The following is a 144,179-nucleotide window of genomic DNA, read 5'->3' as shown; positions in this document are numbered from 1 at the left end:
GTGTGTCTTAATTTTTCAGACATGTGTCTTCTTTGAAATAAGACTTATACGACATCAATTGTAAACATGATTGTTACCGAAAAAGTAAGCTGTTAAGGAGATTTGTTCATTTGGGTGAAATATGATTTAACATTTGCCTAGCTTGCTCATAAACTGCTAAAAGTGTCGGAGTATGGGTAGCCGTGTAATCACTCACAGACTTGTTCAGTGTGTCATATAGGGGGTCATTCCGAGTTGTTCGCTCGCAAGCGGATTTTAGCAGATTTGCTCATGCTAAGCCGCCGCCTACTGGGAGTGAATCTTAGCATCTTAAAATTGCGAACGATGTATTCGCAATATTGCAATTACACACCTCGTAGCAGTTTCTGAGTAGCTCCTGACTTACTCGGCATCTGCGATCATTTCAGTGCTTGTCGTTCCTGGTTTGACGTCACAAACACACCCAGCATTCGCCCAGACACTCCCCCGTTTCTCCGGCCACTCCTGCGTTTTTTCCGGAAACGGTAGCGTTTTTTCCCACACGCCCATAAAACGGCCTGTTTCTGCCCAGTAACACCCATTTCCTGTCAATCACATTACGATCGCCAGAACGATGAAAAAGCCGTGAGTAAAATTCCTAACTGCATAGCAAATTTACTTGGCGCAGTCGCAGTGCGGACATTGCGCATGCGCATTAAGCGGAAAATCGCTGCGATGCGAAGATTTTTACCGAGCGAACAACTCGGAATGACCCCCCTAGTGAGGTGTATTGCACAGTAATCATTTTCTTACATTTTGAAATGTAATCAATGGTGAGCCTTTGATGTTCCCCAGAATACTGTACAATAATCCCAATGATCAAGAAAATTTATCAAACCATTGCTGAGATATTTTTTTTTTAAATCTTCTGAATTATATAAATATTCAGGGAAATGCCAAAGCACTGTCCATCTGAAGAAATATTCTACTCTAAGCTCTATGCTTTGACACACTTTTCACATTATTTTAGTATCACATGAATATATTAAAGGGCTTTTGGAGCAGTTTTCATGAAAAACTGCTCCAAACCCTTTTAATTCCATTTTTTTTTTTAGTAACCAAAATCGCATTTCCCATACTTATAATGGGTAATGCGAACTGACCAAATGTACTAAAAAAAATTGTGAAAAAATACCGCCGTGAGCCCTGTGATAATTGCGGAAGCTTCAGCAGGCATAATCACAGGGCTTACTGCGTATTCTGTACTTCTGCACAGCTTTCTTAGCCCATAGGCAGAGAATGCTGTGCAGGGAGCCGCAGTGTGATCAGCTATGTTTGTCTGATGGACACACAGGCTGATCATTTGAGTAAAAAAGAAAAAAAACATACTTCCCCAGGGACCATTGATTGGTGCTCCCTGTTGCTCTTGTGATCTCTGGTGCAGTAAAGTGAATTTACAACACCGGAGGTCATAGCAGAGGGAGCCCTGATAACCGATAGCCCTCCAGGAGCTCTGAGCATCAATCCCTGAGTGTTGGCGAGCATGATCAGGGTTAGGGGAGGAGGTTGTGGCACGCAGGAGAATGTGGCGTTGTGACGGGGAGGAGGGTGGATATATGGACCGCAGAATTGCCACTCTATTATTTTTTTATTGATTATATTTATCGCCTATTTTAAATTGTGATACCCCTCTTATATTGTGACACCCATTATTTATAAACTGTTTATATTTTACTTATGTTTATTCAAATGTTATACTACACAATTATATAGTGTTAAAATGGGCTATCTCTATGCCATACTTGTACTGTTATCTGCATATTACAAATAGATACTACCTTTAAATAATAAACACATTTATAAATATCTTTTTGTGCTCTAGGTTACTCTTTTACATTTCACGTATAATAAATTATCCCTCCTAAATGGAGTGGGATAACAAAATTTATTTAACCAATAATTAAAATTTATAACATTCGACCACATGGGTATTGATTGGATACACATATACATAAAAGATCTGCAAGCTGGATAAAGAATCAAATAATAAAACATGCATAAACATAAAATTAAAACAGAATCTAGCATTTAGGAGGGCAGAGTTATTATATAGTGGTAAATGTATTTACCGTGACCAAAGAGTAGGAGCTGTGATGAAAATAATCGGGAGGTAGATTAACTCACTCACAATGGGACCACGTTCACATGAATCCCTTCAAAGCGAATGCGTATAGCTGTGAAAAACAGATTCTTTAAAATCCTCCCTGGCAATATACTGCTACAATATGACCTTTTTACTTGGAAATAGGTATCTATTACTGATCTAGGATTACAATACCATAGTTTAGCAAGGCTATATGTGGATGTATGCAGTAAACCCTGCAGCTAATTGAATGCCACCCATAGTTGGACGGGGGGGAGCTCTCTAAAACTTCTTGGACAGGGTGCAAGTAGACCTGGGGCTAGACCTGTTTGCAAGAATCACAGCTATGCTATTTAGGCAATTATTAAAGTACAGTACTGTAGACATTCTAGTGAATGAACTTTAAATCATGCACACAATGATGCCTGTATAGACTTGGCTGCATGTACCTGTACTGTATGTCAAAAGCACAACAGCTTAATTTATGTCCTTTGGGATAAAAATGTACACTTATTTATTTAAAGTTACAAATCTTACGATAACTGCTATCCTATTTAATAAAAGGCTAACACTGATCCTCACCTCTAAAGGGGGAATTCAAATGTTTTGCGCACTGGCGGCCACTACATAGCTCCGTCCAGGCATGCACAGCCGCTGGCACTGACACTGCTGTTATGTTGATCCATCGTGTTGGCAGGCTGGTAACTATCTTCTTCTCCTATATAATAGCCCAGATCTGTGACTTTGTGCTTCATTTGCTTACGCTGGGCGGAGTCACATAACTGGGCGGAGTCACATAGTGGAGCGGACTGGCCTAATCTGGATCTGGGCTAATATATAGGAGATTAGGAGATAGCCATAGGAGATCCCTAATCTATATGTGAACAACACCTCACACTGTATTCTGGCCGCGATTGTGCAGACACAACTGCACCACATTAAGCCACCGTCGCGTGTCCGCCCCCCCTCGCCAGCCATTGGTGCCCACTCCTATGCAGGCCGCCCCCCCTCGCCAGCCATTGGTAACTACAAACTCCACTCCACACCCATGCAGCCCGCCCCCCCTCCCCAGCCATTGGTGCCCACTCCTATGCAGCCCGCACCCCCTCGCCAGCCATTGGTGCCCACTGCTATGCAACCCGCCCCCCCCTCGACAGCCATTGGTGCACGCTCCGATGCGACCCCCCCCTCGCCAGCCAATGGTGCACACTCCGCACCGCCCTCCGCAAATAACTAAGACTGTCACAGTGGCCGCGATTGTGCACAGACAACTGCACCAGCTTCAGCCGCCGTCGCGGCTCCGCACCCCCTCACCAGCCATTGGTCCCCACTCCTATGCAGCCCGCACCCCCACCCCCCTCGCCAGCCATTGGAACAATCTCCGCACCGGCCCCCCTCCTTTGCTAATGCTGGGCGGAGTCACAGGCACAGATCTGGGTGGCTTGATGCAGGCCAGGAACAATCCCCTCCCTCGGTCCACCCATCCCCGCCCAGTCCCCTCCCCATCTCCGCCCACTCCCCTCTCTCCCCCCTCCCTGCACACTAGTGACACTGCAGCCGATGTCTGCTCACCTGCCGCACAGTCCGGAGGTGAATGCCGTGGACGACCACTGACTGCTGCCCCCGCCCACCCGCGGTACCCACAGCCTTCACAACATCCGCCACCCACCCGCAGCACACACCCCACACCCTTCCACCCGCGGCACCCACACCTGCGGCCCCCCTCACCCGTGGCACTCCCGCCCCTCCCCCACCCGCGGCACTCCCGCCCCTCCCCCACCCATGGCAGCCACATCTGCAGCACCCCCCACCCCTCCCCCACCCGCGGCACTCTTGCCCCTCCCCCACCCGCGGCCCTCCAGCCCCCTCCCCCACCCATAGCCCCATCATCTGCAGCACCCCCCGCCCCTCCCCCACCCGCGGCAATCCCGCCCCTCCCCCACCCGCGGCACTCCCACCAGCAGCAGATGCCCCTCCCCCACCCGCTACACTCCCACCCTCTCCCCCACCCATAGCACCCACATCTGCAGCACCCCCCACCCCTCCTTCACCCGCGGCACTCCCGCCCCTCCCCCACCAGCAGCAGATGCATCTCCCCCACCCACGGCATTACCGCCCCTCCCCCACCCGCAGCACACGCCCCTCCACCCACGGCACTCCCGCCCCCTCCCCCACCCGTAGCACCCACACCTGCAGCACCACCTACCGCACTCCAGCACCCTCCCCCATCCGCAGCACCCCCCGCTCCTCCCCCACCCGCAGAACACACAGCACCCACCACATCTGTCCCGCACCCACGGTACACGCCCCTCCCTCACCCACACCATCCCCGCCTCCCCCCCCACCCGTAGCACCCACAAACCGCGCCGCCCTCCACCTCTCCCACCCGTGGCACCCCCGCCCCTCCCCCACCCCCGTACCCACCTCCCCCCCCCCTACACCCCCACACCCCTGCACCTCCCCCACCCCATACCCACCTCCCCCCCACCCGCACCTTCCCCACCCGCGGCACCCGCAGCATCCACCACATCTGCCCCCCACTTGCGGCACACGCCCCTTCCCCGCCCGCTGCACTCCCTCCCCCACCCATAGCACCCCCTCCCCCACCCGCAGCACCCCCGCACCTCCCCCATCCCACCCCCATACCCGCCTCTCCCCCCCCCGCTACACCCCCGCACCCTCCACCCCACCTGCCCCTCCCCCACCTGCTGCACCCACAGCATCCACCACATCCCCCCCACCTGTAGCTAACACCACCCCTCCCCCACTCGCGGCACCCCCATACCCACCTCTCCCCCCATACATCACCACTCCCTCCACCCTTCCTGCACCTCCACTCCCCCACCCGCGGCACCCACAGCATCCACCACATTCGCCCCCCACCCGCGGTACTCCCGCCCCCTCCCCCACCCATAGCATCCACACCTGCAGCACCCCCTCCCCTTCCCGCAGTGCATCCAGACCCCACCACACCCCCGCAGCTGCATCTCCTCCACCCCCATACCCACCTCTCCCCCGCACCCTCCACCCCACCCGCACCTCCCCCAATCGCGGCACCCACAGCATCCACCACTTCCGCCCCACACCCGCAGCACATGCCCCTCCCCCGCGCGCTGCACTCCTGCCCTCTCCCCCACCCGCAGCACCTTCGCACCTCCCACACCCAACCCCATGCCCACCTCTCCCCCCCGCTACACCCTCGCACCCTCCACCCCACCTACCACACCCATCCTCCACCCACAGCACACGCCCCTCCCCCACCCGTAGCACCCACAACCCGCGGCACCCCCTGCCCCTCCCCCACCCGCGGCACTCCCCCCGCTACACCCCGGACCATAAAACCCGCCCACCCCTCCCCCACCCGCGGCACCCACAGTATCCACCACATCCGCCCCCCACCCGCGACATCCGCATCGCACCCCCTACCCCACCCATAGCACCCGCAGCACTCCCACCCCTCCCACACCCACGGCACTCCCACCCCCACCCGCAGCACCCCCGCCCCTCCTCCACCCACGATACCCACCACATCCGTCCCCCGCACATACCCCTCCCCCACCCGCGGCACTCCCGCCCCCAGCCGTATCACCCACAACCCGCAAACCCTCCCGCCCCTCCCCCACCCGCAGTACCCCTGCACCTCCCCCACCTCTCCCATCGCTACACCCCCGCACCCACCCCCAACCAACCCCCATACCCACCTCTCCCCTCCGCACCTTCCCCCCGCGGCACACACAGCATCCACCACATCCGCCCCCACCCACGACACATGTCCCTCCCCCACCCGTAGCACCCACACCCGCAGCACCCACCACCCCTCCCCCACCCGCGGCACCCCCGCATCCCCATACCCACCTCTCCCCCCCGCTACACGCCCGTATCCTCCACTCCACCCGCTGCACCAATAGCATCCACCACATCTGCCCCCCAACCGCTGCACATGCCCCCCCTCCCACCCACAGCATCCACCACATCCCCCTCCCACCCGCAGCACTCCCACTTCCTCCCCCACCCTTAGCACCCACACCCGCAGCACCCCCACCCCCTACCCACAGCGCATCCGGACCCCCACCACACCCCCGCAGCCGCCACTCCCCCAACCACAGCACCTCCGGCCCCCTCCCCCACCCAAATCATCTATAGACACCTACCCCCATTCGTGGACCTACCACACCTCCCCCACCCGCAGCACCTCCGGACCCCATCCACGGCTCGCCTGCAGCCACCCCTCCACCCGCAGCACTTCTAGAACCTATCACCCAACCTCACCCCCCCTGCAACCCCACCTCCCCAAACACCCCCCCCCCCCACTACATCGCCCCTCCCCCATGCACACCACCTCCAGACCCCCTCCATCCACAGCCCCCCACACCCACCCCTCCCCCACCAACAGCATCTACACTTCCCTTCCACACCCGCACCTCCCCCACCCGCAGAACCTCTAGACCCCCTCCCCATATGCGCCCCCTCCACACCTACACCTCCCCCACCCACAGCACCTCTGCACCCTTTCCGCCATCTGTGCCACTGCACCCACCCCTCCACCACCCGCAACACCTCTGAACCCCCTCCCGCACCCACCCCTCCACCACACGTAGCACCTCGGACACCATCCGCCGCTGCTACAAGTGATTCCCTGAATCGGGGTGATCAGCGGCATGGATAGGCACCTCCACCTCACTGAACCCACCCCCTTTCCAAACCCCCCCCACACACACTGAACTTCTGTGAGTATAGTTGCTACCAATGGACATTGGATTGATAAAAAAAAAGTAATACTGTGGCCATTATGTGTCTAAGCCACACTGCTACCTGTGGCCATTGTGTATAAGTGGCACAGCTCCCTGTGACCACTGTGTGTATACGCGGCTCTGGTACCAGTGGCCATTGTGTGTATAAGTGACACTGCTACCTGTGGCCATTGTGTGTATAAGCGCCTATGCTACCTGTGGCCATTGTGTGTATAAGTGGTGCTGCTACCTGTGGCCATTGTGTGTATAAGTGACACTGCTACCTGTGGCCATTGTGTGTATAAGTGACACTGCTACCAGTGGCCATTGTGTGTATAAGCGGTGCTGCTAAAAGTGCCCATTGTGTGTATAAGTGGTGCTGCTACCTGTGGCCATTGTGTGTATAAGCGGCTCATCTACCTGTGGCCACTGTGTGTATAAGTGCCTCTGTTACCTATGGGAATTGTGTGTAGAAGTGGCACTGCTACCGGTGTCCATTGTGTGTATAAGCAACACTGCTACCTGTGGTCATTGTGTGTATAAACTGCTTTGCTACCTGTGGGCACGTTGTGTATCAACGTCTCTGCTACCTGTGGGCACTGTGTGTATCAACATCTCTGCTACCTGTGGCCACTGTGTGTATCAGCGGCTCTGCTACCTGTGGGCACTGTGTGTATAAGAGGCTCTGATACCTGTGGTCACTGTGTGTATAAGCGGCTCTGCTATCTGTGGGTATTGTGTGTATAAGCTGCCCTGATACCTGTGTCCACTGTGTATATAAGCTGCGCTGCTACCTGTGGGCACTGTGTGTATAAGCGGCTCTGCTACCTGTGGGTATTGTGTGTGTGTATAAGCGGCTCTGCTTCCTGTGGGTATTGTGTGTATAAGTTGCCCTGCTACCTCTGGCCACTGTGTGGATACGTGGCTCCGTTACCTGTGGCCATTGTGTGTATAAGCAGCTCAGCTACCTGTGTCCATTGTGTGTATACGTGGCTCTGATACCTGTGGCCACTGTGGGTATAAGCTGCGCTGCATACACTAGCAGTATATACTACACTATGTTATTCATTGTGCCCTGCGGCCACTCTTTACGCCCTCACAAAGGGCTACGCCCCCTTGACAATCGCACGCCCTTCCCCCTTGCAATATTTACCCAATAGCATAAACTTTTTTGCAGGTAAAACTCCATATAATAACAATTATAGCACAGCTGAGGCCCGTGCAGGGGTTAACGGGTCGTAGCCTCTTGCAACGGTATTTTCTGTCTAACACCTTCCCTCTCTTTATCCTCTCCGTACCACCCTGCCTCTCCCTATCCTTTACCGATTGCACAGCGTTTCTGTACTTTCCCTTTCTCCCCCCCCCACGCCTCTCTATCTTTTCTCAACCGGACACCATTTCTGTATGCCCTCTATACTACCCTGTGTTTCTGATTCTGTTATCTACCGCCCTGCGTATGTCCAAAGGTGTGCAGGGGTTAACGGGGCGTAGCCCCAAACAACGGTGTGAAGAGCGCCCGTAGGGCGCGATGAATCACCTAGTATAAAATAAATGTGTAAAGACATGGGATCCGTTCTGAAGATTGACACTGTCTAGGTCGACAATGTTTAGGTTGACAGTCACTAGGTCGACAGGGTTGGAATGTCGACAGGGTTTCTAGGTCGACATGTGCTAGGTTGACAGGTCAAAAGGTCGCCATTAGTTTTTCACATTTTTTCTTTTTTTGAACTTTTTAATACTTAACGATCCACGTGGACTACAATTGAAACAGTAATCTGTGGCGAGCGAGGCGAGGCACCTTGCCTGAAGCATGGTGAGTGAAGCGAGCCATTCGAGGGACACGGTTCACTAATTGGGGCTTCCGGTCACTCTACGAAGAAAACAACACAAAAACACACACAAAAAACCCTCATGTCGACCTTGTGACCTGTCGACCTAGCACATGTTGACCTAGAAACCCTGTCGACCTTCCAACCCTGTCGAACTAGTGACTGTCGACCTATAGTGGTCGACCTAAACACTGTCGAGCTAATGATCCACATCCAAAGACATATGCGGCGTCCTTCGGCATGGGTATATTGACCGCCGGGATCCCGTCGGGAATCTAACTGCTTCCCATATATATTTAAGAGATGTGCACCGGATAATTTTTGTGTTTTGTGTTTTGGTTTTGGATCTGGATCCCCGCTCGTGTTTTGGATCTGGATTGGTTTTGCCAAAACCACCCTTTCGGGTTTTGGTTTTTGATCTGGATTTAAAAAAACAAACAAACAAACAAACAAACAAACAAACATAAAAACAGCTAAAATCACAGAATTTGTTTTGTTTTGATCTTACAGTATTATTAACCTCAATAACATTCATTTCCACTCATTATCAGTCTATTCTGAACACTGAACACCTCACAATATTGTTTTTAGGCCAAAAGGTTGCACTGAGGTCGCTGGATGACTAAGCTAAGCGACACAAGTGGTCAACCCAAACTCCTGGCCCATCTAGGAGTGGCACTGCAGTGGTAGACATGATGGCAGTTTTAAAAACTAGGTCCCAAAGAGAAAAAAGAGGCGCAAGATTGAATCGTCCTTGGGCCCTCCCAATCCACCCTTATGTTGTTTAAACAGGACATGCACAGTTTAATAGACCCATCATTTTAACAACAGGTGGTCCCCCTGGAAAAAGCTCGCCAAGTTCTCTGAATCATAGCTAGGTACAAACATATCACCTCCATATTTGATGACTTTTCACATTATGAGAAGAGGCAAGAGGAAGAAAGTGTCAGGAAGGTGATTAAAAATTAGAGAGGCACACGCAATCAGGAACAACACACAGGCTTTCACCTCTATCTTTGTGTGGAACAGAAAGGACTTTAACCAACCAAATATATAATTACCACATTACCGGACAAACTGAAAAACTAGTGGCCAAATCCTCCAAATTTGTACCCCCTTCTCCATTTCCAGGGATTATGATAATCTTGTATTTAATGCTGGGATGCAAATAAACTGGTTTATACCACAGGATCAAGATTGGATATTTTCCCTTCCACGGAGTCTGGAGACATATTTTGTGAAAATCTCATGGATTTCTTTTTTTCCATTTTTTAACTGCATTTTTAATTACATATTTTGTGGCAGATGCCTTGTTTTTGTTTTTCACAGCTCCCAGTTACATGCATGTGAGCATACCTGTGCGTCCCAGTTACACGCATGTGAGCATACCTGTGTGTCTTGTTTATTTTATTAATATTTTATTTTTAAATAAAGCAGCCCCTTAGATGTTTTAGCAGCCCCTCATGAGCCACCACAGCCTCCTTGGATGGGGCAAGTTGAGTTCGGGTTGGTTTGGTACAGTACTAAACAGGACTGTGCAATGAATTTTTTGCTATGCACAGAGCTGTAACTAGACTTTTTGGCGCCCTGTGCCATAGAGAGAATTGCCCTCCCCCTGTCTCATTTTTTTTCAATAGGGACATAAGGCGCATGACTCGTGGGGAAGGGGCATGACAAGATTGATCCCAGTAAAAGCCCATGTTCTGATGCCCCTTTCCACATTATATATGTATATATTCATCACCTTGACAAAGAGACGGCTGTGCACCGAAACTTTGGCTTTTTGCGATGCAATGAATTTGCCTATTTACACTTGTTTTGGATAAAGACGTCACCCGAGTCCCGCTGCTTGTTAGACCAGTTTTGTTATTTATACTCAGTATATATATATATATATATATATATATATATATATATATTTAATCTATGTTAAACACACATTTATAGACCACTGCAAGAAAAGGGATTTGGACACTAATCCTCTTTATACCATGTTCATGCACTTAGCTTGAGAGCTTGCTGTTATTCAGTTACAATAGCTTTTTTTAAATAACACATTTCAATATACTGCCATACCCAGGATTCAAACCTATAACCTGTTGAATTCTAAACAAAAACCCTACTCATTGACCTATTTGATCCTGCATAAAAACTATGAACACTTTATGAGGCTAATGGTACTCTGTAAAAAAAAAACCCAGCATTGCAATTCAGCAGATCTATGTAATGTGCAGCCACACATCCAAACACTTGCAGCCACACACTACATAGATCTGCTCAGCCGCAATGCTGATCATTTTTTCACAAAGTACAAGGTAAGCTTCAAATAGTTAGAAATCTGTAGCTTAGAATTATCTACATTTCTATGCAATGGCAGATAACTCAGTGAATAGATTGTCTGCAATGCCACAGGCAATGGGGTTTGAATCCCAGGTATGTCAGCATCTTGAAATATAATAAAGGACAGTGTGACTGAATAACAAAGACATTTCAGGTTGAGTTCATGAATGTTGTATAGATATTAGAAACAGAAGGGTTCAGGATAGGAGATAGTGGCAGTCAGGAGATACTGGGCTTCAAAAATGGGGGAAGCTGCAAGCGAAAGTAATTAAAAGATAATTGACAAGTGCCGCCAACTGCGCCCCTTACCTTGTAGTGCTATGTGCGGTGCCCCCTCCGCACACACCTAGTTACAGCCCTGGTTATTCAGCCCCTGCCCTATTGGAGCTTACCACTCTATTCAAAACTCATTTCATATTACAAGTAGGAGTGTGGGAGGAAGCAATGCTAACCTCTGTGCCACCAGCATGCATCAGCATGGCAAGCCAGATAGCTTCCTGGATGTAAGCCATCATGAGACTCCATACTGGGCACTAGGGCCTAATTCAGACTTGATTACTAGGCTGCGTTTTCGTACAGCCTGCGATCAGGTTTGAACTGCGCATGCATATGCACCGCAATGCGTAGGCACGTCGGTGCGCAGCGCCAGGGAGCGCCAGGCTGCGACGGGATGGTGCAAAAAAAACGATTGCACGGGCGATCGCAAGGTGACTGACAGGAAAAGGCCATTTATAGGTGGCAAATGACCATTTTTTAAGGAGTGTCCTGAGAAACGCGGGAGGGACCATGCGTTTGAAGGGAGGGTTTCTGACGTCAGCTCCGGCCCGATCATCGCACTGAAAGAGTAAGTCCTGGGCTGTGCAGAGACTGCACAAACTTCTGTTTGTGCAGTTCTCCTGCACATCCGATTGCACCCATTAACAGCGATTTCCCCCTCGCCCTGTAGGCGGCGTCTACCTGATTGGAGGGATACAAAATATGCACCCTAGCAATCAGGTCTGAATTAGAACCCTTATTCAGTAAATGTTTGTGCCTCACAGGCAGGGCCGGCAACAGAATTTTTGGGGCCCGGTACACTAATATCTCTGCGGGCCCCCCCCCTCTCCCCCCCCCCTCTTTCCTCCCCCCCTCCTTCCCCCCGGCCCAAACACCCTCTTGCCCCCTGACTCACACACATCCCTCCCTGCATGTGCCAATAAATGTATTGACAAATATTTGATACTATAATACCATAATTGTGCAGAGACAGGAGCCATACAATTTGGGGGTCAATGGCATGATAGAAGTAAAATTAGAGTTGCCTCCGAACATTTTATGTGACCGTTTGATATGACCCTTACATGCCATCAAATTTTAACACATGATTTTGACAAATCCCTTCTTAGTGGGTGCCTACGTCACATTACAAAGCTACTGCTCAAATTTCAAGTTCCTAGTCCCCAAGGTTCAGGAGATTTTGTGATGAGTCAGTGAGTCATGGGCCCTACACACTCAGCGATCCGCTGCCAAGCTGCCTGACGGCCAAAACGGCAAACATGTGACCCGGCAGTGGGAGGGGGGGTGAGGTGTCGGGGGGAGTGAAGTTTCTTCACTCCCCCTGTCAACCGGCTCCATAGCAGTGCATGCTAATATGGACGAGATTGTCCATATTGGCCTGCATGCATAAGCGACCCGGCACCAACGATGAACGAGCGCAGGGCCGCGCATTGTTAATCATTGGTGCCTACACACTGAATGATATGAACGAGTTCTCGTTCATTAATGAACGAGAACGTTCATATCGGTCAGTGATATCAATATTGATTCACATGTAAAGGTACACAGTACATGAAATGTCATGAATAATACAATGAAATAAAGTATAAGACAAACAACTTATTGACACTCTAATTTTTGTACAGACCATGTTTTAAGGCTTTCCTTGCTTGCACACAGGTGACTTAATTAGTACCTCAGTCAATTTGATCTAACCATGTGGACTCAAACATGGATAACCTTAAAACCTGGACTGTAAAGGCAGAGTTTGGGGAAATCTGCCATACACAAAACTGGGTATCATAGCATAAAAACCTAACACCAAACTGGGTATAGGAGCATAGAAAGTGTACAGCACCACCCCTGGCATCGGGGCTTTGCATAGCATACACAATGGTAGACCAAAGCAAAAGTACAGTACATACAGTAGTCTAAGTACCAAACATTAATATGAAACCACAAACCGGGTAGGAAAATGACTCATAACAGGTGCAAAGGTAGGGCATTGCAGATTGCAGAATCACTAGCCATCAGACATTCACTTACACCTTGGAGAAGATTCAGTTAGACCCAGGACTTGCTACTGCACATCTTCAACTCCCGAGTTTAATGCCTTGAAATATTCCATTACTTGCCAATTTCCATGCATGGTAAATCCGTGGTTAACCAATAGCTCCTGGGTTAAGTGCGTGGAGCTAGGCTACAAGTCTTCAAATAGGTAATGATTGCTTGCAATTCTATATCTGTGGTTTTGGAATGATATATTCAAAAAGTACATATGGCTGTATTGTTCAGCTGTACACAAAGAAACCTAGAATTTGACAGAGAAGAACCACTTTGTGCATTTAATCTGCCCTAAACACATTTACACGTAGGGTGTCATTCCGAGTTGATCGCTCGCTAGCCAGAATGCAGACAGGGGGCCCAGGCATATTCCCATTCGAGGGGATCCCGGTGGTAAGCATACCGACACTGGGATCCCCACGAGTGGGAATATGCCTGGGCCCCCTGCCGGCATTCTGTCAGCCAGGATCCTGGCGTCGGTATGCTGACCACCAGGATCCCGATGGCCGGGATCATAACTATGTCCTGATCCCAATCCCGCCTGCCCAATACAATAACAATATAATGGGATCATCACTTTCCAAAATTAAGATTCACAGACCCACAATGGTCAGGAATTTTGTACTATCTGTGCCGAGCAGCAACTGAGCCTGACTGACCAGTCACCACCACAGCACGGACATTCTGCTCTGATGAGTCTGATCTCATCTGACACGCACATGCATGCATGCAGATGCATCTATGTGCAGAATGCAGATGCATGCATAATGTGCCTGCCTGCATCCCACCCCAAACTAATCCTAAAGCCCTAAACCAAACCCAAATCCCATTCCCTATACATAAACATGTATTATTATGATTCATGACCTGAGAAAAGCCTTACCCTGCTGGCTGCTGCAGCAACACACTGACACAGCCGCGGCGCTAATTCACCAGGCTCGCCTCCCCAATTCCCGCAGGCCGCTGTACTCTGTCCTGTCCGTGCCTCCGTCCGGCTCCTCACTCACTCACACACAGCAGAGACAGGGAGGCCGCGTGCGGTGAGGATGCTGGAGGGGCGGTCCCGTCCGGACGAGCTTCCTTGCTGGGGACTGGCTGGCAGGTGACCTGGGGGCTGGGAGCACTGAGGGGTGAACAGCACACAGGACACAGGACTCGGGAGAGAAGAGGGGGGGGGGCGCGCAAACACACACACTGAAACACACAGCGCAGCTGGCGGCCCGCGGCCAGCGATGCCGGGAACACAATATAGTATTTTTTAAAGTTGTGATGAAATGCAGGCGCCGCAGCCCACTGCCTGGACGTTGGGGCCCCTAACAACGACGGGGCCCGGGACTGGTGTCCCCTTTGACCCCCCCTGTCGCCGGGCCTGCTCACAGGGGCTCCTGGCCCTTCTAGTGCTGCAGTGCAATGGAAATCTGATGCAATGCAAGATCACTGAAACTCTGTTCTTATAACACCCGGAGGTCTTGCAAAAACCCTACGCAGCCCTTACATTGTACAAAATTAAGAGAAAACATTTACTAAATAAATGAAAAGAACCCTGTACAACAAATGCGCATCTTGTAAATAATCCCAAAATATGGAACATTAATAAATCAAAATTAAGGTTGACTAATCGGAGCCATTCATTTGAGACTCTAACATGAAATAATTGAGAAGAACCTCTCTCTAATGCTGGGTACAAAGTGCACACTAGAAGATATATCTGCTAGAGATGAGCGGGTTCAAACAGGGCACCCCTGGAATTATATGGCAGACATGCTGTATAGACATAGATGTGTTTGGAAAATCTAGTTTTCTTTCAGTTGCCAGAGAAAATGAATTTGGAGATGTTGCCATGTCACGTTCTGCTGGATTATGATTCTGTCTCTTCTGAGTCTGACTGACTTTGTCCACAAATGTGGTCTCTCCCCACTCTAGTGGAATACTCTTTGTCAAACTTGGAATTTCCATTTCCACCTTTGTGGCTATATGTTTTCATAAATCTGGTTGTGATGTTAAAGCTTGTTTCATATTCTGCTCTAGGCTTTAGTTTAAACCTAGGATCAAGTACAGTAGCACCCCTGGAATTATACGGCAGCGCCTCAGGACTTATACATCAGATAGGCAGCACCCCTGGACTTATACAGCAGATATGCAACACCCCTGGACTTATACAGCATAGGCAGCACCCCTGGAGAAGTACACAGCACAGCAGACAGGCAACTGCACACCTGGACTTAAACAGCAGTGGGGCAGCACCCATGGATTTACAGGGCAGAGGGGCAGCTATCCATATAGGGCAGCACCCCTGGAATGATGTGGCAGACAAAGAAAAGAAGTGCAAAATGGAATTGTCCTTGGGCCCTTCCACCCACCCTTATGTTGTATAAACAGGACATGCACACTTTAACAAACCAATAATCACAGCATCAGGGTCTGCCACATAACTGTGGCTGAAATGATTGGTTTGTTTGGGCCCCCACCAAAAAAGAATCAATTAATCTCTCCTTGCACAAACTGGCTCTACAGAGGCAAGATGTCAGCCTCATCCTCATCCTCCGATTCCTCACCCCCTTCAGTGTTTACATACTCATCATCACAGAGAAATAATTTCACACCAAAGAGGTGGATTGTTTGGAATTTTGCCCAGGCATGACAATGGGCTTTTTCATCCCATGACCAACAGCTGTCTCCACTGGTGCCTTATTCAAACAAACCACATCACCATCAGAATCCTCATCATCAACTTCCTTCTCAGGGTCAGCTACACCAATATCCTCCTCATCCTGGTTTACTTCTACATTGACTTCTCAATCTCAATATCAGCAACTGGACTGGCGGTGCTTCACCCAGCACTTGCAGAGGGCATGCAAATGGTGGTAGGAGCCACCTCTTTCCATACAGTTTTGTGAAGGTCAGGCCTATACATCACAACCACAGACACACTTTAATTTTTCGAGGGGGAGGAGGGCTTCCATCTTCATGAGAAGCTGAACCACCAGTCACAAATATAGGGCAAGGCCTTAGCCTTTCCTTGCCACTTCATGTCGTGAATGGCATATTGCCAATTTTACTTTTCTCATCAGATCATTTTTTGTTGTTGTTCATTTTTGCTTCTTGGACGTAGTGCATCAGCCTTAGCAGACGACATTGATGAAATTGCATTGTCAATGTCATGACTGGGGGTAGCAGCTTCAGCACTAGTACTAGGAAGTGGTTCCTGATTTTTCACTATTTTTTCCTACAAATTTTTGTTCTCCATTTCACAGGACAGCGCTCCTTTATTATTACAGCCCACAGAACAGTGCCCCTTTATTTTTACAGCAACAGAACAGTGCCCACTTATTTTTACAGCACCCCTGTATATTTACAGCATACCTGACAGGGCCACAGCATTCCTTTATTTTTAAAGCACATGACAGGGCCACAGCACCCCATTTGTTTTTACAGCACCCCTGTATTTTTACAGCATATAGGACAGGGCCACAGTGTTCCTTTATTTTTAAGCACCCCTGTATTTTTACAGCATACAGGACAGGGCCACAGCATTCCTTTATTTTTACAGCACTCAACAGGGCCACAGCATTCCTTTATTTTTACAGCTCCCCTGTATTTTTACAACATACAGAACAGGACCACAGTGTTCCTTTATTTTTACAGCACCATGACAGGGCCACAGCGTTCCTTTATTTTTATAGCACCTCTGTATTTTTACAGCATACAGGACAGGGCCACAGCATTCTTTTATTTTTACAGCACCACGACAGGGCCACAGCGTTCCTACATTTTTAAATCACTCCTGTATTTTTTTAAAGCATACAGGACACGGCCACAGTGTTCCTTTATGTTTGCTGCACCCTGGCAGGGCCACAGAGTTATTATATTTTTTCATCACCCCTGTATTTTTACATCATACTGGATAGGCGCCACAGCATTCCTTTTTTTTTTTTCAGCACCCTGACAGGGCCACAGCATTCCTTTTTTTTAACAGCATACAGGACAGGGCTACTGTGTTCCTTTATTTTTACAGCATTACTGTATTTTTAAAGCATACAGGACAGGGCCACAGCATTCATTTATTTTTACAGCACCCCTGTATTTTTACAGCATACTGTACAGGTTCACAGCGTTCCTTCATTTTTACAGCACCTGACAGGGCCACAGTGTTCCTTTATTTTTACAGCACCCCTGTATTTTTACAGCATAAAGGACAGGGCCACAGCATTCCTTTATTTTTACAGCATACATGACAGGGACATAGCATTCCTTTATTTTTACAGCACCCATCAGGGCCACAGTGTTCCTTTATTTTTACAGCACCCAACAGGGCCACAGCATTCCTTTACTTTTACAGCACCCCTCAGGGCCACAACGTTCCTTTATTTTTACAGCACCCAGCAGGACCACTGTGTTTTTTTAATTTTACAGCATCCAACAGGGCCACAGTGTTCTTTTATTTTTACAGCAACCCTGTATTTTTGCAGCATACAGGACAGGGCCACAGCGTCCTATATTTTTATAGCACCCTACAGGGCCATTGCGTTCCTTTATTTTTACAGCGTTCCTATATTTTTAGAGCACACAGGACAGTGCCCCATTATTTTTACAGCACACAGGACAGTGCCCCTTTATTTTTACAGCACACAGGACAGTGCCCCTTTATTTTTACAGCACACAGGACAGTGCCCCTTTATTTTTAGAGCACACAGGACAGTGCCCCTTTATTTTTACAGCTCACAGTACAGCGCCCCTTTATTTTTAAAGCACACAGGACAGCACCCCTTTATTTTTACAGAATACAGGACAGTGCCCCTTTATTTTTACAGCACACAGGACAGCACCCCTTTATTTTTACAGAATACAGGACAGTGCCCCTTTATTTTTGCAGCACACAAGACAGCACCCCTAACCGCACGGGACAGCACCGCTGTACAGCAAAGGACAGCAACACCCCTGTACAGCACCCTAAACAGCACAGGACACCCAAGGACATCAGCCCTAACAGCACAGGACACCACAGGTCAGCACCCCTGTACAGCACCCCCAACAGCACACAGGACAGCACCCCTATAGAGCACACACTGACACCACCTACCCACAGAGAGACAGAGGTCTGTCTCCCTCTCTCTCCAAGTCCGGAGTGAAAATGGCGGCGACACGCGGCTCCTTATATGGAATCCAAAACCCGCGATATCCGACAGCAGGATGATGACATTTTGCTTCGTTCTGGGATTCGAGTCTGGCGGGAAGTCCTCAGCCGGACTCGGTTCCTGGCCCGTATCGTGAAGTTCAGGGGGGTTTGGATCTAGGAGATCCGAACCCGCTCATCCCGTATATATATATATATAGTAAACAAGGAATAATATTGCGCCACGAGTAAAGGGAACACCGTATCAGATGTGCTGTATAGGTTACAATATAAAACATATAACACAACACTCCCCCAAGATAAGGGGCTGACTCCCTCAAATAATAACAGGGATGGTATTTTCCCTGAAAAGAGTAACTGGTAAAATCGGAATGAAGGCTATAGCGACCAATGGTGTATAACAATAAGGTAATATGCCCAATTGATAAAACAAATGTAACATTTATTATACAATTACACACAGTTAAAAAATGGATCAATAAATACAAACACAAATGGACTATAGTACTTAAACTCGAAATTAAAAGACTATGATGAAGTCTGAGTAACGAAACGCGTTGGGAGATCTGTACTGAACACATATCCAGATAAGGAATTATCTTTTAATAGTCTTTTAATTTCGATTTTAAGTACTATAGTCCATTTGTGTTTGTATTTATTGTCCAATTTTTTAACTGTGTGCAATTGTATAATAAATTTTACATTTATTTTATCAATTGGGCATATTACCTTATTGTTATACACTATTGGTCACTATATCCTTCATTCCGATTTTACTATATATATATATATATATATATATATATATAATCAAATAAAAAAGAAGGAGCGCACTACAGTGTGTATCGGTTTTAAAATTGTAATTTATTACACCAATCCGACACACATGAGGTAAGAACATGTACCGCAAGCGGCGGTATAAACCACCGTAAGTATAACACGTGCAAAATCAATAAACCGGACTTCACCGCTTATAGAAGGTGCTTCTCGGCTGCACAATGATCCTCCCGCTAGGCCACACCCCTACCGGTTTTGTTACTCAGAACTTTGTCAGAAGGCTGACCTGGCGTTGCTCAGACTCTCTTTTTCAACTCCACCGGACCTCCATGTTTCTCTGACATTTATTACTCTTTGCTAATCTAACAGCACACCACTAATCCTTTTCCTTTTATTTCTCTCATGTTACTCATAGTACCCGCTCACTGGTCATTCGATGTTTTGATTATTCAAGACATGATGGTGAGAAGCAACAATACAGAGTAACAAGTGGGGGAACTTTACACCTTCTAGAAAAATGTTTTTCTATAACTGGTGATTAGTGAAATACTACAGCCTCTGTCTTTTTGTTCTTATAGTGCACTCTCATCGGTTGCATAAATTGCATGCAGACGGTTACCACTAGCAACCGACAGTAGATGCACTTTACTTCCTTCCTTCCAAATATCAATTACACTCGCTCACTGACCACCCGATGTTCCAATGATTTATTAAATGATGGTGAGAAGCAGCAGTGCATAACAACTTGTGGAAGGATATCAATTATATTGCACTCGCTCACTGGTCATTCGATGTTGCAATTGTTGGTAATCGGATGGTGAGAAGCAGCAGTGTATAATATTTCTTTATGAGGCTTGATCACTTACCTATTCCTACTGGCTTTCAGTGTCATTCCCTATTCTATATACATTTTTCATATAGAATAAACATGAGACAATTTGATGTCAACACACAGCATGAAAAAATGTTGTACAAAAATGTTTTTTACCAAGGGTAACAGGTTGTAATGCGACCATGATTATTGATTTGGACACAAATATGGGAAAGTATCGGTATAGTGGTAACATTTGATGGAGACTTGAATTGGATTATTTTGTTGCCATTTTTTCATGTATGTGGATAACAATTCTACATTGTTGCACTGTATAGCAGACACATTTTCAGTGACAGTACTGTTTTAATGCACTATGCTTAGATGATTGAGTGCACAAAAAAGTCTTCTGTATAGAATCTGTACCATTTTGATGTCGCAGGAATAATGTTTGAATTGTAATATGTGGTGCTACAGCGGAGTTTGACCCTACATATGGCTATTTAATTCAACTCATGGGCAACACAAAAATTAGACTTTGCCAATACAGATAACACCTAGTAGAACAAGTGTCCCTCGCACATTATATAACTACCCGCATTGCTAAAATTATATGATAAGATCATTTTTGGGTTCTATGGATGTTAATACCCAATTTGTCCACAAATTTTGACCTAACCAGTCATAGTTTATATGTTAAATGTGTGTTTGTCTGCAAGTGAGTCCAAAAGTTAAGTTTTAGCAATATTATTGAAGAGTGCCCCATAAAAGAGAATTTTCTTTTGTTCTTATTTTTTGTACATACTGTTTTAACTCTTAGGGAGCACCACCGGCATCTATATAAGGGCTCTTTTCCTATTTTGAGACTTTCATGATATTTACATCTGGATATGATTTAAAAATAATAGACTTATTCTGTTGTATTCCAGTTTTCTACTAACCTCTCACCTACTAACTGGGTGACTATACCAGTGCGCCTGCCTACTCCCCGTTTGTCTTCTATAATATTTGGGCCTAAGGGTATGTCCCTGCCGCTAATTAATGGGGCTATATTAATATCCCTGGATGCACTAGGTCGGGAACCAAAATGTATCTCAAATGGGGAGTAATACTTCTGACCACCATCCATGTATGGGAGAATCACAGAGTTCCGGTCATTAGGTCAACAGCACTTACTGTAGGTCAACAGTCATTAGGTCGACCACTATTGGTCGACATGCATTGGGTCGACATGGACATTAGGTCGACACGTACTAGGTCAATAGGTCGACATATTTTTTTTATACTGTTTTTGGTGTCGTTTTCTTCGTAAAGTGATGGGTAACCCCAATTAGTGCACCGTGTCCCCTCGCATGGCTCGCTTTGCTTGCTATGCTTTGGGCAAGGTACCTCGCTCTGCTACCGCTTCGCTCGGCACAGGTTACCATTCCAATCGTAGTCCACGTGGATCGTTAAGTGTGAAAAAATCCAAAAAATGAAAAAAAATTTGAAAAACTCATGTCGACCTATTGACCTTGTCGCCCTTATGCATGTCAACCTTCAGTGGTTGACCTAATGACTGTCAACCTAAGCTGTGTTGACCTAATGACTGTATCCCGTGTCAGATGGGTTTCCTGTGATATAATCACTAATCATCATAACCTTCAGCTCCAAAATAATTATAGGGGCTTGTTGATGTAATATATACCAACAATTGAGATTAATATCTCTTTATCTGAGAGAACACAGTGTTGATCCAAGCAGTACACAATAGTGACCTACAGGCCCGGATTGACCATTACTTCCACCGGGTAGAGCCCGGTGGGCCGTTTGGTGTGTGTGTGTGTGTGTGTGTGTGTGTGTGTGTGTGTGTGTGTAGGGGGGGTGTCTGTCATATGTGGCTCCGCCCCCACCTGTCACACGCTGGCTGACTCAATTAAATGGTTTTGTGTCCGTCGCATCCACTGGCCCTTATTGGAAGAACAGACCCCGCCCCCACCCGGCTGTCAGGAAGAGGAGGTCCGCGGGAGAAGTGTGTATGAGTCTACTTTAGCTTGACCTCTTCCTGCACGGTGCTATTTATCTGCCGACAGAAGTAGCGCTGTCCCGTGTAGACTTTACTGCAGCGCAGCGGGCAGTGCTGGGTGTCTGCTTCCCGTGCGCTCTGCCACTCCACCTCTTCTTCTGATGCAGTGCGCGCAGACGGTCTTCCTGGTAATGGGAGACGGCTTCTGCTAATCATACTGTAGGTGAGAAGTAATGTAAGCCGTGGTGATATACCAGCATACCCAGACTGATATAACCTGTATCTACTGTACATGATGTTACTGTCACTTGTGAGACCTTAGTCCTGCCTCCTTTTCACCAGGCCACACATAATAATGTTAGTATTTTGTTTCTGTAATCCAAACTTTATTGTATCCTTCTGCTACATATAGGAATATAACAGGAAACATAGACAGCCCATGTAATGCACACGGCACAATTTACTGTAAGAAAAAAGAGGTACAGGACTGAAGTACAATACTTGAAATACTATTACTGTTTCACTTAAGTATAGTAACTCCGGGAAGCATTTAAGATACCGGCGTTCGGCATCCCGGAAGTCGGAATGCTGACACCAGAATCCCGACATGGCTTAGAATGTCGACGTTGGCATCCCAACATAGATCGAAATGCCTGCGCCAGGATCCTGAACGCCATCATCCTGATCGAGCTGCTGCCGGGACTCGTCTGTTGTAAGCAGGGGTGTAGCGAGGGTGGCTCCGGTGGAGCCCGAGCTGCAGGCGCCAAAAAAGTTAGAGGGCGCACTGCCGCCTACCACTCCCTCTGCAGACCACTGTACTGGCAGGTGCAGAGCAGGAGGAGGAGAAGCAGAGGGGCGCACACTGAATTGGACACGGGGACTAGGGGCCCAGATTGATCAAGCCCTGGAGAGTGATAATAAATTGCACAGTGAAAAAAGTACCAATCAGCTCTTAACTGTCATTTTTCAAACACAGCCTGTAACATGGCAGTTAGGAGCTGATTGGTTGGTATTTTATCACCGTGCAATTTATTACTTTCCAAGATAAAATTAAACTGTCGCTATGTGTTTCGCCAATATTAATAGACAACTGCGGATGAAATTAATAAAAACATATAATTTTTTGACTAAACAACACATGAAACAAGTAAAAAGGATTAATCCAATACAGGTTGAGTATCCCTTATCCAAAATGCTTGGGACCAGAGGTATTTTGGATATCGGATTTTTCCGTATTTTGGAATAATTGCATACCATAATGAGATATCACGGTGATGGGAACTAAATCTAAGCACAGAATGCATTTATGTTACAAATACACCTTATGCACACAGCCTGAGGGTAATTTTAGCCATTATTTTTAATAACTTTGTGCATTAAACAAAGTGTGTCTACATTCACACAATTCATTTATGTTTCATATACACCTTATACACACAGCCTAAAGGTCATTTAATACAATATTATTAATAACTTTGTGTATTAAACAAAGTTTGTGTACATTGAGCCATCAAAAAACAAAGGTTTCACTATCTCACTCTCACTCAAAAAAGTCCATATTTCGGAATATTCCGTATTTCGGAATATTTGGATATGGGATACTCAACCTGTAAAAACATGAATTAGGGCATAAATTGATCTGAGAATGGAATTATATTAGCAGCTAGTAAGTGTCCAAAAAAGGATCCCGGACTGATACAATGTTTATAGTTCCCTGGGGAAAATGATGTTTAAATTCAGCTGGTGTTACCCATGGCGATGGAGACTTCCAGAGGCTTGGAAATTGACAGCAGGCAAGCTGTGGCGATTGTGATAAAGCTGGGTCTCTCCAATCGGTGCTGTATGATGTAGTCCCACAGAGAAGATTTTCCAAATGCAAGGATTAGAAGTCCATCGGTTCCCCCGGAAATAGCAATCTAGCCGGTGGGGGAATGAGTTAGATGTTTTTAAACTCAGTCCAAGTAGTAATATTTAACTAGAAAAAAATGTCTAAGAGATAGACCTTTTCTATAAAATCCCCTGCTGTTTTGAAATTAATATCAACCACGGAGTGTATATATTCCACCCCCCTGGTCCAAACCGGAAGTCGGGGTGTGCGTTCCATCTGTGTGGAACGCATTACTACACATAGCCCATTCTCTTGGGTGGATAGCATGCACCACGTCCGGCGGAAGGGAGGACAGTGTGTAACATCGTCACTGCTCCCCAGCCGTGATCTCGGACGACGACGTCATTTCCGGCGGAACCGGAAGTGACGCCGTGCATTCCAAAAGGTTGGAACGCATGGTTAAAACAGCGCTATTTAGCACTTCTGGGACTCTTTTTATATCCTATTATTAATTAATATAGTTGTGCCATACAGATGTACCTAATTAAGTATTTATTTATCACTGTAATCTGTGTGTAATCATTTTAATGGTTTTAAATCTTTGGTCACACCCCCTGTAACAGGAAGTGGGTGTGTTCATTGTCTATCTATAAATATCTGGTCCTCCTAACATCATTTACACCTTGACAAAGACCCTATCGGTTGAAACGCGTTGGTGTTCTTGGCTGCCCAGGACTTGGTGAAGGTACAGCTCAATAGGGGGAGCTTCATAAATACCCCTATATGTTATTTACTGTGCCTTCCTGGAAGGTCATTTTGGGTACGTATTTTAAGTGTAAAAATATTGTTTCTATAATAAACTTGTATAAGTCTGCACCATGATTCCCTATTATTTGTTTTGCATGTACCTCAACTGAGGAGCTTGACAAAGAATCATGGCCCTCATTCCGAGTTGATCGCTCGCAAGGCGATTTTAGCAGAGTTACACACGCTAAGCCGCCGCCTACTGGGAGTGAATCTTAGCTTCTTAAAATTGCGACCGATGTATTCGCAATATTGCGATTACTAACTACTTAGCAGTTTCAGAGTAGCTTCAGACTTACTCTGCCTGTGCGATCAGTTCAGTGCTTGTCGTTCCTGTTTTGACGTCACAAACACACCCAGCGTTCGCCCAGACACTCCCCCGTTTCCCCGGCCACTCCTGCGTTTTTTCCGGAAACGGTAGCGTTTTTTCCCGCACGCCCATAAAACAGCCTGTTTCCGCCCAGTAACACCCATTTCCTGTCAATCACATTACGATCGCCGGAGCGATGAAAAAGCCGTGAGTAAAAATACTATCTCCATTGTAAAATTACTTGGTGCAGTCGCAGTGCGAATATTGCGCATGCGTACTAAGCGGAATTTCACTGCGATGCGATGAAAAATACCGAGCGATCAACTCGGAATGAGGGCCCATACACGGTGGGGACGACTCATTACAAGCATTTAGGAGGAAACCAGATAAGAGACTTATTTCATTTTTATTGGACTGATTAATTTTATTTGGACATTTTAAGCTTTACTACCACGAGACTTTTTGTTTAGTGAAAATTACTTGGAAGAATACATTTCTCATCCTTCTGTGATCAGAAGGATTGGTGTCATAATTCTAAAACCCTGAATAAGGTGTGTTATATATTCTCTCAAATACGTAAGAGAATATTTTTCTTTATTTATATAAATTTGGAGAGAATTGTTTGGAAGAAAGCATCTTTCATATGATTAGAAAAATTGGTTTATGATTTGACAACACTGAATAAGGTGTGCTGTATACCCTTTCTAGTGCGCAGGAACTTTTAACTTTTTTCTTTATTGGCATTGTTTTTTTGTGATTGGTGTAGTCACTTATAGTTCCAGCAGCCAGTTCACTAGCAAGGAGCGCAGGTGGTATTTTTGTTTTTTTCCATTTCCAGAAGTCGGGATTGTCTTTTCGACAAGGCAGGTTTTCCAGATGTCGGGATTGGCTTTCCGACAAGACAGGTTTTCCAGATGTCGGGACTGGCTTTCCGACAAGGTAGGTTTTCCAGATGTCGGGATTGGCTTTCCCACAAGGCAGGAGTTCAGAATGCTGGATGGAACCAACAAGGCAGGAGATCAGAATGTTGGACGGAACCAGCAAGGCAGGTTTGTAGAATGCTGGATGAAGACAGCAATGCAGATTTCTGGAATGCTGGATGAAGACAGCAATGCAGGTTTTCTGAATGTTGGGCGGAACCAACAAGGTAGGTGTTCAGAATCCTGGACAGAACCAGCAAGGCATAGATGCCGCGATGGAATGCAGAACAGTCTGTGGGTGCACTGGGATGGCACACCAGTGCACTTGGACACGCTGTGATGGAAATAGCGGTATGGCCCTTTACTATCAACCAGAGAGTCAGGTGGTGCTGTGATGGTAATAGCACTCTGTCTAATACAGCTGAAGATGCAGGAGCTCACTACAAACTGAGAGACAACAAAGCACTCACCACTTGCCAGTGCTGGGACTTATACCCCTTGCTCACTGCTTACTGGATGATGGATTCACATGACGAGGAAGTGATTCCGGATTGGGCCCAGGAAGGTCAGCTGACCAGGAACGGTGCGTCCATAGCTGGTTTTGGAGGGAACTCCGGCTTGGTGCAGTTTGCAGAGATATAGGCCCTACACATTAGGCGATTGGCCACCGAGGTGCCCGACGGCCGATACGGCCGACGGGCGACCCGGCAGTGGGGGGGCAGTGACGGGGGGAGTGAAGTTTCTTCAATCCCCCAGTCACCCGGCTCCGTAGACGTGCAGGCAAATATGGACGATCTCGTCCATATTGGCCTGCATGCACAGCCGACATGGCACCAGCGATGAACGAGCACGGGGCCGCGCATCGTTCATCGCTGGTGCCTCCACACTGCACGATATGAACGTTATTTCGTTCATTAATGAACAAGATCGTTCATATCGCGCAGTGATGTCGGCTAATGTGTAGGGTCCTATAGACAGTAATGGCCGCAGGCCTGAGAGCACAAGGAGTTGTATATGGTGACCACTGGACTTGTGGATGCTGGCACGGAAGCATAGGACACCATGAAGAGACTTGCTGGATTCAGCATTCACTGACAAGGTTAATCAACACAAGTGCAGCTCGTTATCAAGTCTCACTTTCCAGATAGAGAACTCACCACTCAGGGAACTCATGGTGTTGATGAGCTGTTTATCTCAGCCAGCAGAAAACACACAGGATACAGGACAGATGGCAGAGGTAAGTCACGAAATGATATGATTTTAGTCAGGATTGTGACACAAATATTAGGTGTGGGAGAGGTCAGCTCATGTGCAGGATCTGTACTGAGCATGACGTGGTCCTCTACTGTAAGATCTCTTATAGTTCCCCAAATCCACAGCCTGACTGACAAGATGGGGCCGTTTGGTGGTGGTTAAGGCCAGCGTTCCCGAAAATGGGGGTGTGTTCCTTTATCTTGTGGGATGTATGAGGCCAGGTTCTATTTCTTCCAGTGCAGATTTCCTGGCACAGGCTAAAGAGCTGCAATGGCCAATCTGCGTAGCCTAAGGCTTATAGGCCCTACACACTGGGCGATCTGACTGCAAGATATGAACGATCTCATTCATTAATGAATGAGATACCGTTCATATCGTGCAGTGTGGAGGCAATAGCGATGAACGATGCTCGGCCCCGCGCTCGTTAATCGTTGGTGCCCCGTCGGCTGTGCATGCAGGCCAATATGGACGATCTCGTCCATATTTGCCTGCACTTCTATGGAGCCGGGTGACAGGGGGAGCTCGGCAGCGGATCGCCAAATGTGTAGGGCCCTTAACTCAGATGGCTGATGTTTCCACAGAGTGATCTGATGCAGCTTCGTAGGGTGTGGCAGTGGATCGCAGAAGAAGGCAGGAGGCATCTTATTTATTTACACAGGACTCCTCCTGCAGCATTAGCATGTCCAAGCATGCAGTAGCGATGTGAACAGCATCTATCTCTAAATCAGGCCCAGTGTACACATGACAGTGTGGCCTAATGTACTGCAATTCTGTGTTTGAAGAGTGAGTTGCAGACAGTGGGAAAGGCTGAAGGCAATCATTGTAATTTCCAAACAAAACAAAAATTTAATTCTTATATTGTATCAAGCAGCAAAAGAGCGCCTCAAAGCTCTACAAAATAATAATAATAATAATAATAATAATAATAATAAATAATAATAAAACATTTATTCCTAGGGGCAGATTCAATTAGGTGCAAGATTTTGCCCGCAAAAAAACTTTGTGGACCTATCGCTTTCAATACCCACGGTATCCAATTTGAGAAAAAAATTGTTCATGGGAATTTTTGCGGGTACACTCCCCCGCTTTGTCATCTGAGCTGTTCACACTTTACATCTCGGCACTGCTGCTTCGCCACAGCAAAGTGGTCTATAGTGTTCTGGACGGCATCCGGTCTCTAGGTCGACCACTCTTAGGTCGACAGTGTCTAGATCCACCACTATTGGTCGACATGGTTTCTAGGTCGACATAGACACTAGGTCGATATGTACTAGGTTGACATGACAAAAGGTCAACATGAGTTTTTCACATTTTGTTTTTCATTTTTTTTAACTTTTTCATACTATACGATCCACACGGACTACAATTGGGAACGGTAACCTTACCCGAAGCATGGCGAGCGAAGTGAGCCATGCGAGGGGACATGGTGCACTAATTGGGGTTCCCGGTCACTCTACAAACAAAACAACACCAATTTTTTTTTTAAATGAATGTCGACCTTTTGTCAAGTCGACCTTGTACATGTCGACATAATGCTTGTGTCTACCTATTTCAACTTAGTTACTGTCAACCAATAGTGGTCGACCTAGACACTGTCGACCTAAGTCTGGTCTACTCTATGATCCACACCCGTTCTGGACGTTGCAGTCAGAGCTGGAACAGTCAATATATGGCATTTAAAGAAAACGCTATAATAGGTTTTCTTATTTTTCTTTGTTTTATATGGAGAAATGCTTTGTTATACAAATGAAAAGAAACATCAGAGACACCCAATAAACTATGCAATATATCAGAATTTATTTTTGTACTACATGACATGAGAATGACAGAAATCAGCGCAGGTTACGATTTGCATGCCAGGACACAGAAGTACTTGACGTGGAGTTCCAGGATCTCATCACCAGACAGTTCTCCTATGGCGTCAGCTATCCTGTGGAAGAGAGATAACTGTGTTCTCTTAACAACTCACTTCCAGTTGTCAGATACTGTGGGGTACATTTACTAAAGTGCGGGTTTTTAGAACTGGAAATGTTACTCTAAGCAACCAATCAGATTCTACTTATCATTTATCTAGCACATTCTAAAAGAGAATAGCTAGAATATGATTGGTTGCTATGGGCAACATCTCAAGTTCTAAAAACCCGCACTTTAGTAAATATACCCGTGTGTACAGTATGTTATAGAAATCAGTATCACAGGATATTTATTTTCAACCTGAGGTTTCAAAGTACAGCATTTCCTCTATGTACAGCTCCTCTTTTATACTGGTACCCTCCTTTCTCTTACGTCTTAGAGGATGCTGGGGTTCCATTTAGTACCATGGGGTATAGATGGGTTCACTAAGAGCCATGGGGACTTTAAGAGTTTAATAGTGTGGGCTGGCTCCTCCCTTTATGCCCCTCCTACCAGACTCAGTTTAGAAAATGTTCCCGGAGGAGCCGGTCACAGCTAGGGGAGCTCCTAGGAGTTTTCTTAGTTTTATTTTTTTCTGAGTTAGTTAGGTTATGGGAAGGCTGCTGGCAACAGCCTCCCTGCTTCGTGGGACTTAGGGGGGAGAGTAGGACACAACTTCCTTAAAGTTAATGGTTCTCTACTCCATACCTCCCAACTTTCTCCTGTTGCAAAGAGGGACACACGCGCGGTGAAGGGGGCGTTGCCTATGAAAAGGAGCGTGGCTTTGCGGAGGACCCATTATTGCGAGCCATGTCCCGTTTTTGTCACTGAGGGGGCATGCCCAGCACTCCGTGAGCCGTTGGCATGCCCCCTCTCCTCCTGTCTCTATTCACCGCTGCTCTGCTAAGCAGAGCAGCGTGTGCAGGAACCTCCCAACTGCCCCACCACCACGAGATACTGCGGCCCGCGGGTAGGACAGCGGGACAGTCCCCAAAAACGGGACTGTCCCGCGAAAATCGAGACAGTTGGGAGGTATGCTACTCCGCTGACAGGACACTGAGCTCCTGAGGGTGCTGGTCGCAAGCCCACGAGGTGACCGCTCACTCCCGCAGCATGGCCGCCACCCCCTAACAGAGCCAGAAGATAGAAGAGTGGTGAGTACAGCGCGGGCATCCCGGTTAGCGGGTCGCTGGTGGGTATGGTGGTACAAGGGTTGGAGTGCAGCTCTGACAGGCGGTGCTCCTGGAAGGCTCAGCAACATTACATATGTAGACGCTGGAGGGGCGTTCTGAGCCAGCGCGTTAACCCTACACTGGTCACATCGTTAACGGGGCTAATCCAGCTGGTAACACCAAATTCCTCAGGCCAGTATAAAGAATAAGTGCGGGAAGCCGCGTGCCATTACAGGGGGCGGGGCTTCCTCTCAGAGCGGATCCAGCACTCACCAGCGCCGTTTTCTCCCTGCAGATACATAGGAAGAGATGCTGACGGGGAGCGCTGCCCTCCACATAACTCCAGCATACCTCTGCAGTACCAGGGTGTTATAGACAGGGGGGTAGTGTGATAATACCAACTAGCCTATTAAGGTTAGCTGGTTAGCGCTGGCTTTTATCATAATATCAGCCTACGGAGGCGCAGTGTGGCTGGCTCCTTATACTCTGTGACTCTCTGAAGGCTCGGGGGGAAACTGTGTCTGACAATTTCCTGTGGGTGTGTGTGTAAGTGTGCATATCCCACATTGCCATGTCTAAGGACTCTGTGTCCTCTGCTGCAGAGTGTTTATCTTCTCCTGAGGAGTCTATTCCATGTACTCAGGACTGCAATGTACTTTCCCAGCCTTCTGAATCAGAACCCCCATGGGTGGATTCTTTAAGGGGAACGATATCCCAGATTTCAACAAGGATGTCACATACTGAGAAAGAAACGCAGTTTTGAAAAAATCTGTGGAGGGTTTGACATACTCAGCCCCCACTGCTTCGTCTAAAACCCCACCTACATACCCGCAAAAATGTACACTTGCCCAGATAATGCAAGCTGACACTGATACAGACTCTGATACAGGGAACTGTGATGGGGATATGCAAGGGGGGGGGGGGGATGCATCCCTTGCTAAAGGGGTGCAACTAATGATTGAAGCCATTAGGGACATTTTACATATTACTGAGAAGGTACCGGAGCAGGAGGAGGAATCTTATTTTACAGACAGTAAGAAATCCCCGCTTACCTTCCCTGCTTCTAGGGAGTTAAACTTGGTTATCCCAGGATTGAAAAGTCCTGGGATAACCTAGAGAAAAAATTCCATATCCCAAAAAGGGTTCTCATTGCTTTCCCTTTCCCTGAAGAGGACAGAAAGAAATGGGAAAACCCACCTATAGTAGACGCTTCTGTATCTAGGATGTCTAAAAAGGTGGTTTTACCTGTACCTAGTACAACTGCTTTAAACGAGCCGGCTGACCGCAAGATTGAGACTATGCTTAAATCACTATACACAGCTACAGGCGTGGCTTTAAGGCCCACTATTACTTGTGCGTGGATTTCTAAAGCCATAGTAAAGTGGTCAGGCACATTACTAGATACTAGGGATAGGAGTGACATTGAATTGTTTTTACGTCACATACAGGATTCTGCAGGTTTCATGGTGGAGGCCATGAAGGACCTTGGCCTGCTTAATGCAAGGGCTACTTCCATGGCAGTACGCCAATGGACTACGGATGCAGAATCCAAGAAAAGTGTGGAGAACCTACCTTTCCTAGGTCAGGCTCTGTTTGGGGACGCATTGTATGCGTGGATCTCCACGGCAACTGCGGGTAAGTCAACCTTTCTACCCTCAGCAGCACCACTGGCTAGGAAATCTTATCCTACATCTCTACTGCAGTCCTTTCGGACCGCAAAATTTGAAAAAGCCAAACCCCCTCCCACCTTCTTTAGAGGAGGTCAGGGAAAATCCAGAAAACCTGCACCAACAGGTTTCCAGGAACAGAAACCAGGTTCTGCTTCCTCAAAATCCTCAGCATGAAGGTGGACCTTCCAGCCTGGAGATCGGGCAGGTGGGAGCGAGACTAAAATATTTCAGTCACATTTGGGCGTCATCATGCCTATACCCCTGGGTAAAAGATATTGTTGCCCAGGGGTACAGACTGGAGTTTCAGGAACTCCCACCTCACAGATTCTTCAAATCAGGCTTACCAGATTCGCTGATAGAAAGTGCTATCCTACAGGAAGCCATTCAAAAATTGGTCCAAACAAATGTCATTGTTCCAGTCCCACCTCACCTGAAACACAAGGGTTATTAGTCGAACCTGTTTGTGGTACCAAAACCAGACGGTTTGGTAAGGCCAATATTAAACCTAAAGTCATTGAACCCCTACTTGAGGGTATTCAAATTCAAGATGGAGTCTCTGAGAGCGGTGATCTCAGGTCTGGAGGAAGGGGAATTCCTGGTATCCCTGGATATCAAGGACGCGTACCTTCAGATTCAGATCTGGCCGCCTCACCAGGCATATCTAAGATTTGCACTGCAGGACTGTCACTATCAGTTCCAGACGATGCCATTTGGCCTCTGCACAGCACCGAGGGTGTTCACCAAGGTCATGGCTGACATGGTGCTCCTCCTTCACATGCAGGGAGTGAACATAATTCCATATCTGGATGATCTCCTGATAAAAGCATCTTCCAGGGAGAGGCTGTTGCAGAATATTGCTCTCTCAACTCAACTACTCCAGTATCATGGGTGGATCCTGAACCTTCCAAAGTCACATTTGGAGCCAACAGGGAGACTATCCTTCCTGGGGGTGATACTCGACACGCAGGTGTGGAGGGTATTTCTACCAGTAGAGAAAGCGTTGGTGATCCAATCCATGGTCTGGGATGTCCTGAAACCAGACCGGCTATCGGTTCTTCAGTACAATTACCTTCTGGGAAAGATGGTAGCCTCTTACGAGGCTCTGCAATATGGAAGATTCCATGCAAGGTTCTTCCAGCTGGATCTCCTGGCAAGTGGTCAGGATCGCATCTTCACATGCACCAGCGGATACGCCTGTCGCCGAAGGCCAGGATTTCACTCCTCTGGTGGCTGCAAACTTCTCACCTACTCGAGGGCCGCAGGTTTGGGATCCAAAATTGGATCCTTCTGACCATGGATGCATGCCTCAGAGGTTGGGGAGCAGTCACCCAAGGGGAAAGCTTCAAGGAAAGTGGTCAAGTCTGGAATCCATCCTTCCAATAAACATTCTGGAACTAAAGGACATATACAACGGCCTTCTACAAGTGGCACATCTTCTGCAAGATTAAGCCATTCAGGTTCAGTCGGACAATGTAACGGCGGTGTTCTACATAAACCGACAGGGCGGAACAAAGAGAAGAGCTGCAATGTTAGAGGTAACAAGAATCCTCCCGTGGGCAGAAAGGCATGCGGTGGCGCTGTTGGTGATCTTCATTCCAGGAGTGAACAACAGGGAAGCGGACTTCCTCAGCTGTTACGACCTCCATCCAGGAGAATGGGCCTCCACCCGGAGGTGTTCACAGAGGTAACAAGCCGGTGGGGGTACCTCAGATAGACATGATGGCCTCCCGCCTCAACAAGAAGCTTCAGAGGTACTGTTCCAGGTTGAGAGACCCACAAGCAGTGGCAGTGGACGCCCTAGTAACTCCGTGGGTGTTCCAGTAAGTGTATGTGTTCCCTCCATTTCCACTCATCCAAAGAGTTCTCAAACTAATAAAAAGAACAAGAGTTCAGGTGATCCTCATTGCTCCAGACTGGCCAAGAAGGCTTGGTATGCGGATCTTCTGGAATTTCTGGAATTCTGGAATTGCAAGACCTTGATTTGTCTCTACCTATGGAGGATGATCAGTGGACGCACAGTGGATGGATCTAGGAGCAGAAACGGCTCCTAAAACTTGCCGGAGATTTGGCGGCGGGGAACATCGGGTCCAAACTAGATCCCAGCCCTGGACGGACATTGGGAGGACCATTTGCTGAGGGACAAATGGCGCTGGTTCGAGAGAAGCGACCTGGGAACAAGTTGAGTGAGCGATGGGAGATGCTGCCTTATGTCGTTCAGCGGCGGGTGTCTCCTGACAACCCAGTCTACGAGGTGAAGGCGGAAGATGGAAGCGGTCGCGTACGCACTCTACATCGGAACATGCTGTGGCCTTGCCTCTTCGAGGATCTGCTTCCCCTAGAGCCGATCCCAGAGGCCACTCCGGGAGTGGATGAGGATGATTGGTGGGTCCCTCCACCTGCCATAACACAAGGCCCCTTGCCGTCAGAGGAATTAGTAGTGGCCGCGGACCCAGTGGGATCTGTTTCGCCCCCACCTGCTCTGGCCAGGCGTTCTACACGAACAACGTTGGGAGTACCCGCTCACCACTTTGCAGATTCAAACTTTGAGTGGGCAACTGCCCGCATCTTTGTAGGGACTACAAAGGAAATGGGGGGAATTGTAAGTGGATACCATGCTGGGAGGGAATGGAGGATCCTTACCGGGTGGTCTTCAGTATGCCGAATGTTGGGATCCCGGCGCACAGTATACCGGCGCCGGGATCCCGACACCCGGCATACCGACAGCTATTCTCCCTCGTGGGGGTCCACGACCCCCCTGGAGGGAGAATAAATAGCGTGGCGCGCATAGCGCGCCACCGTGCCCGCATTGCGCGCCACCGTGCCCGCAGTGTGGCGAGCGCAGCGAGCCCTCAAAGGGCTCATTTGCGCTCGCCACACTGTTGGTGTGCCAGCGGTCGGGCTCCCGGCGCCGGTATGCTGGTCGCCGGGAGCCCGGCCACCGGCATACCATACTACACCCATCCTTACCTCCGTTCTTCTCTAGCAGGCATCGGCTCACGCCGGGATTCGGCACAGCATCAGTTTCCCAGTACAGAGAGACTTGCATCCGTTAGGATTCAAGCCCCTCCAATCAGTTTGTGACCGTTTAAATGGCGCGCCAGGCATGAGCCAATCGGGGCTTGAGCCTGGGCAACCAACGGAGATGGGCCGCGACGACAATATCAGGGCTCGCCGCATCATTGCTCCGCCCCCTCCCAGCATCATATAACAGACGCTGCGGAGCGGGAGAGCTCAGTCGGGCGCCGGACGCTGAAGAGAGAAGAGCTTTAGGAGAAGAAGAAAGAAGAGGCGGCGGCCGAGAAGATAGAAGAGGTGGCGCCAGGAGCCCAGCAGCGGAGGACCGGCGGAGAGTGCTGCAGTGTGTGGGAAGCAAAAGAGCTGACGAAGCTCCCCACTGCAGCCTCTCCCACCGAGTCGGGTAGGCAGCCTTGGGCCCTCACCTCCTTCCTTTAATTCCCCCTAGACCACCGGGCTGCCAGGCATTAGTCCTGTGGGCATAGACAGGCAATAGGCCTGAGTGCTAGTTAGGAGTAGTGGGCCACTACATTGTATATAGTAATCTTGGCATTAGGCCAAGATTACTGCTACACGGTTAGGCAGGCATTAAGCCTGTGGGCACATACAGGCATTAGACCTGTGGGTAAGTTAGGAGAAATAAGTTTTCTGGTAGTGATCTTGGCATTAGGCCAAGGTCACTGGGGAATCTGGTAGGCGGGCACTAGGCCCGTGGGTGATTACTGGCATGAGGCCTGAGCCTCCAGTAGAGGGCGCTAGTCCCGTGAGTGTACACAGGTGTTAGGCTTGCGCTCATATAGTCAGGCCTCCCTGGCCTGTGCCACATAATTAGGCCCCTCTGGCCTGTACTCCCACCGAGGTCTCCGGCCTGAGCCACCGTAGCCAAACTCCTGGGCCTGTGTCCATAAGTCTGGGGACTCAACACAGGCGGGGTCAGAACAGCCCTGCTCTAGTTTGCATAGCAGGGCTCCACCCTTACAAGTGGGAACACCCATACAGTACAGACCCCTCTCTGGCTGGGTCCCTGCAGCAAGTGGGCTGTGAGGCAGCTTGCTCGAGGCCTGCTGCTGGTTGGGTGTGAAGGGCTGGCTGGCCCTCACTTTCTGTACTCCGTTTGGGATCGGGGAGGCTGTGGAGAGTCGGTACCACCCCATACACCCTACCATCCCGTGAACCTGACGTGGACGGCTGTCCACGACAGGGAGCTAGTTTGCGTATGCGCCCGGGGGTTTAGTATAGGTGTTTATTAGCCGTCACGAAGCGGCTAGACCATTCACCAAACCAGACTCAAAGGTAACTCATACTTTGTTGTATATCACTACTGTTGTCGCCTTGTTTGTTTATTTTCTATTAGTTGGAGACAGCTGTAGCAGTTTGCCCAAGATTTATTTGTTGTTTAGAGTTTGTAGTAAAATAGGCCAGGTTAGTTGTTAGCCTATTTACTAGTTTGTAGGGAGGCTGCTGTCATTTTCTCTACAGGAGCAGAGACCCGCAACAGGAAAGGTGACAAGAGTGGCTGTGTGAGTATTCCCCTCTGTGGGTGTCTTGGTCCGTGTTGGGCACCGGTTCGCGAGACCTCGCTAGGCCGAGTGAGGCTCTCCTCCACCTGGTGTGCAAGTACCAAATAGATGACGATTGGGTGGCTGAGACCTTAGGGCCAGTGATGATGTTCACCTAGCCGGTGAAAGTCGCTGCCACTCTCGTTGTGTCCTCTTCCTCGCCCCCGAAAGAGTTAATACTCGGTGACTAGTGTTTATTTTCCCCTAGCCGTCTGGACCCCAAGGCCAAATTGCTCCGTTGAGGTTCCAGGAAAGGTTCCCGGTCTAAAGAAGTTCCGTGGCCGGAAGGCGAGAAGGGCATCTTGCGGTAAGAAGCGAGTGACACCTGCACAGCAGCAGGCACTACACCGTACTGTCCCCCTCACATATACATATATGTGTGTGTTTGTTTGTTTATATATATATATATATATATACACAAATATACACTAACCCTCCCCTTCACCACCTCCTCCTGGCACTCCCCAGGTTTACAAAACAGGAAACAGCGTAACCTTGTTTTGGAATGGATGCCTATTGGGAGGAGAGTAGAGGGATATAGGAAGAGACTGACTGCTGAAAGACAGGAGAGGAGTATCCAGCAGCAATAGGGCTCAGCTCAGGGGAGGGGCCAGCCACCCACAATTAAAGCAAAGAATAGGCTAAAAGGGGCTGGCCTCTTTCATCCCGAGCAGCGGCTGTTTAGACCAGTCATCCTGGACTGCTCCGATCATGTAACGCTGTCTGCATCTAAATCCACGCTGACGCAGAGCGAGTGCGGGTCAGGCGATCAGAGAAGGCATCAGAGCGGCTGCGAGTGTACGCAGTCAGCCGCTGCTACCCTGCGGAGCACATGAAGTAGACAGTGTGCTCTGTGCTGCCTACATATGTACAGCGCAGACACATACACCGACGGCCATTCGGTGGGATAGCAAACAGTGCACCCACCCTGCAAATGCGTAGTGGGCAAGGCACCGTTCGCACATACCTACTTACGGCCCTGCTGGGGGGCAAGGGTTAGGTTTAGGCACCTCCGGGGAGTGGTCAAGGTTAGGCTGCGTGTAGGGAGGGTTAGGTTTAGGAGGGTGGGTAGAAGGGAGAACACCCCTTACTCACCCCTGTTAGATTTTCAAACAGTGGGATCCCAGCATCGTTATTTTGAACGCTGGGATCTCCTGCGGTGGGATTACATATTGATTCCTCCTACCCACCCATTCACAGAATTTTTTTTTTTTATATCTTGTCCCTCCTATGGTTTAGTGCCATTTCTCTACATGCTTCCATAGAGTGAATGGCTGTCAGCACTCTGATTGGTGGATAGCTCCAGCCATCCACCAATCAGCATGCTGACAGCCATTCACTGTCTGGCTGCATGCTGGGAGGCAGGTAGAGAATCTTTGTGACCACCACCCGCACCTGCTCCAAGGACCCTAGAATTGTGGGGCCCTGGGCAGCTGCTCAGTGTACCTATATGTTAAGATGGGATGTAGTTATGTCACCGGCGGTCAGGAGGGTGTAGCCACAGGAAGATTAGAGACCGGGGTGGAAGGTTAGGGTTTAGCACATAGAAGGGAAGGTTAGTGTTAGGCACCCAGCAGAGAGGGTTAGGTTTAGGCAGCGGGGAAGGGAGGGTTAGGGTTAGGCATCAAGCGGGGAGGGTTAGGGTTAGACACCCACAAGGGAGGGTCAGGGTAGGGAAAAGGTAAGGGTTAGGGGGCTTAATGGGGGGCTGTCAGGATTCTGATGAACGGGATGCTGCTGTCAGTATACTGACCGCTGCCATTCTGTCCATCGGTAACTGAACCCAGTTGAGAAGGATGTGGGGCACTCTGGATGCATAAATCATGACATTGAAAGGCACAGCAATGATTTAAAACAAAATGGTGGATATGCAAATTAGTCCAGGAATAAAGTTGTTTGTGGGTAATACAGTGCATGTGGCCTATTTTGACCAATAGAAATGCTTTTGTATATTTTTGTCAATATTGGGTTCATTTTTGATGTATAGAATACTTTTAGAATTTCAAAAATCAAACTAACATCATACAGCAATTTTTAAAAAGAACTCACAATCGACTTAGTAAATGAGCTATTTGGAATATAACCAATGTGGTCAATTTTGTGGGGACGTTGGTTCTATTCTGGTCGATTTTAAATAGAACCAAAATCGACTTTTAGTAAATATACCACACGGTCCGTGCACAAACCATAACCGCTGGTCAGTCATATTGCTCACTGCCCAGGATTTTTGGATATACTGTATTAACTATTACTAATTTAAATGATGCATCACTGTCTGTAGTGATGCTGGGTATGGGATTGCGTTCCTTCTGGGGAAATGTATATTTGCTATGTTAATGTATACTTCATTACACATAAAAGAAAAATGGTCCTCAAATTCAGTTTTGTGACATTGCAATGACTGCTGCACAGTGTTTAGTAAATTACTCTACTTTCCTCTCATCCTACTGAGAAGAGGTGATATATTGAGCTGGATTGGTTTTAGTGAATAAACAATGGCCCTCATTCCGAGTTGTTCGCTCGTTAGTTTTCTTCGCATCGGTGCGATAAGTCGCAAACTGCGCATGCACAATGTTCGCAGTGCGCCTGCGCCAAGTAAATTTGCTAAAAAGTTTGGTATTTTACTCACGGCTTAACGAAGATATTTCTTCGTTCTGGTGATCGGAGTGAGATTGACAGGAAGTGGGTGTTTCTGGGCGGAAACTGGTCGTTTTATGGGTGTGTGTGAAAAAACGCTGCCGTTTCTGGGTAAAACGCGGGAGTGGCTGGAGAAACGGGGGAGTGTCTGGGCGAACGCTGGGTGTGTTTGTGACGTCAAACCAGGAACGAAACTGACTGAACTGATCACAGTGGCAGAGTAAGTCTCGAGCTACTCAGAAACTGCAAAGAAATTTCTTTTCGCAATTCTGCGAATCTTTCGTTCGCAAATCTGCAAAGCTAAGATTCACTCCCAGTAGGCGGCGGCTTAGCGTGTGCAATGCTGCTAAAAGAAGCTAGCGAGCGAACAACTCCGAATGAGGGCCAATATATTTTATATACAGTATGCTTTTTATTTCAGTAATCTATATCTTTTGTTTTCTATTGTTTCTTGTTACTGTTTTTCTTACCTTTTCTCTACAGTTTGTAAGAAAGCAGTGGCTGCAGCCCTATCCTTTGTTAGAAATTTTTGGAACATACATGAGGACTCAAAAAAACCCAAGAGTTCTTGTGGGGTTAAATTAATTATTTCTGGTATGTCAGTGATCCTGAAAAATAGAATACAAAATAGATTAATAAGCCAATTTCAGATATAGTATTTCAAAAGATCAAATATATTCATGATTAAGGTAACAACATTGTAGGTATTGTTAGGGGTTGCCACGGTTAATTCAATGACTCATTATTTTAGAAGCATTGCCAGTTCCGTTGTCCAAGTTGCTCTTGTTTCTAAGCAGCTGAGATGATTTTATCTTTAATGGGTCGGTTACATGACTGCAATTCAGAGAAAGCAGCAGAGAGGTCTAGAGCTCAGTGGTAGTTCCAGCATTTCCCATTTCTATGTGAATGTTTGCTGCTAGACTGAACCTTATTTGTTTACTGGACTTCGCTAATGGATTGCCACCTGAACTGACCATTGCATGTTAACTGGATTTTGTAATTGAATTGCTGCCTGAAATAACCCTTGCTGTTCACTGGATTGTGTAACTAAACTGTTGCCTGAACTGACCCTTGCTGTTCACTGGATTTTGTAATTGAATTGCTGCCTGAAATGACCCTTGCTGTTCACTGGGTTTTGTAACTAAATTGCTGCTTGAACTGACCCTTGCTGTTTACTGGATTTTGTAACTGAATTGCTGCCTGAACTGACCCTTGCTGTTCACTAGATTTTGTAACTGGATTGCTGCCTAAACTGACCCTTGCTGTTTACTGGATTTTGTAACTGGATTGCTGCCTGGAATGACTCTTGTGACAAGCAAATTACCTGTTTACTGGACTTTGATTTTCTGCTTGGACTAGACATTTCTCCTGTTGCTTTATTATACAGAAGATAGCCCTATTCTCCATACTGTACATCTGTCATTCTATTTTGTCCCATGATAACTTACTGCCTGCTCAAGTTTAAGTCCTAAAGACAAATGCCTGGGACACATAATTCTCCAGGAAACAGGGGTTGTGAGCGGTAAAGGTCACATTTGTGACCTAATATTTTGGGAAATTCTACTGCCTAGGTGAGAAGTCGGAAGTTTGTCTAGGTGTATATTTAAGTGGTTTTCCTTCTAGATATTTGCCTGTATTTATTTGGGCAATTTGTCATTTAATAACATTACTATTATTGATAGCAATGCTGCTGCTTATCACTTTAATGTTTCATTGGCATGTTCCTTTTTCTACTATATGTGAGTTAGAGGTCTATTCATGATGCAGTGAAAAGTGTGAGAAGTGAGCCAGTAGAGAAGTTGCCCATGGCAACCAATCAGCATTGAAGTAATATTTATAATTTGCATACTATAAAATTATACAGAGCAGCTGATTGGTTGCCATGTACAACCTCTCCACATGCTCACTTCTCCACACTTTTCACTGCTACATGAATAGACCCCTTAGCTGGGAATCTTCTTTCAGGAGGAAATGTATGTTAACATTCTCCTTAGATAACTCTTAGTACAAGTCTTTTGTTCTAGATGGTGAATCCGTCTCATACACATAAGGGGTAAATTCAATTCAAGTTGGATCCTTTCCGATCCGACAATGCACTATTCAATGAGAGCGGCCAAATCCGAGGAGCCTTGCTGGGGGGATGCCCGTTGCTGCCGAGAGAGAGTAGCCTGGCCGGGGGGGGACGCCCATCTATCTATAGAGGTACCTGCCGCCCTGCTGCCCCTATAGCCCGCCACCCCACTCCCCCATCTCACCTCCTCAATCCGACTTTTTTTAAAGTCAGATTGAGATTGTCAGAAACGGGGCCAAAACCTGTCAGATTTGGCTGCATTTCCAACAAAAGCACGTGGATCCGCTGCTATTCCGCCGATACCCATGTTTTCTGACAAGTCAGGAATTCCAGACTTGTCGGGAAGAAACAACTCCTGTTGAATAGGTCAGAACTAGAAATGAGCGGGTTCGGTTCTCAGAGAACCGATCCCTACCGACCATCACGTCCCAAGCCCGACTCAGAGCACGGCTCGGGTTTTCCCACCTCACTCGGAAACCAGAACCAGGGAAAATGTCATTATACCGCTATCAGATTCTCGCAGGTTTTGGATTCCATATAAGGAGCCGCGCGTCAACGCTATTTTCACTCTAGTCCTGGAGAGTGTAGCGAGAGAATGTGTCTCTCTCCTCAGTGTCTGTCTGTGCGGGAAAGTGCTGTGGCGACCTGCTCTGTCTTTTGTGTGTCATTCCAATGCTGTGTTGTGCTGCATCAGTCCAGTGGTGGTGTCTTGTGCTGCATCAGTCCAGTCACAGTGGTGGTGTCCTCTGCTGCCATATGTCCAGTGCTGCTGTATAAGTCCAGTCCATTGCAGTGGTTCTGTGTTGTCCTTCATCAGTCCAGTGGCATCAGTCCAGTGGTGGTGTCCCTGTGCTGCTGTATACGTCCAGTGGTACTACCATATAAGTCCAGTGATACTGCCGTGTATGTCAAGTGATACTGCCGTCTAAGTCTAGTGATAATGCCATATAAATCCAGTCCATTGGTACTGCCGTATAAATCCAGTCCAGTGGTACTGCCGTATATGTCCAGTGGTACTGCCGTATAAGTCCAGTGGTACAGCTGTATAAATCCAGTCCAGTGACACTGCCGTGTAAGTCCAGTTGTACTGCCATATCATTTCAGTGACACTACCGTATATGTCCAGTGGTACTGCTGTAAAAGTCCAGTGATACTGCCGTATATGTCCAGTGGTACTGCCATATAAATCCAGTCCAGTGGTACTGCCGTATAAATCCAGTCCAGTGATACTGCCGTATAAATCCAGTCCAGTGATACTGCCAAACAAGTCCAGAGGTACTGCCGTATAATACCAGTCCAATGGTCCTGCCATATATGTCCAGTTGTACTGCTGTATACAGTATGTCCAGTGGTACTGCCATATAATTACAGTCCAGTGGTACTGTCGTATAATTACAGTCCAGTGGTACTGCCGTATAATTCCAGTGATACTGCAGTATAAATCCAGTGGTACTGCCGTATAAATCCAGTCCATTGGTACTGCCATATAAGTCCAGTGGTGCTGCCATATAATTCTAGTGATACTGCCGTTTATGTCCAGGTGGTACTGCTGTATAAATCCAGTGGTACTGCCATATAAATCCATTCCAGTGGTACTTCTGTATAAATCCAGTGATACTGCCATATAAATCCAGTCCAGTGATACTGCCAAATAAGTCCAGAGGTACTGCTGTATAATACCAGTCCAGTGGAACTGCCATATATGTCCAGTGGTACTGCTGTATATAGTATGTCCAGTGGTACTGCCATATAATTCCAGTCCAGTGGTACTGTCATATAATTCCAGTCCAGTGGTACTGCCGTATAATTCCAGTGATACTGCAGTATAAATCCAGTGGTACTGCAGTATAAATCCAGTGGTACTGCTGTATAAATCCAGTCCAGTGGTACTGCCATATAAGTCCAGTGGTGCTGCCATATAATTCCAGTGATACTGCCATATATGTCCAGGTGGTACTGCTGTATAAATCCAGTGGTACTGCCATATAAATCCATTCCAGTGGTACTTCTGTATAAATCCAGTGGTACTGCTGTATAAATCCAGTCCAGTGGTACTGCAGTAAAAGTCCAGTGGTACTGCCATATAAATCTAGTGGTACTGCTGTATAAATCTAAGTCCGGTTTTACTGCTGTATAAATCCAGTGGTACTGCCATATAAATCCAGTCCAGTGGCACTGCCATATAAATCCAGTGGTACTGCCATATAAATCCAGTGGTACTGCCGTAAAAGTCCAGTGGAACTGCCGTTAAAGTCCAGTGGTACTGCCGTAAAAGTCCAGTCCAGTGATAATGCCGTATAAGTCCAGTTGTAGTTGTACTGCCGTATAATTCCAGTGATACTGCCGTATATGTCCAGTGGTACTGCCGTATACATCCGGTGGTACTACCGTATAAATCTAGTCCTGTGGTACTGCCGTATAAGTCCAGTGGTACTGTCGTATATGTCCAGTGGTACTGCCATATAAATCCAGTCCAGTTGTACTGCCATATAATTCCAGTGATTCTGCCATATAGAGATGTGCGGCAGGCACTTTTCGTGTTTTGGTTTTGGTTCTAATTCCCCGCTCGTGTTTTGGTTTTGGGTTGGTTTTGCCAAAACCACCCTTTTCGTGTTTTGGTTTTGGACCTGGATGATTTTTGAAGAAAAAAAACATAAAAACAGCTAAAATCACAGAATTTGGGGGTAATTTTGATCCTACGGTATTATTAACCTCAATAACATTCATTTTCACTCATTTCCAGTCTATCTGAACACCTCACAATATTGTTTTTAGGCCAAAAGGTTGCACCGAGGTGGCTGTATGACTAAGCTAAGCGGAACAAGTTTTCGGCACAAACACCTGGCCCATCTAGGAGTGGCACTGCAGTGGCAGACAGGATGGCACTTAAAAAAAAACTAGTCCCCAACAAGACATGATGCAAAGAAGAAAAAGAGGTGCAAGATGGAATTGTCCTTGGGCCCTCCCACCCACCTTTATGTTGTATAAACAGGACATGCACACTTTAACAAACCAATCATTTCAGCGACAGGGTCTGCCACACGACTGTGGCTGAAATGACTGGTTTGTTTGGGCACCCACCAAAAAAGAAGCAATCAATTTCTCCTTGCACAAACTGGCTCTACAGAGGCAAGATGTCGACTTCATCCTCCGATTCCTCACCCCTTTCACTGTTTACATCCTCCTCCTCACAGAGTATTAATTTGTCCCCACTGGAATCCACCATCACAGGTCCCTGTGTACTTTCTGGAGGCAATTGCTGGTCAGGGTCTTCCTGGAGGAATTTATAAATCATTTTGATGAACATAATCTTCTCCACATTTTGTGGAAGTAACCTCCTACAACGATCGTTGACAAGGTTACCGGCTGCACTAAACACTCTTTTGGAGTACACACTGGAATCCACCATCACAGGTCCCTGTGTACTTTCTGGAGGCAATTGCTGGTCAGGGTCTTCCCGGAGGAATTTATAAATCATTTTGATGAACATAATCTTCTCCACATTTTGTGGAAGTAACCTCCTACAACGATCGCTGACAAGGTTACCGGCTGCACTAAACACTCTTTTGGAGTACACACTGGAGGGGGGGGGGGCAACTTACGTAAAATAAAGCCAGTTTGTGCAAGGGCATCCAAATTGGCTCTTTTTCCTGCCAGTATACATACGGACTGTCTGACATGCCTACTTGGATGCTATCACTCATATAATCCTCCACCATTCTTTCAATGGTGACAGAATCATATGCAGTGACAGTCGACATGTCAGTAATTATTGGCAGGTCCTTCAGGCCGGACCAGATGTCAGCACTCGCTCCTCGCTCCTGACTGCCCTACATCACCGCCAGCGGGTGGGCTAGGAAATCTTATCCTTTTCTTTGCAGCCCCAGTTGCGGGAGGAAATGAAGAAGGAGCTGTTGATGGGTCACATTCTGCTTGAGTTGACAATTTTCTCACCAGCAGGTCTTTGTACCTCTGCAGACTTGTGTCTGCCAGAAAGAAAGATACAACGAGATACAACGTAGGCTTTAAACCTAGGATCGAGCATGGAGGCCAAAATGTAGTGCTTTGATTTCAACAGATTGACCACCCTTGAATCCTGGCAAAGCGAATGAAGGGCTCCATCCAGAAGTCCCACATACTTTGCTGATTCGCTCTGTCTTAGCTCCTCCATTAATTTCTCCAGCTGCTTCTGCAAAAGCCTGATGAGGGGAAGCTGACAGTGTCTGAACTGACTTCACATGTGGCAAGTTTGGAGGGTTGGAGAACCTTGCACAAGACACTAGCACTGGTCTGATGCAGGACAACAGATAATTATACAGCAGCACTGGGAATATGGCAGCAGATGACACCACCACTGCTGAATGGTCACTGGACTGACTGATACCCACTCGTCTGATGCAGGACAACACAGCAACACTGTGAGGGACTTATTAAACAGCAGCACTGGACATATGGCAGTAGATGACACCACCATTATGAATGGTCACTGGAATGACTGATGGCCAGGACACTACCACTGGTCTGATGCAGGACAACACAGCAACACTGTAAGGTACTTATTATACAGCAGCACTGGATATATGGCAGCAAAGGACACCACCACTGTGACTGATGCAGCACAACACACCACCACTAAACTGATGCAGCATAACACAGAACCACAGGACATATGGCAGCAGAGGACACAAGCACTGTGACTGGACAGATTCAGCACAAGCCACGGACACTGAGGACACTGAGAGAATGGAGACACGCCCTCTCTGTATACTCTCCAATGCCGGAGTGAAAATGACGGGGACGCGCGGCTCCTTATATGGAATCCAAATCCTGTGAGAATCCGACAGCGGGATAATGACGTTTTGCCTCGATCGGGTTTCCGAGACAGGCGGGAAAACCTGAGCCTGACTCGGAACCAGGCTCAGAGCGTGAAGTACAGTAGGGTTTGGTTCTCTGAGAACTGAACCCGCTCATCTCTAATTTTGATCAGAGATGTATGGAAATGATCAGCACGGGGGGCACTACATCACCTGCCATAGACTTTTTTGCTGCAGAGTTTTGACTATAAAAATTATTAGAGTAATACAAAGAAGATATTTCTAACATATTCTTTGTAAACTTCATACATTCAAAACTCTGGTGTAAACATCAGTTGACAGGAAAGACTCTGCCTCACCTGCCTCACCGCACGCCACTGCAACCATCCATGATAAGACAGCAATGGTTAATTACTGTACGATTATAAGGTGCTAGCACCAATGAATAGTATCACTAAGATGAAAACTAATAAAATAGGAAAGAACTCAAAAAATATTGTGTGTGGTGCACACATGTTTTAATACCTTTCCAGAGTCCTGCATTGGGCGCTGCAGCCACAGAAAAAAAATCACAGCCAAAATGGCCACTGCCATGCGCAGTGGTGAAATTAGTCTCTGGGTCATGGTGGGCACCATTTTTGGTTGGAGACCTGCACATGTGTAGTAGACTCCGGCACAGTGCTGGGGCTGACTGCATGATGGGGAGGAGGAGGTTCATCCAGAATCTGCACACGTGCCACCTCCTCTGTTATATCCACCCTGTATACCTTGCTGTATGACTGAATATATAAAAACATAACACGTCATGATGGAAGTCTGATGCTGTCTGGTGGGCGGTGATGGCATCCGTTTGTGAAAATGGAGGTGTGTTGCCGCTGTTTAGGTGGAGGGAAGAGGCCAGGGATTTCCATCTGTGATGGGCAGCTTGTAAGCCATCTGATGGTGTCACAGTGATCCGATGCCTGCATCCTTGGACGCAGATCAGATCACTACTGCACACTGGCATTTCTATAATGGGTGCAGTGTGTGCGGTGCACACAGGCCCCTGAGTCCAAAGGGGGCCCCCACCGCACACACTGCACCCATTTTTAAAATACTCACCCCTCCGAAGTCCAGCGCCGGCATCCGCAGCGCCGTTAGAACACAGTGAAAATGGCCCAACGCCCATTTTCACGGAGTTCTGCGCATGCGCAGTAGAGAAATCTCAGGGAAAATGGCCGCCGCGCCATTTTCCCAAAGATCTGCGCATGAGCAGTAGAGTCTGAGCCCTCTAATGCTCAGACTCTACAGCGCTCCAGGCAGAGAGGAGGGGGCCCGATGGAGGAGGCTGAACACGGGCCTCCTCCTCTCTTAAAACGCCCCTGCTACAGCAGCAGGAGGCATCTGCTTATAATAGATACCTCCTGCTGCACTACCATACAGCACTATCGCTGCTGCTTCCAAGGAAGTGATAGCAACAGGTAACTGATCAAGAGCAAACTGTTTCATGACTGAGGGATAGTCACAATCTTGAGCAAAGCTTAGATATGATGGTGGAGGAGTAGCAGGGGGGGACACCGGTAGATGAGGACAACCAGGTAACCAGCTGGGTCACAGTTAGAAGGAAGAAGAAAAAGAGGTCAGGACATCTCTGTACTGCCAAACCCCAATAAATTCACCCGATTAAATGAAGATTCTGTGGAAGGCAGTGAAGAAATGATGGAGCTGGAGGAGACTGTTTCCTCTAGCAACCGGAGGAATGGTCCCTCTGGCATAAATGGGATAAAAGAAAGCGATGTACCTAGTCAGATTGTGGTGGTAGGGGATTCCATTATCAGGAAGACAGACAGGGCAATCTGCTACCGGGACCGTGATTGCCGTACAGTCTGTTGTCTCCCGGGTGCTCGGGAACAACACCTTGCAGACCGAGTAGAAAGATTGTTGGGAGGGGCTGGGAACAACCCGGCGGTCTTGGTGCATGTTGGCACCAACAACAAAGTTAGTGGTAGGTGGGATGTCCTTAAGAAAGATTATAGGGACTTAGTCCAGAAACTAAAGGCAAGGAAATCTAGGGTTATATTCTCTGAAATATTACCAGTGCCATACGCTAGCCCGGGGAGGCAGAGGGAGATTAGGGAGGTAAATGTGTGTCTTAGAGACTGGTGTAGAAAAGGTGGGTTTGTGTTCCTGGAACACTGGACAGACTTCTCAGTTAGGTGCCATCTTTTTTGACGCGATGGAATGCACCTGAATGAGAAGGGGGCAGCAGTGCTGGGGGGGGAAGGATGGTTAGAAGGTTGGAGATTTTAAATTAGGTGCCAGGGGGGCGGGGGGAGGGTTTAGCTAGAAACTATGGGCCAAGCAGTGAGAATAGTAAGGATGGAGATAGTGAGCTGAATAGGGGTGGAGAAGGGGGGAGGAAAAGAGCAACAGGCACGGGTATTACCAAGGCTATTCCCAAAACACAATTTAATGATGAATATGGAACATCAATAATGCATTTAGAAAATGATGTTCCTAGCATAAGAGTGAATAGTTATCTTAATTGTATGTATGTAAATGCTAGAAACCTTATAGGGAAAAAGGGGGAACTAGAAGTCCTTGCAGCAAAGAAACAGTACTATATTATAGGTATTTCTGAAACTTGGTGGGACGAATCTCATGATTGGACAGCCAATCTGGAGGGCTATACGCTGTTTAGGAGAGACAGAATAAATAAATGGGGTAGAGGGGTATGTCTTTATGTAATGCCTTTTTTAAAACCTGATATAAAGGAAGACATTCATGATGGGACTGTAAATACTGAGGAGACCTTATGGGTAGAAATTGCATGCAGGTGAAAGGAAACTAAAAATCTACTAATAGGGATATGCTACAAGCTGCCTGATATTATTGTGTCTGATGAGGAATTATTACTGAAACAAATTGAAAAAGTGGCAGGATTAGGAGATGTAATAGTGTTGGGAGATTTTAACTATCCAGAAATTAATTGGACAAATGATTCATGTGATACTCCTAGGGGTAATAGGCTTTTCAACACGCTAGTCATGGCTTTGTCTGTGCCTGGGTGAGAGGGTCTCCCTCCGGCCGGGCGCACGCGACCGTGACGAGATGCGCCCCATTCACTAGAATGGGAGAGCGACTCCGTGCACTCTGCCGTGATAGAGATGTGCCCCATTCATAGAATGGGAGCGTCTCTGTCCACTCCCAGCGTGACTAGGCGGACGGATTGCCTAGTCACACCGGGAGTGCACGTACTGTATGTGATGGAGCTGCCTCAGATGAGCGCAGCTCCACCTGTACTTCAACTAATAGAGGAACCAACTAGGTATAATGCAATCTTAGACCTGGTATTAACAAACAATGGGATATTGATATAAAATATTATAGTAGGGAAGCCCATGGGAAACAGCGACCACAATATGGTCACATTCAATATCAGTTTTCACAAGCAGACCTATATACAGATAGAGACACGCTAGTCGTGGCTCCGGTTGTGCCCGGTGCGCACCTAATGCCGAGAGTATCTCCGTGCACTGTGCCATGATGGAGACGCGCCCCATTCGTAGAATTGGATCGTCTCTGTGCACTCCTGGCGTGACTAGGCAGACGGATCGCCTAGTCATGCCGGGAGCGCACGTATGCGATGGAACCGCCTCTGATGAGCGTTGCTCCATCTGTAGGCTCAACTAAGACCCTAAACTTTAGCAAAGCCAATTTAGACATGATGAGGGAAGCTTTAAGGGACATTGGGTCTAATTCAGACTTGATCGTAGCAGTAACTTTGTTAGCAGATGGGCAAAACCATGTGCACTGCAGGGGGGCAGATATAACAGGTGCAGAGAGAGTTAGATTTGGGTGGGGTGTGTTCAAACTGAAATCTAAATTGCAGTGTATAAAATAAAGCAGCCAGTATTTACCCTGCACAGAAACAATATTACTCACCCAAATTTAACTCTCTCTGCACATGTTATATCTGCCCCCCCCCCCCCCCCCCCCTGCAGTGCACATGGGAGGTGATTCAGACCTGATTGCACGCTAGATTTTTTTGCAATGCGCAGGTGTGTTGCATGGGTACAAAGCGGATCTTTGCTGTGCAATGGGATAATGAAGAATCCATTCGCACAGCCGATCACAAGAAGATTGACAGGAAGAAGGCGTTTATGGGTGGCAACTGACCATTTTCTGGGAGTGTTTGGAAAAACGCAGGCGTGTCCCAGTGTTTGCAGGGCGGGTGTCTGACGTCAATTCTGGCCCCGGACAGGCTGAAGTGATTGCAGCGGCTGAGTAACTTCTGAGCAACTCAGAAACTGCACAAACTATTTTTGTACCGCTTGGCTGCACATGCGATCGCACACTTGCAAAGCTAAAATACACTCCTCTGAACTTTCTGTTTGCAGCGCTGCAAAAAATTGTTAGCGAGCGATCAGGTCTGAATTAGGCCCATGGTTTTGCCCATCTGCTAACAAAGTTTCTGCTACGATCAGGTCTGAATTAGGCCCATTGACTGGGACATTTTGTTTCAAAGCAAGGATACTACAGAGAAATGGGATGTATTAAAAACACTGCTCTATAGTTAAACTCGTAAATTCATTCCCATGGGCAGCAAACAAAGGTGCAATAATTCCAAACCAATGTGGTTTAATAAAAAGATTAAGTAACTAATGGCCAAAAGAGACAAGCATTCAAAAACTATAAACTGGACGGGAAGGCAGAGTCATTCCAGTACTATAAGTTTTGCAACAAAATATGCAAAAAAGAAATCGGAGCGTCTAAAATAGAAATAGAAAAACTAATAGCAAAGGAAAGTAAATCAAACCCCAAAAAGTTTTTTAAATATATTAACAGCAACAGATTAAAGAAAGAGAGTATAGGCCCTTTAAAAGGCAAGTTGGGCGTCCTAATCAAAGATGACAATGACATAGCGGAAAAATGAAACAAGTTTTTCTCATCTGTATTCACAAGAGAGGACCAGGTGGTGGGAATAAATGCATAACCTCAGCAATGATAATGTCCCACTGCTAAATGCTTGTTTAAGTGAGGAAGTAGTCTGTGACCGATTAAAAAAAAATAATAACAAGTCACCTGGTCTCAATGGAATTCACCCAAGGGTTCTCATGGAGCTACACTTCGAACTAGCAAAACCCCTATATATGATTTTCAATGACTCACTTACATCAGGCATGGTTCCCAAAGACTGGCGTATAGCGGAAGTAAATCTGAGCCAGGTAATTGTAGACCAGTAAGTCTTACATGTATTGTGGGGAAGGTACTGGAAGGTATTTTAAGGGATGGAATACAGGAGTTCCTTGAAGCCAATAAAGTTGGTAATAGGAATATATATATTAATACTGTAGGAACCAGAATGGATTTGTGAAGGACAGAGCATGTCAAACTGACTTAATAGGCTTTTATGAAACAGTTAGTGTGAACATAGATGAGGGCAAAGAAGTGAATGTAATCTTTTTAGACTTTGCTAAAGCTATTGATACAGTATCTCACATGAGACTTACTGTAGCTACAAATTAAGAAAACTTGTGTTAGGGAGCACAATGTGCAATTGGGTTAGAATTTGGCTGGATAAAAGGGAGCAGCGAGTGGTGGTAAACAGAACTTTTTCAAAATGGACTGAAGTACTAAGTGGTGTGCCACAAGTAAAACAGAAATAACCAACAAGTTGGAGTTCAGGCACTTACACTGGGCTGGTTCACCAATTAAGCAGCTGCCATAAAATAGGGTAGTCACACCTCTAAATAAGCATAAAACATAAAAGAGAAAAGGCAGCGCTACCAAAATATGCAACGGATTGTCTGTAAGGTGTACACAATTTAATAGGTATAAACTACACACATAATAATTTAAAACTTTAAAAAGGACTAAAAATCACCCCAAATTATATCTGTGCAAATTTCTGCCAATGTGGACTGGACCACTTAGATTTATAAAGGACAGTTCTTACTCCTATGGAGCTAGCAGCTCAGTCCCATGTACCATATATCTGACCATAACATCCGCTGGAGGATCCTTCCAAATGAAAAGTTCAACAATCAGAGTCCTCACCAGAGCTGCGGTTGTCTTTCTTGCTTGGGTCTGTAGTGGCACGTATTAGGAGAAGTCCGTAAAGTTAAGTCCAGTCCAAAGGTGTACCTGGCATGCACAGTGGGTAGAAAGTCCTGTAAACTGGGGTATAAGGGGGCCCACCGACGTGTTTCGCTGCCAGGCTGTGCAGCTTTTTCAAGGTCCTTTATAAATCTAAGTGGTCCAGTCCACATTGGCAGAAATTTGCACAGATATAATTTGGGGTGATTTTTAGTCCTTTTTAAAGTTTTAAATTATTATGTGTGTAGTTTATACCTATTAAATTGTGTACACCTTACAGACAATCCGGTGTGCCACAAGTGTCTGTACTTGGACCACTATTGTTCAACATTTTCATAAATGGAAGAAGTAGGTCTAGAAAGCATGGTGTCAATTTTTGCAGATTATACCAAACTATGTAAGATTATAAATTCGGAGGGGGATGCAGAGTCTCTTCAGAACAATTTATTTAAACTGGAAGCATTGGCAGCAAAATTGAGAATGAGGTTCAATGTAGTTAAATGTAAGGTAATGCACTTTGGTAGCAAAAACAAAAATACTATCTACATACTAAGTGGGGAAAAACTAAAGGGGTCTGTACTGGAAAAAGATTTAGGTGTTCACATAGATAACAAACTTAGCAGTAGTACCCAATCTAGGAATGCAGCAAACAAGGTATTAGCATGCATAAAGTGGGGAATTGATGCAACGGATGAGAGTTTTATACTCTCATTATATAAATCACTAGTGAGGCCACATCTACTGTGCACAATTATGGGCGCCATACTATAAAAAGGATAAAAAGGATATCCTGGAACTAGAAAAGGCTCAGAGACGGGCGACCAAATTAATTAAGGTGATGGAGATGCTTGAATACGAGGAAAGGCTTGCTAGGCTTGGCATGTTTAAACTGGAAAAAAGGAGATTAAGAGGGGACATGATTAACATTTACAAATATATAAGGGGACAATACACAGAGCTTGCGGGGGATTTTTATTGGCAAGATCATCACAAAGGACACGTGGACATCAGCTTAGGTTAGAGGAGAGGATACTTCGCACACAGAGATGGAAAGGTTTCTTCACAGTAAGGACAATACGTATTTGGAATTCCCTGCCTGAGAGAGTAGTAATGGTGGACTCAGTCACTACTTTTAAGAATGGGCTAGATAAATTCCTAAAGGATAAGGATATACAGGTTTATGGTGGATTAATCAAGCGCTATAGTAATAATAATAATAATAATAATAAAAAAGGAAGACATAGCAGCTAAACATTCACCACAGTTTAATTTAGTCTTAAAAATGTTATAGCGTAGGAGATCATTAACAGGTTGAACTCGATGGACAAATTGTCTTTTCTCTGACGTCCTAGTGGATGCTGGGGACTCCGTAAGGACCATGGGGAATAGAGGGATCCGCAGGAGACTGGGCACTCTATAAGAAAGATTTAGTACTATCTGGTGTGCACTGGCTCCTCCCTCTATGCCCCTCCTCCAGATCTCAGTTAGATTTCTGTGCCCGGCTGAGCTGGATGCACACTAGGGGCTCTCCTGAGCTCCTAGAAAGAAAGTTTAATTTAGGTTTTTTATTTTACAGTGAGACCTGCTGGCAACAGGCTCACTGCAACGAGGGACTAAGGGGAGAAGAAGCGAACCTACCTGCTTGCAGCTAGCTTGGGCTTCTTAGGCTACTGGACACCATTAGCTCCAGAGGGATCGACCGCAGGACCCGTCCTTGGTGTTCGTTCCCGGAGCCGCGCCGCCATCCCCCTTACAGAGCCAGAAGCATGAAGATGGTCCGGAAAATCGGCGGCATGAAGACTTCAGTCTTCACCAAGGTAGCGCACAGCACTGCAGCTGTGCGCCATTGCTCCTCATTACACACTTCACACTCCGGTCACTGAGGGTGCAGGGCGCTGGGGGGGGCGCCCTGAGCAGCAATAAAAACACCTTGGCTGGCAAAATAACCACAATATATAGCCCCAGAGGCTATATATGTGGTAATTACCCCTGCCAGAATACAGAAAATAGCGGGAGAAAAGTCAGCCAAAAAAGGGGCGGAGCCATCTCCCTCAGCACACTGGCGCCATTTTCTCTTCACAGTGTAGCTGGAAGACAGCTCCCCAGGCTCTCCCCTGTAGTTTTCAGGCTCAAAGGGTTAAAAAGAGAGGGGGGGGCACTAAATTTAGGCGCAATATTGTTTATACAAGCAGCTATTGGGGAAAATTCACTCAGTGATAGTGTTTATCCCTACATTATATAGCGCTCTGGTGTGTGCTGGCATACTCTCTCTCTGTCTCCCCAAAGGGCTGTGTGGGGTCCTGTCCTCAGTCAGAGCATTCCCTGTGTGTGTGCGGTGTGTCGGTACGGCTGTGTCGACATGTTTGATGAGGAGGCTTATGTGGAGGCGGAGCAGATGCCGATAAATGGGATGTCGCCCCCTGTGGGCCGACACCAGAGTGGATGGATAGGTGGAAGGTATTAACCGACAGTTTCAACTCCTTACATAAAAGGCTGGATGACGTAACAGCTATGGGACAGCCGGCTTCTCAGCCCGCGCCTGCCCAGGCGTCTCAAAGGCCATCAGGGGCTCAAGAACGCCCGCTCCCTCAGATGGCAGACACAGATGTCGACGCGGAGTCTGACTCCAGTGTCGACGAGGTTGAGACTTATACACAATCCACTAGGAACATCCGTTACATGATCCCGGCAATAAAAAATGTGTTACACATTCTGACATTAACCCAAGTACCACTAAAAAAGGGTTTTATGTTTGGGGAGAAAAAGCAGGCAGTGTTTTGTTCCCCCATCAAATGAGTGAATGAAGTGTGAAAAAGCGTGGGTTCCCCAGATAAGAAACTGGTAATTTCTAAAAAGTTACTGATGGCGTACCTTTTCCCACCAGAGGATAAGTTACGCTGGGAGATATCCCCTAGGGTGGATAAGGCGCTCACACGTTTGTCAAAAAAGGTGGCACTGCCGTCTTAGGATACGGCCACTTTGAAGGTACCTGCTAATAAAAAGCAGGAGGCTATCCTGAAGTCTGTATTTACACACTCAGGTACTAGACTGAGACCTGCAGATAGTGCGGCTGCAGCGTGGTCTGTAACCCTGTCAAACAGGGATACTATTTTGCGAACATAAGACGTCGTCTTATATATGAGGGATGCACAGAGGGATATTTTGCCGGCTGGCATCCTGAATTAATGCAATGTCCATTCTGTCAGGAGGGTATTAGAGACCCGACACTGGACAGGTGATGCTGACTTTAAAAGGCACATAGAGCCTTATAAGGGTGAGGAATTGTTTGGGGTTGGTCTCTGGGACCTCGTATCCACAGCAACAGCTGGGAAGAAAATTTTTTACCTCAGGTTTCCTCATAGCCTAAGAAAGCACTGTATTATCAGGTACAGTCCTTTTGGCTTCAGAAAAGCAAGCGGGTCAAAGGCGCTTCCTTTCTGCACAGAGACGAGGGAAGAGGGAAAAAGCTGCACCAGTCAGCCAGTTCCCAGAATCAAAATTCTTTCCCCGCTTCCACTGAGTCCACCGCATGACGCGGGGGCTCCACAGGCGTAGCCAGGTACGGTGGGGGGCCGCCTCAAAAATTTCAGCGATCAGTGGGCTCGCTCACAGGTGGATCCCTGGATCCTTCAAGTAGTATCTCAGGGGAATTCGAGGCGTCTCCCCCCCGCCGTTTCCTCAAATCTGCCTTGCCGACAACTCCCTCAGGCAGGGAGGCTGTGCTAGAGGCAATTCACAAGCTGTATTCCCAGCAGGTGATAGTCAAGGTGCCCCTACTTCGACAAGGACGGGGTTACTATTCCACACTGTTTTTAGTACCGAAACCGGACTGTTCGGTGAGACCCATTTTAAATTTGAAGTCCTTGAACACATACATAAAAAAATTCAAGTTCAAGATGGAATCGCTCAGGGCGGTTATTGCAAGCCTGGAGGAGGGGGATTACATGGTATCCCTGGACATCAAGGATGCTTACCTACATGTCCCCATTTACCATCCTCACCAGGAGTACCTCAGATTTGTGGTACAGGATTGCCAGTACCAATTCCAAACACTGCCGTTTGGACTGTCCACGGCACCGAGGGTCTTTACCAAGGTAATGGCAGAAATGATGATACTCCTTCGAATAAAGGGAGTTTTTAATTATCCCGTACTTGGACGATCTCCTTATAAAGGCGAGGTCCATGGAGCAGTTGTTGGTCGGAGTAGCACTATCTCGGGAAGTGCTACAACAGCACGGATGGATTCTATACATTCCAAAGTCACAGCTGGTTCCTACCACACGCCTGCTGTTCCTGGGGATGGTTCTGGACACAGAACAGAAAAAAGTATTTCTCCCGCAGGAGAAAGCCAAGGAGCTGTCATCTCTAGTCAGAGACCTCCTGAAACCAAAACAGGTATCGGTGCATCACTGCACACGAGTCCTGGGAAAAATGGTAGCTTCTTACGAAGCAAAATTCCATTCGGCAGGTTCCATGCAAGAACCTTTCAGTGGGACCTCTTGGACAAGTGGTCGGAATCGCATCTTCAGATGCATCGGCTGATAACCCTGTCTCCAAGGACCAGGGTATCTCTACTGTGGTGGCTGCAGAGTGCTCATCTTCAAGAGGGCCGCAGATTCGGCATACAGGACTGGGTCCTGGTAACCACGGATGCCAGCCTTTGAGGCTGGGGGGCAGTCACACAGGGAAGAAATTTCCAAGGACTTTGGTCAAGTCAGGAGTCATCCCTACACATAAATATTCTGGAACTGAGGGCCATTTACAATGCACTAAGTCTGGCAAGGCCTCTGCTTCAAATCCAGCCGGTACTGATCCAATCAGACAACATTACGGCAGTCACCCATGTAAACCGACAGGGCGGCACAAGAAGCAGGATGGCAATGGCAGAAGCCACAAGGATTCTCCAATGGGCGGAAAATCACGTCTTAGCACTGTCAGCAGTGTTCATTCCGGGAGTGGACAACTGGGAAGCAGAATTCCTCAGCAGACACGACCGACACCCGGGAGAGTGGGGACTTCATCCAGAAGTCTACCAACTGTTGGTAAACTGTTGGGAAAGGCCACAGGTGGACATGATGGCGTCCCGCCTAAACAAAAAAACTAGATATTGCGCCAGGTCAAGGGACCCTCAGGCGATAGCTGTGGACGCTCTAGTGACACCGTGGGTGTACCAGTCGGTTTATGTGTTCCCTCCTCTGCCTCTCATACCAAAGGTACTGAGAATAATAAGAAGGCGAGGAGTAAGAACGATACTCGTGGTTCCGGATTGGCCAAGAAGAGCTTGGTACCCAGAACTTCAAGAAATGTTATCAGAGGACCCATGGCCTCTACCGCTCAGACTGGATCTGCTACAGCAGGGGCCCTGTCTGTTCCAAGACTTGCCGCGGCTGCGTTTGACGGCATGGCGGTTGAATTCCGGATCCTAAAGGAAAAGGGCATTCCGGAGGAAGTCATTCCTACGCTGATAAAAGCCAGGAAAGAAGTAACCACAAACCATTATCACTGCATTTGGCGAAAATATGTTGCGTGGTGTGAGGCCAGGAAGGCCCCTACAGAGGAATTTCAGCTGGGTCATTTTCTGCACTTCCTACAGTCGGGAGTGACTATGGGCCTAAAATTGGGTTCCATTAAGGTCCAGATTTCGGCTCTGTCGATTTTCTTCCAGAAAGAACTGGCTTCACTGCCTGAAGTTCAGACTTTTGTAAAGGGAGTGTTTCATATTCAGCCCCCTTTTGTGCCTCCTGTGGCACCTTGGGATCTCAATGTGGTGTTGAGTTTCCTAAAATCACATTGGTTTGAACCACTTAAAACTGTTGATCTGAAATATCTCACGTGGAAAGTGGTCATGTTATTGGCCTTGGCTTCGGCCAGGCGTGTGTCAGAATTGGCGGCTTTGTCATGTAAAAGCCCTTATCTGATTTTCCATATGGATAGGGCAGAATTGAGGACTCGTCCCCAGTTTCTCCCTAAGGTGGTATCAGCTTTTCACTTGAACCAACCTATTGTGGTGCCTGCGGCTACTAGGGACTTGGAAGATTCCAAGTTACTGGACGTAGTCAGGGCCTTGAAAATTTATGTTTCCAGGACGGCTGGAGTCAGGAAAACTGACTCGCTTTTTATCCTGTATGCACCCAACAAAATAGGTGCTCCTGCTTCTAAGCAGACTATTGCTCGCTGGATTTGTAGCACAATTCAGCTGGCGCATTCTGCGGCTGGATTGCCGCATCCTAAATCAGTGAAAGCCCATTCCACGAGGAAGGTGGGCTCTTCTTGGGCGGCTGCCCGAGGGGTCTCGGCTCTACAACTTTGCTGAGCTGCAACTTGGTCAGGGCAAACACGTTTGCTAAATTCTACAAATTTGATACCCTGGCTGAGGAGGACCTTGAGTTCTCTCATTCGGTGCTGCAGAGTCATCCGCACTCTCCCGCCCGTTTGGGAGCTTTGGTATAATCCCCATGGTCCTTACGGAGTCCTCAGCATCCACTAGGACGTCAGAGAAAATAAGATTTTACTCACCGGTAAATCTATTTCTCGTAGTCCGTAGTGGATGCTGGGCGCCCATCCCAAGTGCGGATTGTCTGCAATACTTGTATATAGTTATTGCCTAACTAAAGGGTTACTGTTGAGCCATCTGTTGAGAGGCTCAGTTATATTTCATACTGTTAACTGGGTATAATATCACGAGTTATACGGTGTGATTGGTGTGGCTGGTATGAGTCTTACCCGGGATTCAAAATCCTTCCTTATTGTGTCAGCTCTTCCGGGCACAGTATCCTAACTGAGGTCTGGAGGAGGGGCATAGAGGGAGGAGCCAGTGCACACCAGATAGTACTAAATCTTTCTTACAGAGTGCCCAGTCTCCTGCGGAGCCCGTCTATTCCCCATGGTCCTTACGGAGTCCCCAGCATCCACTACGGACTACGAGAAATAGATTTACCGGTGAGTAAAATCTTATTTTTTCAACCTCAGAAACTATGTTATTATCAAGGGCGTAGCTACCATAGGCTCAGGGAGTGCAGCTGCTACTGGGCCCAGCAGCATCTGGTCGCGCCCCCGGGACCACCTCCCCTGCACCTAGCTCTCACCTCAGACTCACAGGCTCCAGAGTATAGAAGTGTCTTCCAGCCAGCCAGTGATTCCTGCATGCCGGGAGGGATGATCACACCTCCTCCCAGTAAACCCTGCAGCCTTCTGTCTTCTCCCCTCATATAGCGCCGCCAAGCCCTCCTCCACCAGTTTCTGCCCGCCTACTTGGAGGGATGATGATGTCGTGCCTCCGCCTAGCATCCCTGAGCCAGCAGTCTTTCCCAGTGAAAGTGCAGAATAGCTCTTCTCTGATAGACATGCTGGGAGGGACGATGACATCATAGCTTCTCCCAGCATTCCTGTAGTCACAGTCCAGCCCAGTCAGAATTATCTGCAAGCCTTATGGAAAGCCAGGCATCCCAGTATTCCTAGCAGCACCAGTGTGAGACAGTCAGTGTACTTTGAAAGAAGATCTGAACACTTGTGGACTGAGTAGAAATTCCAAAAAGAATATTCAGGCAGAAAACTGACTGAAGGTGAGCTGTGAGTTCAGTCACTGTCCTAATAATTCTGTGTTGCCTGTGTTTTTACTTGAAAATAATAAAGAAAAAGTTAATAAATGCCCATCCCCCACTTCACCCTGCATTATTCAGAACAACATACAGTATATACGGGTCTGTATCGCTTGACTGGTGAACCATACCAATGTCGGCAATGAAGCCCCTTGCAGGCTGCACTCGCCACAGGTTCTATTTCCACTCTATGGGTGTCGTGGACAGGTGTAGTATGTTATGCCAGCTGTCGGGATCCCGGCACCCAGCATACCAGCGCCAGTATCCCAACCGCCGGCATGCCGGTAGCAGCAGTGGCGGAACTACCACCAGTGCAAGTGGTGCCTTGCACTGGGGCCTGCCGCTGTCAAGGGTCCCAAAGCCAGCGCGGCATGTAATGAGTCAAACTGACTCATTACATGCCACCTGCTGCTGTGTGCTGTGGGCCAGAGGAGAGGAGCAGCAGGGACACGGCCACAGGGAGAAGGAGGGAGGGGGACTCGGGAGCCGCAGCAGCACAGTGTAATTGGTGGTGGCGTTGCTGCAGCTGTCCCTCTCCTTCCACATAGGCTGGCCGCCGCTTCTTTAAATGCTGGGATGCGCTTCATCACAGCAGTGACAGCCAGCCTATGTGGAAGGAGAGGGACAGCTGCAGCGGCACCACCACCACCAATTACACTGCGCTCCTGTGGCTCCAGTCCCCCTCCCTCCTCCTCCTTCGCTGCTTGCCCAGGATCATCATCTGCTTGACTGACTGCACCAATCTGCCTGACTGTCTGAGCCAGCGGAGACAGTAAGTATAATCTATTCTGTCTGTCTGTCTACCGTAATGTGAAAAAAGGGGGACACTGTCTGCCATAATGTGTAAAAAGTGGGACTGGCTGTCGTAATGTGTAAAAAAGGGGATGCTGTCTGCCATAATGTGTAAAAAAGGGCACGCTGTCTGCCGTAATATATATAAAAGGGGACGCTGTCTGCCGTAATGTGTAAAAAGGGGACGCTGTCTGACGTAATGTGTAAAAAAGGGGACACTGTCTGCCGTAATGTGTACAAAGGGGACGCTGTCTGATGTAATGTGTAAAAAAGGGGACCCTGTCTGCTGTAATGTGTAAAAACGGGACGCTGTCTGCCGTAATGTGTAAAAAGGGGACGCTGTCTGCGTAATACATAAAAAGGGGACGCTGTCTGCTGTAATGCGTAAAAAGGGGAATCTGTCCGCTGTAATGTGTAAAAGGTGCTCTACCTGGTGTAGTGGTGCTACTGTGTGGCGTAATTTGAATAATGGAGACTACTGTGCACTGTTATATGAATTGGTATTATTTTGTGGCCACACCACTTCCCCATGAAGCCACGCCCCTTTATTTTTTGCACGCATACGCACACCAGTGCTAACAGGAGTATACCGGTGTATGAACAGAGAGGGAAGCGAAGCAAACGAACTCACAGACAGTATAACATAACATACACAGGAGGTGATGGAATAACTAATAAACACAAAGTGAACGGAGAAGCCCAAAGGCTCAGGAATTGGGTGTCTCCCTAGTGTCAGGAATGCTCAGATGGAATAGAGCGGACAATGAAGCGATGTGTAGTGATTTAACATGTGGAGCACCTGAAATGATGTTGCTAAGAGCAACAGAGTAAACCCCAAAGGGTTACCAACGGGTGTGGGAATAAACTCCTTGGTCAGAGATAGAAATATAGACACAAGGAGAGTATCCACAATCCTAACCCCCACTTGCAGGGCACAGGTTCAGCTTACTGCCACTAAACAGACACCTGGACGCCCTGCACAGTGAGGGAGGATTAAGCAAGCAGGTCTGAGAGTACAGCCGCAAACCTGCTGGGTTCACAGAATAGCAAAAGAACCCCAGCAGGTCAAGCAACTGACTCCAGTCTTACTGCTAGGTCCGGATTGGCAGAATGAAGTACCGAATCCCAAGGCCTATTCGCAGTAAGCAACAAGTAAATACAAAGTCACACAGTACTAGCTAACTCTCTGGAACTGACTAACACACAAAGATTCAGCAGCATTTGCCTAGCCTGAGAGGATGGTTTATATAGCAGGTGCTGTCCACGCCCCACTCAGACCTCACAGACTGTGAGCACAAAAACCAGCACCGGATTCCCTGCCGTGCACAGAGCCTGTAACCACTACACAGTAAAAACCCGGACCGGAGTATCAGCTGCGCTCAGGTTACTTCGCTAACACTTGCCTCCCGGTTGCCATGGCGACGTGGCAGCACAGAGCAGGAGATCCTAACAGTACCCCCCCTCTGACGAGGGGTCAAAGAACCCCTACCACCGGGTTTATCGGGGAACTGCGAGAAGAAAGAGCGTATCAGTCTGGGGGCATGAAGATCACAACTGCGCACCCACGACCGCTCCTCCGGGCCATACCCCTTCCAGTGCATCAAAAATGACAGCCGACCCCGAACCATCTTGGAGTCAAGAACCCTTTCAACCACAAACTCCCTCTGACCCCGTATCAGAAGAGGAGAAGGTCTTCCACTGGAAGAAGGATTATTAACCGCCAGTTTTAAAAGGGAACAATGAAATGTTTTATTGATGCCCAATGAACGGGGCAGATCTAACTGAAATGCCACCGGATTGATAACCCTGGTGATCTTATAAGGGCCGATGAACCGGGGGCCAAACTTATGAGATGGCTGTCTCAACTTCAAATTCTTGGTGGACAACCAGACGAAGTCTCCTAATTTGAAGCTGCAGGGTCTTCTCCGCTTATCAAAAACCCTTTTGGTCACTAATGACACAGACACAAGGGCTTTCTTCACTTTCCTCCAAATACCCCTAAGAACCGAAACAACAGAGGAACCACCAGACGTGGAATCCAGGGGGTCAAAAGAATTGGCCTTAGGATGATGCCCATACACACAAAGGAAGGGAGAGATCCCTGTAGCAGAGTGAGCCGCGTTGTTATAGGCAAACTCCGCCATGGACAGATGAGCAACCCAGTCAGTATGACACTTGGAGACATAACACCTGAGGAACTGCTCCAAGGACTGGTTCACCCTCTCAGTCTGCCCATTAGACTGTGGATGGTAGCCTGACGACAAGCTCACAGAAATCTGGAGATCAGAACAAAATGCCCTCCAGAATTTGGCCACAAACTGGGATCCACGGTCAGAGACCACATCAAGTGGCAACCCGTGGAGGCGCACAACATGCTGCATAAATAACTCAGACAGGCGTCTGGCCGATGGCAACCCAACCAGTGGAACGAAATGCGCCATCTTCGAAAACCTGTCAACGACAACCCAAATGGCTGTCATCCCCGAGGATTTGGGCAAGTCCACCACAAAATCCATGGAAATGTGGGTCCATGGCTTAGACGGAATAGAGAGTGGATGTAATGGGCCGACAGGAACCCCTCTAGGAGTTTTATTTTGGGCACAAACGTCACATGCCCGAACCCACTGATCCACATCCCTAGCCACCGAGGGCCACCACACCGCCCTAGACAGCAACTCCCGAGTTCTGGCAATACCCGGATGCCCTGCCGACTTCTTGGCATGGAATTCCAGGAACACTCGCTGTCTTAACCTAGGAGGCACAAACAAGAGACCTACCGGAAGGTCTGGAGGAGCCTGCTCCTGTGCTCTAAGGACTTATGACAAGAGGTCCTGGGTAATGCCCACTTTAATAAATGATGGGGTCACAATGGGCAATGGCTCCTCGGTGGTCTCTTGAACTGGAGCAAAACTCCGCGAGAGCGCATCAGCCTTGATGTTTTTTGACCCAGGGCGATATGTTATCAAAAAATTAAAGCGAGCGAAAAACAAAGCCCATCGTGCCTGCCTGGCATTGAGACGCTTCGCTGACTCTAAATATGCCAGATTCTTATGGTCGGTGAGAATTGAGACCACAAACTTAGCCCCCTCAAGCCAGTGTCTCCACTCCCCGAGTGCATCCTTTATAGCCAACAATTCCTGGTTACCCACATCATAATTCATCTCGGCAGACGAAAATTTACGGGAAAAGTAAGCACAGGGATGAAGGTGATTATCAGACACCCCCATCTGAGAGAGCACTGCCCCAATACCTATCTCAGAGGCATCCACTTCTACCACAAAAGGACGCTCTGGATCTGGGTGTCGCAGCACCTTGGCCGAGGCAAATGCTATTTTGAGACGGGCAAAGGCCGCTTTGGCCTCACAAGACCAGTGAGCAACATTCGCCCCTTTCTTAGTGAGTGCCACCAAGGGGGCCACTATAGACGAAAATCCAGCGATAAACCGTCTATAAAAATTCGCAAAGCCCAGAAAACGCTGAAGCGCCTTCAAACTAGTGGGCTGCACCCAATCCAGGACTGCCTGTACCTTAGAACCCTCCATTTGGAAACCTTCTGAGGAGATAATATACCCTAGAAATGCGATTTGCTGGACTTCAAACTCACACTTCTCCAGCTTCGCCCCAAGCTGGTGGTCTCTGAGTTTCTGGAGGACTAAGCGTACATGCTTCCGATGTTCCTCCAGGGAATGAGAGAAGATTAGGATGTCATCTAGATAAACAACTAAGAATCTATCCAAATATTCCCTGAGCACATCGTTCATGAATTCCTGGAAGACTGCCGGGGCATTAGAGAGCCCAAAAGGCATCACCAAATATTCATAATGCCCTGAGTGGGTATTAAAGGCAGTCTTCCATTCATCCCCCTCTCTTATTCTGATTAGATTGTAAGCACCGCGTAGGTCAATCTTAGAAAAAATGGTGGCAGTACGAAGCTGGTCAAACAAAACCGAAATGAGAGGCAGTGGGTACGAGTTTTTAATCGTGATACGGTTCAATTCCCTGAAGTCGATGCAGGTTTGCAACGAACCGTCCTTTTTACCCACGAAAAAGAACCCCGACCCAACTGGGGACTGTGAGGGTCTGATAAATCCCTTAGCCAAGTTCTCCTGAATGTACTCTGCCATAGCCTGAGTCTCAGGACGTGACAGGGAGTACAACCTGCTCTTGGGAAGCTTAGCATCCGGCAACAAATCAATGGCACAGTCATAGGGGCGATGGGGAGGTAGTACCTCCGCAACTTTTTTGGAGAACACATCCGCAAAATCTGCATAACATCCTGGCAATCCTGGCAAACTTAGCTGCGAGAGCCTGACTAGAAGGCTCAAGCAACTCCTGAAACAATCACTACCCCAACTAAGAATCTCCCCAGAGACCCAGTCAAATTGAGGGTTATGGGCCCTTAATCAGGGTAACCCCAAAACCAATGGGGCAAAAGAACAGACAGTCACATAAAAAGACAATTTTTCAGAGTGTGTGGCTCCAATAAACAAAGGAATTTGGCTGGTGCAGGAGGTAATTTTACCCTGGGACAATGGTTCCCCGTTTGACCCACAGATCTCAATCTCTGATGCCAAAGGTACTGAGGGAACAGAGTGTTCCAGGGCGAATTGACGGTCCATGAAAACCCCATCGGCCCCACTGTCAACAAAGGCCTCAGTCTTGACAGTTTGACCGAGGATCTCCAAAGTCACCGGAATGAGAAAAGTCTTTTTAGGAAATTCTGACTTCTGGCCTGACAGGATATTTCCCATCACCCTCAGGCCCTGAAGTTTTCCGTTTTTTCTGGGCATGATACTACAACATGACCTTTATTCCCACAGTACAAACACAAACCCTGCTGTTTCCTCCGCATCTTCTCACGCGAGGAGAGGCGGGTAGCCCCAATCTGCATAGGCTCCTCGGAATATTCCTCAGAGTCTGAGGTTCCCTTGGGAATAAAGGAAACTGCGGTCTCCCTTTCAAGCCTACGCTCTCTCAGCCGTCTATCCACCCGGATGAATAACTGCATGAGCTGATCTAAGCTATCAGGCGAGGGATATTGTACCAGTTGGTCCTTTATCTGGTCAGAAAGGCCCCTTCGGTACTGGTTTCTCAGGGCTGGGTCATTCCACTGGGTATCATGAGCCAACCTCCGAAACTCCGTACTATAAACCTCAGCTGGCCGTCGCCCTTGCTTAAGAACCGTAATCTGAGCCTCGGCTGAAGCCATCTTGTCAGGGTCATCATACAAAATTCCCAGTGCCGTAAAAAAAGCATCAACACTTTTAAGCGACGTACAGTCAGGCTGTAACCCATATGCCCAGACCTGTGGGTCTCCTTGTAGCAAGGAAATCACCATGCCCACCCGCTGAATCTCCGACCCAGAAGACTGGGGCCTAAGCCTGAAATATAGCTTACAGCTCTCCTTGAAACAAAAGAACTGCGAGCGGTCTCCAGAAAAACGATCCGGGAGATTTACTTTCGGCTCCTTAACCCCTGAACTTGCTGCTGCTGCTGCGGGAGCTCCGCTAGCGGCCTGCGGGGTGTTCATTTTAATGGACATCTCATTAAATTGTCGAGTCAGGACCTGCACCTGATCGACCACCTGTTGCAAAGTATTTTGAGGGGTATGCTCCATATTCCCACAAAATTTCAACAGGAGTAGGGCTGCTGAATATGTTACGCACACCAGTGCTAACAGGAGTATACCGGTGTATGAACAGAGAGGGAAGCGAAGCAAACGAACTCACAGACAGTATAACATAACATACACAGGAGGTGATGGAATAACTAATAAACACAAAGTGAACGGAGAAGCCCAAAGGCTCAGGAATTGGGTGTCTCCCTAGTGTCAGGAATGCTCAGATGGAATAGAGCGGACAATGAAGCGATGTGTAGTGATTTATAATGTGGAGCACCTGAAATGATGTTGCCAAGAGCAACAGAGTAAGCCCCAAAGGGTTACCAACGGGTGTGGGAATAAACTCCTTGGTCAGAGATAGAAATATAGACACAAGGAGAGTATCCACAATCCTAACCCCCACTTGCAGGGCACAGGTTCAGCTTACTGCCACTAAACTGACACCTGGACGCCCTGCATAGTGAGGGAGGATTAAGCAAGCAGGTCTGAGAGTACAGCCGCAAACCTGCTGGGTTCACAGAATAGCAAAAGAACCCCAGCAGGTCAAACAACTGACTCCAGTCTTACTGCTAGGTCCGGATTGGCAGAATGAAGTACCGAATCCCAAGGCCTATTCGCAGTAAGCAACAAGTAAATACAAAGTCACACAGTACTAGCTAACTCTCTGGAACTGACTAACAAACAAAGATTCAGCAGCATTTGCCTAGCCTGAGAGGATGGTTTATATAGCAGGTGCTGTCCACGCCCCACTCAGACCTCACAGACTGTGAGCACAAAAACCAGCGCCGGATTCCCTGCCGTGCACAGAGCCTGTAACCACTACACAGTAAAAACCTGGACCGGAGTATCAGCTGCGCTCAGGTTACTTCGCTAACACTTGCCTCCCGGTTGCCATGGCGACGTGGCAGCACAGAGCAGGAGATTTTAACACGTCTATGGTGCACACTGCCCCTACGGCATGCACTGACTCTACTTTGCTTGCAGGGTGGTGCATCGATACCATTTCTTGCTCACAGCGCTAAAAATGTCTAGTTACGGCACTGTTGCTAGGTATCCATTTACCTGGCCCTGTGCAGGTCCCCCTCACCAGATCCTCTCCAGGGGTGAGGGGGTGAACTTGGACTGGATGAGGGGGGGGAGCAAAGCATTTTGTTGCACCTGGGCCCAACTGATGGAGATTGATAGTAGGAGGTTTATCTCTGACAGTTACATGGGGGCTCTTGTTTCGGAATCGATGAGCTTATCAATATCAGATGACGACGTGACTTCTGGATGTGTGCAACTACTGACATACCTGGGTAAGTAATCTGAAGACTAATCATTATATATCAACCTGATTACTCTGTCATTACTTGTATAGAGTCATGTGGTCTGTTCATCTGATTAGGTAAGCAATACTCGATCATTTGGACCCGATTGTCTGTTTGATAAACATTTATTATTTTTCTGTGTGCGCTGATAAAGATTATAAGTTTTAGCTTCACTGTTGCAAGGGAAAAATGTGGTTTTATTTTAAAGTTCTAAGTTTCAGTTTCACTTTTGCAAGGAAAAAATGTGGTTTTATTTTTAAATGACGTGTCAGAATTTTTGTGGTATAATCCTGCTATTGAGTCCGAATATTGTGAATTTAAAGGTATATTGCAATATAGTGATTTCAGTTTTGTAGGGAACCTAAGATAGGTTTTGCAACAGTTGTGGGATGGCATGTTGATAAGGTGGTGATAGAAAATGTGTTGGTGATAAATTTCCGTATTGACTTGATAAATTACTTTTTAGTTATATACCCGTTGGTTCCACAGTTATAGTTAGTGAAGGAAATTCTACTGATTGTAAACAACATTTAACCAGTACAGATAAGACACTGAACACTCACATACTCAGCCTTTTAAATCCAGAATATGCAACCGTGATTTAACATACAATGGGGGTCATTCCGAGTTGTTCGCTCGGTAAAAATCTTCGCATCGCAGCGATTTTCCGCTTAATGCGCATGCGCAATGTCCGCACTGCGACTGCGCCAAGTAAATTTGCTATGCAGTTAGGATTTTTACTCACGGCTTTTTCATCGTTCTGGCGATCGTAATGTGATTGACAGGAAATGGGTGTTACTGGGCGGAAACAGGCCATTTTATGGGCGTGTGGGAAAAAACGCTACCGTTTCCGGAAAAAACGCAGGAGTGGCCGAAGAAACGGGGGAGTGTCTGGGCGAACGCTGGGTGTGTTTGTGACGTCAAGCCAGGAACGACAAGCACTGAACTGATCGCAGATGCCGAGTAAGTCTGAAGCTACTCAGAAACTGCTACGAGGTGTGTAATCGCAATATTGCGAATACATCGTTCGCAATTTTAAGATGCTAAGATTCACTCCCAGTAGGCGGCGGCTTAGCGTGAGCAAATCTGCTAAAATCCGCTTGCGAGCGAACAACTCGGAATGACCCCCAATGTTTGGTAATAACAGTATCAGTTTTTTTTTTTTCATAGTAAAGCATACTAAGTCTTTTTGTCACTTAAAATGTATTCCTGGTTTAACATTATTAGAAGTAGACGTTAAAGCCGTTATTGACAAAGGTAATTTATTCATATATAAAAAAAAACCCTATGACTCAGTGATTTAAGAAGTCTTTGTAAACTAGACAAAGTCAAGTCAGTAATGACAGAATTTTGGTTTGTTGTGTCAGAGGATTAAGATCCAAGTGGTTTGCTTCATTTGGTCCCACATTGTTGATAAATACAGAAAACACTTAAATAATATAAGTGTGACATTTAAAAAGATATATCTTTTAAACCAAGGTGCAGATGGGTGCACGTTTATCTTGACCTTTAATAGGATTAACTGAGACTGGCCAGTCAGACTTAATCCCCTGCTGTAATGACTTAATTCCCTGCTGTATTGTTCTCTGTATTGTATTGCAGATGAGAACAATAGATGAATGGTTTATGCTAATAAATCATGTTGTGCCTAGGTGCAGAAAACTAGTCAAGATAACCGCGGACCCATCTGTATTTTCCTAAGAAAACACTTAATACTAGTGTGATGTTTGCAAGACTAAGTCTTTTAAACTGAGAGTTCCCTAGAAAACACGTATTACTATAAGTGTGATGCTTTAAAGAGTAAATCTTTTAAGCTGAGGTATATACTGACTTTTGTTTTGATACTGCACAGTGCAAGTAAAGGTGCAGCCCCAAAGGATTTTGTAAAGTGAATTGATCAATCACGCAAAGGGACATCACTGTGAGCCCCTGTCAGTGCTAGGGAAGGAGAAATAGGCACTTATTGGTGCAATTTGTGTAAGGGGCAAAGCTTCCCAGAGGAAGGGAAGTGTTTACTAATGAGGGAGATTTGAAGCAAACAACAAACACTGGATTGATAAACAAGGTTTTACTGACACTGTTAGGAATTTGACAAACTGTTTCAGGGGCATAAGGTTTAATACATCACCTGTATGAATAAGTAGTTAAAAGCATATACACATGTCAACAGAAGACGTATGTTCAGAATGTTTGTGTGTGGCATTGATAGAAAAGAAAGGGCAGGGCCCTTTTATATTGAGAGCCATTTCATTTTGTGCTGAACCAGGAGTGTGGAGAAACACTACGGACTCAGTAGAAAGTGTTTATACATTATTCCAAAACCAAGTGATATCGGCTTAGAGTGGCTGAGTTTCCTTGCTAGTTCTGGAAATCGAGCACATAGCTTCATATCCTATGATTCTTTGGATCCTGGATATTGATACTTGGAAAAGTACCTAAGTGTTAAATGTTACCTAAGTTTAATATACTTGAGTGTTAAAATACTTAATGGTTTGGTTGTACCCAACCTCCAGAATAGTTTTATTGTGTCATCCACAAGAACAGTGGATCCAATTTGTTCCCTGGTTTATACAAAAGTATCAGGATGGAAATGTACAAATAGAGATTGTCAAAAGTGTAATGTTCCTAGGTCTGAAAATGCAGACCTAATAAGTCTGGGATACTGCCCACAGCACATAGTACTAGAAGTACTAGAAGCAGTAATAAGGGAAAGTTAAAGGTTACTCCCTATAAGCAAGGTTCCTGGAAATGTGAATGTGATAAGCAAAGAGAAAGGAACCGACAGGCAAAGTAATCATGCAGCTAAGCCCATCTATGTTGTAAATCCCTCAGGGAAACTACAGAAGCTGATTCCATATGGCCAAAGTACTAGTGTGTAAATCCAAAATATTACAAAATATGAACAATAGATAATTGATATATCAAGGTTTATCGTAATAGTAACATTATCAAGTATAATCTGCTATTCTATGTACTCTGCAAATATGCAGGTTGGGGATGGGAAATAAGGTAACAATTCACCTGTTAGTTCTACGTGACTAATGACATGCGGGTGTACAAATGTTTATGACTACGGAATATGGATAATATAATATATATAATATAATATAACAGTAAGCAAAATTGCTTTAGAAAAATAATTGGCATTTTATTCCTGAATACCTTAAAATGTTTTAAAGATAATTAGAAAGCAGTAAATTTTATAGAACATGCTACTGCAAAGTATATTAATGGGTGACTACGCATAATTATGCAGATTTATATATTTTTCCATAAAGTCATTTTTTCACATATGCAATGTGTATTTTAGTTTTGGGTTAGATCAGCGGTGGCCAACCTGTGGCTCTTGAGCCTCATGCGGCTCTTTCTTTATTCAAATGTCGCTCCCGACACTCGAAGTCACGTGACCACAACAGATCCAGAAACTGCTGCACTCCAGCCAGACAGGCAGCAGCAGCACTACGGAGACTGAGAACCAAGAGAGCCAGATACTAGAGGTGAGACACCCACTGGCAAACAGAGGACAAATAAGGGGGGGCTGTAGTGACACATGAGGGTCCCGGCAGGAGTGATTCAGGAGAGTGCTGCAGGAGTGACTCATGGGGGAGCTGGCTGCAGTGACATACTGCAGGAGTGTGCTAGCAGGAGTGACGCATGAGGTAGCTGGCTGAAGTGACACAGTAGGGTATGTGGAAGTGGCTTTTTAAATGTATTTTATGTTGGATCTGGCTTTAAAAATGTATTTTATGTGGATCTGGCTTTTTGAATGTATTTTATACCAGAGGTGTGGCCTAGCAGGCACAAGGCCACACCCCATTTTTGCATGTGCGCCTGTGGCTTGATGTCGGCTCTTTGACGTGCCTAACAAGATTTTTTGTCTCTTTATTTCGGACTGGTTGGCCACCCCTGGGTTAGATAATAATTCTCAGCTGTCAGGTTGCTGAAGGATAGTAAGCATAGTGCTCATTATTACAGTGCTTTTTTATTATTATTATTATTATTATTATTATTATTATTTAAAATACTAAAAGTTTTGTGATGCAGTTTTGATGCAGGGGAAAATGAGTTGGACATTGTAGCTCCATACATATTGATTGAGAACATTACATACCATGGTGTCAGTCAAATGTGTTGGGAATTGTAAACAAGTTACCAGGTATGAGGGAACAGAATCCTGCTGCATTCTTTGAGTAAATACGTGTATGATGTTTGATATATAGACCCTGTTAAGTAAATTTAGAACAGGTTTTAAAAGCATGGCAACAGGTTTCTTATCAGCCATATGTTAGGCAGCACACACAAGATGATAGAATATGAGGGTGTGCAACCCCTGTGTCGGCAACAGTGCACTCAATTGCCACTGACATTTTGACAAAAGTGACTTGACCCACAGGAGACACAAGGGTTCAAGAACTGTTTTTATATGCACAACCAGATTCCTCCACATTTACTTACAGTTCAGGCCATCGAAGCAACTGGATTGGGAGGTCAAGCCCTACCCCCTGCAAGAAAGTAAGATGTACCCACAACATTCCAGCAAGGATGTAACCTGAAATAAAAGGTGCTATACAAGTCTACCTCTCACAAGAAAAGTAAGACAAAGAGGAACAACAACTCCCAGCATGGACATCATTATGTTGAACACCAGCATGAGTGGACTTGGACTAAAAAGATGACATGCCAGCAGCAGAAGGAGAATATATACAAGTGAAAAAAGGACAAAATATGAAGAATAATGGATGGATAATAAGAAAAGGTGATTGGAAAAATTAAAAGTTGAGAAGCAATTTGAAGGTTGCATGAAAGTTTAAAGACTACATGAAGTCTGTTTTAAGAAAAACAAAGAAAGACATCTGATAGTGGTCAGTATTATATGGCAAGATTACAGCGGTAATCCATGAGAAGAAGATTTAAAGCACCAGCAGCTCCAGTGTTGAAGCAAATAATAAGGAACAAGACAGAAGAAGTCCCAGAAGGCAAATGAATGATGCTTCCTCTACCAATATGAAGTACAAGCTTTTTCAGGTGCCTCTCAGTGAATATAAGATGCCAACTAGTGTCAAGCAAGTCAGATGATCATTCCTGGGCCAAGTAGGATACTGCAGAAAATGGATACCTCTAGCATCAGTCTACATGCAAGCATTGTATGACGACACTGAAAGGGAGGAGGGTCCGCATCATACACACAGCAACAGATGGATGAAGCAATTGAACAATTGGAATCAGCAGTTGCCTCATGAAAGACTAGTGGCCTACCACTCAAGCAAGCTTGACAGCAGTACTCAAGGAGCACCTACCGGCATCAGAGCAGTGGCAGCAGCAACAGTCCTAGAAGAGGACAAGAGCACAGACATAGTCCTGAATCATAAACTTATCATCCAGGTACCACATGCAGGTACAGAGAAGCTTCAACAAGCAACAACTAAACACTGTCAGCTGCCAGACATACCAAGTATGAAGTAGCACTGCTGAGTGCACCAAATGTAACCATCAGAAGATGTACTACCCTCAACCCAGCATCCCTTGTCCAGCATTAATCAATAAATGTGTTGAATCTCAAGATTCAAAAGGAGGGAAAAACAAATTATCTGGAGGGAAAAACAGATTATCTACTGATGAATCTGAAAGCAAGAAGTTGGTGATAAGAACCAGGAAGGTGGTCCAAAAGAGCAAGATACAGACAGATCATCATGGATGCAGGACCAGAGGGATGGTCCAGAAGAGGAAGAGAATAATTCTAGTAATCAAAAAATTTCCTTCTCCTTGTGTGGCTTTACTGGAACAAGAACGACCTATGCTCAGCATGAGCTATATGTGAATGGATCAAGGTACCATGAGGCTGGAATTCCTCATACAGGATATGTAGTAACCACTGCACATGAAGTTGTGGATTCAGGATCCTTACCATCCCAGTACAAGAGTGTGGGCCAGATATGTTAAAGCAGAGGCTTCAAGAAGGCAAGTGGTGAAGACATACAACATGCTTCACTGATCAGACACCAGTTCAGAGCTCTGCAAGGGCCACAGGTAAGGTTGCAGTAATGAAGATCCAGGCACATGCAAGAAATGACACTCCTGAAACAAGAGGCAACAATCTGGCAAGATGCTGAAGCCAAGAGGGCAGCAAGATGCCCCCAGCAAGCCTGTAACCATTCCAGTGCCAGACCAGATGCCTGATGCAGTCTACACCACACAGACAGAAGAAACAGAAAGAAGCAAAGCCTCAAATGCCTGGTCTACAGGATTTGAAGAAATTTCAGGAACAAGCAGGTCCTGAATAAAAAGCAGCATGACAAAGAAGAAGACCAGAATAAGACACTGGCTTATGAAAATTAGAAGATAAATTATACTTACCCAGAAGCTTATATCCACTTATGTGTTAAGTCAGCCATGGACTCACACACCTGGGAGAGGATCAAATGGAAAATTCAGTTAATTTGGATGGATAGTTCCAGGATGTTATCCTGCCACAACCAAGTTTGTGCAAGCCTACTAGATATGTAGGCCTACTGGAAATGTCCAATCTAGGACAGAAGGTCAAGTCAACCCTTGGAGCGATCCCCCAAAAGTTATTTTCCATTTCAAAGACTGCAAATTGACTATATCTAACTGCCAAAGATGTATTGGTAGCTACAGACATCAGTTATCTGCCAATGGCAAAAGCCACAGCAAAATCAATAGCTAGAAAATTAGTTTCAGAAGTTATTTGCAGATATGAAATACCAGAAGTTATAGTAGCAGATAGCGGTATTTATTTCATTAAAGACATAATGTAGTACATAAGGTATGATTTGGGAATACAACAGGCATTTCATGTATCCCCCACAGGTTAGTGGGTGTGTCACAGAAACCACAAAGGGATGCTAAAGTGTTTATTTTTAGTACTGGTTAATAGTAGAACCATATTCAGTAAAGCCATAGGTTATTCACCTTATGAAATATTGTTTGATAGCATACCTAAGATAGGATGTTATTATCCATAAGAGTTACAGCATAAATATGGTAATTCAACTGCATATGTTAAAAAGTCTTACTGAAGAAACTGACACTTCTGTATTTTCTAGTTTGCCTTTCTCCCAGATTCAGGAGCAAATCTGAATTTCCACAAGCTTTAACCAGGATATCGGGTGTATCTGGAAAGACACGTGAGGGAGTCACTTGATCCCAGATTTGATGGTCCATATCGAGTGTTGCTGACCACGCCCACTTATGTGTCAATTATGGAAAGAGAGACTTGGGTTCCACTGCAAATTTGCTCAAGTTAAGTTTGAACAATGAAATACACAAACATGCAAAGGCTAATTGGGCCTAAACTAGACAGACCACTATGAGTCATTATACTGGGAACTTCGGTACTCATTGTTGTCAAAATATGCTCTATATCTCTCATAGGAGAGGGCAGGGAAACTGGCATGTCCGCCAATCCAAAGTTACGTACTAGTGTTTAGTATATAAGTATGTACTTCTTATATATGTGTTATATATATATATATATATATATATATATATATATATATACACATTATATAAGGAGTGTGGTATCAAAGTCACTAGATCTTGTGTTAATCACATTAAAGTATCATAAAATCTCTAAAAGTTCAAAGATACCAGTTAATTAAGAAATGCTGGGCTCACATGGACCCACATCTGGAAAATGAGGGGAATGGACATCTGTCCCCCCCTACATATAAGCATATAAGGGTTGTAATTTTTTTAAAGCAAATACATACTACTAAATAGAATGTAATATTTTTTAGAATATGTATGAAGAGAACTCCAAGAATGTGTTGTAAATTTATTACTAATGAAACAAATAGTGCACAAGAAGTGGTTTAGAGAAATGTCCTGCTCAAACCCAGCTAATTGGTTTAGCGGGATCAAAGAGTAATAGTGATGTTTTGATTAAAAATTGTTGGCTTAGCAATTTGCATATATCTGTATTTTAAGATGCTATTTTGTTGCCTTTCCTTTCAGGTTGAAAGAAATCTGTAAACTCAAAGATGTGAATCCTCCAAGTTTAAGAAACTACAGAAGAGCTTGACAAGAAGGAGCCATGAACAGTCTACCTTAATGGATATGAAGCAAACAGTTCTTTACCTTCCATGGGATAGAGTGACAAGCACGGTCCTACAGGAACATAGCCTTTAGCACCATTATAGCCAGTAGCAGATCTTGCTACGGGCACATGGGATTTTTGCCTGGGGCGCCGTCTTCCGGAGGGCGCCGCCGCCCTCCAGAGGGTGCCGCCGCCGTGGCAAGATCCGCTATGGGTGGTGCCCCCCGGTGCTGTGCTGTCACTGCTGCGTGGTGCGCAATGATGTAATCGCGCACCGCACGGCATTGTGGGACCGGCACATAGACGCTAGGGGTCATAATTGACCTCTAGTGTCTATGCTGTACTATGGGAGAGAAGTCATGATGTCTGTCCCATAGATCAGAGGAGTGGCGCCGGTGGCCAGAGACAGAGGTCAGCAGCGGTCGGGAATCAGGAAGCAGGGATGGTGAGTATTAATTAATTATTATTATTATTTTTTTTGTAAGCAGCACAAACTAGGGGGCACAAACGGGGGCACTGTATTGGGGGCACAAATGGGGGTACAACTCTACAGGGGGCATACATGACCATGCCCCTTTATGAAGCCACGCCCCTATTTTCGCCCAGGGTGCCACAAGGGTTAGAACTTGCCCTGATTATAGCTAGACTGTTTGCTTAGTCTCTTGTAGGTAGAGTTTGTGTGATGCTTTGTAGCTCAACTGTAATGTCATAGTATTGTAGCTCAACTGTAATGTCATTTTATTATGAAAAGGAGGGACTGAGGAAGATAAATGTATTGAGCTTAAGCAGTGTCAGCCATTTTGTTAAGTAGCAGCCATGATGTAGTTAAGTAGAAGTATTCTTTGCTGGATAAATCATAATAATGCTGACATTTCATAGTTAGTACGTTCTGTGCGAAGCAAGGTCGTAGCTATAAGTCTTGAAAACATATTTTTAGACAGTTTCTGTGTGTTTAGACTTCTTGTGAAGGACACGTAGGAGGGTGTCAGCCTGAGAGGAGTTATGAGAAGAGATGCATTATTGCTTTGAAATGTGACGTGTATCAAGTGTTCATGCAAGTACCTTTTTTCTTGATATAATGTCATGCTAAATAAAGTAGAGCAGTCTCGTTTGGTGGACATACAGTAACTGCATGTGTTGGAGAGAAAGAAGTTTTCATCCGCACCAGAGACTCAAATTAATAATTGAGCAAAGTTTCACGGTCTATTGGTCCTTTGCAGTGTTGGAAACTATATTGTTTACTTAATTCTGACCAATTTCATGGGTGCTACCCTCCAATTAAATAACATGTTTAGAAATTTAACATTAAGAAAAAAGAATCGGATTCAAATGGGTGCACACCAACCCAGTAAGTTATTGTTTAAAATACAATTTATTATGTTTTATTAACATTTTTTGTATATAGACATACCACCCTTATCTCAAACCTGTAGGGCTAGCTATTGTATTTTCCAAATCACCCTTATTTAGGGCTGAATAAAGCGAAGTATAAAAAAATATATAAAAAGAAAAATGTGACAAGAATAAAGTGATGAGAAAAAACTTAAATGTTTGTGATTAAAGTATTAAAATTATTATTGTACCCATTCCTTCGTGTGACTGTATTTCTTTCAGACCTCTCTAGAACTTGCTACTAGTGCTTATAAGCCTGTGACACAGTGTTCACATGCAAAATGTAATTCGATACATTTGTTTCTACAATAATTCTGATACTTTATGTATTGTCTAATGTATCCAAAGTTGTGCCTTGTTGTGGGGAATAATAATCCTGTTGTATGGGCTATCTAATGAGATTGTGATACTACATGTATAGACCACACTATTACTATATTTCAAGGAGCAGATAATAAATCAAACTGTACACATGTAATCTGCCACTTGTAATAGTGGTTAGATGTCTTTTATAGAACAGACCAGGAACTGTATTATACCAATATACTATAATGGAAATTGGCAAATGGGTATTTACTGTATTAATACTGTCCCTCAAGTAGTTGTATCATATAAGAGAGATTCAATTCAATACGTATCATGTGTGGAGTTATCTCTCACAATATTTTGAACACCATTCCTTTATGTATATTTATGATTTCCTACTGTTCATGTGAAAAGTTGAACTGGCACAGCCTTATGCTGCATGTAATTTAAGTGTATGTCTGACTGGCTAAATATACCAGTAACTACACCACCTGATATCCATGCAGTATTACTGCACAAGGTTGTCTTACAGTCTGTGCCTTGAATCTGTGGGATTATTTATACAAAATTCTGCAGCACAAGTCCCCTTCTGCTCGTTGTATTTCCTTAATACCCCTTTTACACTCGCAGGAAAGTTCATTCCCGGGAATGTGTCCCGGTATATTTGCCGGGACACATTCCCGGGAATGACCCTTTCACATTAGCGGGCTGACCCGGCATATTGCCGGGTCAGTGACGTCACCGCTGAGTCTCCCAGAGGCGGTGCTTGGAAATAATCTTCTCCAAGCACCGCCTCCTCCTATGAAGAGAACGGGTGCCGGGTCGCCTTGACACGGTATACCCGTTTACACTGCCAGCTTCCCGGGACGGTCCCGGGTTCAACCCTGGTCGAGGCCTGGGATGAAATCCCGGGATGCTCGTCCCGGGAAATTGTCCCTGTAACCATTCACACTGAGAAAAATCCCGGGATGATGAGCGTTCACGTGCAATATCCCGGGATTTTTCTGTGAGTGTAAAAGGGGTATTACTTATATGTACATTGCGTCACTAAGCGTGATCATACAGTTATTCTGCCCACCACCAAAAGGCACCAACCCCTCTATATGCATTTATCACCATTAAACCAACATTAGTAGTTCACCTGTGGAATCACTGTGTTTGTTAAATCACTGCCAGATCTGATAAATTCATTCTCTCGGCTACCACAGTGCTAAACATGGGTATGGTGTAACATATGATGTTTTATTTTGAATATGAATTTATTCGTTTGCATGCAATTAGAGAGTCACAAAGCTATTGCCTAGATATTTATATTGCATCTAGTGCTAGGTATATTTTTGGAGTGCTCTGTCGCCATTATCCTGGTGTAGATGGGCGTCCCCACTATACCACGAACTAACGGAATTACATGTACTATTACTTATTACATTATCCAGCCATGATGGCCTCTAACAATAGTATCAATCTGATCGTGCACTCCTAAAACCTAAGGCAATAACAGTTTTATAGAGGTCTGGTAACTTATTATCGTCCTAGAACGGGTACATTACTACCATGCGCATTTCGCTTATCTAAAGCATCGTCATGGCTATAGTCTGAAGAACTGCGTGTGTTGTCTGCTTCCTGGGATTCCTAATCGATTGGTAAACAAAGGGCAATGAACAGACAATTGAAGGAGATTAATAGTAGGTTTATCTCCGACAATACCCTCCAACTGTACCTTTTTGGCAGGTACAGTACCTTTTTTAATGGTCTACCGATTTTTGACTCTCCAAACTTCCATTGGAAGTATAGGAAAGGGGGCGTAACTAGCCCCCTTAACCTATGACCATGCCCCCTTTCCTAATTAGTAACATTTTTTATGTGTAAAATGTTGGAGGGTATGGGGATGTGGCTGCTACGGGGTCCGGGCCGTCTCTGGGGCCCACGTCCTACACTTCCCCTCCACCTAATTGCTGAACCCCGGCCATTGCTGCTTGTATCTGCAGACACACCAACTCACACCGCCTCTCCTGAGTACTAACTGATGCTGTGAGGAGGCGTGGCTGAGTCTGCAGTGACATCACGGACCCTCCTCCTCCCAGTGACTGTGAGGAGAGATGATACGGAGACGACTGGGAGAGCAGATGTGGCTGCAGGGCAGCAGCACACTGCTAACATGTATAAAGCTGCAAATGGGGCCCCAGTGGTGCGTGCCCAGCCACTACGGGTAATCCACCAGTGGGGTCTTTAAGTAGTCATGGGGGGTGTAGGGGATCTTTTAGAAGTCCAAGGAAGGGGGACGATGATGTGCCTTTGAGCAGTCAGTCGGGGGGCCAGTGAAAATGATGCTATGGGGCCCCCACTAGCATAGCTACGCCCCTGGTTATTATGTTACTAACTCCAAACACATCTGAATAAGCCCCAGTGTCCTTGTTGACATTGCCATAATTTTCATGTTGACTTTCTAAATGTGTACATGTTGTACCCCACCCTTCAAATCTTACCTTTGCTTGTCCGCAAATGGCAAGGCTTCAAACAGTTCTTGATACAGAGAACTCACGATGTCAATGATATCTTCATGTTTGTAAAGGTTATTCAAAAACTGTAGGTAAAAAAATATAATAAAATCAGTAAGTAGAATGTTTTTAAAAGGCAAGTATAAATCAAATAGCTGCCAGTATACAGTATTAACCGTGCATGCAACACACATATCAAAATGTATTTGCACCCCTTGCATTGCAACACAGTTTGTCCCGCTGCACAGTTACTTGCTCTTTTCTGCTTTACTGCCACCTCAGAATCAGACCCATAGTGTTATAAAGCTGTATTTACTGTATAATGCACATGTCTTGTGACACTGGCACCTTCAAGATGACACTCACTAAAGTATTACTGCTATAACATGTTGGTAATGGAGTGCGTTACTGTCCTATCTCCACATCACCTTTACGGAGGCATTAGACCTCTTTACCAAGATGGCCACAGACAGTACTGCTGTGCATGAAAGGTGCCATATTGTCACAGTATTTGAATATGACAGTACTACACAGTCATGTAGTACTGTGCTTTTGGAGACTCTGGGGGAAATTTACTAAGCTCCCGATTTTGACCGAGATGCCGTTTTTTCATCAAAGTGTCATCTCGGTAATTTACTAAGCAATAATCACGGCAGTGATGAGGGCATTCGTAATTTTTTGCAAGTCCAAGAAAAAAATTACGAATGAATACACCATCGGTCAAAACGCGGCTGTTTAAGTATGAATCTCGGTCATTTACTAAGAAGTGCAAAGCAAAAAAAAAAACAAACACTGCCGTGAAAAATGACAACTCGTAAAAAAGTGCTAAAAAAAAACAGACCTTTTTTTTTTTATTCGTGATTGGATAGGCATGCACGGATCCATGAGATCCGTGCATGTATATCAGTGGGAAGGGGTGGGAAAGTGCTTATTTTAAAAAAAAAATTGCGTGGGGTCCCCCCTCCTAAGCATAACCAGCCTCGGGCTCTTTGAGCCGATCCTGGTTGCAGAAATATGGGGAAAAAATTGACAGGGGTTCCCCCATATTTAAGCAACCAGCATCGGGCTCTGCGCCTGGTCCTGGTTCCAAAAATACGGGGGACAAAAAGAGTACGGGTCCCCCGTATTTTTAAAACCAGCACCGGGCTCCACTAGCTGGACAGATAATGCCACAGCCGGGGGTCACTTTTATATAGTGCCCTGCGGCCGTGGCATCAAAAATCCAACTAGTCACCCCTGGCCGGGGTACCCTGGGGGAGTGGGGACCCCTTCAATCAAGGGGTCCCCCCCCCAGCCACCCAAGGGCCAGGGGTGAAGCCCGAGGCTGTCCCCCCCCATCCAATGGGCTGCGGATGGGGGGGCTGATAGCCTTTGTTGTAAAAGAAAAGATATTGTTTTTAGTAGCAGTACTACAAGTCCCAGCAAGCCTCCCCCGCATGCTGGTACTTGGAGAACCACAAGTACCAGCATGCGGCGGAAAAACGGGCCCGCTGGTACCTGTAGTACTACTACTAAAAAAATACCCAAAAAAACACAAGACACACACACCGTGAAAGTATAATTTTATTACATACATACACACATACATACATACTTACCTTATGTTCCCACGCAGGTCGGTCCTCTTCTCCAGTAGAATCCAAGGGGTACCTGTTGAAGAAATTATACTCACGAGATCCAGGGGTCCAGGGTCCTCGGGGAATCCAGGTGTAATCCACGTACTTGAAAAACAAAACAAAACGCAGAGCCGAGCCACGCACTAAAAGGGGACCCATGTTTGCACATGGATCCCCTTTTCCCGACTGCCAGAAACCCAATCTGACTGATGTCTAAGTGGGTTTCTACAGCCAATCAGGGAGTGCCACGTTGTAGCACTCTCCTGATCAGCTGTGTGCTCCTGTACTGAGTGACAGGCGGCACACGGCAGTGTTACAATGTTGCGCCTATGCGCTCCATTGTAACCAATGCTGGGAACTTTCTGCTCAGCGGTGACGTCACTTTAGGTCAACCGCAGGGCAGAAAGTTCCCAGCATTGGTTACAATGGAGCGCATAGGCGCTACATTGTAACACTGCCGTGTGCTGCCTGTCACTCAGTACAGGAGCACACAGCCGATCAGGAGAGTGCTACAACGTGGCACTCCCTGATTGGCTGTAGAAACCCACTTAGACATCAGTCAGATTGGGTTTCTGGCAGTCGGGAAAAGGGGATCCATGTGCAAACATGGGTCCCCTTTTAGTGCGTGGCTCGGCTCTGCGTTTTTTTTTTTTTTCAAGTACGTGGATTACACCTGGATTCCCCGAGGACCCTGGACCCCTGGATCTCGTGAGTATAATTTCTTCAACAGGTACCCCTTGGATTCTACTGGAGAAGAGGACCGACCTGCGTGGGAACATAAGGTAAGTATGTATGTATGTGTGTATGTATGTAATAAAATTATACTTTCACGGTGTGTGTGTCTTGTGTTTTTTTGGGTATTTTTTTAGTAGTAGTACTACAGGTACCAGCGGGCCCGTTTTTCCGCCGCATGCTGGTACTTGTGGTTCTCCAAGTACCAGCATGCGGGGGAGGCTTACTGGGACTTGTAGTACTGCTACTAAAAACAATATCTTTTCTTTTACAACAAAGGCTATCAGCCCCCCCATCCGCAGCCCATTGGATGGGGGGGGACAGCCTCGGGCTTCACCCCTGGCCCTTGGGTGGCTGGGGGGGGACGACCCCTTGATTGAAGGGGTCCCCACTCCCCCAGGGTACCCCGGCCAGGGGTGACTAGTTGGATTTTTGATGCCACGGCCGCAGGGCACTATATAAAAGTGACCCCCGGCTGTGGCATTATCTGTCCAGCTAGTGGAGCCCGGTGCTGGTTTTAAAAATACGGGGGACCCCTACTCTTTTTGTCCCCCGTATTTTTGGAACCAGGACCAGGCGCAGAGCCCGATGCTGGTTGCTTAAATATGGGGGAACCCCTGTCATTTTTTCCCCCATATTTCTGCAACCAGGATCGGCTCAAAGAGCCCGAGGCTGGTTATGCTTAGGAGGGGGGACCCCACGCAATTTTTTTAAAAAATATTTTACAGTGTTTAATTTAAAAAAAACAAAATAAATGAACCCCAGCACGGATCACACAGATCCGGCCGAGATTCATTGTAAAAAAGTCGGCAGTGTTTTGCTAATCACTGCCGTAAAAATAGAAAAAAAACCACGAATGACATCGACATCGGAACAAAAGAAAAACCTGAATACGACAGCTTAGTAAATTAGTCGTAATCAATTCAAAAAGTTGCAGTTTTACACTTTCGATGTCATTCGTGATTGAACTTTGACCTGAAATGGGAAAATACGAATCTTAGTAAATTTACCCCTCTGTGTGATATCCTGCTTACACATGACCGGATGGTCCTCTGTATGTACGTTTCACTTCACCTGTGCTGTCACTACTATGGCCAGATCAGTGCCATCTTAACAGCAGTGTAGGACCCTGGGAAAAGCAATGGGATAGGGGGTGCTATCAGTAGCAGCTTTGATGTCCCGTGGGTGGTAGGGGGTTCTATCTTCCGCTCAACAAGTAGGACCTGGAGCAGTAATTTCGACTAATTACTCCTTTACTGTGCAGATGGTGGGTGATGGGGTGGGAGGGAGAACACTAAACTGTAGAAGGGGCCATTGCACTGAATGAAGGGGCCCCAGTACATGACTTCCAGGGTTGTAGGGGGTGTTTAAAATGGAGGGAGGGGAGTGGTGGATAGTGGAGTGGTCTTAATATTCATCATTTTCCGGTGGGAGGGCAGCTTGCATGACTGCAGATAGCTCCAATTTTTGGAAATAGATTTCTTAGCTTTCAATAGAATAAACAATTAGAGAGTCCCACCTTTCAGGAGGTGCTTAGGGATCAGAGTTCAGGAGCTGGAGCAATCCTCCAATGAAAATATAAAACTGCATACCAGGCATGTGGAGCTGGAGGAGGGAGCAGCTGCTGGAAGGCTGATATTTCTGGTTTGGGCGCAGTGGAGACAAGCTGCCAGTGTCCATCGAAAGGGAAGATTCTCCTCATAAAAACTCCAAGTCAGACAGAATATTTAAAAAATCTGGTACCCGTAGAAAAAGGGGACTCTCAGCTATCAGCTTAGGGCCCTTATAATCCTGGGACCCTTGGGCTACTGCCCGTTGAGCCCGTGCAAAAAGACAGCCTTGTTGGCATCAGAGGGTGGGTGCGGCCCACACCCAGGTGTCACCCTCAGAGCAGGTGACACCAAAATGCCGGCTACTCCACAGTGACAGGAACCAGGGGCTGCAGTGTAATATTCTCCTGCAGCACCTTACTCCTGTCATAGTAGAGGAGCCAACACTTTATACAGCCCTATCTCCTGGGGCAGCCAGGGCATGCCTCCTGGAGTGATGAAACCGGGGGCTGCCCCAGAAACCACGCCCCTTTCTAACGAGGCCACACCCACTATCCAGGTTCCTCTCTATTCCACACACCTCCATGGTAGGCTATGCCCCTTTTTCACACAAACACGGGGGGGGGGGGTGCCCACAGAGGGTCTCACTGCGTGTCCTAAACGCCATGGGATCACATATGCTGGTGGTTACTATTATTCATCCTACGTGAAGAGCCATCTTAACAGAATTGTAGGTCCTGGGCAAAGCAATGCGTTGGGTCTCCTACACACCCATTCACAGGAACCAATTTTTTTTAAATCGTACCATGAGTCTCCTGTGGTCCTGCGCCATCTCTCCACATGCTTCCATATGGTGAATGGCTGTCAGCTCCAGTCATCCACTAATCAGCATTCTTACAGTCACTCACTGTCTGGCTGCAGGCTGAAAGGCAGGTAGAGAATGCGGCCTCAATCCTCTGATTGTTTGGCCACCCATCTCTGCTCGAAGGGTACTTGAATTGTGAGGCCCTGGGCAGCTGCCCAGTTGGCCTATATGTTAAGATGGCCTGCCTATTTATATCACAAATAGCACACATATATCAACAGGTTATGGGCCCAGGCGCTACAAACACCATAGAATGATGCATGTGAAAACAAACAGTGAGACTTGCAGACTTATTCAGCATTCAGTATGTACACAATAGCAGCATCCACAATGAGGCATAAAACTTAGAGGTTCAGAAAAATATGTCACTTGGAAAATGAGTGACTGGAAAGTTACTATTCATTCAGGTAACAGTCCTATACCGATGTTATAGATAAAGCCATGTGAACCATAGTTTAAAGTGTGGAATAACATTTTATTTCATAATACAGGGCGAAGGTGTCAGCACATGACATGTGGACAGCCCTGCAGACAGCATATGAGGATAACGGTCTCATAAAAATATTTAATCTAAGGTGAATATTATAGATTACCAAGTAAGTGAATGCACAAGTATGACTGATTATATCAACAAGAGGATGTCCATATCTTATCAATTGTCTGTAGGAGTCCAAGTTGAGGAAGAGCAGATCGGTATGGCAATGGTACAGAACTTAACATCGGAATTATATTTTCTAGTAGGACAAAATTGCTGCAGTTCCAAGAATGTGTACCAGTTGAATTAAATGCTGAGAATACTGCATTACACACTAAAGCTGTAAAGCCAAGAAAACTCAAGTATAAGTGCTACTCCACGTATGTCATAAAATAGGACACAAAGTATCTGAATGCATACTAAAAAAAATGTAAATGAAGTGTTACAGCAAAGATGAGTTAGCTTTAACTGTCAGACAGTATTGCTGGTATATTGACTCAGGAGCCACAAGACATTTCCGTTGTAATTAAGAATGTTTCACTACATTATGCATGTGTGATCCTATAATAGTCAAAGAAATGGGAGACAAGGTACTTACAGCAACAAAAGTTGGGACAATCATTGCTCACCTGAGAATAGGGGTTGCAACCAAAGTCACAGAACTCCAAGATGTGTTATATATACACCAGATAAGGGGACAAGCCTCATTACCATAAGTATCCTAGAGCAGAAAGGGGACAGAGTCCAGTTTGCTTAAAGAAAGAGCATTGTGTGGAACAAAAGTGGAACTGTGAGAGAAACAGGAACCCAATGCTGACAATTACATGTCCTAAACACAGAGGAGTGTTATGTGATGAAGACTTGTGATTCGCAATCTATGGACCTCTGGCACAGATGGCTAGGCCATCTTGAGTATAACAGCATCCAGAAACTTCTTGATGGGATGGTGACAGGATTATCCGTGAGTAACACAAAAAGACCAATCTGTGTTGAAAGAAATGTGGACTGGTTTTTGATACAAAGTTGTTTGTTGTATGTTTCATGTAACTTGAGAAAGCTTGTAGTGATGAGTTGTGTTGGGAATGTAGTGTGCACCTGTGCTATCTCCAAATTACCTTTACTGAGGCATTAAGGCCCTTTACCAAGATGGCCACTGACTGCTACTGTGCATGCGTGGTGCCATCTTGTCACTGTGGGGGTTATTCAGAGATTAACGCAGATTGCTGCATATGCAGCCAGATCTGTGTTCATCTCTGCACATGCTGGGGGCTGCCCAGCACAGGGCAAGGCTGCCCACCACCGGCAAACTGCGCTGCTGGCCGCATCAGCGGCAGGTGTTTGAGTGCCAGGGGTGGATTGGCCCAGCGGGGAGCTGGGAAAGTCCCTGCTGGACTGGTCCCATGCTCACCTCTGCTGGGCCAGATGGCGGCTACCACAATCGCAGCTCAGCACAGAGCTAGCCTTCCTTCCTCAATGTGTTTTATGTTTTTTTTCTGTGATTTTTTTGTATACGCATGCACCACCCATGCGTCCTGATTGTGTTTGTCAGAAGCACGCAAGAAGTATATTAGAAATGTTTTGGGCTTTCCTAGGTGGTTACAGGGGGTTGGCTAATCAGACACAGATGTGCTGGAATACTGGTTGCTGAATCACTCACATTGGAGGCCATAAAGTGTCAATGGTAGACATCAACAGGGGCTTTTCAATCCTTACAAATTCGGGTATACAGCTGTACACCACGGAAGGGCTATGTAGCACCTTTAGCATAAAGTCGCAGACACAATTACAGCAAAAGACGCAAGGATGGCTTAAATCTCAGAATTAGGCCCAATGAGTAGGGAGCCTCGCCCCTCAACAGACCCTGCCCCCATCAGGGCTGCTTCCAGAAATTTCCTTGGCTGGTTCTCCATCCAAATCCACCTCTGTTGAGTGGCACAGTACTAAACAGATGTGTAGTACTAACAGTAGCTCTAGAAGACTCTGGCGTCCCATTACTAAGCCTTGGAGAGAGATAAAGTGAATGGAGATAAAGTACCAACCAGTCAGCTCCTAACTGTCATTTTTCAAAGCAGCCTGTAACATGGCAGTTAGGAGCTGATTGGCTGGTACTTTTTATCCAGCGACTTTATCTCTCTTCAAGCCTTAGTACAGAGACCTCTTTGAGGAATATTCTGCATATACATGACTGGATGGACCTATGTATGTTCCACTTCACCTCTGTTACTATGAGATTCACATCCGCTAGTGTTTGCTATACTATGTGTGTACTATTTGTATATCACAAATAGTACACACATACCAACATAACAACCTTCTGTTTTATTGCCAGGATGCCAGTAATGTCTATTACTATAGATCAGCCAGCTTCGATCTCCCCTCACACAGAAAATGCAAGCCATTTACTCCATAAGATGATCCACCATCCCCACAACTCTATCCTGATTGATAGATGTCAATCCTATTTCTTTGTGGTATATTTACTAAAGTGCGGGTTTTTAGAAGTGGAGGTGTTACCAATGGCAATCAATCAGATTCTACTTATCACTTATATTGTACCTTATAAAAGATAATAGCTAGAACTAGAGATGAGCAGGTTCGGTTCTCAGAGAACTGAACCCTACCGGACTTCACGTCACAAGCCTGGATCCGAGTCAGGCTCGGGTTTTCCCGCCTAACTCGGAAACCCGAACGAGGCAAAATGTCATCATCCCGCTGTCGGATTCTCGCAGGGTTTGGATTCCACATAAGGAGCTGCGCATACCCGCCATTTTCACTCCGGCATTGGAGAGTGTAGAGAGAGGACATCTCAGTTCTCTCAGTGTCCGTGTCTTGTGCTGTATTTGTCCAGTCACAGTGGTTGTGTCCTCTTGCTGCCTTATGTCCATTGGTGCTGTGTTGTGCTGCATCAGTTCAATGGTGGTGTATTGTGCTGCATCAGTCCATTGGTAGTGTCTTGTGCATCAGCATTCAGTCATTGCAGTGACCAGGCAGTCACAATGGATGTGTCCTCTGCTGTCATATGTCCATTGGTGCTGTGTTGTGCTGCATCAGTTCAATGGTGGTGTATTGTGCTGCATCAGTCCATTGGTAGTGTCCTATGCATCAGCCATCAGTCATTGCAGTGACCAGGCAGTCACAATGGATGTGTCCTCTGCTGTCATATGTCCATTGGTGCTGTGTTGTGCTGCATCAGTTCAGTGGTGGTGTATTTTGCTGCATCAGTCCAGTGGTAGTGTCCTGTGCATCAGCCATCAGTCATTCCAGTGACCAGGCAGTCACAGTGGTATACTCTGCAGCCATATGTCCACTGCTGCCGTATAATAATAAATTATAATAACAAGTCCCTTACAGTGTTGCTGTGTTGTCCTGCATCAGACCAGTGGTAGTGTCCTGTGCATCAGCCATCAGTCATTCCAGTGACCAGGCAGTCACAGTGGTAAACTCTGCAGTCGTATGTCCACTGCTGCCGTATAATAATAAATTATAAATAACAACAAGTTGCTTAAAGTGTTGCTGTGTTATCCTGCATCAGACCAGTGGTAGTGTCCTGTGCATCAGCCATCAGTCATTCCAGTGACCAGGCAGTCACAGTGGTATCCTCTGCTTCCATATGTCAAGTGCTCCGGTGCAGCATATTGTGTTATATAACTCCAGAAAATAATGGAGAACAAAAATTTGGAGGATAAAATAGAGAAAGATCAAGAACCACTTCCTCCTAATGCTGAAGCTGCTGCAACTAGCCATGACATAGACGATGAAATGCCATCAATGTCGTCTGCCAAGGCCGATGCCCGATGTGATAGTAGAGGGCATGTAAAGTCCAAAAAGCCAAAGTTCAGTAAAAAAGACGCAAAAAAAGAAATTTAAATGGTCTGAGGAGAAACGTAGACTTGCCAATATGCCATTTACGACACATAGTGGCAAGGAACGGCTAAGGCCCTGGCCTATGTTCATGACTTGTGGTTCAGCTTCACGTGACAATGGAAGCCCTCAACCTCCCTTTTGCCATTTAATTCCAGTGATTTGGACGTATAATTCCAGTGATTTTGCCATTTAATTCCAGTGATTTGAACGTATAATTCCAGTGATTTGGACATATAATTCCAGTGATTTTGACGAATAATTCCAGTGATTTTGCCATTTAATTCCAGTGATTTGGACGTATAATTCCAGTGATTTAGATGTATAATTCCAGTGAAATTCCAGGGATTTTGACATATAATTCCAGTGATTTGGATGTATAATTCCAGTGATTTTGACGTATAATTCCAGTAATTTGGACGTATAATTCCAGTGATTTTGCAGTATAATTCCAGTCATTTGGACATATAAATCCATTGATTTTGCCATTTAATTCCAGTGATTTGGATGTATAATTCCAGTGGGAATTGTTTGTGTCGCTTGGCTTAGTCATACAGCTACCTCGTTGCACCTCTTCGACATCTTTGTATGAGGTGTTGTTTGGGGCCTAGTTTTTGAAAAGTACTGCTGTATAAATCCACCAATTGCAGAATTTTTAAAAATTACAGCGGTGTGCAGGAGATGCTGTCAGTGGGCCGAACAATTGCGGCCCACTTTCAACATTCAGCCACTGCGTGACACTACTAGATGGACCAGGTAGTTGTGTCGCCTAGCTTACCTCGGTGCACCTCTTTTCTTCTTTGCATCATGTGCTGTTTGGGGCCTTTTTTTTATATCTGCCCTCCTGTCTGCCACTGCAGTGCCACTCCTAGATGGGCCAATTGTTTGTGTCACTTGGTTTAGTCATACAGCTACCGCATTGCACCTCTTCTACCTCTTTGCATGAGGTGCTGTTTGGGGCCTAGTTTTTTTAAGTGTCATCCTGTCTGACACTGCAGTGCCACTCCTAGATGGGCCAGGTGTTTGTGCCGCACGCTTGTGTCATTTAGCTTACTCATACAGCCACCTCGGTGCAACCTTTTGGCCTAAAAACAATATTTTTAGGTGTGAGGTGTTCAGAATAGACTAGAAATTAGTGGAAATTAATGTTATTGAGGTTAATAATACAGTAGGATCAAAATTACCCCAAAATTCTGTGATTTTAGCCGTTTTTATGATTTTTTTCAAAAATCATCCAGATCCAAAACCAAAACATGAAAGGGTGGTTTTGGCAAAACCAAGCCAAAACCAAAACACGAAAGTGGAATTAGAACCAAAACCAAAACACAAAACACAAAAAGTGCCAGCCGCACATCTCTAGCTAGAACCTGAATGGTTGCTATGAGCAACATCTCCACTTCTAAAAACCCGCACTTTAGTACATATGCCCTTATGTCTCCCCATGCTTCACAACACCTACCTACACTAAACAAAGCTAATTAGGACCATGTTGCAGGTTGGTCTGGTTTGTATGCCCCATCATAGGCATACCCTGGAGCTCGACACATGATATAATGGCTAGGCACTCTTTCAAGCCACATTACATTATTTCTATTGAATATTATAAACAATTAAGACTGCATAAGCACTTAAGGACTCATTTAGAGTTCTACAGATGTGCGCTGGACCATTTTTGCTGGTTTGGTTCTAAGTCATCATTGGTTTTGTTTTTGGATTTCAGCCATGACTGGTTTTGGTTTTTCCAAAATTTGCCCTCCCAAAAAACAACAAAAACAAAAAATCCCATAATTTAGTCTTTTTTTGTTTCTAGAGCATTATTAACCTCAATAATATTAATTTCCACTGATTTCCAGTCAATTTGACTACCACAGTATTGTTTTCATCCAGTTTAGGCCAAAGGCTACAGCAAGCTGGCTAGTTACTAAGCGTCGAGCAGCGGCACAAACATGCGCTAGATTATAGCACATCTAAGAAAAATTGCCACAGAGCAGTGGCAAAAATGAAAGTGGTGCAAGATGGAGTGACCCTTGAAAAAAATGAACAATGTCACACTGGGGTACAACAAACAGCACAGTGCAAACAAATTAGACAATATGTTTTTTATTTTATCACTGGCAGATCAGCTCACACTGGGGGTAAATTTACTAGGATGGGAGTTCTATTTAAGAGGGGATGTTGCCCATAGCAACCTATCAAATTCTACTTCTCATTTATCTAGCAACTTCAAGCAGATAATACCTGGAGTCTGATTGGTTGCTATGGGCAACATCCCATCTCAAATAGAACTCCCATCTTAGTAAATTTACCCCACTGTGTGGAGTGGAGTCAGACCACTTTTCCGCATGCATACTGGGGTACAGTGTGCAGAACAGTACAAACGAATTATACAGTTAACTGCAGTATAAGACACAAGTACCATCCAGAGCAGTATATTAACCAGGTGTACATCTGCTAGCAATAATAAATAATAGATTGTATTCAGATACTTACCATATATTGAAACCAGCAATCCTTCCTTAGCAGCTTGCAAACAGCTTGAACCAGAGACCAGGCAAGACATGGCATCTACGGGAGACTCAGCCAGAACAGAACAAACTACACAGGCCCAAGAGCCATCACCTGTTTAAAACTGCTGGCAAACCAATCACAGTTGATCAGGCAAGCCCCCAGGCTGACATCATCACAACAGGTGAACAATTAAGCAACCATTGCAATGATTCAGTCTAGACTCGACCAGCCGAGTACAGATATCAGTACCGTAACGAGACATTTTAGCGCTGTGTGCAAGAAACAGCATCGGCGCTCCCCCCCCAATATAAAACAGAGCCAATGCGCGCCAAAAATATAGGGGCGTGGAATCAAGGGGAAGGGCATGGCCACATAACTCTTTTTTACACAGTACGGCAGGTAGAGTCCCCTTTCACACATTAGGCAGGTAGAGTCCCCTTTTACACAGTATGGCAGGCAGACTCCCTTTTTACACATTAGGCAGGTAGAGTTCCCCTTTTACACAGCACGGCACGTAGAAACTCCTTTTACACAGTACAGCAGATAGAGTCCCATTTTACACATTATGGCAGGCAGAGTCCCCCTTTAACACATTAGGCAGGTAGAGTCCACCTTTTACACATTACGACAGCAGAGTTCCCCTTTTTACACATAAGGCAGGCAGAGTCCCCCTTTTTTACACATTAGACAGCAGAGTCCCCCTTTTTACAAATTACAGTGACAGAGCCCCCTTTTTTCTAGACATTAGGCAGGAAGAGTGAGTGTATCTCTCAGGCAGGGAGAGTGAGCGTGTGTCTCACCTGTGGGGGCGATCCACAATCCAGCCCGGCCAGGCGCAGACACTCATGACAGTAGTCAGTAGCCCGATCAGGTGCAGACACTCATGACACAGGCTCTCCCAGTCCCTATCCTTTGCTGTGGCGGGTCTCACAGGCAGAGTTAGCACAGGCAGCGGTGGCTCATATACTCCTGCTGACGGCTGCAGTACGGCACACACTTCCTCTCCAGTGCACGGGTGTCGCAGGGCTTTCAGGCAGAATTACCAGAGGCAGTGGCGGCTCATGTACAAGAACTGGCACCTGCAGTAGCGATCCCACTCCCTCTCCATTTTAGAGGCGGCAGCGGGTCTCACACACGGAATAACCCGACGGGGGCTGTGTAACTCCAAACAAATGACGCCTGTGGCACCACTTCCCGTCCCTTACAGAGGCGGCGCCAGCGACCAGCAGAACTTTCTCTACTCCCTCACTGAATACAACGGCCGTACGTGGGGGTGTGCTGCCAGATGGTGCGCCTTCAGTGCAGTTGCACTTTGGGCAAGGCACCATCAGCACACACCTAGTTACAGCCCTGACAGATATAACAAATTATCCACCATTTTTTATTACAGATATAAAGAATACTGTCATGATACCAGGTTTCATTTTGGCCCACTTGCCCCACAACACTGACTGGCCACCCAGTAATACATTATGTGCTACATGATGATACCTAGTACTCTTAAGAATACTTAAGTCTACGTCTGATAAACAGATTCCACACCAGCGTTCTAGTGCCTCCTTTAAGATAGGTAAATCTAAAGCAGGTTCTAGCAAATCTGTGTCCCTCTACCCACCTCAGATGCATACTGAAGCTTTAGCTGCGTCATGTTTACAAACCTCTGTGGTTACGGCCTCAAAGCCCGTAGCGGCAAAGGAAATTTCTGACACCATAATGCCTCTTATTTATAAAAGGTTTGATAACAAGGAGGCACGTCTTGACGCTACCCTTGTGCGCAATGATTCTCATCTGTATTACAGCACTCAAGAGTACAATGAGTGATAATGAGGATAGACTGACTTCATATTTGTCAGAATTCCACATAGTCCCATAGTGATACTATTCAAATGTTAAGGGACAAGGTGGATGACTTGGAAAATAGACATAACACAACCTACACTTGGGCCCTTATTCAACTTCAGTTGCAAAATTAAAGTTCACAAATCGGCCGATTATTGGATGGCTGCGCACGCGCAAAGGCCAAAATGCATTTTCAATGTGATCGCAGGCCCAGAAAAGTGATCGTTTGTGGGTGGTTACATGGCCTTTATGGGGAGTGGTTGGGAAAATGCAGGTGTGTCATGGCCATTTTCGGGGCGGCCATCTGATGTCAGCTGCAATTGCTGGGATTCAAAACATGGCGCCACTGCGACTGCAGCGGCATAGATCCTGCGTATGCATGGGTCAACAGGAATTGTCGATGGTACTCGATTTCTGCGTATGCATCGCCATTATGAGAATGTATATATAAATTTGCAAATACATAAAGTAGGTGGATGTCTTTAACCTTTTTGGGCGGCTCTTCACATGCATTTTGTAGCAGAGGCAGTTCTGAGAAAATCACAATTTCTGTCTCAATAGCAATCCAAGCTGAATAAGGCCCTTTATAAGCTTCCCTGAAAGCATTAAAGGAGCATCCATACTGAAGTTCCTGAGTATGGATATACCTGTGGTCCTGGGCATTCAAGATTACCTTGGAGTAAGTCAGATTGAACAAGCTCGTCGGTTGGGGCCTGAAAGGGAAGGGAATTGGTCTAGACCTCATCCCGTTATTGCTATAATCTTAGACGGGCAAAAAGTGGGCTGTTACAGCTGATTGAAAAAAGTAAAAAAAGCGGCACCTATACAAGTGCCTCGTTGACAGGCATGGGCTTTCAGCCCACATCAAAGCACATCTCTGTCAGCGAGGCACATGTGATTGGACAGCGGATCCAGTGCTGCATCCGCGTCTCCAATCACCAATAAGGGACTCAGAGCTGTCAATGATAATTATCAGCTCCCCTCTCCTCATTCCCCTGACTCCTCACCTGCTGCTAATGGGAGCCGGCAGGAGCCGCCGGTTCCTGGTGATCTCCATTACCCCACGGGCGCAGCTAGCAGCACCGGGGAGTGGGGAGAGCAGCAGGCATGGAGGTGGCAGTGGAAAGCCCAGAGCACCATGCAGCTGCAGCTGGCGCTCTCCTCCTCCTCTCAGGCAGCAGACCCAGCAGCAGCTCTGGGCCTGCTGCACTATACTTCTGGCAGCTCTGCGCAGGGCCCAGGTGAGAGGGTCTGGGGTAGTGGGCTGAAAGTAGTGTGGGCAGGGGGGAAGCTCACCCCCACATCCGAGACAGGAGGCACTATGTGTAACTGGCACTGCAGGATGCATTATGTGTAACTGGCACTACAGAGGGCACAACGTGTAATGCACTACAGGGGGCATTACGTGTAACTGGCACTACAGGATGCATTACATGTAACTGGCACCACAGGACGCATTATGTGTAACTGGCACTACAGGGGGCATTACATGTAACTGGTGCTAGAGGGGGCATAACGTGTAACTGGCACTACAGGGGGCATTACGTGTAATTGGCACTATACTTGGGGCATTATGTTATCTGGCACTATACTGGGGCATTACGTGTAAGGAGCACTGCTTTGGACATTATGTGTAAGGCTGCCAATTATGTTTGTAGGGGGGTGATATGTATATATATTTGTAATTTGATTTCATAATATATAGTTGTGAGGCCATGCCCACTTTCAGAGGAGCGTGTGCTCCTTTGGCGTGCACATTGGGGAGAGGGGGTGCTTTAAATGATCTCGCTCAAAGTTCTAGTGGGCCTGGAGCCGGCTTTGGGTACTTTGGGGTCTGTCCTGTAATCACAGTACAGTATAGACACAATGGCTGCAATACCAGCCCACTACCAGTGTACCCTAATGTTTCTGCTGTTCCTAAAAAGTGAGCTGAGGTTTGTGTTCTTGTGCTGCTGGGGATGTACTGGAGAAGCCAGTGCCTCCCAAGCCATTGACCTCACCGCATATCACTGCTGTGGAGGTCTGTCGCTACTTACACACATAACATAAGATTTGCATTGTTATATCGAGCTAAATGAAGAGTTGTGGAAAATGGCCAAACTTCAGTTTTTACTGGCCTTTGGAGATTATAGCCCTAGTTTTACAAGACCGTTCACCTCATAAATCTTCAAATCACTGAAGCCTTTCTTGATTACACTAGTTTTACCTATTAAATGTTATATTTTCACATAGTTAGGTTTTGGTTATCTTTTGCCTGAGGAGAGTTTAACTCTCTTGTTCCCATATCCCAATGGACTTTTCCGATACTTGATTGTTAATTGGCCTTAAAGGCAGGGCCATAACTAGGTGTGTGCGGAGTGTGCTCCACACATAGCACTGCAAGGTAGGGGGCGCTGTTGGCAGCACTTGTCAGTAATGAATTATCTAATTACTTTCACTTGCAGAGTCCCCCCTTTTTGAAGCCCAGCATCTGCTGACCGCCCCTGTCTCCTACCCCCACCCCTTGTGTCGCTAATACCTATACAGCATTCATGGACTTGATGCGTAGGTTGTGAGTTTGAGTCCAGGGTGTGGTAGTATATTGAAATGTGTTATTTAATGAGGGGTATTGTGGATTGTGGCTGAATGGTGATGAGCTCTCAGGTTGAGTGCATCAATGTGGTATAGAGGATTTGTGTCCAAATCCATTTTTTTTCCAGTTTTCTATGTGTGTCTATTATACGTGTGTGTGTGTGTGTGTGTGTGTGTGTGTGTGTGTGTGTGTGTGTGTGTGTACTATATGTGTATATGTGGGGAAGGGGCATCATGACATGGGATTTCTCCCCACGTAGCATGCGTATTATGTCCCTGCTGGAAAAATGGGGGGGGGGGCAGGGAGTGACCAGGAATATTCCAGATATGGTTTTTTTCCGAATAACAGAATACCTCTTTTCCGGATTGTTGCCAGGGTTCTGCAATGGGTTCTGGAGAGTTGGCGAGTGGGTACCGGGGGTCTGTGGTAGGTCTGGCACATCAGAAGGGGGTACCGGGGGATCCGCGGCGGGTCCCAGTAGCAGTGACGGTGAGGTTATGGCTGCAAAGCCACTCGCCCACCTGTCCGTGATTGGCCGCTGCCTCCAGTTATGTCATGACGTAACTACAGGGCCGAAATATTCCGGTTTTCAGAATATTTTGGTTTTCGTGTATCCGGATAACGGATGGCCGACCTTTGCTTGCATGTTGGTTCGATTGGTTATTGCTAATACATTAATAATTTGTAAAACATTTTTAAACAGAAATAACTGCCGTGTGTTTGTGCTGCTGCTCTGTTGCATAGTTTAGCCAGGTGTGTTGGTGAACAATAATGTGAGCTGTGAGGTGGTCAAAATTGACTGGAAATGACTGTAAATAAATTAGAGATGTGCGGTGGGCACTTTTTGGGTTTTGTGTTTTGGTTTTGGATCTAGATCCCTGCTCATGATTTGGATCTGGATAGGTTTTGCCAAAATCACCCTTTCGGGTTTTGGTTTTAGATTTGGATGATTTTGAAAAAAACACAAAAACAGCTAAAATTACAGAATTTAGGGGTAATTTTGATCCTACGGTATTATTAACCTCAATAACATTCATTTCCACTCATTTCCAGTCTATTCTGAACACTTCACAATATAGTTTTTAGGCCAAAAGGTTGCACCGAGGTCGCTGGATGACTAAGCTAACTGACACAAGTGGGCGGCACAAATACCTGGCCCATCTAGGAGTGGCACTGCAGTGTCAGACAGGATGGCAGATTTAAAAACTAGGCACCAAACAGCACATGATGCAAAGAAAAAAAAGAGGTGCACTGAGGTTGCTGGATAACTAAGCTAAGTGACACAAGTTTGTGACACAAACACCTGGCCCATCTAGGAGTGGCACTGCAGTGTCAGACAGGACGGCACTTTTAAAAACTAGGCCCCAAACAGCACATGATGCAAAGAAAAAAAGAGGTGCACCGAGGTTGCTGGATGACTAAGCTAAGTGACACAAGTGTGTGGCACAAACACCTGGCCCATCTAGGAGTGGCACTGCAGTGTCAGACAGGGGGTTGGCTCACATCTCTAATCCCGTTATCACTTTGGCTCAACTTGTCTTGTACTACAGCTCAGTTTATCTACATCTAAATGCCATTTCTACCATCTAAACAAAATTGTAAGATTGAAAATAAGGAGTTTTTAACTGCTTTCAAAGAGTGATGAAATTTATTATTTGGCTTTTCAATTCCCAACAAATTCTTCGTTGATTATAAAAGCTCTTGATCCTAGGATTTTCTCTGGACTGATTTCTACTCTCCAGTATAAAGAACACCATCAAACCTAAAGGTACTTAGGCCTAGATTTATCAAGCATTGAAGAGTGATTAATTGCCCGGTGATAAAGTTACAGCCAATCTGCTCCTAACTGCCATGTTACAGGCTGTGTTTGAAAAATGACAGTTAGGAGCTGCTTGGTTGGTATTTTATCTTCGTGCAATTTATCACTCTCCAAGGCTTGATAACTCTGTGCCTTTGACTGTTACAGTATATTCTCCAGCAATTGGAATTCCCCAAATGCAATGGTCGGTATCAAATTACACACTGTCGATAACTGTCATTAATTGTATTGTGGGGGCTATCCTATTATTCCTGATGTGGCTAGTTAAACCCTCTTCCCCCAATGCCGGCACTTATCGCGGATTATGGAGATGCAATACAACATGGGATCAGGGAATTATCCCATATCCCATGTGTTTCGTGCGATCACGGGTCCGTTTTCAGCCGATGAAAACAAACCCTAATTGGATACCACAATCATCGGTCTTTAATCGTGATATCCATCCATTTTCACCCGCCTAAAACGGATCGAATTTAATTGGATACCCACCAATATGGCCACAAGGTATTCCAGGACTTGCAACTACTGTTTTTGACCATCTTGAGATGTATTTATTTAATCTAATACAGGTTGAGTATCCCATATCCAAATATTCCGAAAAACGGAATATTCCGAAATACGGACTTTTTTGAGTGAGACTGAGATAGTGAAACTTTTGTTTTTTGATGGCTCAATGTACACAAACTTTGTTTAATACTCAAAGTTATTAAAAATATTGTATTAAATGACCTTCAGGCTGTGTGTATAAGGTGTATATGAAACATAAATGAATTGTGTTAATGTACACCCACTTTGTTTAATGCACAAAGTTATAAAAAATATTGGCTAAAATGACCTTCAGGCTGTGTGTATAAGATGTATATGAAACATAAATGCATTCTGTGCTTAGACTTAGGTCCCATCATCATGATAACTCATTATGGTATGCAATTATTCCAAAATACGGAAAAATCCCATATCCAAAATTCCTTTGGTCCCAAGCGTTTTGGATAAGGGATACTCAACCTGTACACGTACAGTAAGCACTCTCTTTGCTTTGCGTGATTTCTTTCCTACATATCTTCAGTGTGTAAATGAGTTCAACTATAAATTATAAACACCTTAATGTTTTGCACTTTTTATCTACTGTACTCATCTGTTTGTGAGCAGTGCAGTATATGCCCAAATAAGCTGTTCTGTGCAGTAAGTTGGAGCCTGATGTATGAAGTTGTTGTTTCTACATTTTTGTTTGCCATATGTTCTACAAAAACCTGCACACAATTTGTGGCATCACAAATGTTCATGAAACATACAAAGTCTAGTCTCACCTCATCACAAATGTTTGTTAGTTTCTCTGAACAATTTTTATATTGTAAGGCAAACTTTGGATGCAAAGCATGAAATGCCAGACAGCCTCTTTTCTTAAGTACACGATTTACTTCTAAAATGAATTGGTCTGCAAGGAACCAATGAGCAGCAAGATCTACATTAATCAGATCCACAGAGGCATCTTCCAAAGGCATCTTCTCAGCTGGGGAAATCCTGTGAAGAAAAGTCACAAATGGTCAATTTTAGTATAGTCAAATCATAGTCAGATTAAGAGTGGTACGCAGTGAATTCTATACACTGGGCCCACCTTAGTCTGCCCCCCCCCCCCAGCTGGAGCAAACTGACATCACTAGCTCTCCCTTTTATGCAGCAGTAGATCCAGGCAGACAGAATGTGAGTAGGACAGTATGCAGTGCAGGCAGAGACACAGGAGTATCATAAGATAAGATACAGAGGGAGCTTCCAGGCCAGAGGAGAGATTGGAGGAGGGAGAGAGCTATAAGTGATTCAGGAATCCCTTCTTCTCCTCCTCCCAACCTGAGTGTCTAGATCCTGTGTAACATGTTATCTAATGAGAACATTCAGGTCTAGAGAGACACACACACACACACACACACACACACACACACACACACACACACACACACAAACACAAATTCCTCCTGAGTCCTATCCCAGTGTGTAAGTAGTACAGAGGTGGTTGCTATTCTTGCATGTGACAAGATAAATTCTAGAATTTGTTTTTCTATGTGTATTTTAAGGTTGTTTAAGTTTTATTTATGTATCTGAGTGCTACATATATTTTCTGTCTATGGTCTCATTGCACTAAACTGTAACAACCAGCTCTCAGTTTTAGAGAATATCCATGATGGACAGAGAGATGACAATGAATACACAAACTTAAAAGGTTTAGTGAACACAATTGTTGAGAAGAAAATATTTGCATAGCTACAGTACATGCACAAAGGTTTGCTCTGACAATATCACAACTACTGTAGCATTAGATTTTAAATCCAATATCTCTGCCTCATGACATTGTTGTGAATTGTCTCAATTAGGACAAAAACAGTTACAACTTTAACTAATAGACGGCAGTAGAGTTACATCTTAATACTGTGTTTCCCAAACTTTTTTGAATCACGGAGTCCTAGAGTAGCAGACTTTTTTTCACAGAACCCCTAGGCAAAAAGTTTCTTATTGTCAAATTCAGAAAAAAATTATTAAATTAACTACGTTGTGTTTATATGTTATCCTCAGGTTCAGTTATATGGAGAGGAACAGCATTTGCTTCTGTTTGTTCGCATATTTTGTTATTGGAAGCCACAAGCACTAGTTTTGCCTTTCACATTGACCATAAACAATTTGAATTGGCTCTCGACCATCAACCCAGGGCACCCCTGCAAGCACCCCAAGGCACCTCAGGGTGCCACAGCAACCATTTTGGGAACCACCGTCTTAATACATAAGATAATTAGCAAAAAATTACATCTTTAGGAGTTATGGGGTCATATAGATAAGTACTATAGTAACACTTGTGTTCATAGACAGTGCTGTTTCCCGCGGCGGGCAAGCTGTGTGGTTGCACGCGGTGCCGGCAGCAGCACTTTGTGACTCCCATCCTGCTCCCCTCCTCCCTCCCATAGTACTCCTCTCAGGGGGAATTTTGCGAAACTTGCTCCCCCCCTGAGCGGAGTACTATGGGTGGGAGGAGGGGGAGCAGAAAAAACTGGGGTGTAAGGTAGTCTTTTCCTGTGAGGCCACTCCCATTTTAATGAGGTGTCTGGTGTATATACAGGTTGAGTATCCCTTATCCAAAATTCTAAATCACACATTTTTGGTTCCCCCACTGAGATAATGACACATATATATTAGAGATGAGCATGTTCGGTTCTCCGAGAACCGAACCCCCCACACGTGCATTGAGATTGATAGGGAGAGGACGTGGCTGGCGTCCTCTCCGTTTATAATTGTAGAAGAGACAGTTGATTGCTTGTTTTATTACTAATTGTGGGGAGGATTGGGGAGCAGCTGTTAGGACTCGGAGTAGAGAGCAGAGTTTTGCTGATAGTGACCACCAGTTTTTTTTAATCCGTTCTCTGCCTGAAAAAAACGGTCCATACCATATCTGTGCTCAGTGTGCTGCATGATATATCTGTGCTGAGTGCTCACACTGCTTAATTGTGGGGACTGGGGAGCAGCTATAGCAGGAGTACAGTGCACAGTTTTGCTGACAGTGACCACCAGTATACGTTTGTCTGCCTGAAAAACACTCCTGTGGTGGCTTTTTTTTATACTAGTTTAGCAGTCTGCTGACAGTGTCCACCAGGTCCATTATACTGTATATAGCAGTACGGTAGGCCACTGCTGTACCTACCTCTGTGTCGTCACTCGTCGTCCATAAGTATACTATCCATCCATCTACATTGTATACCTGTGGCGCCTTTTAGTTGTGCGCATTAAAATATGGAGAACAAAAATGTGGAGGTTAAAAAAATAGGGAAAGATCAAGATCCACTTTCACCTCGTGCTGAAGCTGCTGCCACTAGTCATGGCCGAGACGATGAAATGCCATCAACGTCGTCTGCCAAGGCCGATGCCCAATGTCATAGTACAGAGCATGTAAAATCCAAAACACAAAAGATCAGTAAAATGACCCAAAAATCAAAATTAAAAGCGTCTGAGGAGAAGCGTAAACTTGCCAATATGCCATTTACGACACGGAGTGGCAAGGAACGGCTGAGGCCCTGGCCTATGTTCATGGCTAGTGGTTCAGCTTCACATGAGGATGGAAGCACTCATCCTCTCACTAGAAAAAAGAAAAGACTTAAGCTGGCAAAAGCACAGCAAAGAACTGTGCGTTCTTCGAAATCACAAATCCCCAAGGAGAGTCCAATTGTGTCGGTTGCGATGCCTGACCTTCCCAACACTGGACGGGAAGAGCTTGCGCCTTCCACCATTTGCACGCCCCCTGCAAGTGCTGGAAGGAGCACCCGCAGTCCAGTTCCTGATAGTCAAATTGAAGATGTCAGTGTTGAAGTACACCAGGATGAGGATATGGGTGTTGCTGGCGCTGGGGAGTAAATTGACAAGGAGGATTCTGATGGTGAGGTGGTTTGTTTAAGTCAGGCACCCGGGGAGACGCTTGTTGTCCGTGGGAGGAATATGGCCATTGACATGCCTAGTCAAAATACAAAAAAATCACCTCTTCGGTGTGGAATTATTTCAACAGAAATGAGGACAACAGGTGTCAAGCCGTGTGTTGCCTTTGTCAAGTTGTAATAAGTAGGGGTAAGGACGTTAACCACCTCGGAACATCCTCCCTTATACGTCACCTGCAGCGCATTCATCATAAGTCAGTGACAAGTTCAAAAACTTTGGGCGACAGCAGAAGCAGTCCACTGACCAGTAAATCCCTTCCTCTTGTAACCAAGCTCCTGCAAACCACACCACCAACTCCCTCAGTGTCAATTTCCTCCTTACCCAGGAAAGCCAATAGTCCTGCAGGCCATGTCACTGGCAAGTCTGACGAGTCCTCTCCTGCCTGGGATTCCTCCGATGCATCCTTGAGTGTAACGCCTACTGCTGCTGGCGCTGCGGTTGTTGCTGCTGGGAGTCGATCGTCAACCCAGAGGGAAAGTCGGAAAGACCACTTGTACTACTTCCAGTAAGCAATTGACTGTACAACAGTCCTTTGCGAGGAAGATGAAATATCACAGCAGTCATCCTGCTGCAAAGCGGATAACTCAGGCCTTGGCAGCCTGGGCGGTGAGAAACGTGGTTCCGGTATCCATCGTTAATTCAGAGCCAACTATAGACTTGATTGAGGTACTGTGTCCCCGGTACCAAATACCATCTAGGTTCCATTTCTCTAGGCAGGCGATACCGAAAATGTACACAGACCTCAGAAAAAGACTCACCAGTGTCCTAAAAAATGCAGTTGTACTTAATGTCCACTTAACCACGGACATGTGGACAAGTGGAGCAGGACAGACTCAGGACTATATGACTGTGACAGCCCACTGGGTAGATGTATTGCCTCCCGCTGCAAGAACAGCAGCGGCGGCACCAGTAGCAGCATCTCGCAAACGCCAAATCGTTCCTAGGCAGGCTACGCTTTCCAGAATACGCACACAGCTGAAAACCTCTTACGGCAACTGAGGAAGATCATCGCAGAATGGCTTACCCCAATTGGACTCTCCTGGGGATTTGCGACATCGGACAACGCCAGCAATATTGTGCGTGCATTACATCTGGGCAAATTCCTGCACGTCCCATGTTTTGCACATACCTTGAATTTGGTGGTGCAGAATTATTTAAAAAACGACAGGGGCGTGCAAGAGATGCTGTCGGTGGCCCGAAGAATTGCAGGACACTTTCGGCGTTCAGGCACCGCGTACAGAAGACTGGAGCACCACCAAAAATACCTGAACCTGCCCTGCCATCATCTGAAGCAGGAGGTGGTAACGAGGTGGAATTCAACCCTCTATATGCTTCAGAGGATGGAGGAGCAGCAAAAGGCCATTCAAGCCTATACATCTCGCCACGATATAGGCAAAGGAGGTGGAATGCACCTGTCTCAAGCGCAGTGGAGAATGATTTCAACGTTGTGCAAGGTTCTGCAACCCTTTGAACTTGCCACACGTGAAGTCAGTTCAGACACTGCCAGCCTGAATCAGGTCATTCCCCTCATCAGGCTTTTGCAGAAGAAGCTGGAGACATTGAAGGAGGAGCTAAAACAGAGCGATTCCGCTAGGCATGTGGGACTTGTGGATGAAGCCCTTCATTCGCTTAACCAGGATTCACGGGTGGTCAATCTGTTGAAATCAGAGCACTACATTTTGGCCACCGTGCTCGATCCTAGATTTAAAACCTACGTTGTATCTCTCTTTCCGGCAGACACAAGTCTGCAGGGGTTCAAAGACCTGCTGGTGAGAAAATTGTCAAGTCAAGCGGAACGTGACCCATCAACAGCTCCTCCTTCACATTCTCCCGCAACTGGGGGTGCGAGGAAAAGGCTAAGAATTCCGAGCCCACCCGCTGGCGGTGATGCAGGGCAGTCTGGAGCGAGTGCTGACATCTGGTCCGGACTGAAGGACCTGCCAACGATTACTGACATGTCGTCTACTGTCACTGCATATGATTCTCACACCATTGAAAGAATGGTGGAGGATTATATGAGTGACTGCATCCAAGTAGACACGTCAGACAGTCCGTATGTATACTGGCAGGAAAAAGAGGCAATTTGGAGGCCCTTGCACAAACTGGCTTTATTCTACCTAAGTTGCCCTCCCTCCAGTGTGTACTCCGAAAGAGTGTTTAGTGCAGCCGCTCACCTTGTCAGCAATCGGCGTACGAGGTTACTTCCAGAAAATGTGGAGAAGATGATGTTCATTAAAATGAATTATAATCAATTCCTCCGTGGAGACATTCACCAGCAGCAATTGCCTCCAGAAAGTACACGGGGACCTGAGATGGTGGATTCCAGTGGGGACGAATTAATAATCTGTGAGGAGGGGGATGTACACAGTGAAAGGGGTGATGAATTGGACGATGAGGAGGAGGTGGACATCTTGCCTCTGTAGAGCCAGTTTGTGCAAGGAGAGATTGATTGCTTCTTTTTTGGTGGGGGCCCAAACCAACCAGTCATTTCAGTCACAGTCGTGTGGCAGACCCTGTCACTGAAATGATGGGTTCGTTAAAGTGTGCATGTCCTGTTTATACAACATAAGGGTGGGTGGGAGGGCCCAAGGACAATTCCATCTTGCACCTCTTTTTTCTTTCATTTTTCTTTGCATCATGTGCTGTTTGGGGAGTATTTTTTTGAAGGGCCATCCTGCGTGACACTGCAGTGCCACTCCTAGATGGGCCAGATGTTTGTGTCGGCCACTTGGGTCGCTTATCTTAGTCACACAGCTACCTCATTGCGCCTCTTTTTTTCTTTGCATCATGTGCTTTTTGGGGAGTATTTTTTTGATGGGCCATCCTGCGTGACACTGCAGTGCCACTCCTAGATGGGCCAGATGTTTGTGTCGGCCACTTGGGTCGCTTATCTTAGTCACACAGCTACCTCATTGCGCCTCTTTTTTTCTTTGCATCATGTGCTGTTTGGGGAGTATTTTTTTGAAGGGCCATCCTGCGTGACACTGCAGTGCCACTCCTAGATGGGCCAGGTGTTTGTGTCGGCCACTAGGGTCGCTTAGCTTAGTCACACAGCTACCTCATTGCGCCTCTTTTTTTCTTTGCGTCATGTGCTGTTTGGGGAGTATTTTTTTGAAGGGCCATCCTGCGTGACACTGCAGTGCCACTCCTAGATGGGCCAGATGTTTGTGTCGGCCACTTGGGTCGCTTATCTTAGTCACACAGCTACCTCATTTCGCCTCTTTTTTTCTTTGCGTCATGTGCTGTTTGGGGAGTATTTTTTTGAAGTGCCATCCTGTCTGACACTGCAGTGCCACTCCTAGATGGGCCAGGTGTTTGTGTCGGCCACTTGGGTCGCTTAGCTTAGCCATCCAGCGACCTCGGTGCAAATTTTAGGACTAAAAATAATATTGTGAGATGTGAGGTGTTCAGAATAGACTGAAAATGAGTGGAAATTATGGTTATTGAGGTTAATAATACTATGGGATCAAAATGACCCCCAAATTCTATGATTTAAGCTGTTTTTTAGGGTTTTTTGAAAAAAAACACCCGAATCCAAAACACACCCGAATCCGACAAAAAAATTTAGGTGAGGTTTTGTCAAAACGCGTCCGAACCCAAAACACGGCCGCGGAACCGAACCCAAAACCAAAACACAAAACCCGAAAAATTTCCGGTGCACATTACTACTCAGTATACTACAAAACATTACTAATAGTCCAGGGCTGCATCTTGCTGCTCAGTGTCAGTTCAAGTATCCTCATCAGTGCTCAGTATCAATGCTCATTGGCCCTCATTCCGAGTTGATCGGTCGGTATTTTTCATCGCATCGCAATGAAAATCCGCTTAGTACGCATGCGCAATATTCGCACTGCGACTGCGCCAAGTAATTTAACAATGAAGATAGTATTTTTACTCACGGCTTTTTCATCGCTCCGGCGATCGTAATGTGATTGACAGGAAATGGGTGTTACTGGGCGGAAACACGGTGTTTTATGGGCGTGTGGATGAAAACGCTACCGTTTCCGGAAAAAACGCAGGAGTGGCTGGAGAAACGGAGGAGTGGCTGGGCGAACGCTGGGTGTGTTTGTGACGTCAAACCAGGAACGACAAGCACTGAACTGATCGCACAGGCAGAGTAAGGTTGAAGTTACTCAGAAACTGCAAAGTAGTTTGTAATCGCAATATTGCGAATACATCGGTCGCAATTTTAAGAAGCTAAGATACACTCCCAGTAGGCGTAGGCTTAGCGTGTGTAACTCTGCTAAATTCGCCTTGCGACCGATCAACTCGGAATGAGGGCCATTGTCTTGTGCTGCACTGTGTGGTGCTCAGTATACTACAGTACATTACTAATAGTCCAGGGCTGCATCTTGCTGCTCAGTGTCAGTTCTAGTATCCTCAACAGGGGATCCGGTCTGAAGATCGACAGTGTCTAGGTTGACAATTTTAGGTCGACCACTATAGGTCGACAGTCACTAGGTCGACAGGGTCAGAAGGTCGACAGGGTCAGAAGGTCAACATGTTTTAGGTCGACATGTCAAAAGGTCGACATGAGTTTTTTAAAAAAAAAACAACTTTTTTTTAACTTTTTCATACTTAACGATCCACGTGGACTACGACTGGAACGGTAATCTGTGCCGAGCGAAGTGAGGCACCTTGCCCGAAGCATGGCGAGCGAAGCGAGCCATGTGAGGGGACACGGTGCAGTAATTGGGGTTCCGGGTCACTCTACGAAGAAAACGACACAATTTAAAAAACAACAACAGCTCATGTCGACCTTTTGACCTGTCGACCTAGAACATGTCGACCTTATGACCCTGCCAACCTTCTGACCCTGTCGACCTAGTGGCTGTCGACCTATAGTGGTCGACCTAAATATTGACGACCTAGACACTGTCGATCTAATGATCCACACCCCCTCATCAGTGCTCAGTATCACTGCTCATTGTCTTGTGCTGCATTGTGGTGCTCAGTATTCTACAGTACATTACTAATAGTCCAGGGCTGCATCTTGCTGCTCAGTGTCAGTTCTAGTATCCTCATCAGTGCTCAGTATCACTGCTCATTGTCTTGTGCTGCATTGTGTGGTCATAGGCGTGCGCAGCACATTTTATTAGGGGGTGCACCGTCGGAGGGGTGTGCCTAGCACCGCCTTTTGAGCGTGTCTAGCACCATCTATTGGCGTCAATGCAATATAAAATATCATATTGTGCCAATCCTAATAAAGCAGATACATTGTCAGACAAACACCCCTGATGGCACTCACTGCAGTTACCCTGCTCGTCCTCAGCCTGGTCTGGCTGCCCCTCTCTTTCCCCTGCAAGCTGCAGCAGCTTACTTACAAGTCAGTCACTCACTGACACTGACAGTCGCAGACTAGTACTGCTGCTGCTGGAAAAACTAGTGACGTGTTTATGCTGCTGCCGGCCGCCTGCCAGTATTGAACTTGTCTTCCTAAGAGGAAAGCTGGCTGCATGCTGATCCTCATCAGTGTCTGGCGTTGGCATAGCATAGTAGGAGAGAGGTGGGCATGTGGCAGGTGTGATGGGTGGGCGGTGGCATCCTTAATTAACCCATGCGTCTGGTCAGTAATGCAGTCCTGATAGGGTGCAGCGCAGAGGGGACAGTAATCAGCCTGCTTGGCTATTGCTGCAGTAGGCATGTGAGAGCGGGGTGCCAGACATTAGGGGGTACCTGTGCGCACCAGGCACCCCCCCTGCGCACACCTATGCGTGTGGTGCTCAGTATGCTACAGTACATTGGCCCTCATTCCGAGTTGTTCGCTCGGTATTTTTCATCGCATCGCAGTGAGAATTCTCTTAGTGCGCATGCGTAATGTTCGCACTGCGCATGCGCCAAGTAACTTTACTATGAAGAAAGTAATTTTACTCACGGCTTTTTCATCGCTCCGGCGATCGCATTGTGATTGACAGGAAATGGGTGTTACTGGGCGGATGTATGGCGTTTTATGGGCGTGTGGCTGAAAACGCTACCGTTTCCGGAAAAAACGCAGGCGTGTCTGGAGAAACGGTGGGAGTGCTTGGCCGAACGCTGGGTGTGTTTCTGACGTCAGCCGGGACCGAAAAGCACTGAACTGATCGCACAGGCAGAGTAAGTCTGGAGTTACTCAGAAACTGCTAACTCGTTTTTGATCGCAAAAATGCGCATACATCGGTCGCACATTTAAGAAGTTTAGATTCACTCCCAGTAGGCGGCGGCTTAGCGTGTGTAACTCTGCTGAAATCGCCTTGCGAGCGAACAACTCGGAATGAGGGCCATTACTAATAGTCCAGTGTCTCGTGCTGCATCTTGCTGCTGTAGGGTGCTGTGGTAGTGTCCTGTCACTGTGTATAGGTCATCATCATTCCAGTCACAGTGGTATCTGGTATCTATCTAGTGGTATCTAATTCCAGACATTACCGCCGTCTAATTTCAGATATATTACTGGCATATTATTCCACACATTAAAAAATGGAGAACAAAAATGTGGAGGGTAAAATAGGGAAAGATCAAGATCCACTTCCACCTAGTGCTGCTGAAGCTGCTGCCACTAGTCATGGCAGAGACGATGAAATGCCATCAACGTCGTCTGCCAAGGCCGATGCCCAGTGTCATAGTAAACAGCATGTAAAATCCAAAATGCAAAAGTTTAGTAAATTGACCTTAAATTAAAATCGTCTGAGGAGAAGCGTAAACTTGCCAATATGCCATTTACGACACGGAGTGGCAAGGAACGGCTGAGGCCCTGGCCTATGTTCATGGCTAGTGGTTCAGCTTCACCTGAGGATGGAAGCACTCATCCTCCCGCTAGAAAAATGAAAAGAGTTAAGCTGGCAAAAGCACAGCAAAGAATTGTGCGTTCTTCTAAATCACAAATCCCCAAGGAGAGTGTGTCGATGGGTGCGATGCCTGACCTTCCCAACACTGGACGGGAACAGGTGGCTCCTTCCACCATTTGCACGCCCTATGCAAGTGCTGGAAGGAGCACCCACAGTCCAGTTCCTGATATTCAAATTGAAGATGTCAATGTTGAAGTACACCAGGATGAGGATATGGGTGTTGGTGGCGCTGAGGAGGAAATTGACAAGGAGGATTCTGATGGTGAGGTGGTTTGTTTAAGTTAGGCACCCGGGGAGACACCTGTTGTCCGTGGGATGAATATGGCCATTGACATGCCTAGTCAAAATACAAAAAAATCACCTCTTCGGTGTGGAATTATTTCAACAGAAATGAGGACAACTGGTGTCAAGCCGTGTGTTGCCTTTGTCAAGTTGTAATAAGTAGGGGTAAGGATGTTAACCACCTAGGAACATCCTCCTTATACGTCACCTGGAGCGCATTCACCGGAAGTCATTAACAAGTTCAAAAACTTTGGGTGACATCGGAAGCTGTCCACTGACAACTAAATCCCTTCTTCCTCTTGTACCCAAGCTCCTGCAAACCACACCACCAACTCCCTCAATGTCAATTTCCTACTTAGACAGGAACGCCAATAGTCCTGCAGGCCATGTCACTGGCAAGTCTGACGAGTCCTCTCCTGCCTGGGATTCCTCCGATGGATACTTGAGTGGAACGCCTACTGCTGCTGTTGCTGCTGGCGCTGCTGTTGTTGCTGCTGGGAGTCGATCGTCATCCCAGAGGGGAAGTCAGAAGACCACTTGTACTACTTCCAGTAAGCTTTTGACTGTCCAACAGTCCTTTGTGAGGAAGATGAAATATCACAGCAGTCATCCTGCTGCAAAGCGGATAACTCAGGCCTTGACAACTATGTTGGTGTTAGACGTGCATCCGGTATCCACTGTTAGTTCACAGGGACTTAGAGAATTGCTTGAGGTAGTGTGTCTCTGGTACCATATCCCATCTAGGTTCCACTACTCTAGGCAGGCAATACCGAGAATGTACACAGACGTCAGAAAAAGAGTCACCAGTGTCCTAAAAAATGCAGTTGTACCCAGTGTCCACTTAACCACGGCCAGGTGGACAAGTGGAGCAAGGCAGACTCAGGACTATATGACTGTGACAGCCCACTGGGTAGATGTATTGCCTCCCGCAGCAAGAACAGCAGCGGCGGCACCAGTAGCAGCATCTCGCAAATGCCAACTCGTTCCTAGGCAGGCTACGCTTTGTATCACCGCTTTTCATAAGAGGCACACAGCTGACCAACTACCTCTTATGGAAACTGAGGAACATCATCGCAGAATGGCTTACCCCAGTTGGACTCTCCTGGGGATTTGTGACATCGGACAACGCCACCAATATTGTGTGTGCATTACATGTGTGCAAATTCCAGCACGTCCCATGTTTTGCACATACATTGAATTTGGTGGTGCAGAATTTAAAAAAAAACGACAGGGGCGTGCAAGAGATGCTGTCGGTGGCCCGAAGAATTGTGGGCCACTTTCGGCATTCAGCCACCGCGTACCGAAGACTGGAGCGCCAGCAAACACTCCTGAACCTGCCCCGCCATCATCTGAAGCAAGACGTGGTAACGAGGTGGAATTCAACCCTCTATTTGCTTCAGAGGATGGAGGAGCAGCAAAAGGCCATTCAAGCCTATACAGCTACCTACGATATAGGCAAAGGAGGGTGAATGCACCTGACTCAAGCGCAGTGGAGAATGATTTCAACATTGTGCAAGGTTCTGCAACCCTTTGAACTTGCCACACGTGAAGTCAGTTCAGACACTGCCAGCCTGAGTCAGGTCATTCTCCTCATCAGACTTTTGCAGAAGAAGCTGGAGAGATTGAAGGAGGAGCTAAAACAGAGCAATTCCGCTAGGCAGGTGGGACTTGTGGATGGAGCCCTTAATTCGCTTAACCAGGATTCACGGGTGGTCAATCTGTTGAAATCAGAGCACTACATTTTGGCCACCGTGCTCGATCCTAGATTTAAAACCTACGTTGTATCTCTCTTTCCAGCAGACACAAGCCTGCAGAGGTGCAAAGACCTGCTGGTGAGACACTTGTCAAGTCAAGCGGAACATGACCCGTCAACAGCTCCTCCTTCACATTCTCCCGCAACTGGGGGTGCGAGGAAAAGGCTAAGAATTCCGAGCCCACCCGCTGGCGGTGATGCAGGGCAGTCTGGAGCGAGTGCTGACATCTGGTCCGGACTGAAGGACCTGCCAATGATTACTGACATGTCGTCTACTGTCACTGCATATGATTCTGTCACCATTGAAAAAATGGTGGAGGATTATATGAGTGACAGCATCCAAGTAGGCACGTCAGACAGTCCGTACGTATACTGGCAGGAAAAAGAGGCAATTTGGAGGCCCTTGCACAAACTGGCTTTATTTTACCTAAGTTGCCCCCCCTCCAGTGTGTACTCCGAAAGAGTGTTTAGTGCAGCCGCTCACCTTGTCAGCAATCGGCATACGAGGTTACTTCCAGAAAATGTGGAGTAGATGATGTTCATCAAAATGAATTATAATCAATTCCTCCGCGGAGACATTCACCATCAATTGCCTCCAGAAAGTACACAGGGACCTGAGATGGGTGATTCCAGTGGGGACAAATTATTAATCTGTGAGGAGGGGAAGTACACAGTGAAAGGGGTGAGGAATCGGACAATGAGGAGGAGGTGGACATCTTGCCTCTGTAGAGCCAGTTTGTGCAAGGAGAGATTGATTGCTTCTTTTTTGGTGGGGGCCCAAACCAACCAGTCATTTCAGTCACAGTCGTGTGGCAGACCCTGTCGCTGAAATGATGGGTTTGTTAAAGTGTGCATGTCCTGTTTATACAACATAAGGGTGGGTGGGAGGGCCCAAGGACAATTCCATCTTGCACCTCTTTTTTCTTTAATTTATCTTTGCATCATGTGATGTTTGGGGCCAATTTTTTAAAGTGCCATCCTGTCTGACACTGCAGTGCCACTCCTAGATGGGCCAGGTGTTTGTGCCGGCCACTTGGGTCGCTTATCTTAGTCATCCAGTGACCTCGGTGCAAATTTTAGGACTAAAAATAATATTGTGAGGTGTGAGGTGTTCAGAATAGACTGGAAATGAGTGGAAATTATGGACCCAAAAATGTTGGATTTTGAATTTTGTATAAGGGATACTCAACCTGTATATATAAGTTTAGCTTTCATAAATGAATAATAAAAAAAAAATATGTAAAAATTTCAAATTTCCAACAGAGGTTATGTTAGAATGCTAGGAAATTATAGAACTACTCACAGTGATTTTCAAGGTTGCAGCAACTAATATTCTAGATTTAAGACATGCCGGTTTACTCACTGATAAGTGATGTTCTCTTGTGGTGTACATTTTCTTGCTACATGTATCTGACTCTCACTTATGTCTATTCCAATCACTTTGCGGAAATGTTCTGCCAGAGGCCGGGTTGATCTTCCAGTACCACAGCCAACGTCTACAGCCAGTTCAAAGGGTCGTCCCTTCTGATGAGAAAAGAAAAATTACCTTTCCATATTTATTGATTTCCTCAGGGGCAGATCACTTTCAGGTAGGGGCTTATCAAGGCAAATGGCATGCAGGTATAGAGTCTTCAATCACCTACAGTATAATGTTGAACATGTCCTTAACTGGTCTGGTCCCCATAGGAAGCTAAAGGATGTGTAATACTGTATGTAGGCTTTTCTCTGCTCACCAGGAATTCCTACCACTCTTTGTACTGTGCAACACATATGTGGGTGCTACAAAACCCAAATCTTAAGTTAATTTCTGAACCAGTCAACTCCTGATGCATAGAATGGAGCACAGACAGGTGAGTAACTGTGAGAAATCCAACCCTACAGTACAGTAACTAGACTTTTTGGTTCACTGTGGCAGAAAGAGAATAGAGACATTGGGCTATATACAATAAGAGTCGGAAACTGCCATCTTGTCGGAAAGACGGCAGTTTCCGACTGGAATAGGTCAGAAGGAGTTCCGACCTATTCAATAGGGGCACATTTTTTCCGACAAGTCGGGAAACCCGACTTGTCGGAAGGCTGTCGGAAAGCAGGTGGATCGGTCAGAATACCCGCGATCAACCTGCTGCTGTCGGAAACGGGTCCAAATCCGACAATTTTTGGCCCCCTTTCTGACAAACTCAATCCGACTTGAAAACAAGTCGGATTGAGGTGAAGAGACGGGTAGCGGTGCGGCGGGCTACGGGGAGGATAGTACCTGCAGTGCCCCCTCCACCACCACACAGATCAGTCCCGCTGCCAGCTCCGGCCACCGCTGGAAGCTCCCCCGCCGGCCACCGCACACTGCTCCCCCACCGGCCGATGCATACTTCTCCCCCCGCCGACCGCCTCACGCTGCTCACCCCGCCACTGCTGTCAGCACACCCGGCAGCCCCTAACAGCAGCGGCAGGACAGCACACAGGCAACGGCCAAATCTGACAGTTGGATTTAGCCGCTCTATGACTAGGGGTTGTCAGGTCCATTCTGACAACTGCATGTCAGAATGGATCCGACTCTTATTGAATATACCCCATAAGGCGCATGCCCCCGTGGGGAATGGGCATGACAAAATTTGTTCCAGAGAAAGCACGTGCTATGATAACCCTTCCCACATTTTATATATATACTGTATATGGCAGTGGCATAAGTTCGTCCCTGTTGCCCGGAGGCAAGATAAATATTGGTGCCCCCCTATTTCCTATATTAAGGTGTGTGTGTGTGTGTGTGTGTGTGTGTGTGTGTGTGTGTGTGTGTGTGTGTGTGTGTGTGTGGTGTTCTGGAAAAAAATTATATACTGTATACATTTAATTGTCTTTTATTTTAAATCACACATTTCTTAGCAGTCATACCCAGGATTAGAACCCATGACCTGTTACGATCACAGCAGCCACTTTACTGATAGAGCTATTTGCTCCTGTAGAGAAAACATGAGAATTCTAACTATATGAAGTTACGTGTAATTGTCAGAGAAGTATCTTCATATAGTTAAAATTCTCATATTTCCTATACAGGAGCAAACAGCTTCATCAGTAAGGTGTCTGTTGTCAGTGTATTAGGTGGTGGTTACTAATCCCAGGTATGACACTTATAAAATGTGTATCTACAGTATAATACAGAGGGTGTGATGTGTAAGGTGCAGGGGCCAGTGAGGAAGTCGGCCACTGAAAAGACAGCGGCAACTCTCAATTAACTTAATTCAATGGTGTCACAGAATGGGAGGAGAGGTGCCCTCCCTCAGAGCAGGAGCCCGGCGGCAGATGACTCCGTTGCCTCCCAGAGTTCTGCCCCTGGTATATGGGTTGTCAATCCGAGTTGATTGCAGCCAGCAACTTTTTGCTGCTGCTGCGATCAACTAGAACACGCCTATGGGGGGAGTGTATTTTAGCTTAGCAGAGCTGCGATCACTTGTGCAGCCCTGCTAAGCTAAAAAAAATTCAACCAGAACATGACTAGCCCTGGACATACTTACCCTGTGCGACGATCTCTGCGATGCTGGGGCCGGCTTTGACGTCAGACATCCGCCCTCCGTTCTCCTGGACACGCCTGCGTTTTCCTTACCACTCCCCGAAAACGGCATCCAACGGTACGGATCCGCCCAGGAACGCCTTCTTCCTGTCAATCTTCTTGCGGTCGGCTCTGTGACCGCTTTCTTCGTAGGACGCGACGTAACCCGGCGACCTGTGTCGCTGAGCAACGATGCGTGTGCGCAGTGCACCCACCACGCATTCCAGACCCATTTGCACCGCAGCGACAAACCGATGCTTACGAACGGGTTGGAATGACCCCCATGTTACGCAGACAAATTTATAGACCACTGCAAGAAAATGGATTTGGACACAAATCCTCTTTAAGCCAAATTCACACACTTAACTCGAGACCTCGTTGTTATTCAGTTACAATACCTATATTATATAACACATTTCAATATACTGCCATGCACAGGATTCAAACCCATAACATGTTACATTCCAGTCAAACATCCTACTCATTGAGCTATTTGATCCTGCATAAAAACTGAGATTTCTAACTTTGTAAAAAAAAAACTAATAATCAGCATTGCAATTGAGCATATCTATGTAGTGCACATCCAATCCCTTGCAGCCACACACAACATAGATCTACTCAGCTGCAATGCTGATATTTTATTTTTCAAATAGTACAAAGCAAGCTGCACATAGTTAGAATTCTCTGGCTTTCTATGTAAGGGCAGATACAGTAGATCAATGAAAATTGTGTATGACTGCAGTGCCACAGGCGATGGGTTTGAGTCCCGGGTATTTCAGCATCTTGGAATGTAATAATGGACAGTGTGAGTGAATAACAAAGAGCTCTCCAGTTAAGTTCATATAGGTGTTAGTGACGGGAGGGGGGGGGGGGTCAGGAGATGCTGGGCATCAAAAATGGGGAAAGCTACAAGTGAAAGTAAATAAAACAGATAATTAACAAGTGCCACCAACAGCACCACCTACCCTGCATCGCTATGTGCGGTGGCTGGCACACTCGGCACATACCTTGTTAGGGGGCCCTGCTACAGCATGTGCAGGTACACTTATAGGAGTTTTATCACAAGTTCTTCAGTATACTACACTTGCTCTGAGTATTGTTCATATCTAACACTTCAGCCACTGTTAGTTATGTAATTAATCCCTGAGAGTGTGGGGCAGGAGCATGAGGCAGAAGAGTGAGGTTCTTTATATATTTACCTTTGTACCTAGAATCATATTTCCCAACCCTTTGTGAGAAGGATGTTTCTGCACTTCAGTAATTTGAACATCAGGTAGGATGAAAATCAAAGGCAGTGTTACATAACAATCAAAATTCAATATACTGTGCACTACTACTATCCCCAAAACCTTAATCCACCATTGGATATTGCTTCTAGTCATCATTTCTCTATTAATCATTCACAGCGTATACAGTATTTGGTGCTTATTTACCTTCTCTTCCAAGTAGCTTAAAATAAGGTTAAGTACTTTTTTGGAACCAGGGACCATGTTATCCTGATAGACTTTTGAGAATTCTTCACTTTTGAATATTTCAGTATCCATCTGTACAGAGCTGAACATTGAAAGGTGTCAAGAAAATGAATTTCACAGATTGTTTTATATGACATTTTATGAAGAAATGTTTCTATGGGTTGGGTATGGAATGCCGGCGGCCGGGATCCCAGCTGTCAGAATGCCGGCAGGGGGCGGAGTGCAATGAAGCCCCTTGCTGGATCGCTGTAATCGCCACGCTGAGGGCTCGCTATACTCGCCACGCTGCGGGCTCAGTCGTGGACACCCGTAGAGTGGGAATAGCCTCTGTTGCGTCTGTCAGCATTGTCAGTGGTCAGGATTCCGGCGTCGGTATCCTGAACGCCATGATCCTGACTGTCGGCAATGAAACTGCATCCCGTTTCTATACCGTTTCATTTCTAAATAGTTTGTATGAGTATGTCACCTTACTACACACAGATATGATGCAGAATCCATTTCTTTACCTTCAGTACAGTATGTTACAGTGCTAAATCCTATGAATCTCTAAGATACTGGGCTAACGAAAACAAAGAAACAAAAAAGAAGAGGTTTGGGGGACATTTACTAAGCAGTGATAAGAGTGGAGAAGTGAGCCAGTGGAGGAGTTGCACATGGCAACCTATGAGCACTGAAGTAACATCTATAATTTGCATACTATAAAATTATACAAAGCTGCTGATTAGTTGATGGGGCAACTTCTCCACTGGCTTATCACTGCTTAGTAAATGTCCCCCTTGATGTCCATTCTCTTTGACAAACCAGGTGATATTCAGGCAGAGCTACCTTTAGGAACTGTTAAATCCCAGTGACAGATTTTACACACCCACCCCAGTAGATATTATGCATTCAAATTAAAAACAGTATTCATAAAAGTGTTTGGTGGGCATACATAACATATGTTCCTAGTCAACGCTGGTTATATATAACACCTTTTTATGATGTAAGAAATGTTTCCATATTTTATTCTGAATATTCTAAATACATTTCATACATTTTACTAAAGGCTATTGGTGCTGTGTTTGGGGTGTCTCTTCTGGTGAAAGGGTATATTCCAGGTGACCAGACTCACTGGCTTTGAACAGTATTGGTGGCTCAAGTTTCAATGAAGATAACCATAATTTTGGAATAAAATCAAGAACTGTACGAACTGTACACACAACTGAGCGATTAAATCTCATCCAAATGTTCTATGAACTTTTATGTGGACAATTGTATTTAAGGTTTCAGTACCCTCTGGTTCATAGGTTTGAGTTTGGGTGACCAGCATTTTGGATCCCGCCAGTCACCATACCGACGCCGGGATCCCGTCCTTTAGAATGCTGGTGGGGGGGGGGAGCGCAACAAAGCTCCTCATGGGCTCACTGCACTCACCACGCTGCTGGCTCAGTGGTGAGCTACGCTCACCACAGGTTCTATTCCCACTCTATGGGTGTCGTGGACACCCACGAGTGCGAATAGTCCCTGTTAGTCAGCATGTCGACTGTCAGGGTGTTGAGGGGTCGGGATTCTGGTGTCGGTATAGTGACCGGCGGTCTCCAGACTGCTGGTCACATAACCGCATCCTGGTTTATATATATATATATATATATAAAAGTTTCTGGCAGCACTCCCACACCTTAATAAATGTCTGGTGCCCTCCTGGACCCGTACGGCGACTGGACAAACATAAAATGCGGTATTCGGCACTCCGTCCAGAATGAAGTACAAACACAGGTTATACCATTGCTGATTGTCAGAACATGGAATGTAATACTTTAACCTGTAACCTGCTGTGAACTGCTCTTACAACCAAGTGATCTAACTGCTGGAGAAAGAATAAATCTGCTGTTTGAATTTTACCTGGTGTACCTGACCCTTGTCAAAATATATATATGTATACTGTATATATATATACATATATATATATATAAACAATGCGGTAGGCGGCACTCCGGTCAGAATGAAGTACAAACGCAGGTTAGCAAAGACAACGTTTCGAAGTTTATTAACTTCGTCCTCAGGTCAAAAGAAATGCAAACAGACATACCTTATATTCCCCCTCATGTGCAGTGAGCTCCTGCGTGGTCACAGCGTTCCGACGCCCACGAATGACGTCATCATGCCGCCCCGCCTACCGGAGGTGTCTCACTAATTATAAACTGAAACATACAAAAACATAAGTACATACAAAGTTACAAAGTGTATCCACAAACAAATATTGAATTAAAAAAACAGATACAGATGCAATGCGATAGATAAAGATAATGTAAATAGACATATAATAATTATAGATATCTCAGCATCAACAAGACACAGCAATCAATAACTGTATACGTATATCTTCATAAAAAACAATGGAGCCCTAATGACTCATTAAGGCCCCTAGGGAAAGAGTTTGAGGCTCGTGAATCCATTAGGATTCTTTCTGCAATAACCGGAGGGACCTATTTCCATCTCTCAGATTCGCAGGTTCATGGTCGATAATAATATACTTCAGACAAGCTATACTATGTCTGGCTTGGGCGAAGTGCCGAGCCACCGGCTGGTCATTCGTCCCACTTTAGATAGCCTTTCGGATGGCCAATTTGTGGTTGGCCATACGTTCCCTTAGTGTACAGTCGGTTTTGCCGACATAATGAAGTCCGCATGGACAACTAATGAGATATATAATAAATCTGGTAGTGCAAGTGACCCTGTATTTAATAGTATATTTTCTTCCACTAAAGGGGTGCCTAAACGTACTCCCAGTTAGTAGTGATCTGCATGTGGTGCAGTCCAGGCATTTAAAACAACCCTTACATAGGGACAGGAAGGTGTTTTGTTCACTCTGCATAGAATGCAGACCAGTCACATCAGTTTTGACCACCCAGTCACGTAAATTGTGACCTCTCATATATGTTGGCATGATGGCAGTCCCAGCTAAATTCAGCTCTTTGTCGGTCTGTTCCACAGGCCACAGGGATTTAGTGGTTTTAGCAATCGACCTGCTATTGATATTATAATGGTTGACCCATGGTAACCGGGTATTCACAGTTTTTTTTCTCTTTTTTGGCTAATAAGACCTCACGATTCATATTAAGAGCTTTATCCTTGTCCTCAAGCAATTATTCAAGAGGGTATCCCCTCTGTCTCAATTTGATAATCATGTTATCAATCTGTATTGTAGCTTTGGATTTATCACTGCAAACCCTTACTGCCCGTAGGAACTGTGAGTAAGGCAAGCCCAGTTTGCATGGAAGAGGATGAAAGCTTTCACAGTGATGTAACATGTTATGGTCAGTACTCTTGTGGTATAAATCGGTGGACAAAACACCGTCCTTGCACTGTACTAATACATCAAGAAAATTGACACTCTCATTACTGATGTTTAAGGTAAATTCGATTGGATGTTCTGTTGCATTATGTAGGTTGATAAATTCCAGGAACTTATCCTCTGACTGTGACCAAATTACAAACACATCATCTATGTACCGTAAGTACATGATGATTGCCTCCGAAACAGAACTATCATTGAAAAAAATCTCTTGCTCTGCAGAGACCATATATGCATTTGCATATGACGGGGCCACAGGGGACCCCATCGCGCAACCTGCTGTCTGCAGGTAAAACCTGCCATCGAAAACAAAATAATTATGTGTCAATGTCATAGTAAGGAGGTCAAGTACAAAGGCCCTCATTCCGAGTTGTTCGCTCGTTCTTTTTCATCGCATCGCAGTGAAAATCCGCTTAGTACGCATGCGCAATGTTCGCACTGCGACTGCGCCAAGTAACTTTACTATGAAGAAAGTATTTTTACTCACGGCTTTTTCTTCGCTCCGGCGATCGTAATGTGATTGACAGGAAATGGGTGTTACTGGGCGGAAACACGGCGTTTCAGGGGCGTGTGGCTGAAAACGCTACCGTTTCCGGAAAAAACGCAGGAGTGGCCGGAGAAACGGTGGGAGTGCCTGGGCGAACGCTGGGTGTGTTTGTGACGTCAACCAGGAACGACAAGCACTGAAATGATCGCACAGGCAGAGTAAGTCTGGAGCTACTCTGAAACTGCTAAGTAGTTAGTAATCGCAATATTGCGAATACATCGGTCGCAATTTTAAGAAGCTAAGATTCACTCCCAGTAGGCGGCGGCTTAGCGTGTGTAACTCTGCTAAATTCGCCTTGCGACCGATCAACTCGGAATGAGGGCCCAACTCAATATCAGGACCAACATATAAGGAATTACCCACCAGTAAATTTCATACTGCACAAATACCAGCCTCATTAGGAATAACAGTGTACAGACTGGCAATGTCTATACTACACAAACTGCAATCCTGTGGAATGTTTCTTAATGACTGTATGTGATTAATGAAAGATGTGGTGTCAAGTAGGTATCTCTCACGATGCACAATGCATGGTTGGAGTAATGAGTCGAAGTAAGTAGCTTCATTTTAAAAAAAAAGACCCTTGCGGGCGGCAATAATCGGCCACCCTGGTGAATTATCAAGGCTTTTATGGATTTTAGGCAGTGAATACAGCACAGGGACCATATGATGTTCAACAATAAGAGCCTTCATTAACATGTTAGAAATGATCCCTGAATTTACCGCTAGCTGCAATTTATCATATAACACCTTAGAAAAAGCCAGAGTGGGGTCATTCTTTAGTACTCTGTACACTGTGGTGTCACTCAACTGCCTATACAACTCCTCCGTATATGCACCCAAATCCTGAATCACAATACCCCCACCTTTATCGGCAGGGCATATTGTGATGTCAGTATAAGATGACAAATCTCTAAGTGCATCATACTCAGCTGAACTCAAATTATTAAAATGTTTCTTATGTACCTCAGAAGAAATCACCTCAGACACCTCATGATTCAACAACCGTCCATAGGTTTTTATAGTCGCATTATAAGAGACTGGATCAAATTTACTACGATTTTGTAATCATGACAATTGTATGGGTAATGTCTCAGTCACGTCAGTAGGTAATATCTTGGTCTCCCTGGAGGGGTGACTGTTTTTAGCCCCCCTGAAGTGTTCATGCAGCTTTAACTGATGGTTAAGCTTGTATTTTTCAATATCCCACTGAAAGGGGTTGAATTTCACAGTGGGGACAAAAGACAATCCTTTTCTCAATACCTGCAATTCTGTAGGGGTGAAGATGTGAGAAGAGAGATTGAATACTATTTCCTCCGGTATAGTGGTGGACGTCCCACTCTGCCACAGCCTCGACCTTTTCCACTGGCCCCCTCTGTGCGTGCACCGCCTCTGTTGATGATAGCATGATGGGTGCGTACCCCTAAAGGGGAGTGTGATGTAGAAGGGGTTGCATCTGAAGGAAGATCCGAATCACTGGTGGTATTCCTTTCACCTGATGAATCAGATTGCCACAGTTGTTTGTAATTCCGTTGGCGATGATATAATTGCCGATCGTTACGTGTTTCACAGGCCCACAGATACACCAGATTTTGTTCGTACTGTGTTAACCTTAGCCAATTTTTGGCATTTAAATGGAATAAGTTCCTTGCGGTATGTGGAAACCTGTTTCTCCAGTTTCTCAAGCCAATTGCAACGTGTATCACTGATGATAGTCTCTTTGTATTTATTTTCAAAAACAGAGCTCTTCTCTCTGGAGACTTCCAATTCTCTTGTGGATTCTTCAGTAACCAGAAGTAATGGATCGAAGCTGCATTTATTTAAGATCGCTATCCAGCGTTTACAGAATGCAGTGTTATAGCGCCCAATTGTTAGTCCTGATATTGAGTTTGTATTTGACCTCCTTATTATGACATTGACACATAATTATTTTGTTTTCGATGGCAGGTTTTACCTGCAGACAGCAGGTTGCGCGATGGGGTCCCCTGTGGCCCCGTCATATGCAAATGCGTATATGGTCTCTGCAGAGCAAGAGATTTTTTTCAATGATAGTTCAGTTTCGGAGGCAATCATTCATCATGTACTTACGGTACATAGATGATGTGTTTGTAATTTGGTCACAGTCAGAGGATAAGTTCCGGGAATTTATCAACCTACATAATACAACAGAACATCCAATCGAATTTACCTTTAACATCAGTAATGAGAGTGTCAATTTTCTTGATGTATTAGTACAGTGCAAGGACGGTGTTTTGTCCACCGATTTATACCACAAGACTACTGACCGTAACACGTTACTTCACTGTGAAAGCTTTCATCCTCTTCCATGCAAACTGGGCTTGCCTTACTCCCAGTTCCTACGGGCAGTGAGAGTTTGCTGTGATAAATCCAAAGCCACAATACAGATTGATAACATGATTATCAAATTTAGACAGAGGGGATACCCTCTTGATAAATTGCTTGAGGCCAAGGATAAAGCTCTTAATATGAATCGTGAGGTCTTATTAGCCAAAAAAGAGAAAAAACTGTGAATACCCGGTTACCATGGGTCAACCATTATAATATCAATAGCAGGTCGATTGCTAAAACCACTAAATCCCTGTGGCCTGTGGAACAGACCGACAAAGAGCTGAATTTAGCTGGGACTGCCATCATGCCAACATATATGAGAGGTCGCAATTTACGTGACTGGGTGGTCAAAACTGATGTGACTGGTCTGCATTCTATGCAGAGTGAACAAAACACCCTCCTGTCCCTACGTAAGGGTTGTTTTAGATTCCTGGACTGCACCACATGCAGATCACTACTAACTGGGAGTACGTTTAGGCACCCCTTTAGTGGAAGAAAATATACTATTAAATACAGGGTCACTTGCACTACCAGATTTATTATATATCTCATTAGTTGTCCATGCGGACTTCATTTTGTCGGCAAAACCGACTGTACACTAAGGGAACGTATGGCCAACCACAAATTGGCCATCCGAAAGGCTATCCAAAGTGGGACGAGTGACCAGCCGGTGGCTCGGCACTTCGCCCAAGCCAGACATAGTATAGCTTGTCTGAAGTATATTATTATCGACCATGAACCTGTGAATATGAGAGATGAAAATAGGTCCCTCCGGTTATTGCAGAAAGAATCCAAATGGATTCACGAGCTGCAAACTCTTTCCCTAGGGGCCTTAATGAGTCATTAGTGCTCCATTGTTTTTTATGAAGATATACGTATACAGTTATTGATTGCTGTGTCTTGTTGATGCTGAGATATCTATAATTATTATATGTCTATTTACATTATCTTTATCTATCGCATTGCATCTGTATCTGTTACGGTTTTTTTAATTCAATATTTGTTTGTGGATACACTTTGTAACTTTGTATGTACTTATGTTTTTGTATGTTTCAGTTTATACTTAGTGAGACACCTCCGGTAGGCGGGGCGGCATGATGACATCATTCGTGGGCGTCGGAACGCCGTGACAACGCAGGAGCTCACTGCACATGAGGGGGGATATAAGGTATGTCTGTTTGTATTTCTTTTGACCTGAGGACGAAGTTAATAAACTTCGAAACGTTGTCTTTGCTAACCTGCATTTGTACTTCATTCTGACCGGAGTGCCGCCTACCGCATTGTATATATATATATATATATATATATATAAACGGTATACATATATATATTTTGACAAGGGTCACGTACACCAGGTAAAATTCAGACAGCAGATTTATTCTTTCTCCAGCAGTTAGATCACTTGGTTGTAAGAGCAGTTCACAGCAGTTTACAGGTTAAAGCATAACATTCCATGTTCTGACAATCAGCAATGGTATAAACTTTAATGGCTCCTAAAGTAATCCAAAATCCCCAGCCTAATGCCTGGCCAACTTGTCCAGCATCAGGAGCATTTTCCCTGTGTACAGCAGCATTCCTAAAGGCAGATAACAGGTGCTACTAATCAACTTGGTGGCAGTTTATTCTCTGGCCTAACATAAAACCTATACTGGATCCATGTCCAACTGATGTTACATACTTAAACAGGGAAATCCTGCTGTCCCTATATACTGTAACAGAACGAGGCCTGACACACAACCAGGAAGTGGGGAAACCACCTCCTGGAACGCAAACGATCTATTAAGTCTGTTTTATGAGTTTACAACTCCACACTGACCACCAATTAAGGGTGTGAGCCAGGCCGTTTTTCGGGTTTTGTGTTATGGTTTTGTATCTGTATCTCCTTTGTGGTTTGTATCTCAATTGGTTTTGGTTTTGCCAAAACGGCCCTTGCTGTTTTTTTTTTAGAAATATAAAAAAAAAACAGCTAAAATAACACAATTTGGGTGTGTTTTTGTTCCTGCAGTATTATTAACCTCAATAACATTAATTTCCACTCATTTCCAGTCTATTTTGAACACCTCACAGCTCATAATATTGTCTTCAGCCAGTTTAGGCCAAAAGGTTGCGCCGAGGTAGCTGGATGACTAAGCTAAACAACAGAAGTGGGCGGCACAAACATGTAGCACATCTAGGAGTGGTACTGCAGTGGCAGACAGGATAAACTATGCCAAAAAATGCTCCAAAGAACACATGCAAAGAAAAGAGGTGCAATATGGAATTGTCCTTGTGCCCTTTCACCCACCCTTATGTTGTATATTAAACAGGACATGCAATGTTTAACAAATCAATCATTTCAGTGACAGGGACTGTCACTTGTGACTGAAAGATTGGTTTGTTTGGACCCCACAAAACAAGCTGGCAATGTGCAGTGCACAAACTGGCTTTAGTACTTTAAATAGGCACAATGTCATCATCAGCATCTGATTCCTCACTCCCATCAGTGTGTACATCGTCTTCTTCCCAGACTATTAATTCATCCCTGCTGCAATACAGCATCATAGGTTCCTCTCTACTTTTGGAGATAATTGCTGGTAAAAGTCTTCCTCATAGAATTTGTTATTCATTTTGATGAACATCATCTTTTTCACATTTTGGGGAAGTAACCTCCTACGCCAATCGATGACAAGGTTCCCGGCTGTGCTAAAAACTCTTTCTGAGTACACACTGGAGAGTGGGCAACTTAAGTAAAACAAAGCCAGTTTGCGCAAGGGTGTCCAAATTGCCTCTTTTTCCAGCCAGCATTGAAATGGACTGTCTGACATGCTTATTTGGATGCTATCACTAAAATAATCATCAACCATTCTTTCAATGGTGGCAGAATCATATGCAGTTACAGTGCTGCACAAATGAGTCTGAAATATGTAGAAGTGTTTTTTTATATCACACACCGACAATTACAGTGTCACACAAATGATTCAGAAATATATATATATAATTACACACTGCGGTTGACCTTCACCGACAGCGTCACACAAATGAGTCAGAAATATATAGAAGTATTTTTCATATCACACACCGGCGGTTAAAATGTCACACAAATGAGTCAGAAATATGTATAATTATACACTGCGGTTGACCTTCACCAACAGCATCGCACAAATGAGTCCGAAATATGTAGAAATATTTTTTATACCACACACCGGAGGTTACAGTGTCACACAAATGACTCAGAAATATATATAATTACACACTGCAGTTGACCTTTACTGACAGCGTCGCACAAATGAGTCAGAAATATGTTAAAGTACTTTTAATATCACACACCGGTGGTCACAATGTCACACAAATGAGTCAGAAATATATACAATTAAACACTGTGGTTGACCTTCACCGACAGCGTCACACAAATGAGTCAGAAATATGTAGATGTATTTTTTATTTCACACACCATTTTGAATTTTTTTAAAAGTAAATTAAATTAAATTAAAAGGACAGTCTAGAAGAGCAGTGAATGATTTTCACTTGGACTCCTGACTGCACAAGAGACCCCTGACTGCATAAGAGAGAACAAAGATCACCATCAGTAAGTACAGTAACTGAGAAATACTGTAGCATACCTCCAAACATCTGGAGGCTCAAGAGCAGGAACCTATGCGTGGCTGCACGGTGCCAAAATGGGGCGTGGTCTAGTGAAAAGGGGGCGTGACTTTGTGTGAATGACGCGAGCCACGCCTCCCATCTCCATTACAGTGGGGGCACGGCCAGCGCTCTGTGAGCTGCTGGCCATGCCCCCAGTCTCTCTGCCTCACTGGAATTGAACTGAGCAGAGCAGCAAGTGCAGGAGCCTCCCAAATGCCCCCCCCGTGCCACGTGGGACACTGCTGCCCATGGGAGGGACAGTGGGACATAATCAAAAAAAGGGACTGTCCCTAAATCTCTCTTTTATACAGTTATTATTAATAATGGTTATATTTGATTAGGAAAATTAGATGTCCTAGGTCTAGGAGCACCTGATCCAAAGAAACTGAATTTTTCTAACAGACAGCTCCAAATCAGTACAGTCAGTACTTAAAGTGGTCCTAGAGAGGTGGTGGAACTCACTCCCCATCCCCCCCCGGCGCCCATGCAATAAGGTTATTGCAAGGGGCGTGGACTCAAAAAGAAAGGGGCATGGTCACACAATAGTAACAATGCCCACAGTAGTAGCACCCTGTAATACACAATGCCCACAGTAGTAGCACCCCTTTTACAATGACCACAGTAGTAGTGCTCCTTATGCAATGTCCACTGTACTGGTAGTGCTCCTTATATAGAGCCCATAGTAGCGGTGCCCCTTATGAAATGGCCCCAGTATTAGTGCTCCTTATGTCCCCAGGAGTGATGCCCCTTATGAAGTGCCCCCTTTACAATGCCCTCATTAGTAATGCCCATAATGGTAATTCCCCCAGTAGTAATGTCACCTGTAGTAATGCCCCTAGTCGTTAAGCACCCGGTAGTTTAGCCCCAGTAGTTATGCCCCCAATAGTTTAGCCCCCAGTGGTAATGCCCTTGCAGTTATGATCCCAGTAGTTTTCCCCCACTTTAGTTTAGCCTCCCAGTGGTAATGCCCCCAGTAGTTTAGCCCCTGTAGGTTAGTCCTCATGAAGTTTTCCCCATGTAGTTTAGCCCCCCAGTAGTAATGCCCCAGTAGTTTTGCCCCATGTAGTTTTCCCCAAGTAGTAATGCCCCCTGTAGTTATGACCCCAGTAGTAATGTCCTCTTGTAATTTACCCCCCCTGTAGTAATGCCCCCAGTAGTTTAGCCCCCAGCAGTAATGCCCCTGCAGTTATGCCCCCAGTAGTAATGCCCCTGTAGTTATGCCCCCAGTAGTAATGTGCCCCTGTAGTTATGCCCAAAGTAGTAATGTGCCCCTGTAGTTATACCTCCAGTAATAATTTGCCCCTGTAGTTTGCCCCCAGTAGCTTGCCCCCTTGTAGTTAGCCCCCAGTAGTTAGCCCCATGTAGATTAGACACATGTAGTTTGCTCCAAGTAGTAATGCCCCCAGTAGTTTAGCCCCAATATTAATGTCCCCATTTAGTTTAGACCCACTGTAGTAATGTCCCCAGTATTTTAGCCCTTGTAGTTATGCCCCAGTTGTTTGCCCCCAGTAGTAATGCCCCGGTAGTTATGTCCCCAGTAGTAATGAGTCCCTGTAGTTTGTCCCCAGTAGTTTGCCCCCTGTAGCTTGCCCCCTTGTAGTTTTCCCCCAGTATCTTGCCCCCTTGTAGTTTGCCCCCAGTAGCTTGCCCCCTTGTAGTTTTCCCCCAGTATCTTGCCCCCTTGTATTTTGCCCCCAGTAGTTTGCCCCCCTTGTAGCTTGCCTCCTTGTAGTTTTCCACCAGTATCTTGCCCCCTTGTAGTTTGCCCCCAGTAGTTTGTCCCCCTTGTAGCTTGCCTCCTTGTAGTTTTCCCCCAGTAGTTTGCCCCCTGGTAGTTTGCCCCCTTGTAGTCTGCCCCCAGTAGTTAGCCCCCTGTAGCTTGCCCCCAGTAGTTAGCCCCCTGTAGCTTGCCCCCAGTAGTTAGCCCCCTGTAGCTTGTCCCCAGTAGTTTGCCCCCAGTGGTTAGCCCCCTGTAGCTTGCCTCCAGTAGTTTGGCCCCCTGTAGCTTGCCCTAGTAGTTTGGCCCCCTGTAGCTTGCCCCCAGTAGTATGCCCCCAGTAGATTGCCCCCAGTGGTTAGCCCCCTGTAGCTTTCCTCCCTGTAGCTTGCCCCAGTAGTTTGCCCCCCCCTGTAGCTTGCCCTCAGTAGATGCGCTGTACAGTCAAACATATGTTTAAAAAAACAACATACTTACCAAGCCCCGCTCCCGCGTCCGACTGCGGCGACCCTCCTGGCGTCCGCTCCCCGGCACTATGAGAGAGACGTCATTACGTCTCTCTCATAGCGCTCACTGACAGAGCCGGGGAGCTGGAAGCCGGAGCTCAGTAGTCAACTCCTGCTGCCGGCTTCCGCTGTGCAGGGAGAGCCGGGTGCCGCTGGTAACACAATCTCAACTGGTGCCCGGCATCTCCCTGCGGCGCCGCCACACTTCGGGTGAGGTGAGCTGGAGGAGGCGGAACTGCGTTCCGTCTCCAAGTGGAACTGACGGAACGCAGTTCTGCCCCGTTCTGGCTCACTTTAACCCCTGAGTACAGTACTGTAAGGGACAGTTTAATTATTTATGTTTATAAATGAGTTAATAATCTATCTAAATCTAGAATCCTGGTGGTCATGACCAGATCCTGTAAACTATTTGAACAGAAAAAGCACAAAGAACCGTTATAAGATTGAAGGTTGATAAATGTGCGACCATTAAAAGTAAGTGATTATTTGTATACCTAAAAGAATAATTAACTGGTAAAAGATATTATAAATAAATCCATTAATGTTTAGATGCAGGAGTCCAGGTAACCATGCAATAATCCAAATACTATGAAATGTAATCTGCCCATACAGCATACCTCCCAACACGACCCTCCCCAGGAGGGACACAATGCTCTGCTCCTGGACTTCACTCTTAATTTAGGATTGCCATCACCTGTGCTGAAACACATTTCTTATCCATTAACCTGTTCAACACAGGTGCAGACAATCATAAATTAAGAGAAAGTCCAGAAGCAGAGCATTGTCATGTTGGGAAGTATGTATACAGAGCCACATTAACATACCTTCCAACATGACCCTCTCCAGGAGGGGCAGAATGCTCTGCTCCTGGACTTCCGTCTTCATTTATGATTGTCATCACCTGTGCTGAAACACCTTTCTTATCCATTAACCTGTTCAACACAGGTGCAGACAATCATACATTACTGTAAGTAGAGATGTGCACTTGAAATTTTTCGGGTTTTGTGTTTTGGTTTTGGGTTCGGTTCCGCGGCCGTGTTTTGGGTTCGACCGCGTTTTGGCAAAACCTCACCGAATTTTTTTTGTCGGATTCGGGTGTGTTTTGGATTCGGGTGTTTTTTTCAAAAAACACTAAAAAACAGCTTAAATCATAGAATTTGGGGGTCATTTTGATCCCAAAGTATTATTAACCTCAAAAACCATAATTTCCACTCATTTTCAGTCTATTCTGAATACCTCACACCTCACAATATTATTTTTAGTCCTAAAATTTGCACCGAGGTCGCTGGATGACTAAGCTAAGCGACCCTAGTGGCCGACACAAACACCTGGCCCATCTAGGAGTGGCACTGCAGTGTCACGCAGGATGGCCCTTCCAAAAAACCCTCCCCAAACAGCACATGACGCAAAGAAAAAAAGAGGCGCAATGAGGTAGCTGTGTGAGTAAGATAAGCGACCCTAGTGGCCGACACAAACACCTGGCCCATCTAGGAGTGGCACTGCAGTGTCACGCAGGATGGCCCTTCCAAAAAACCCTCCCCAAACAGCACATGACGCAAAGAAAAAAAGAGGCGCAATGAGGTAGCTGTGTGAGTAAGATAAGCGACCCTAGTGGCCGACACAAACACCTGGCCCATCTAGGAGTGGCACTGCAGTGTCACGCAGGATGTCCCTTCCAAAAAACCCTCCCCAAACAGCACATGACACAAAGAAAAAAAGAGGCGCAATGAGGTAGCTGTGTGAGTAAGATAAGTGACCCTAGTGGCCGACACAAACACCGGGCCCATCTAGGAGTGGCACTGCAGTGTCACGCAGGATGTCCCTTCCAAAAAACCCTCCCCAAACAGCACATGACGCAAAGAAAAAAAGATGCGCAATGAGGTAGCTGTGTGAGTAAGATAAGCGACCCTAGTGGCCGACACAAACACCGGGCCCATCTAGGAGTGTCACTGCAGTGTCACGCAGGATGTCCCTTCCAAAAAACCCTCCCCAAACAGCACATGACGCAAAGAAAAAAAGAGGCGCAATGAGGTAGCTGTGTGAGTAAGATAAGCGACCCTAGTGGCCGACACAAACACCGGGCCCATCTAGGAGTGGCACTGCAGTGTCACGCAGGATGTCCCTTCCAAAAAACCCTCCCCAAACAGCACATGACGCAAAGAAAAAAAGAGGCGCAATGAGGTAGCTGTGTGAGTAAGATAAGCGACCCTAGTGGCCGACACAAACACCGGGCCCATCTAGGAGTGTCACTGCAGTGTCACGCAGGATGTCCCTTCCAAAAAACCCTCCCCAAACAGCACATGACGCAAAGAAAAAAAGAGGCGCAATGAGGTAGCTGTGTGAGTAAGATAAGCGACCCTAGTGGCCGACACAAACACCGGGCCCATCTAGGAGTGGCACTGCAGTGTCACGCAGGATGGCCCTTCCAAAAAATACTCCCCAAACAGCACATGACGCAAAGAAAAAAAGAGGCGCAATGAGGTAGCTGTGTGAGTAAGATAAGCGACCCTAGTGGCCGACACAAACACCGGGCCCATCTAGGAGTGGAACTGCAGTGTCACGCAGGATGGCCCTTCCAAAAAATACTCCCCAAACAGCACATGACGCAAAGAAAAATTAAAGAAAAAAGAGGTGCAAGATGGAATTGTCCTTGGGCCCTCCCACCCACCCTTATGTTGTATAAACAGGACATGCACACTTTAACCAACCCATCATTTCAGTGACAGGGTCTGCCACACGACTGTGACTGAAATGACGGGTTGGTTTGGACCCCCACCAAAAAAGAAGCAATTAATCTCTCCTTGCACAAACTGGCTCTACAGAGGCAAGATGTCCACCTCATCATCATCCTCCGATATATCACCGTGTACATCCCCCTCCTCACAGATTATCAATTCGTCCCCACTGGAATCCACCATCTCAGCTCCCTGTGTACTTTGTGGAGGCAATTGCTGCTGGTCAATGTCTCCACGGAGGAATTGATTATAACTCATTTTAATGAACATCATCTTCTCCACATTTTCTGGATGTAACCTCGTACGCCGATTGCTGACAAGGTGAGCGGCGGCACTAAACACTCTTTCGGAGTACACACTTGTGGGAGGGCAACTTAGGTAGAATAAAGCCAGTTTGTGCAAGGGCCTCCAAATTGCCTCTTTTTCCTGCCAGTATAAGTACGGACTGTGTGACGTGCCTACTTGGATGCGGTCACTCATATAATCCTCCACCATTCTTTCAATGGTGAGAGAATCATATGCAGTGACAGTAGACGACATGTCCGTAAGCGTTATCAGGTCCTTCAGTCCGGACCAGATGTCAGCATCAGCAGTCGCTCCAGACTGCCCTGCATCACCGCCAGCGGGTGGGCTCGGAATTCTGAGCCTTTTCCTCGCACCCCCAGTTGCGGGGGAATGTGAAGGAGGAGATGTTGACAGGTCGCGTTCCGCTTGACTTGACAATTTTCTCACCAGCAGGTCTTTGAACCCCAGCAGACTTGTGTCTGCCGGAAAGAGAGATCCAAGGTAGGCTTTAAATCTAGGATCGAGCATGGTGGCCAAAATGTAGTGCTAGGATTTCAACAGATTGACCACCCGTGAATCCTTGTTAAGCGAATTAAGGGCTCCATCCACAAGTCCCACATGCCTAGCGGAATCGCACCGTGTTAGCTCCTCCTTCAATGTCTCCAGCTTCTTCTGCAAAAGCCTGATGAGGGGAATGACCTGACTCAGGCTAGCAGTGTCTGAACTGACTTCACGTGTGGCAAGTTCAAAGGGCATCAGAACCTTGCACAATGTTGAAATCATTCTCCACTGCGCTTGAGACAGGTGCATTCCACCTCCTATATCGTGCTGAATTGTATAGGCTTGAATGGCCTTTTGCTGCTCCTCCAACCTCTGAAGCATATAGAGGGTTGAATTCCACCTCGTTACCACTTCTTGCTTCAGATGATGGCAGGGCAGGTTCAGTTGTTTTTGGTGGTGCTCCAGTCTTCTGTACGTGGTGCCTGTACGCCGAAAGTGTCCTGCAATTCTTCTGGCCACCGACAGCATCTCTTGCACGCCCCTGTCGTTTTTAAAAAAAATCTGCACCACCAAATTCAAGGTATGTGCAAAACATGGGACGTGCTGGAATTTGCCCAGATTTAATGCACACACAATATTGCTGGCATTGTCCGATGCCACAAATCCACAGGAGAATCCAATTGGGGTAAGCCATTCCGCGATGATCTTCCTCAGTTGCCGTAAGAGGTTTTCAGCTGTGTGCGTATTCTGGAAAGCGGTGATACAAAGCGTAGCCTGCCTAGGAAAGAGTTGGCGTTTGCGAGATGCTGCTACTGGTGCCGCCGCTGCTGTTCTTGCGGCGGGAGTCCATACATCTACCCAGTGGGCTGTCACAGTCATATAGTCCTGACCCTGCCCTGCTCCACTTGTCCACAGGTCCGTGGTTAAGTGGACATTGGGTACAACTGCATTTTTTAGGACACTGGTGAGTCTTTTTCTGACGTCCGTGTACATTCTCGGTATCGCCTGCCTAGAGAAGTGGAACCTAGATGGTATTTGGTAACGGGGGCACACTACCTCAAGAAATTGTCTAGTTCCCTGTGAACTAACGGCGGATACCGGACGCACGTCTAACACCAACATAGTTGTCAAGGCCTCAGTTATCCGCTTTGCAGCAGGATGACTGCTGTGATATTTCATCTTCCTCGCAAAGGACTGTTGGACAGTCAATTGCTTACTGGAAGTAGTACAAGTGGGCTTACGACTTCCCCTCTGGGATGACGATCGACTCCCAGCAGCAACAACAGCAGCGCCAGCAGCAGTAGGCATTACACTCAAGGATGCATCGGAGGAATCCCAGGCAGGAGAGGACTCGTCAGAATTGCCAGTGACATGACCTGCAGGACTATTGGCATTCCTGGGTAAGGAGGAAATTGACACTGAGGGAGTTGGTGGGGTGGTTTGCGTGAGCTTGGTTACAAGAGGAAGGGATTTACTGGTCAGTGGACTGCTTCCGCTGTCACCCAAAGTTTTTGAACTGGTCACTGACTTATTATGAATGCGCTGCAGGTGACGTATATGGGAGGATGTTCCGAGGTGGTTAACGTCCTTACCCCTACTTATTACAGCTTGACAAAGGCAACACACGGCTTGACACCTGTTGTCCGCATTTCTGTTGAAATACTTCCACACCGAAGAACTGATTTTTTTGGGTATTTTCACCAGGCATGTCAATGGCCATATTCCTCCCACGGACAACAGGTGTCTCCCCGGGTGCCTGACTTAAACAAACCACCTCACCATCAGAATCCTCCTGGTCAATTTCCTCCCCAGCGCCAGCAACACCCATATCCTTCTCATCCTGGTGTACTTCAACACTGACATCTTCAATCTGACTATCAGGAACTGGACTGCGGGTGCTCCTTCCAGCACTTGCAGGGGGCGTGCAAATGGTGGAAGGCGCATGCTCTTCACGTCCAGTGTTGGGAAGGTCAGGCATCGCAACCGACACAATTGGAGTCGGAATCTCCTTGTGTATTTGGGATTTCGAAGAACGCACAGTTCTTTGCGGTGCTACTGCTTTTGCCATCTTGAGTCTTTTCATTTTTCTAGCGAGAGGCTGAGTGCTTCCATCCTCATGTGAAGCTGAACCACTAGCCATGAACATAGGCCAGGGCCTCAGCCGTTCCTTGCCACTCCGTGTGGTAAATGGCATATTGGCAAGTTTACGCTTCTCCTCCGACAATTTTATTTTAGGTTTTGGAGTCCCTTTTTTACTGATATTTGGTGTTTTGGATTTTACATGCTCTGTACTATGACATTGGGCATCGGCCTTGGCAGACGACGTTGCTGGCATTTCATCGTCTCGGCCATGACTAGTGGCAGCAGCTTCAGCACGAGGTGGAAGTGGATCTTGATCTTTCCCTAATTTTGGAACCTCAACATTTTTGTTCTCCATATTTTAATAGGCACAACTAAAAGGCACCTCAGGTAAACAATGGAGATGGATGGATACTAGTATACTTATGGATGGACTGCCGAGTGCCGACACAGAGGTAGCTACAGCCGTGGACTACCGTACTGTGTCTGCTGATAATATAGACTGGATGATAATGAGATGAAATCAATATATATGTATATATAATATCACTAGTACTGCAGCCGGACAGGTATATATATTTATTATGTAATGACTGATGATGGACCTGCTGGACACTGTCAGCTCAGCAGCACCGCAGACTGCTACAGTAAGCTACTATAGTAGTATGTATAAAGAAGAAAGAAAAAAAAAAAAACCACGAGTAGGTGGTATACAATTATGGATGGACTGCCGAGTGCCGACACAGAGGTAGCTACAGCCATGGACTAACGTACTGTGTCTGCTGATAATATAGACTGGATGATAATGAGATGAAATCAATATATATGTATATATAATATCACTAGTACTGCAGCCGGACAGGTATATATTATATATTTATTATGTAATGACTGATGACGGACCTGCTGGACACTGTCAGCTCAGCAGCACCGCAGACTGCTACAGTAAGCTACTATAGTAGTATGTATAAAGAAGAAAGAAAAAAAAAACAACCACGGGTAGGTGGTATACAATTATGGATGGACTGCCGAGTGCCGACACAGAGGTAGCTACTAGAGATGAGCGCCGGAAATTTTTCGGGTTTTGTGTTTTGGTTTTGGGTTCGGTTCCGCGGCCGTGTTTTGGGTTCGACCGCGTTTTGGCAAAACCTCACCGAATTTTTTTTGTCGGATTCGGGTGTGTTTTGGATTCGGGTGTTTTTTTCAAAAAACCCTAAAAAACAGCTTAAATCATAGAATTTGGGGGTAATTTTGATCCCAAAGTATTATTAACCTCAAAAAACATAATTTACACTCATTTTCAGCCTATTCTGAACACATCACACCTCACAATATTATTTTTAGTCCTAAAATTTGCACCGAGGTCGCTGTGTGAGTAAGATAAGCGACCCTAGTGGCCGACACAAACACCGGGCCCATCTAGGAGTGGCACTGCAGTGTCACGCAGGATGGCCCTTCCAAAAAACCCTCCCCAAACAGCACATGACGCAAAGAAAAAAAGAGGCGCAATGAGGTAGCTGACTGTGTGAGTAAGATTAGCGACCCTAGTGGCCGACACAAACACCGGGCACATCTAGGAGTGGCACTGCAGTGTCACGCAGGATGTCCCTTCCAAAAAACCCTCCCCAAACAGCACATGACGCAAAGAAAAAAAGAGGCGCAATGAGGTAGCTGACTGTGTGAGTAAGATTAGCGACCCTAGTGGCCGACACAAACACCGGGCCCATCTAGGAGTGGCACTGCAGTGTCACGCAGGATGTCCCTTCCAAAAAACCCTCCCCAAACAGCACATGACGCAAAGAAAAAAAGAGGCGCAATGAGGTAGCTGACTGTGTGAGTAAGATTAGCGACCCTAGTGGCCGACACAAACACCGGGCCCATCTAGGAGTGGCACTGCAGTGTCACGCAGGATGTCCCTTCCAAAAAACCCTCCCCAATCAGCACATGATGCAAAGAAAAAGAAAAGAAAAAAGAGGTGCAAGATGGAATTATCCTTGGGCCCTCCCACCCACCCTTATGTTGTATAAACAAAACAGGACATGCACACTTTAACCAACCCATCATTTCAGTGACAGGGTCTGCCACACGACTGTGACTGATATGACGGGTTGGTTTGGACCCCCCCCAAAAAAGAAGCAATTAATCTCTCCTTGCACAAACTGGCTCTACAGAGGCAAGATGTCCACCTCATCTTCACCCTCCGATATATCACCGTGTACATCCCCCTCCTCACAGATTATCAATTCGTCCCCACTGGAATCCACCATCTCAGCTCCCTGTGTACTTTGTGGAGGCAATTGCTGCTGGTCAATGTCTCCGCGGAGGAATTGATTATAATTCATTTTAATGAACATCATCTTCTCCACATTTTCTGGATGTAACCTCGTACGCCGATTGCTGACAAGGTGAGCGGCGGCACTAAACACTCTTTCGGAGTACACACTTGTGGGAGGGCAACTTAGGTAGAATAAAGCCAGTTTGTGCAAGGGCCTCCAAATTGCCTCTTTTTCCTGCCAGTATAAGTACGGACTGTGTGACGTGCCTACTTGGATGCGGTCACTCATATAATCCTCCACCATTCTATCAATGTTGAGAGAATCATATGCAGTGACAGTAGACGACATGTCCGTAATCGTTGTCAGGTCCTTCAGTCCGGACCAGATGTCAGCATCAGCAGTCGCTCCAGACTGCCCTGCATCACCGCCAGCGGGTGGGCTCGGAATTCTGAGCCTTTTCCTCGCACCCCCAGTTGCGGGAGAATGTGAAGGAGGAGATGTTGACAGGTCGCGTTCCGCTTGACTTGACAATTTTGTCACCAGCAGGTCTTTCAACCCCAGCAGACCTGTGTCTGCCGGAAAGAGAGATCCAAGGTAGGCTTTAAATCTAGGATCGAGCACGGTGGCCAAAATGTAGTGCTCTGATTTCAACAGATTGACCACCCGTGAATCCTTGTTAAGCGAATTAAGGGCTGCATCCACAAGTCCCACATGCCTAGCGGAATCGCTCCGTGTTAGCTCCTTCTTCAATGCCTCCAGCTTCTTCTGCAAAAGCCTGATGAGGGGAATGACCTGACTCAGGCTGGCAGTGTCTGAACTGACTTCACGTGTGGCAAGTTCAAAGGGCATCAGAACCTTGCACAACGTTGAAATCATTCTCCACTGCACTTGAGACAGGTGCATTCCATCTCCTATATCGTGCTCAATTGTATAGGCTTGAATGGCCTTTTGCTGCTCCTCCAACCTCTGAAGCATATAGAGGGTTGAATTCCACCTCGTTACCACTTCTTGCTTCAGATGATGGCAGGGCAGGTTCAGTAGTTTTTGGTGGTGCTCCAGTCTTCTGTACGTGGTGCCTGTACGCCGAAAGTGTCCCGCAATTTTTCTGGCCACCGACAGCATCTCTTGCACGCCCCTGTCGTTTTTTAAAAAATTCTGCACCACCAAATTCAAGGTATGTGCAAAACATGGGACGTGCTGGAATTTGCCCATATTTAATGCACACACAATATTGCTGGCGTTGTCCGATGCCACAAATCCACAGGAGAGTCCAATTGGGGTAAGCCATTCCGCGATGATCTTCCTCAGTTGCCGTAAGAGGTTTTCAGCTGTGTGCGTATTCTGGAAAGCGGTGATACAAAGCGTAGCCTGCCTAGGAAAGAGTTGGCGTTTGCGAGATGCTGCTACTGGTGCCGCCGCTGCTGTTCTTGCGGCGGGAGTCCATACATCTACCCAGTGGGCTGTCACAGTCATATAGTCCTGACCCTGCCCAGCTCCACTAGTCCACATGTCCGTGGTTAAGTGGACATTGGGTGCAACTGCATTTTTTAGGACACTGGTGAGTCTTTTTCTGACGTCCGTGTACATTCTCGGTATCGCCTGCCTAGAGAAGTGGAACCTAGATGGTATTTGGTAACGGGGGCACACTGCCTCAATAAATTGTCTAGTTCCCTGTGAACTAACGGCGGATACCGGACGCACGTCTAACACCAACATAGTTGTCAAGGACTCAGTTATCCGCTTTGCAGTAGGATGACTGCTGTGATATTTCATCTTCCTCGCAAAGGACTGTTGAACAATCAATTGCTTACTGGAAGTAGTACAAGTGGGCTTACGACTTCCCCTCTGGGATGACCATCGACTCCCAGCGGCAACAACAGCAGCGCCAGCAGCAGTAGGCGTTACACGCAAGGATGCATCGGAGGAATCCCAGGCAGGAAAGGACTCGTCAGACTTGCCAGTGACATGGCCTGCAGGACTATTGGCATTCCTGGGGAAGGAGGAAATTGACACTGAGGGAGTTGGTGGGGTGGTTTGCGTGAGCTTGGTTACAAGAGGAAGGGATTTACTGGTCAGTGGACTGCTTCCGCTGTCACCCAAAGTTTTTGAACTTGTCACTGACTTATTATGAATGCGCTGCAGGTGACGTATAAGGAAGGATGTTCCGAGGTGGTTAACGTCCTTACCCCTACTTATTACAGCTTGACAAAGGGAACACACGGCTTGACACCTGTTGTCCGCATTTCTGGTGAAATACCTCCACACCGAAGAGCTGATTTTTTTGGTATTTTCACCTGGCATGTCAACGGCCATATTCCTCCCACGGACAACAGGTGTCTCCCCGGGTGCCTGACTTAAACAAACCACCTCACCATCAGAATCCTCCTGGTCAATTTCCTCCCCAGCGCCAGCAACACCCATATCCTCCTCATCCTGGTGTACTTCAACACTGACATCTTCAATCTGACTATCAGGAACTGGACTGCGGGTGCTCCTTCCAGCACTTGCAGGGGGCATGCAAATAGTGGAAGGCGCATGCTCTTCACGTCCAGTGTTGGGAAGGTCAGGCATCGCAAACGACACAATTGGACTCTCCTTGTGGATTTGGGATTTCAAAGAACGCACAGTTCTTTGCGGTGCTTTTGCCAGCTTGAGTCTTTTCAGTTTTCTAGCGAGAGGCTGAGTGCTTCCATCCTCATGTGAAGCTGAACCACTAGCCATGAACATAGGCCAGGGCCTCAGCCGTTCCTTGCCACTCCGTGTGGTAAATGGCATATTGGCAAGTTTACGCTTCTCCTCCGACAATTTTATTTTAGGTTTTGGAGTCCTTTTTTTTCTGATATTTGGTGTTTTGGATTTGACATGCTCTGTACTATGACATTGGGCATCGGCCTTGGCAGACGACGTTGCTGGCATTTCATCGTCTCGGCCATGACTAGTGGCAGCAGCTTCAGCACGAGGTGGAAGTGGATCTTGATCTTTCCCTAATTTTGGAACCTCAACTTTTTTGTTCTCCATATTTTATAGGCAGAACTAAAAGGCACCTCAGGTAAACAATGGAGATGGATGGATTGGATACTAGTATACAATTATGGACGGACTGCCACGGTTAGGTGGTATAAAAAAACCACGGTTAGGTGGTATATATTATAATAATAATACAATTATGGATGGACGGACTGCCTGCCGACTGCCGACACAGAGGTAGCCACAGCCGTGAACTACCGCACTGTACACTGGTTGATAAAGAGATAGTAGTATACTCGTAACAACTAGTATGACACTATGACGACGGTATAAAGAATGGAAAAAAAACCACGGTTAGGTGGTATATATTATAATAATAATACAATTAAGGATGGACGGACTGCCTGCCGACTGCCGACACAGAGGTAGCCACAGCCGTGAACTACCGCACTGTACACTGGTTGATAAAGAGATAGTAGTATACTCGTAACAACTAGTATGACACTATGACGACGGTATAAAGAATGAAAAAAAAACCACGGTTAGGTGGTATATATTATAATAATAATACAATTATGGATGGACGGACTGCCTGCCGACTGCCGACACAGAGGTAGCCACAGCCGTGAACTACCGCACTGTACACTGGTTGATAAAGAGATAGTAGTATACTCGTAACAACTAGTATGACACTATGACGACGGTATAAAGAATGAAAAAAAAACCACGGTTAGGTGGTATATATTATAATAATAATACAATTATGGATGGACGGACTGCCTGCCGACTGCCGACACAGAGGTAGCCACAGCCGTGAACTACCGCACTGTACACTGGTTGATAAAGAGATAGTAGTATACTCGTAACAATTAGGATGACACTATGACGGTATAAAGAATGAAAAAAAAAACCACGGTTAGGTGGTAGGTATATAATAATAAATAATACAATTCTGGTCGGACGGACTGCCTGCCGTGTGCCGACACAGAGGTAGCCACAGCCGTGAACTACCGCACTGTACACTGGTTGATAAAGAGATAGTAGTATACTCGTAACAATTAGGATGACACTATGACGGTATAAAGAATGAAAAAAAAAACCACGGTTAGGTGGTAGGTATATAATAATAAATAATACAATTCTGGTCGGACGGACTGCCTGCCGTGTGCCGACACAGAGGTAGCCACAGCCGTGAACTACCGCACTGTACACTGGTTGATAAAGAGATAGTAGTATACTCGTAACAATTAGGATGACACTATGACGGTATAAAGAATGAAAAAAAAAACCACGGTTAGGTGGTAGGTATATAATAATAAATAATACAATTCTGGTCGGACGGACTGCCTGCCGTGTGCCGACACAGAGGTAGCCACAGCCGTGAACTACCGCACTGTACACTGGTTGATAAAGAGATAGTAGTATACTCGTAACAATTAGGATGACACTATGACGGTATAAAGAATGAAAAAAAAAACCACGGTTAGGTGGTAGGTATATAATAATAAATAATACAATTCTGGTCGGACGGACTGCCTGCCGTGTGCCGACACAGAGGTAGCCACAGCCGTGAACTACCGCACTGTACACTGGTTGATAAAGAGATAGTAGTATACTCGTAACAATTAGGATGACACTATGACGGTATAAAGAATGAAAAAAAAACCACGGTTAGGTGGTAGGTATATAATAATAAATAATACAATTCTGGTCGGACGGACTGCCTGCCGTGTGCCGACACAGAGGTAGCCACAGCCGTGAACTACCGCACTGTACACTGGTTGATAAAGAGATAGTAGTATACTCGTAACAATTAGGATGACACTATGACGGTATAAAGAATGAAAAAAAAACCACGGTTAGGTGGTAGGTATATAATAATAAATAATACAATTCTGGTCGGACGGACTGCCTGCCGTGTGCCGACACAGAGGTAGCCACAGCCGTGAACTACCGCACTGTACACTGGTTGATAAAGAGATAGTAGTATACTCGTAACAATTAGGATGACACTATGACGGTATAAAGAATGAAAAAAAAAACCACGGTTAGGTGGTAGGTATATAATAATAAATAATACAATTCTGGTCGGACGGACTGCCTGCCGTGTGCCGACACAGAGGTAGCCACAGCCGTGAACTACCGCACTGTACACTGGTTGATAAAGAGATAGTAGTATACTCGTAACAATTAGGATGACACTATGACGGTATAAAGAATGAAAAAAAAAACCACGGTTAGGTGGTAGGTATATAATAATAAATAATACAATTCTGGTCGGACGGACTGCCTGCCGTGTGCCGACACAGAGGTAGCCACAGCCGTGAACTACCGCACTGTACACTGGTTGATAAAGAGATAGTAGTATACTCGTAACAATTAGGATGACACTATGACGGTATAAAGAATGAAAAAAAAACCACGGTTAGGTGGTAGGTATATAATAATAAATAATACAATTCTGGTCGGACGGACTGCCTGCCGTGTGCCGACACAGAGGTAGCCACAGCCGTGAACTACCGCACTGTACTGTGTCTGCTGCTAATATAGACTGGTTGATATTTAAAGAGATATTAGTAGTATACAACAATACTATACTGGTGGTCAGGCACTGGTCACCACTCCTGCAGCAAAAGTGTGCACTGTTAATTAATATAATTGTACTCCTGGCTCCTGCTAACAACCTGCAGTGCTCCCCAGTCTCCCCCACAATTAATTATAAGCTTTTAATTTATACATTGATGACTGTGCAGCACACTGGGCTGAGCTGAGTGCACACAGACTGAGTCACACTGTGTGACTGACTGTGCTGTGTATCGTTTTTTTTTCAGGCAGAGAACGGATATAGCAGAGAGAAGTGAACGGATATATTATATTAAATAAAAGTTAACTAGCAACTGCACTGGTCACTGACTGTGGTAAACTAACTCTGTCTGCGACTCTGCACAATCTCTCTCTCTCTATCTAATCTATCTCTATTCTAATGGAGAGGACGCCAGACACGTCCTCTCCCTATCAATCTCAATGCACGAGTGAAAATGGCGGCGACGCGCGGCTCCTTATATAGAATCCGAGTCTCGCGATAGAATCCGAGCCTCGCGAGAATCCGACAGCGTCATGATGACGTTCGGGCGCGCTCGGGTTAACCGAGCAAGGCGGGAAGATCCGAGTCGCTCGGACCCGTGAAAAAAAACATGAAGTTCGGGCGGGTTCGGATTCCGAGGAACCGAACCCGCTCATCTCTAGTAGCTACAGCCGTGGACTACATAACATACAATAGTGTAAGGTGCAATCTGAATTGGAACTATTCTGTGGCCACACCCATTTCCCATGAAGCCAGGCCCCTATATTTTTGTTGTGCACATTAGGTGCATACTGTCCCTATTTTAAACATGGGGGAAACTTTTGCCCTGAGCTCCACAAGGTCTAGAACTGACCCTGTCACTAATTTAGAATTTATTTATATTTTTTCTTTTCAAATGTAACATGCCCACAATTCAGTACAGGGTAGGGGGTGCTGAAACATACCCTTGCTCCGGGCATCATGGCACCTACCTACACCTCTGCATTCTGGTGGGATCAGCTCCCTCCAAGGGAGAAGAAAACAAAACCTGCTGCACATTCTGTTATAGAAACAGAGGTCCGGGTTTTCTAGCACACCCATAGACAGCAGCAAATCAGGTGCAGGGAAAGAGTTTAAAACTCACAAACAACCACAGTGCATTTCACTGATGCCTATTAGGGGCCAGTGAGCAGGGATCAGTTTGTAGCACCAGGGACTATGGATATTGGCTGTGCCGGAGAGCATGGCATGTGTGTGGCTGCAAGCCTCTACAGAGGAATGATGATGGAGTGCAAGAAGTCCTATGACTTTTTAAATTTGTGTTTATGTTTTACTGTTTGTATCTGTGTGACCAGGCCCAAGCCTGAATATACTCTGCACAGTGTCTGCTACTAGTGAAGATGCTGCTTTGTAGCCAGAATACCTGCCTGTAAGTCCTTATTTCAAGTAACCGTGTTAGATTAGGTGGTTCATACTCTGGGACATATCTGATTCGCATCACAAAAGCCAAAGGTATTAAAGGCAAAATACCGGTTACGTTAGTATGGTTTGTGGACCAAAATAACCATAGTTTTTTTAAATCTGAGTTACATTATGATAAGTTACCACTGTGAAGTTTAGTCTATTAAGGTACACAGTCAGCGCCAGTGGAAGACAGGCTGGTGGGTGCAAGACTCAGACGTTTCAGCCACGTCTGGGTGTCGTCCGGCCTGGATCCCTGGGTACAGAATATTGGGAGGTCATTCTGAGTCGATCGTAGCTGTGCAAAATTTAGCACAGCTACCATCTTCTTCCCTGACATGCAGGGGGACGCCCAGCACAGGTCTAGCCCGCCCAACATGTCAGTCTGGCCCCCCCTTGCAGAAGTGCAAAGGCATCGCACAGCAACGATGCCTTTGCACTGCAAGACTAGTTCCCGGCCAGCGCAGCTTTAGTGTGCTGGCCGGGAGCTACTCATCGCTCCCTGGCCCGCAGCGGCTGTGTGTGACATCATGCAGCCGCTGCGGCCTGCCCCCCGTATAGTCAAGCCACGCCTCCGTTGGCTGGACCAAACCCACAAAACGGCGGCCAAACGCCGCCATTCTGCCCTCTCCCACCCAGCGAATGCCTCTGCATGTCAATCAGGCTGAGGTGATCGAATCCCTGCTATGGAGCAAGCGAACGGTTCAGAATGACCCCCATTGTGTCCCAGGGGTACAGACTGGAGTTTCAAGAACTTCCGCCACACCGATTCTTAAAATCAGGCTTGCCAGTTTTACTGGCAGACAGGGCTTTCCTACAGCAAGCCATCCAAAAATTGGAAAAGTCACAGGTCATTATTCCAGTTCCACCTCATATGCAAAACAAAAGTTATTACTCAGACCTTTTCGTGGTACCGAAACTGGATGGTTCGGTCAGGCCGATTTTGAACTTGAAATTGTTGAACCCTTACCTGAGGTAGTTCAAATTCAAAATGGAATCTCTGAGAGTGGTGATCTCAGGGCTGGAGGAGGGAGAGTTTCTGGTCTCCTTGGACATTAAGGATGCGTACCTCCACATTCCGATTTGGTCGCTGCATCAGGCTTATCTCAGATTTTCACTGTTAGATAGTCACTATCAGTTCCAGGCACTGCCATTCGGTCTCTCCACGGCACCGAGGGTGTTCATTAAGGTGATGGCAGAGATGATGGTTCTCAGCAGACAGGGAGTGAACATAATTCCATATCTGGACGATCTGCTGATAAAGGCATCGTCCATGGAGAAGTTGTTACAGTCCATTGCTCTTACAACTCATCTGCTCAAGGAACATGGTTGGATCCTGAATCTTCCAAAGTCACATTGGAGCCGACAAGGAGATTGTCTTTCCTGGGGATGATCCTCAACATGGAAGTGCAGAGGGTATTT

General features: G+C 46.1%; 1 protein-coding gene across 1 annotated transcript; it reads right to left on the bottom strand.

Annotated features, from left to right (window-relative positions):
* Positions 1-28,937: 28,937 nt before the first annotated feature.
* On the bottom strand, positions 28,938-115,888 carry LOC134943366 (uncharacterized). The gene is made up of 6 exons (XM_063932255.1): positions 115,767-115,888; positions 112,167-112,319; positions 98,788-99,001; positions 79,632-79,729; positions 39,579-39,716; positions 28,938-29,092 (listed from the first exon to the last, which is right to left on the bottom strand). Exons 1-6 carry the CDS (start codon positions 115,886-115,888, stop codon positions 29,005-29,007), a joined length of 813 nt encoding a protein of 270 aa, XP_063788325.1. The 3' UTR covers positions 28,938-29,004.
* Between the last annotated feature and the right edge of the window lie 28,291 nt (positions 115,889-144,179).

Source organism: Pseudophryne corroboree, chromosome 7, assembly GCF_028390025.1.
Source record: "Pseudophryne corroboree isolate aPseCor3 chromosome 7, aPseCor3.hap2, whole genome shotgun sequence".
Taxonomy (NCBI): Eukaryota; Metazoa; Chordata; class Amphibia; order Anura; family Myobatrachidae; genus Pseudophryne; species Pseudophryne corroboree.
This window is presented reverse-complemented; position numbering and strand designations above follow the sequence as displayed.

What these genes read in the sequence shown, in the direction of transcription:
- LOC134943366 (XM_063932255.1), bottom strand. Translation starts at nt 115,888, where the DNA reads ATGGATACTGAAATATTCAAAAGTGAAGAATTCTCAAAAGTCTATCAG. An exon ending in TAACAAACATTTGTGATGAG is followed by an intron (nt 79,730 to 98,787) that starts GTGAGACTAGAC and finishes TTTTACCTACAG; the next exon opens with TTTTTGAATAACCTTTACAA. An exon ending in TTACAAACTGTAGAGAAAAG is followed by an intron (nt 29,093 to 39,578) that starts GTAAGAAAAACA and finishes TCTCTTCCACAG; the next exon opens with GATAGCTGACGCCATAGGAG.